Source organism: Dreissena polymorpha, unplaced genomic scaffold (assembly GCF_020536995.1).
Source record: "Dreissena polymorpha isolate Duluth1 unplaced genomic scaffold, UMN_Dpol_1.0 chrUn002, whole genome shotgun sequence".
NCBI classification, from domain to species: Eukaryota; Metazoa; Mollusca; class Bivalvia; order Myida; family Dreissenidae; genus Dreissena; species Dreissena polymorpha.
Genome location: NW_026273316.1, coordinates 1,718,989 through 1,834,748, shown reverse-complemented (window position 1 = coordinate 1,834,748; position 115,760 = coordinate 1,718,989). Strand labels below are relative to the sequence as shown.

General features: G+C 35.3%; 1 long non-coding RNA gene across 1 annotated transcript; it reads right to left on the bottom strand.

Moving 5' to 3' along the window:
• Positions 1 to 26,208: 26,208 nt before the first annotated feature.
• LOC127863203 (uncharacterized) lies at positions 26,209 to 83,175 on the bottom strand. The gene is made up of 2 exons (XR_008040991.1): positions 83,030 to 83,175; positions 26,209 to 26,387 (listed from the first exon to the last, which is right to left on the bottom strand). It is a non-coding gene; the product is annotated as an uncharacterized LOC127863203 (long non-coding RNA).
• Between the last annotated feature and the right edge of the window lie 32,585 nt (positions 83,176 to 115,760).

The following is a 115,760-nucleotide window of genomic DNA, read 5'->3' as shown; positions in this document are numbered from 1 at the left end:
GTGTGTGGCATGTAGAACCCATCAATTTGCAACTACATATAAAGTTTCAAAGTTGTAGGTGAAAGCACTTTGATGTTAGAGCCAATGTTCAAAACTTTGACATAATGTTAAGGATTTAGCTAGACCCGGACGACACGACAAGACACGACGACGGACACGACACGACGAGCTGGCTATGAAAATACCTCGAGTTTACTCCGAAAACAGCCGAGCTAAAAATAAGAAAAGGGTGAGATGCTATGATGAAATAATTGATGATGATGATGATGATGATGATGATGATGATGATGATGATGATGATGATGATGATGATGATGATGATGGTGATATTGACGACGACGACGATGATGATGGTGAGGATGATGATGATGATGATGATGGTGATGATGATGATAATGATGATGCTAATAATGATGCTGATGATAATGATGATGACGATGATGATGATGATGATAATGACACACGTACCAGGCCGGTTCGTGGGTTTTGATTCCCCAGCATACTCAGTTGTTGCACCAGACTCTGTAGCAGAGGCACTACGAAAGAACTCTCCACTGTTGTACCGAGAAACCTGCAGCCCAGAGAAATATGTGTCATGTGATGTGTGTTAACGTTTCAGGTACATAATAATAATGAAGCCTTGCTCTGTGAAACTATGCTTAATGCATGTGCGTAAAGTGTAAACGTTATTTTTTATGATAAAGAGGACATCACAATACACTGCTAACGGACTACACAAAATTTATAACTCGCGTTTATTTAGTTTCTGCGACCACAATTTATTCGTTGACTTATCATAGCATAAAATATTATTCAAGCCTAAGGCAAGAACGGGCCTCCTAAACTTCGAAATACACAAACACGTAAACTAATGAACACTTGATCGGTTTTTATTTATAAAGGTCTTACAAAACTACGAAAAAAATGTCTATTCGATAAATTTGTCTCTTTCGCAACTTATTAATGACATTGGTAAATTTACTAGTTCCAATACTGCTATATCGGTAGTTCATATAGGAAACCTTATTTTAATTAGTTTAAAACAAATACTGCATTTTCCATCATCCATCGTCTCATTCGAGTGCGTGCGTGCGTAAGTTTTTTTTTCAAAGAATCTTTACACCCTCCAGTCCGAGGGCACTCAAGATATGCTCAAATCGACATGGCATCAGTTACCTTAACACGAGCTTGGGCGTCTTGGCCAGCCAGATCTTGCTCAATTTTTCCGACAACGCCAGGATGGAATTGCCCGAACCTCTATTTCCGTGCACCACGAGCGGGGCCGTTGTCGATTCGTCCATCAAGAAGGATTTGATCCGCTGTAAGAGAAGAATGCACAGTGGCAACAAATGGGGCTCGTGCTGAGAAAACAGGGCTTTATGCATGTGTTGTCCCATATTAGCCTGTGCAGTCCCAACAAACTAATTACACTTTGATTCTCGTTTTAAAGAGAACCATTTTTAATGAAAAATTCAACAGCGGGAAATGCCGTCCGTGATTAGCCTGTACGGACTCCACAGGCTAAATTGAGAATTACATTTCCGCACATGCATTAAGCCCTGTTTTCCCAGAGCGAGGCTCAAATCTTAAGTCATTGATAACTTGCACACGTTTTGTCTTAGCTTCATGTTTAACAATAATAATCGAACATCCACATACTATTAACACAAATAGTACAGTATATTAAAGTCCTAAGACAGAAAAGACCTTACACAAGAAGCCACCAATTGATTACACTCTACAACTGCTTATTAAGATAAACATTCAGTTCGCCGTGGCGTTATGGATAAGGTGTTCGCCTAGAGATCGGGAGGTCACTGGATCGACCCCCACTCGGGAAGCGTTCTCTAGATCTTTCCCAAAGACACCAAGTACTAGTTATATACTCAGGAAACGGACTCGAGAGCGTTTCTGTAAGCCTGAGACTTTCGATGCAATCGAGCTAAAATAAATATGTTAAATCTAAGATAAACATTTGTGCCAATTTATTTCCGACTACCGCTCTGTCTTGGACAGTTGGAGGATCCTTGATTGAAAACCCGAACATACTCAAAGTGTAGTATACAGATTTTAATACGATAGGGCATTACACAATTAGGTGTAGCAACTAGCTCATGATTCTCAAAATTGATAGCGTTGGAATGTTGAGCGCGCGTACATCCAGAATCTCGGTACGTCTATGGAACTCCGCGCACAACCGAATGTGCTGCAAAATTCCTCGGTGAGTCGGACGTGCAGAAGCTTTCGATTCCGAATAGCTTGCGTCACCCGAGAGATCATGTTGTCCGCGAAGTCCTTGCAGAGGCGCGCCAGGTACTTCCGGTGCTCTTAGCATGTATCCGGCTAGATACCTGCGGCGCAAACCGGATGTGCTTAAAACCTAACACGTTTATTGGATTACATTTGAATATTAATATAAAACACAATAAATCGTGGCATTAAAATTGGTAAAGAAGTAATTGTCTTGACACTAATTTCATTGAATTGAAGGTGTACATGTTTAGTAGCGATATTTGTTTACTCGTCCGCATATACAATTCAATTGTGGAAAACACTGTTACTGTTACTTTTATTAAAGGTACGCATAAGCGTTTGATTGTCTGCAAATGGAAAAGAGCGTCAGTAGCTGCTCCCGTACGCTTGTGAAAGCCAAACGCGGGGAATAAGGGGCTATTGTCGTCTAAAATCGTGCGTAATTGTAATTGAGTTTAACCCTTTCCTGCTCAGAAGCGGAGTGTTAAAGGGTTCAGCGAATGTATGGCCGACCAGCCTTTGGGCTCCCGACATACTTTCCCGGCCGACCCAGTGCACGTTGTAGTGGAAGATCTTGTCGGAATGCATGCGCCGTTCCATCCGGTGCTCCTTGAGTTCCCGCAACCTCCGCCTTCTCCTGCGCACCCCGGCACTCTGCAATACATCTGAACGTTTAATCACGTGACAACACACACTGTTCGTGAGAACATTACTATATGTGAAAGAATGAACCATGTTACAAAACGAACCACGTGAAAACACACACTTCGTGATAACGTGAATGTATGTGACAAAATGAATCACGTGATAGAATGAACCACGTGACTGCAAAAACTAGGTTAGCACGTGACTATGCGTGACGGAATGAACCACATGACAAAACACACTTCGTGAGCAAGTGACTTTAAGTGAACAAATTATAATATTGCCAACTTTTAAAGCATGTTTTTTGGCCTTTCATTTTCCTGTTCCAACCATGGTATAATTTTAAAGATCTATATGTCTTGAAATAATTGCAATAAAAAGGCATGTCCTACGAATGCAGACACGATGAAAACATCGTTTTTTACAAAACATTGCTCCACAAAAGCCCCATACAACAGAAAACACACACTAAAAAAATATTTTAAGTTAGAATGCAATTGATGTCATCAAAATTCCCCAGACACATATAAGATATAAGAGACCTCATAGCCACATATTACAGGTCTAAAAATTTTTAATGGTGTAGCCGGGTTGTTAATAGAGAGAACACAAGTGGGTTGTCGTATATATTCTTTATTTTATAGATGTCTATAATATTAAAAATGATGGCCAGGGACCTGAGGACTTAAGTTTTAAAATAAATATATGCTGACAAATGGAAAATGCCAACATCTATCTCTTACGAGACTTTATGATGGAATGATCATAAACTAGGGTATAAAACCATTGAAACTCTATAGTTAAAACATCTCACATAAAAACATACAGTGTTAGTAACTCATTCACTCACCACTTAGCACCCACACTGATACTCGCTCACATTCTTGCATGGGTTAGTAATATTAAAGGATTAGTGTCAGAGTGAATACCCTGTTACATACTCCCTCTGTTGGAAAAAATGGCTCCTGACATTTTAAACATATAACACAAAAATTTAAATGACCAATCCCTACTATAGTACCCCCTTGACTATACCAGCAGTTCACATTACTGAAGTACACTCTCCACTAGAGTATACAGTGTTTACAAGGAGCGTGGGAAAATTCCTGACCTATATACAGTATGTATGAAAACAGCTGTTCAATCAGCTGACAGTTGACCCACTTGTCAATCAAATGTAAACAGAGTTGGTGCTATATATATACAGGGAAAATATGCACAATAATTCAACTTAGAAGGTTGAATCTAAGTACACACACTAATTGCAATATAAATTATTAGATTGCAAATAAATCAATCTGTTAAAACATTCTATTTACTGACCAAAATATAGATAAATATATCCTGATAATAATATACTGAAATCTGTTCTTTAGCAAACATCACATTGACTTTAGAAGACAATGTACACAAGATGAAAATTAAACAATACCATTCATCAGGTCTAAATATTATTAAACCATTGAAATATGATAAATTAAAACATGCAAAAACAAAATCAATTTAAAACAAAATATGTTTAAATATTTTCATGAAAAGCAGATAGACAATGCATTTTCATAGGGACTGTTATGTATACTTAATAAGTTATACATAATAAATATGGACTTCCTTTTTACAATCATTATAGTTCTGAGCAAAGATTGGCATGACCCATTCTCCATATCTATCTGGAGGTTGTCTTAGCCTTTGGGATCTGCCAACTCGTTCTGGTTGTATTATTGTAGGTGGTGTAACCTGAGGTGTATGTTGCTGTGTTGTATGTGATGCAGTCTGAGTCTCACCTTGAGATTGGTTACTCACTGGCTGACTAACTAACTCACCAACATGAGAGTTAACTCCTGAGTTTGTGGAATTTTGATCACTCAACAAATTGAGTGAGTTGATTGACTGCTCAGACATGCTACCATCTTCCGCTGACGGAGGATAAAGGACTGAGAATCTCAGAATAGGCATTGACAACCGGACTGTGTGTCCATTGTCTTGTGACATACCCAGGTACATATCCGACTCTCCGCTGTGGAATGACATAAGAGTCTGACTCGGACGAGCAGTCACTATCGGATGTCTCCATGTGTTTTGACTGGGATCTGATAATCCTTTTTTCATGACATGTGTTCCCTTTTTGTGAATTGATGTGGGTGAAGCACTAGGGAATATTGCTATTGGCAGCAGTAAATTCCTATGCAGTGTTCTGATAGGACCAGCACCATCTTCTCGTCTAACCTATTTTACTGGAATGTCAGGATTTGGGATTTCCATGACAGTATACGGTTCAGATTCCCAATGGTCAGCCAACTTGTGCTTACCATCAAAATGAGTTTTTCTCACTGAAACTCTATCATAGACCTCAATACTGGTGGCATTCACCTTGCGGTTGTAAAATGCCTGATTCTTTACACCTTGCTTCGCAGAGGCCTCTGCAGCCAGCTTATGGGCTTGCTGCATGCGATTTTGCAATTTGTGTATGTAACCAGTAGGGTCTGGAGATCCTTCATTTCCGGGCTCGGTACCCATGAATGTATCTATCGCAAGTCTGGGATGCCACCCAAACATGAGATAGTGGGGCGAATATCCTGTAGCGTCACTTTTAGTGGCGTTATAGGCTTGCACCATGGGACCTACAAAGGATTTCCAATCTTGTTTTTGGACTGGATCTAGTGTTCCCAACATCTTTATGAGTGTTTGGTTGAATCGTTCCGCTGGGTTACCCATTGGATGGTATGGGGTTGTGTGGGATTTTTCAATTCCATCTATTTTGCAAAGCTCCTGTATTACCTTACTCTCAAAATTTCTGCCCTGATCGCTGTGAAGGCGTTCAGGAAATGAGTAGTATCTAATAAAGTTGTCATACAGGGCTTTTGCTGTAGTAGTGGCAGTTCGGTTTTTGCAAGGGACAGCTTGTGCATACCTGGTAAAATGGTCTGTTATTACCAGGATATTTTCATGGCCTCCCTTTGATGGTTCTAGGGACAGAAAATCCATGCAAACCAGTTCCATGGGTTTTGTGGTCTTGATGTTCACCAGACCAGCTGTCTGTTGAGGACGTTTCCTCAAAATACATCTGGTACAACCCTTAATTTTCAGTTCTAGATCTCGTTCTAGATGGGGCCAATAAAATCTCTGCCTGGCCAACCACAAGGACGTGTCCTTGCCTGGGTGTCCAACATCATCATGAACACCTTTAAGGGCTTGTTCCCTGAATGCACTAGGTAAAACTAATTGCTTAACGACTTGACCATCTAAAGAGGTGGTTCAGTACAGCTGTTTATCCTCAATAGTGAGTCGTTTCCATTCTCTGAGTAACAGCTGTACCTCGTTTGGTTCCTTACGGAGTGCCTCCTCTCTGGGTCGGGAACCGCTTCTTAATAGGTCAATAGGTCAAGCCAGGTAATGATCTTGAGCCTGAGCTGTACTCCAGTCAGTCCTTTGTGCAGGTTGTAATTGAGTGCTGGTCTTTTCTGCAGCAAGAGGACAGATATCAATGGCAATACATTCTGCTAGGGGCATTTGTACTTCAGATGCCTGTGTTATGGCTTGGACCATATCTGAAGAAACTTCAGGTATCCTGCTCAAAGAATCAGCATCAATATTAGGTGAAATTGTATGCAGCCAATGCCGCAATCACCGAAAAGCACCGAAAAGCGCCGAATAACACCGAAAAGCACCGAAAAGCACTCAATTTCTCTCTCTATATATATATGCAATATATCGTTTCTAGTGTGTGTGAACGAGTTTAATTAGGAACAAATGGTTATATGATTGTATGTTTATACTACATTGTGCCCAAAATGGTAAATATCGGCAATATACCGACCGAAAAGCACTTCATGTGAAGACCGAAAAGCACTCAATTTCTCGCTATATATATGAACATTTGCGTTTCTATTGTGTGTAAACGGTTTAAATTAGTTATAAATGGTTATATTTCATGCATATTTATACTACCTTGTGTTTATAATGAGGTATTAATGCCCAAAATTGGATAAATATCTGCAATATACCGACCGAAAAGCACTTCATGTGAAGACCGAAAAGCACTCAATTTCTCGCTATATATATATGAATATTTGCGTTCCTATTGTTAGTAAACGGTTTAAATTAGTTATAAATGGTTATATTTCATGCATATTTATACTACCTTGTATTTATTATGAGGTATTATCATCCAAAATTGGATAAATATCGGCAATAAACCGACCGAATGCACTTCATGTGAAGACCGAAAAGCACTCAATTTCTCGCTATATATATGAATATTTGCGTTTCTATTGTGTGTAAACGGTTTAAATTAGTTATAAATGGTTATATTTCATGCATATTTATACTACCTTGTGTTTATTATGAGGTATTAATGCCCAAAATTGGATAAATATCGGCAATATACCGACCGAAAAGCACTTCATGTGAAGACCGAAAAGCACTCCCGCGACAGCAGAGAATCACCGAAAAGCACACTAGTTCTCTATATATACATGAAAGTTAACTATAAGGGTCGATTTTAATGGATTGAAAAGATGTGCATATTTATTTAGTCAATAATGACTTCATTAAATAATGATTTAAGTTTAAATATAAAGCTCATTACTATTTTGTGGCCACCGAAAAGCACTCCTACGACAGCACAGAATCACCGAAAAGCACTCAATTTCTCTATATATACACGAAACTAAGCTATAAGTGCCGTTTATAATGAATTGAAAAGATGTACATATTTATTTAGTCAATAATGACTTCGTTAAATATTGATTTAAGTTTAAAGATAAAGCACAAGCACTCAATTTCCCTCTATATTTAATATAGTCAATGATGACTTCGTAAAATATTGATTTAAGTTTAAAAATAAAGCACTAAATATATATGAGGCGCGTTCTGAGAAAAATGGGCTTAATGCATGTGCGTAAAGTGTCGTCCCAGATTAGCCTGTGCAGTCCGCGCTGCTAATCAGGGACGACACTTTTCGCCCAAACTTGATTTTCGGTGAGGAGTGACTTCCTTGAAACTAAAAATACCATAAAAGCGTTTCAATAAGTTCAAGAGCAGATAACAATCTCAACAAAATATGTTGCTCTTCACTACCATTCAAACATTTTGAAATACATTTAGATCTAAACAGACAGTTGCCGTCACCGATTGTTTTTATAGGTGTGTAATGCCCTATCATTACAGGATGAAATTTGTGCAGAATATTGATCGCCATCTTGTCCGCGTCTGAAGACGGGAACGTAACATCCGTCTGCTTGAATCCCACATTATACGCATCTAATAGTTTCCTTTCGGACTTAGCAGCATTTATCAATGCATTTTCTTTTTTGACTGTAATGCGGCCCGAAGTCTGTAAAGAGAGGGTGTCCCGAAGAGTTGACTAAATTTCAACAGCTAACATTAAATCTAGCGCGTAAACTTCACAAAAAACGATATTTCCTTATTTCCGTTCACATTTAAAAAATGTTTGTATTAATGGGTTACTAACGCTCGATTGGTCATTGTCGGCTCGGGTACTACCTACATGTACCCGGTCGATATTAGACTGTACCCCAGTTGTATTCCCGCCCAAAATCCGATGTCGTAAAACGCGCTAACGATTATCTTAAACAAACTTCTGTTAAGAAAAACTGCATCAACATGATTTTTGAGTATGATTTCTTAAGAGTACCCGGGGTACATGTAAGTTTTACCCGAGCCGACAATGACCAATCGAGCGTTACTAACAGTAAAATACCCAACAGCGGTATAATGTTATAGATTTATTTTTGCATTAACATTAATTCAAAACATTTTTGGTTCATAATGTTATTCACGTTAAATAAATACATCAGTTCTTCTTTTCATTTGCATCAAATTTAAGGTTAAAGTCCGATTGTTTTAAAACAAAACTGATATTTTATGAATTTATCAAGCATGTACACTTAACAAAAACACGTGATGTTTTAAAATTTTGTTAAGTGCGCGTGCCATTGAACGTTGAGTTAAGAGAGAGTTGCGAATTAAATTACACATAATTAAAAACTGATACTATTCCGTCAGGTTGATTTATAAATCATGTTTCATCGCGACAATATGTTCATTGTTTCATCATTCTTTTTTTAATTTAAATGATTGAAAAATTATGTCAGAAAAAAAACTTGCAACATAAACACTTCCTGGAGTTGCACTTATTTATTGTAGGATACCGATTACACGGAGCTTGATTACGCTGCGAACTAGAACTCTGCCGCAATGTATCTTCAATGAAAGATGTAACATTAATTCAAGCACGTATACTTAACAAAAAAAAGATATTTCTTTATTTCCGTTATCAGTTTAAAAATGATGGTATTAAGGTGTTACTAAACAGTAAAATACCCAACAGCGGTCGAGATTAATGCACTTGGCCGCTAGATGAATAATTTTATACAACTATTCTGTGCAAATTTATAATTTCAAAACTTTTTTAGTTGGTGTTGTTATTCACTTTCAATAAATACATCAGTTCTTTTTATCAACCTAATTCCTGTTATGTGCTACTACTTCTTATCAGAATTATATATATTACAATACACCATCAGCGGCCGAGCGCAGAATACTGCGCTTGGTCGCTTAAAAAAAATGTGGAATGCATCAAATTGAATGTCAAATTCCGATTGTATTAGAAAAAACTGTTATTTTATATAAATAAATCAAGCACGTACACTTAACAAAAAAAAGATATTTCTTTATTTAATGTAGAATTTTGCAATATTAATGAGCTTTATATATAACAATGTTATATTACTTCTTTCTGGGTGAGTAAAAAAACACACAAAAAAACATGTATAACATATAATATTTGTACATAATTGATAAAAAAGAAAAATAATGATGCACATGATATTTTATAATTGTGCTAAGTGCGCGTGCCATTGAACGTTGAGTTAAGGGAGAGATGCGTATTAAATTGCACATAATTGAAAGCTGATACTATTCTGTCAGCTTGATTTATAAATCATGTTCCATCACGCCAATATATCCATTGTTTCATGAAATTGTAATGCCATCAGACCCGAATGAATACACCATTTATTCCAAGCAGGTAAATAACAATTACTATAATAAAACAGGGGAAGTCTACACTGTGTATTAGCAACGTGCTGTGGTGATCTTATCAGTTTAATACACAGGCACATTTACAGCCAAAATAACTGTTTTCATTTCAGTCTACACTGTGTATTAGCTACCTGCTGTGGTGATCTTATCTTATCAGCTCAATACACAGGAACATGGCTACTGTACTGGAAATATCGGATTTACAGCCAAAATAACTGATTTCATTTATTGCTGAAGTGGTGTGTACTTTAACAATTAACAACGCGAATTGATCCACCTCACCGTTGCACATTTTTTATTAAATTAATTAATTTACTGAGTTAATTAAAGACAGCGCTAATAAAGTGTGAAGGTGGAAATTAAGAAATAAGATCTATTTTCGCATGTCACTTAATACACATGATACATGGATACAATATAAATAAGACACATTTGAATCTTTCATTTCTCCAAAAAATTAGCACGTAGTCACATATATAAGATAGATTAAAGACCAGAAAACAATATAAGTAAGACACATTTGCATTTTTCATATCTAAAAACAACAACATGTGAATCTTAAGCAATACATTTATTACTGACACTAACTATTCTAAAAGTCGGCGGACAACATAAGTTCAAAGAAGTTTTTTGGGTCCCATATTGACACGTTGTTTTTATTGCATTAATTGGGTGAGGATGGTCATACGAGAAGCAATGACGACACGTTGTTTTTTGCAATATTAATTCAGGTAGGTTAGGGAGGGGAAATATACGGGTTTCACGTTGACACGTTGTTGTTTTTTCTGCACTTATTGGGGGAGCTATTGAATTTCAAGTGTACATGTTGATTTTTTGTATCTTCAATAATCCATTGTAATTGATTTAACGCACACGCGCCTTTTTAAATTTGTGTTTGAGCTGTAAATTAATAGTCATAATAAAATGTATGTTAAGTTACCAGCGTACACTCGATACTCGCGCAATGAATGGTTTTAATGGAACGATTAAAAATCGCTATTATTAATACAAAGCACATTACCGGTAACTAAAAGTCATGCTGCAATTTCTATTTAAGAGTTTCACGTCAATTAGAAATACTTAAAACATATACATCAATTTACGTATAAGATGATATACACCATGAAGTGCTTTTCGGTTGGTACATTGCCGATATATTTATAACTCGCTACCAGTTGTTTATATAAAATATATATTATATTCGATATTTAACATGACTGTCTCAGTCCTCTAAACCGAAATGATCCGTAAAATAAAATAGTGTCTTTGTGTCGTATGAACGAATCTGAACTAAAACTAAGATTAGATTCACATCGTACATCGAATAATTAATTGAGCACATGTAATTCAACAAAACTGTACATTAATTCACACGAGCCGCACCGTTCGGACATGAATGAAAGGCGCCGATCATAACACAACTTCTCATCATTATCTGGAATATAATTTATTGAAGGTGCGAAAATCTATTTCAAAACTGCTTTGTGCTGATTAAAGAAGCGTACCGGCCGTTCGTTCACAAGTTGTTTTTGATGACTTCAGACCTTAAAATTAAGTTTTAATCTGAACAGACATTGACTAAATAAATATGTACATCTTTTCAATCCATTAAAATCGGCCCTTATAGTTAACTTTCATGTATATATAGATAACTTGAGTGCTTTTCGGTGATTCTCTGCTGTCGCGGGAGTGCTTTTCGGTCTTCACATGAAGTGCTTTTCGGTCGGTATTTTGCCGATATTTATCCAATTTTGGGCATTAATACCTCATAATAAACACAAGGTAGTATAAATATGCATGAAATATAACCATTTATAGCTAATTTAAACCGTTTACAAACAATAGAAACGCAAATATTCATATATATAGCGAGAAATTGAGTGCTTTTCGGTCTTCACATGAAGTGCTTTTCGGTCGGTAATTGCCGATATTTACCATTTTGGGCACAATGTAGTATAAACATACAATCATATAACCATTTATAACTAATTTAACTCGTTAACACACACTAGAAACGATATATTGCATATATATAGAGAGAAATTGAGTGCTTTTCGGTGCTTTTCGGTGCTATTCGGCGCTTTTCGGTGCTTTTCGGTGATTGTATGGACCGGCCAGCCATCTATGGCCAGTGGCATCAAGCTTAGCAGTAGTGGTCAGTTGATTGTTATCGGTTAAGACAACAAATTCGTTACCGAAAAGATAATCATTTCTTTTGCCATTTCCGTTCAATTAAAACCCTTTCCGCGGATATGGGTCCTCTGCGGTCTTCAATCATATCCCTCGCGACGAAGGGAGCAAAAGTGCCTCTTGTTGTGAAATTCATGTGATTTTGAAGCAACTGATTATTTGGCAAAATTATTTTCAAGGGAATTGTATACTTTTGCTGTATCATAATTCGGCATAACAACGACGCTATCACCGAGTTGGGATAAGGAATTTATTTAAATTTTGTTACGAAATTCGGAGGAACGAATTGATCTAAAAGAAGCTATTTTCACGACCACATAAAATATTGACGCAGTAAACAACGCGGGAATATCTCGTGTATTTCCGATAAACGATCAAAAAGCTCTATTCTGAAACAACAACGATGAAGATGTGGTAGGCCTTTCTCATAATACATTCATAGTGTTTGTTTGCCATATATTTAAGTATAAATAATGAAATTGAACCACAAGAAGACACTGATATAATTCGCCCCACGACAAGTTCGATCCCGTTTGCATGGACTTTAATACTAATAGGTTTAAAGTTAGTTGATACCGTGCTCTGAATTGCCAATACAACGTGTAATGCAGGTCTATTTTGATTACTCTTTCTAAAGCAGTGATTGTTTTTGCTCAAAATAGCAGCCTCATACAACCTGTCAATGGCAAAAAGTAAAAATTTTCTGTTAGTCTCATTTATAGGACGCGCAAATTATTAAGAGATACTTTTTGTATGGGCTAAATTCTTTGGAACGTCTCATCGGGGAAAAGTCTCAAATGTGTTTAAATTTTCATCAATTTGCGTAAAATTGCAAAATAACTTGACCAACTCATTCAGTTTTAGTTCTGAAGTCCATTTTTACCTCAAATATTGTCGAATTGAAGTTAGAAAGGCATAAATTCTTCAGTTAAACTTCTGCTTAAATCTCAAAACAATCACTGACCTGTAGCCATGACATGAAACTGATATAAATATGAACCAATCAGAAGGAGGCATTACAGTGTAACGATTACGCGCAATTTTTATTTAACATGAGCTTTTAACACCGACTTTTACCAACCAGATCTGGTATGCTAATCTTTGTCCATTTAATAAGCATATGTTCAAAACAGATATGGTGCAGTTTCTATTCACTATTCTAAGTTTCAGCAAGTTATTTTGCATGTCTTTTTCGTACCTGTCCTCTGTCTGTGTTGTTTTATGTACTTACATTCTACGTTACATAGGACGGTATACTGTACGATCTGTATCAATATTATTAATGTACAATATAAAAATGAAAGATGTAATTTATTTCAGAACTTTTTAATTGTCATTTAAGGAAAAAAAACAATGCTAAATTAATCCAGAAAAGTATAATAACATCGGTTTACTATGTAACACTCTGCACCACAACAGACGAACACAAACTGTATTTTACGTTGTTGATTCTTCCACATTTAAACCAGATTCTTTACATCGAGGTCGTGTTATCAATGTATATCTACACAGCGAGCGAATCGAGAGATATTGAAAAAATTGAATAGTGGTTGGATTTAAATTGCTCAGGCGTACAAAATTCAAAGTGCCATTCCATAATTTTTATGGAACATTATCGAGAAATGAATTATCTACACAGGTTTGTAAATATTATTGCAATCCGTTGATATTAACCCAAACCAAAATCGCAAGCTTTTCTAACATGCTTGCAGCAAGCTTGCGGCAAGCTTGCTGATGATGTTTATTTGCAAGCTCGCGCAAGCTTGCTGCAAGCTTGCAGATTCCATAGAATAGTACTTTCAAGTTTGTGTACAACCTAATCCAATCTGAAAAAAGCAAAGAGTACAAATTAACAATTTATATTTTACAGTTTATATAACATAGTATATACATATCTACATAATTGACACATTTGAACATTTCAACAAGTTAGTGCCCTTCTAGCATTTGCACATTTACTGTTAATTATGTCATTGAAAGCTGAATCAAACAGGCACAGTGTACCATTGTCTTTTTTAAATGCATTCAACACAAAATGTTTCACAGCCTGTGTGGCAACACAAGGCAAACATGTTGTTGATATTAAAGTATTATTGGCCTTCCCAGACCCATTGGTGCTGGACTTTGCAAGTTGTTCCCTGCTGAAAAGGACATCCAGCAGAGCAATTGTTAATTTTTGTGGATATAGGCTCCAGCATTCTTGTGAAAGTTGCCACTGAGTAATGTACACTTTGTGCTCTGGATGAAGGTGAACCTTTTTAACACCAGAGCTCTGCAAAAAAGGAAAATCAATACCACTGAAATGTATATAATGTTATTCTTTTTTATATCCTTTTATTTCAATAAATGTGACTGCAACCATAATTAGCAGGAAGCAATTTCACGAGTTAAAATATTACAAGAATAAATGATGTGTTCCATAATGATGCTCTGAGGAATCTGCTATTCTGCTCTGCTGTTTTTATGAAACTCATTGCAAGTTGAAAATTAGCTTTACAGTTCAGGGCTTACGGTTTATTTGTAAAAACAGGGTATAAGCATGTTATAGCATAGTGGTATTATTATTTACTTGTGATTAAAGAAAACCTGATAATTTCTACATGACTCATGACATGAAATTGATACAGAAATCAACAAATATCCGCTTAAAAAAGTAGGTCAGATTTGAATTGGTATTTTAACAGATAAGGTCATTATCATTTGGCAATTTTCAGTTGCAATTTTTTAATATATTCTGTGCTGCTTGTTGTTTTACCGTTTAACATTCCTCCCAATGATAAGTCCCTTGCAGACTTTGCTCACAGTGGTCCAACTGCAAGCCATATTGGGTGGAGACTTCATGTTAAACTTATTGGCTTCCACTACACCATATGTAAGACAACGTTTACTGTTAACATTGCGAAAAATAAGTATTTCTTGCTACTTATGAACCTATTTTCTATGTGCATGCCAAATTTCCGACCGATCTTTCACGTAGAAATGCTTTAAAATGCATTTTTTTATAGCGACTGGTAAGCCATCTGGCTTTCGTCGTAGGAGCTTTGATTTATGAAGGGCATATAGGAGTAAAAAAAAGATAACCCTTAACAATAAAAATCGGTCATAATACTGGAATATTGTTACAAGCTATGTAGAAAAAGAAGTAAACAACTATCAAAACATGTTTATGAGTTATCGTTTGTATTGCCTATTTTCCTCTAAAAACACATTTTTTCTTAAAATCTCGCTGGGCCTCTTAAATTCATGAAACAAACGCAGTTATTCCGTAAAACTTGCCCAAACGCGTAAAATCCCGCCTCAAAAACGGTGAATTTCTGTAAATACAGCTCCTTTGTGACTGGGCCTGGTTTGCCTTTAGGTCAGAATACACTAAATAGTTTCCCTATATAATTCAATGTGAAAGCGACAACTTTAGGCCAAAATAAATGCAACATTTTGCACATAGAGACCTCGATAACCATACCTTTTCTTAAAGGCCATTCTAAGCGGAATCGATTTATGCAATAAAAAAGATATGTCATGTACAATGCAAGGAAGAACTTGACACAAATCAAAATCGACTGTTTTTGCAACTTTTTTTTCGGCGGTTTCTTAGTGGAGTGTAACCTTTTTCAGTGCGATGGTTTACTATAGTCTTCAAGTTTATCATATTTCAGGGATTCAGTAGTGAATACCTATTCATGCCCTACCATTATCTCCGAAAGATAACACCCGAATACTAGATAAAAGTGTTAAACATGCCTTCCTGTCAACTATGGTATTTTTTTAGAGAGTACAGCCCTTCATGAAACGGTTATTTAGTGTACTGTAACCTGTAAGCTGTACTGGTGTTGGTTTGTACACTGTCAGCTTTTGTGCTGCTCAGCTGTTGCAGTCTCCCTTTTTCCCCATCCTATGATATAATCTGAAATGTTGTTTATATATAAAAGCAATAAAAATATTTTTTTAAATTGTGTTGTTTTTTTCATCAAATTGGCACACAACATTGACTTTCCATCATCCTTCTACATTTCCCACTGGATCACAGTACATAAATATAATTCAAATTATATTATTTAATAATCTAAACTAAAAAGGAATGAAGAAATAAAAATACAAACCTTTATGCTGTTCTGTAGTATTCCAAAAACACAGGAATTTGGTGAAGAATCATCAAAGACCTAAACACAGTAACCAGCCACTTTGAACCTCTTTTGAAACAAACTTATTGTTCATTTCCACACTGTATTACTTACACATTGTTTTATAATACTTCCTTGCTATCAGAATTGCATGGCATTTTCTTCACTACAATTTTTAAGTCCTCATGTTGCTTGGAATTATAACTACAATTTAGGTCAGTCAGTTGTTTAAACCTCTTGATTAAAAAAAACAATTAACTTCTTGTGAATTACTAGCAACCAATCCAAAGCCAGATAGTTTTTAGATGGGCGCTTTAGCGCCCGTCTAAAGTGCTTAGTGTGAAATTCAGGTCGATACGACTAGGTATGATTAACCCAATACCCGCTTGCGTATCCGCGCAAGAAAGAGTTGTATAATTTATGCAAGAGGTTTGAGTTCTCCAATTATGTGTATTCACAAATGGCAACATTATATTAATATCGTGATACATTCAATATTTTCGAACGGTGTTTTATAGAAAAGAATCAATAAACAATGATCGTATTGTACGTGTCGCGGAGGAGATTGTTTATGAATGATTAAAATAGTCCACTTTCTGCTGCGTGTGCGTGACGTAGTATTTTCGCTCAGCTCATTCATAAATCTGAGGCTGGCGATAAACAAAGGGGAGTCCGTGTGAGAATAACGCAGTAGTATAAGGTTACGCTTGTTTATATTCACAGGTCTCAATTAATAATACGTTGACCACGAGTTCAACAATTATTACAGGGATACGATAGACAACATAAAAAATGTTTCATTATCGCTGAAACTGTTAAAAAACATTTAAATATAACAATAATATTCTCTAAAAAATGTAGTCTTGCTGTTTTGAAATAAGGTTTGGAATTTTGTTTTCTAAATAACTTAATTCAAAACAAAAGTTTAATTATAGTGTTTTTTACTTGTTAGTCGCATATTTACCGCATTATAATGTGTGTTATAATAGGCAAACCATACATTAGTAAAATTCAATCTGCCTTCGCTGCGTTTCCTTTGCTTACTTCAGTTAGAGGTCAATTATTTAAGTAATAGCAATCACAAGGCTCCGACTTCAAAGGAATTGCGGAGCTTTCTTACATAATAAAAGTCGTAGTCGCATGGTATTTGCGTTTTGCGTCCTATTTGGTCACGTGGTTCTTTTTCCCGGTTGTTTTGGCATTCATGATATATGAGGCTATTAATAGATGCGTCTGTCGATAAACAAAGGAAAGTTTACGGGTTATAACAACGCAATAGGTTACGCTCTCGCATACAACTCAATGACGTAGTACAGGTCGTAAAATGAGAGTTTCGGGAAAAAGTTGACGCTTATTTATATCAAAGACCCATATTATCTATAGGTCTTTGTTTATATTCTCAATTTATAAAACGTTGAACATAAGTTCAACAATAACTTCAGCGATACGATAGACAAAAAAAAGTTTCATAATTGCTAAACCCGAATATAACAAACAATTTATAATAATAATACGAATGCAATAGCAGAAGGTTAGTAGAAGGTTAAGCTTGTTTATATTCACAGTTCTCAATACATAGACAGTTGGATATGAGTTCATGAATTACTACAGGCATACTATAGGCAACCTCGAAAATGCTTTTTAATCGCTAAAACCGAAAACAACCTAATATATTATATTAAATATATTTATAACAATAAATGTCTTTTAAAAATGTAGTCGGCGTATACGCTGACTTTGAAATAAAATTAGCAACTTTTTTTTCTAAATAATTAAATACAAGTAAACAAAAGTTTAACTATTGTGTTGTGTTTTTCACTTGTAAGCTGCATATTCACCGCATGAAATGTGTGTTAGCATTGTCAAACCACACATTAGTGTGAGTAAAATAAAAAATATACTACGGGAGAGCACTTCATATGTGTCCTCATATGCCTTGTTATGAGTATCTTTCTTCACTATCGAAATATATCGTATGTTTATATTTGATTTAAACGCAGTTTTCTTTCGACACATTTAAATCACACGTCAATTGCGCCGTCATGCGAAAATGGGTCTTATGCGTTTCGGCAAGCGTTTGTTAAACCCAACATGTGCTTTTGCGCAGTCGGGCCATAGGCGATGCTGTTCGCTTTAAAATCACTCAATATGTTATGTTTCTCCTTACCAGAAGGAGTGATAGCTGAATTGGCTATTTAATATGATGGGCGCATATGGAATAAGACCCATTTTCACATGACGAGGGTCATTACAAATCTCATTGCGAATTGAAAATGCCACATTTAAGAACAATGCTTTTTGATACAAAATTGAATTGAAAATAGCAAACTTGTTAATAATGGCAGCCTATCCACACATAAAGGAATGATTTCCAGACGTGCTGACCAAGTACGGCAAACATTGTGGTATGATAATTAAACGATTTTCTCTTATCGTGACACTATACTATTTCGCTAATGATTGTTTTCTCATCTTGGAGGCGAAAGTGAAATTCTGCGAGATGGATTGTAACGCGTAATTGTAACAGGGCCACAATTTGTGTCGTTTGAGCATACAGAGAGTAGTCCGGAATTCCTTACACTGAACAGTGCTACATCCTTTGAATTGAGCACATACGCAGTGATGTAGCAAAAATTCAGAGGTTGTATCTCGAATCAGCTTATTAAATATTCAAAAATATTCATGCATGTCTGTTGGCGTTATGTAAAAGTCACTAAGATGAAAACTGAAACAGCTACGCCTAAAAGCGCATGAGTGCTCTATACCTATGTTTATGTTAGCGTTGTTGACACCGTGTGAACTGCTCGGGTAATAAGTAAAGCATAAACAGCAATGTTTATATACTTTTATTCCTCCATATACAAGATACGAAGATTGTTGTATATTTTGAATTTGTATATGGTGTCAAAAATCAAAAGTTTTGTACACAGAACTTTCATTATGAATTTATATTCTTGGTGAGATAGTCATTTGATATAAGAAAAAAATATTCCTTTAATATGGTGACTGCAAATTTTCTTTATATAAAGTTATCATTACCATTTTCATCATACTTTCTATTCTTTCAGAACTTCCAAAAAGCATGTTGTTTTTATTTTGTCTTAGTTATTTCTATGAAATAATAAGGATGATAAAAAGTGCACACAAAACTCGACCCGTGCGCTATGACACACACTTTATAAAGTTGAATGGCGTGTGTTCATTTCAAACTTGCGATTGATTTTCAAAAATGAATTGCGTGTTGAATCATGCAATAGCGAACATCTTCAGTGCCTTCAGCGCTTTGATATTATCAGGTTCTTGTATGAGGGCTCAGCATCATCAGGGAATATTCGGGCTGCAGAAAACCAGGTTCAGGTCAGCTGGGGGTCAGTGTTTATCTGATTAAACATTGTCATTGATGTATCATTTCATGGAGTTTGAGACTGGGAAAATGTATTTTAGAAATTTAAACTACTATACATTTTTATTATAGTTTAACATGCATAGAAACTTGATTCATTTTGATGACATAAAAATATAATAAAAATAGTATTGTGTGAAACATTTAAAATGATGAAAACCACCGAATCTTGTTATTTATAAAACTTTAATGAAATAATAATTAAAGAAGTACAAAATTAGCCAAAAATATGATAAATTAAAGGTGAATTGAAATATCAGCAATAACAATTTTTAGGTGCCCCAGTCTACTGGGGGACATATTGTTTTTTGCTCTTTCTGTTGGTTTGCACAAACTTTAACATTTGACCATAACTTTTGCAATATTGAAGATAGCAACTTGATATTTGGCATGCATGTGTATCTCATGGAGCTGCACATTTTGAGTGGTGAAAGGTCAAGGTCATCCTTCAAGGTAAATATATGGGTCAAAAGCGCTCAAAAGGGGACATAGTGTTTCACAAACACATCACTGGTTTTACGTATATTTTTATTTGTGTCACATACAATATGGTAGTTATTATTAAATATGGAAACATAGCCTTGAAAGCAAGTTCTAATTTCAACTTCACCAGACAATGTTGACCTATTTATTGATTTACACAGCAGAGAAACACTGGCCAAGCCTTTGCGAGAAGATCATTTGGAAATTGTATCATAGAATGCCTATTCATTTCAAAGGTCAATGTTTCAGGGGGGCTTTTTCTCGAATTAGCCAAGAGATTGTTTAATTTTATTCATTCAGACAAACTGGCGGAAAATTTATTTTAAATTTGATTGGCTTCTGAGAAGGTCATGAAAGGTCAAAGTTTATGTTATGTTTAACAGCTACCTACGCAAAAAAAATGTTAACCTGATTATTTAGATTCTGTGTTTCATGCCATTAAATTTGAATCCCAATATGCTGTGAAAGAAATCAGCTTCCTTGAAATAATGATTTTTGTTAACTTTTTTTTATATTTTTGTACTTAGAATGAATCTTAACTCATTTTCAGCTGACATGCACTACTTTGAAATTTTCAACAGTTACAAAAAAGCTTGCCCAAGTTTAAAATACTTGCAAGCTTGCGCAAGTTTGCCGCAAGCTTGTACAAATTATAATTAAGCTTTGCAAGCTTGCCACGAGCTTGCAGCAAGCATTCATTTTGGTTTGGGAAGTGTCTTATATCGGGGCTTGAATGTTGCGCACAAAATCTTTGCGCAACAATATAGACAAAGAAGGAAAAAATTCCACCATAAAATGAATGGTTTAGCCGTTCGACGCTCCAAATATTACCAATATAAAAAGTAGCTTAATATTTGAGAGCCTCAACAAGTTGGACTAATTTTCTGGAGGCTTGAAGTCTGACCAAATTTCTCTTCCCCCCCCCCCCCCCAAATGCCAAACTTTTGGACCAATAAACTCATTAAGAAGGTTATACAAGGATAATTTCTTAGCATGTCAAACAGAGCATGTCAAGTTGCTTCTGAACAACAACAGGCTAATTATTGGTTCGCTAATGTTGCAGGGCATATAAGATTGTATGTTGCTATGCTCATCTGTTGCGTTAGTTCAGACTGGCTACCATAACTTTAAATGTCGCTTTTTATGATTTTTGACTGGCGCGACTTTAAAGTTATGGACCAACCCCATTAGGTAAGTCAACCAAAAATTCCCAAAAAGTTGACAGATAACAAAGACCGGTCCAAAACAGCTTTTAAATGAAGTTATTGGCCGAAATCCACCACTTGATCGGAAAGATTGACATTTTTAACTGATATATTTTTTCACAAAATGCCATCTTAAACATTTGACATTTATCTTTTCTGCTCTAACATATCGAGAAAAACAGCGATGCGAGATTTTACGGTCATATGACGTTATTTCTATTTTTAGTAACATACCATGTGCTCAAGTGTTTTCAAATTTAGAATTACATTTCCCGGTATTTTAAATTATTTTTGCTTGTTTTGTAAACAAATTGTAGTGTAAATACAAACTCAAAGTAAACAATATTTTATATTACCTGATTCATTTGAAATCAGTCTTTTAATCCACCAGACGTAAGTTGTTAATAATAAATAATAGATTTCAGAAAATGAAAGTAATGTTTACAATTTCAGCAAAAAATTGCAAGGGCGATCCGAAAGTATCCAAATGAAAACTCGTTACGTGACAAAGGGACAATGGCGACAAAATTGTGAATTTCAGGCTGATGAGAGTTATTTTCATCTATTGTAAAATGCATTTGAAACAATTTGAACCTTAAAATATGCCCGATGCAGTATTTTATATTCATTAACCAGTATATGTAGAAATGTATCCAAGAAAATGAACTGTCTTTGATTTATAGCGTGACATAAATATTTTACGACTCTGTTTGACTCTCGATATGGGGTTTGCTTCAGCGTACAGGTCTGTCAATACTATATATAAACTGTATGCTGAAGTTTCTTTAGCTACTGTTTCTTATGTCATTATATCTCACCTCCTACAAAAATGACCTAATCCGATTGGCTTATAGGGGTCACGTGCCAGTTTTTTAAAATCTTATTTTGGAGAAAAAGCCTGGCATTATTTTAGAGGAAAAATAATTGCGCGAAATGCTGGATTTTGGGGGAAAAAATCACGCGAAACACTGGATTTTGGGGAAAATAAGGAAAGTCTTAAATAATCAATTTAACATATTTTGCTGTTTTTAAAACAAATTGAAGGCAACAGATAATTTAATTATGCAATATGTTATATTTTCTACACTGGATCAGGTTAACTTGTGTATTTGAAGTTTAAAAAAAAAAAAAAAAAAAATTGGGGGGGGGGGGGAAATGAAATCTGGGGGAAAATTTACCTGCTGAGGTGAAAAAAATCTGAGGGGAAAGGGCAGTTTTTTGGGGGGTCCCAAAGAAGGAAAAAAAGCCCAGCGTGCCCATGGTGTATTTTCCATATACCCCTAGTAATTTCCATAGACCCCGAGTAATCGAGTAGTCAGTTGAGATATAATCGTTACACAGTTAGTGACTGATGGTGTATGTGATATACCAAACACAAATAAAAAATTGAACAAAACAACAAGCAAATCAACCAACTTTAACTAAACTAAAATGTAGGTCCACGGGTAAAACAAAGCATAGACATTACTATTTAAGTCAGAAAAGTGATAGTGGTGTTCAAATGATTTAATCCGGATAATATTGATTGAAATCATGTCCAGTACTCGGTCAAAGCAAGACTGCCACTGATTGTTTTGCAAAATGTTTTTATGTCCCCCACTATAGTAGTGGGGGACATATTGTTTTTGCCCTGTCTGTTGGTCTGTTGGTTGGTCTGTTGGTTTGTGCCAACTTTAACATTTGCAATAACTTTTGCAATATTGAAGATAGCAACTTGATATTTGGCATGCATATGTATCTCATGGAGCTGCACATTTTGAGTGGTGAAAGGTCAAGGTCAAGGTCATCCTTCAAGGTCAAAGGTCAAATATATGGGTCAAAATCGCTTATTTAATGTACACTTTTGCAATATTTCAATATGCAAGATAGCAACTTGATATCTGGCATGCATGTGTATCTCATGGAGATGCACATTTTGAGTGGTGTAAGGTCAAGGTCAATGTCATCCTTCAAGGTCAGAGGTCAAATATATGTGGCCAAAATCACTCATTTTATGAGTACTTTTGCAATATTGAAGATAGCAACTTGATATTTGGCATGCATGTGTATCTCATGGAGCTGCACATTTTGAGTGGTGAAAGGTGAAGGTCATCCTTCAAGGTCAAATATATGGTTCAAAATTGCTCATGTAATGTCACTTCTGCAATATTGAAGCTAGCAATTTTATATTTGACATGCATGTGTATCTCATGGAGCTGCACATTTTGAGTGGTGAAGGGTCAAGGTCAAGGTCATCCTTCATGGTCAAACGTCATATACGGGGACATAGTGTTTCACAAACACATCTTGTTAAAGGGATAAATGATCAGGCTTACGAAAAAGAAAGTATGGCATGAATGGGATACATGCATGCCATTGCGTATTTTTATGCCCCCCTTCGAAGAAGAGGGGGTAAATTGCTTTGCTCATGTCAGTCGGTCGGTCGGTAGGTCGGTCGGTCGGTCCGTCCACCAGGTGTTTTCCGGATGATAACTCAAGAACGCTTAGGGCTAGGATCATGAAACTTCATAGGTACATTGATCATGACTCGCAGATGACCCCTATTGATTTTGAGGTCACTAGGTCAAAGGTCAAGGTCACAGGTGAAGGTCACAGTTACTGGAAATAGGCATTATAAGGATTTAGCATGGTTCAAACAAGGGAAACAACTACAGTTTATGCATGTTCTTTTTATTACAGCATTTGCCTCCCTGTAATTCATTTAAAATCTCATTTTGCAGCAGAGATTCCAAATCTGACCTGTAAATGAGCCCCATATTTACTGCCAGTGCTAGGTTACTACTACTACTACTACGACTATGACTACTACTACTACTACTACTCCTACTTCTACTACTACTACTACTACTACTACTACTCCTACTCCTCCTCCTCTTCCTCTTCCTCCTCCTCCTCTTCCTCCTCCTCCGCCGCCGCCGCCGCCGCCGCCACCACCACCACCACCACAGTGACAAAAAACGTATTCACACCATGGCTGCTACTACAACTTATAGCCCATATAGGGGGGCATGCATGTTTTACAAACAGCCCTTGTTAAATCTTGTCCTCCATCTGTAATTTTAATATATGAAGATCACCGTAAGGTAATACGGAAATGTAACACTTATTTTTCCAATCGGATCCCCTTCCTATCCTTTACATTCCCACCCATTTTTACCAAAATATTCACATCTCTCATCTTGTCTAGCACTCCAACTCTCGAAAACTCATTAAACATTGTTTTCCTTTCATGCTTGCAGATGAATTTCTGCGACTTTGACACTCCAGTCTATGTGCTTTTATAATTTAAATTACATGTATTCCAATCTGATAGGTTCCCATTATAATACTGCCAATTTACTTTCAAAACATTATTTCTATTTTCCTTTTCCCTTTCCAAGCCTGGTATAATTTTAATGTCGTCTTCCAATAATTTCAATAATATTTCAGACACTAGTCCAAACATCATTTTGGCAGCTATATTTCGATAAAGCATTTTTCGTCAAAAGCCCCATACAACAGAAAACACACACTTAAAATTAATATTTTAAGTTAGAATGCAATTGATGTCATCAAAATACTCAACAAGCATATACCGGTTGGCTATTAGAAATAGCCACATAATACAAGTCTCAGGTTGTTAAATGGCTTTTATGAATAAAGAGAAAAAGAACTCTTTAGAAATTACGCACCCAGAGGGATACTTGACCTATACATAACACCAGCAGACACGATTGAATAGATTCAAATATTTTAGTGGCTGATTTGAGAGAAATCCCTTGAACTTTGGCCACATCACTGTGTCTGTGCACAGCGTAAAGCATGTAACACTGTTCAGTGTAAGGAATTCCGGACTACTCTCTCAATGTTCAAATGACACATGTAGACACGAGTTGTGGCTCAGTTACAATTACGCGTTAAAATCCATCTCGCAGAATTTCAGGGTCTGAACGCGGTCACTAAATTGTCAGGGAAAGAGTTAATTGACTATCGATAAACACAGTTTTGCTTTCAATATGAGAAAACAAACACTACTGAAATAGTAGTGTCTCAATGAGATGGAAATCGTTTAATTATCTAACCACAGTTTGATGTACTTGGCCAGCTTCTCTGGAAATCGTTCCTGAACGCCTGTATAGGCTACCCTTATTTGCCAGATTGCTATATTTGCTAGTTTGAATTCAATTTTATATCGGAAAACATTGTGCTAAAATGTGCCATTTATAATACGCAATGAGATTTTTAAAGACAGTCATGCAAAATGTGTCTTATGCCATACGGGCACATCATAGCTATAGCCCACCCAGCCTACGCATCTTGCAGTCTGGTCAGGAGATACATAATGAGACCATAACAACTTTGAGTGATTTTATAGGGGGATAGCTTCGCCTCTGACCAAACTTGGCAAATGCGCAGGCTGGGCTTGAGCTAGGCTGGGCTAAAGCTAGGTTGGCAAAAACGCCATAAAATCCATTTTGCATAAAGCGCCTATGAAAGTGTGATTTGAATGTATCGAAACAAAACTGTGTGTTAATCAAATATTAACATACAATATATTTTGATGGTGAAGAAATCAACTCATAGTAAGCCATGTGAGGACAATATGATGTGAACTTCCATAGTATAATTTGTATCTACTAACACTAATATATGGTTTGACTATAAAAATACACACTTCATGCGTAGAATATGCGAATTTGTGAATAAAACCCACAATAGTTAAATTTGTGTTTCAAATTTAATTATTTAGACACATACATTTTCAAACTTTATTTAAAAGTCAGCATTTATGCCGAATATCTATTGTAAAGATATTTCTTGTTATATTTAGTAGTTTTTAGCTCATCTATTTTTTGAAAAAAAATTATGAGCTATTGTCATCACCTTGGCGTCGGCGTCGGCGTCGGCGTTGGCGTTGGCGTCGGCGTCCGGTTAAGTTTTGCGTTTAGGTCCACTTTTCTCAGAAAGTATCAATGCTATTGCATTCAAACTTGGTACACTTACTTACTATCATGAGGGGACTGGGCAGGCAAAGTTAGATAACTCTGGCGTGCATTTTGACAGAATTATGTGCCCTTTTTATACTTAAAAAATTTAAAATTTTGGTTAAGTTTTGCGTTTAGTTCCACTTTTCTCAGTAAGTATCAATGCTATTGCATTCAAACTTGGTACACTTTCTTACTATCATGAGGGGACTGGGCAGGCAAAGTTAGATAACTCTGGCATGCATTTTGACAGAATTATGTGCCCTTTTTATACTTAGAAAATTGACAATTTTGGTTAAGTTTTGTGTTTAGGTCCATTTTATTCCTTAAGCATCAAAGCTATTGCTTTCATACTTGCAACACTTACTAACTATCATAAGGGGACTGTGAAGGCAAAGTAATGTAACTCTGACTGGCATTTTGACAGAATTATGTGCCCTTTTTATACTTAGAAAATTGAAAATTTGATTAAGTTTTGTGTTTAGGTCCACTTTATTCCTACAGTATCAAAGCTATTGCTTTCATACTTGCAAGATTTATGAACTATCACAAGGGGACGGTGCAGGCAAAGTTATGTAACTCTGACTGGCATTTGGACGGAATTATGGGCCCTTTATACTTAGAAAATTGAAAATTTGGTTAAGATTTATGTTTTGGTCCACTTTACCCCTAAAGTATCATAGATATTGCTTTCATACTTGGAACACTCACAAACTATCATAAGGGTACAGTAAAAGGACAAGTTGCATAACTCTGGTTGTCATTGTTACGGAATTATGGCCCTTTTTTGACTTAGTAACTTTTAATATATGGTTAAATTTTGTGTTTCGATCCACTCGAAGTATCAAGGCTATTGCTTTCAAACTTCAAATACTTACATGCTATCATGAGGTTACTGTACCTGGCAACTTGAATTTTACTTTGACCTTTGAATGACCTTGACTCTCAAGGTCAAATTATTAAATTTTGCTAAAATTGCCATAACTTCTTTATTTATGATTAGATTTGATTGATACTTTGATGAAACTACTCTTACCTGACATACCACAATAGACTTCACCCAAACCATCCCCCGTGCCCTCCCCCTCCCCTCCCCCCCTCTCCCCCCTCCCCCCTCCCCCCTCCCCCCCCCCCTAATTTTTTTTTTTTTTTTTTTTTTTTTTTTTAAGATCATCTCACAAATGACCACCACTCCCTCACACTATACCCCCCCCCCCCACCCCCCCCCCAATTTTTTTTTTGAATTTTTTTTTTTTGATTTTTTTTAAGATCATCTCACAAATTATCACCACACCCTCACACTATACCCCCCCCCCCCCCATTTTTTTTTAAAACGGTTATGTTTGAAATACCGTCCAACCATCGCACCCAACCCCCCCCCCCCCCCCCCCCCCGATTTTTTTTTTTTTTTTTTTTTTCGCTTTTTTGGAAGATTATGTAATAAATGTCCACAACCCCACACTATACACCCCTCTTCACTCCACTCCTCCCTTCTTTGTGATTGAAAATGCGAGTCCCTTCACCTTTAAAAAGAAAATAGATGAGCGGTCTGCACCCGCAAGGCGGTGCTCTTGTTTATATTTTGTTTTAGCGATTATAAAGCATTTTTGTCCTTGTCTATAGTATACCTATAGTTATTTGTGAAATCATGTTCAACGTTTTATAAATTGAGAACTGTGAATCGAAACAAATCATAGCTTATACTATTGCATTGTTGACACCAGTGATACAACGAGGAAAGTCAATAATGAGAAGAAGGTATACTGTTAAGTTTATATACAAGTGAAATTTTTAAGTTTAGTTGTCCTAATGCTTATTTCAATAGAGAACTCTCCTTTTTGGTGTGGCATAACAGTATTTTACATCACCCAAGCAAGTAGTAACATAACGATATACTACGTCACCCAAGCACATACATGCCAGACGTCCCAATCTTGGCGGGACAGTCCTGCTTTTGTGGTGTTTGTCCTGGTGTCCCGATGTGACACTATTTGTCCCACCATTCGTACAAAACGATATACGCTCTATAAGTTGACAATAAAATTCCCTATTCAAGCTCCGTCTGGCTTTAATTGTCATCGCTAATCCCTTTATTAACAAACCATATCTACTAGTCGAGTGATCCAGTGTTGTTTTTGACACCTTATAAGCGATATATCGGCAAATTATTGATTTTATCGGGCATTCACACCAGGGTATTTTTATGATAAGGGTCGTTAATTGCTAGTGATAGATGCATCGTAGTACACTAAGCAGATTGCTTTTGTATTTCAAGGCCCAAATCAAGTCCAAAGATACTATTATTGCGCGGTATTCAGTGTATTATATGTCAGACAAATCGAGCGCTGACCGATACCAAAGACATAAATTTACTTTCGTTTTTGACTGATTTTCAGAAAATAATGTGTACACTTTGCATCAATCTAAATTTAGAGTTAATAGATGATTGGTTGAATAAAAACAGTGCTCGATGTGTACACACCGGTCTTACTGACAATAACGTAGTGACGTCACCATCTATGTATAGAATGCATATCCTGTTGAACGTTGCCTTCGTCCCAAATGGATTCATCCGCATAGTGCACATGTTTGTTTACTTCCGGAAAAATGGAGAATGTCTGTGTTCATGCAATTCTAAACACATTTATCGTCAATATTTGCCAGAAATTATGAGGTTTCGTAAGTAATTAGCTGATTACTGACTTCAGTAAAGGTGGCATGATTGATCGTTTTAGGTGTCCTGCTTTTTGGTCAAATGTTCCGACATTTTTAATGGACTGTCCCGATTTGGACCCGAAAATTTCTGGCATGTATCCCAAGCAAGTAGTAACATAACAATATACTATGCCATCCAAGCAAATAGTGACATAACTATATTCTACGTCACCCAAGCAAGAAGTAACATAACGATATACTACGTCACCCAAGCAAGTAGTAAGGCCAAACTTTTTTAATAAAATGATTTTCAGATTTTTTTTCTAAAAGTGTCGGGTAGGAGGACGGGAAAAAAAAAAGAACAAAAAGATGGGTGACCCAATATGCACTCATTTTAAAAATGTTATGGTATGAAGTTCTTTTTACTAAGCAACCACAGTGATTTTTTTTCAAACATGTTGATGTGCAAAATGATCATAATCAGATTGTAGGTCTTGTTGTGCAATTTTTAAATTAGTTTGAATTTCAAAAATATCTTAACTAGTTCAAAAGTTATGCATTTTGTTTACTTGTCTATAATAAACTTTTTGGTGATTTTTTGCTGAGCATTTTGGTCATAGTACCTGTGCGTTTTGTGGACTTCGTGCTTGTAATAAAATAAGTTTTTTTTGCAATCATTTGAATTTATTTTTTTGTTTTAATTGCCTCATTTGGTTGAAACTTGCCATCTCTATGGGTTTTTTTTCACAAGGAATCCATATTTTGCATTAAAAATACTTTATCTCAACAAACAACCAATAAGCTATTGTGGTTTAAAAGAAACATTTATAGTTTATTGTCCAGTAAAAATCAATACCGCAGACAAATACAAATAGCGTAATAAAACGCTTTTCAGGGGTTTCACTGGCCCAAAAAAAGTTGTCGCCACTTGATCGCGGTGTGAAAACCACCCGTAATTCAAACTTAATCAATAAGGACAATCATTTAAGGAACCTTACTACATTAATGAATAATGGCATTTACTATATTTTTATTACTCTTAGAAGTATGTCAATACTTAAATAACAATAATTACTTTCAGAAGTCTTAGTATTAAAAGTTTTATTTTTGTATAAATAACATTTTTTCCACTTGATAAACCAGATAACCAACATAATATACAGGGATCATATTTTCCCGCAACATCAATCGGTCCGGATATAAAAGTATCCGAAAATGTGTGTCCGAAATCATGACAAATTACGTTAAAATATATTAAATAAGGTGGTAAAATACATGTACAAGTACAATTCCCATAGGCATTTTTTTAAACGGAACGAGTTTTCTCAAATGGTTTTATCATTTGGTATTTCATTGTTGTTTCGTGTGCTGTTTTATCAGACTTTTTTCATCGTTGTCAATATTATTAATCTGTGAAAGTCTATACCCATGTTTTAAATTGTTGTCGACACAATAATATCTTACAAACATGCACTGAACCAAACAAATGTATGTGCGTAGGTTGGCAACTGACAACAACAAACCAAATAATTAAGAAATAATTTGTTGTCAAATAACCCACGTCCGATAGTTTAGATGCGCAGGGATTTAATCACCAGAGCAAAGCATTTGAAACCACGAATCTAATTTTCCGGCCGTGAGTTATTCAACAACGAAGTACAAGAATTATTTCGATTCTAACACGGTTTTACTAAAGATTTATTCAATGTATTTTATTTTTCTTGTGCACTATTTTATGTGAAGTTCCGCCCATAAAAATAACTTTCGGCTGTTCTGTCGATCAGATCCGCGACTTTCATTCATAATTTTATTACCGGATTATTACGCTGGTGGAAAATGTATCGGCATGTTTGGTTTAGTTACAGCGCGTGCATTCAGACGCGTCTTTTCGGGTGCGTCTTTAATCCGCTGTTCACAAGTTTTTGATTCTTGGTCTAACGTGCAATAAACCGGTCCTGACCGGTTTAGAGACTGCAGTGAATGGTTTATCACACATAATCGAGATAAGAATGTCATTAGGGTGTGTTAGCATGTCCACTGTGTAATCGATTTCATGACATGGGAATTTTAATAGCAAACAGAATCGGACCGACTGTTAGGGATTTTCAATCAGTCTTTCATGACCCCAATCGGTCTAGGACCGACAAAACCGAAAAAAATATGATCCCTGATAATATAATAACATTAACAATAATGTAACAGTATGCTGCATAAATGTTTCAGAATTATTTATTAAAACCTAGAATCACACAAATATACATCATCTGAAAGGAAAAATAAATCAAACATCAGAAAATAAAGCATCTCAATTCAAATTGTTAAACAGTTTATACATTTGGTCATTTGGACATGATATACATCAACTTCTGTTTATTATCAAATTTCACAAATTATAAAACAACACATTAGCTAAAAGGTTTTCTGTTAGTTATGGTGGTTGATTTTGTTTAAAGGTTTTCTGTTAGTTGTGGTGGTTGATTTCCAGGTTCAATTAAATGAATATTTTTCACATCTATTTCTTGACAGAAAGGCCCAGGATAATTGCCACCATCCATTCTTGTTGTCTGAAATAAAACAAAACATATTTGTACAAACTATATACAACAAATCAAAACATAAATGTCACTATCTTTATAAATGTCCGAATTTTAACATATCCGAAATATAGTACATCGAGTGAAGGACCTACTTTTGATTTCAGAAATAGTTGGTATTTTAATTAAAATATATCGTTCCCAGAACATTAAAATAATGGAACTGTTAAACACAAATGCTCACAAATGCCTGTTGAAAAAAGTTAACAAGTGTTTTTGTCATGGTATTGATTACAGAAATAGCGTCCCTAATAATCGTTATAATTATTGATCTTCTTGACAGTTTATCCCAGGATAACATAACTGATAGTTCAATGTCATAAAGGAGCCGTTAATCCGATAATAACCCCCATAAATTTGACTATTTTATTTGGATATTCATGGTTTGAAATTGTTTTAAAAACTGTTGATTTTGCGATTTTCGAACTTTTGGTACGAACCGGTTCGGAACAAAACAGAAGTTTCGTACCCATTTCGTACCCATTGAAAATAACGAAAACACACATATTATATGCACAAATTCTTCACTACAACTGCATTGAACAACACATATAATTTTATTCTCTAAAATATGACCGTATTTGTGCGTAAAATATGGAAGGTTTTAAGTTGCTAGGCGTAAATGGGTTTCGCGTTTCAAGCACCTGTTAAATTAAAATCATTCTTTTATTATTGCTTTCATAATAGTTTTTAGTCATTTTAATACTATCAATTTTATAAAATTGTAAAGAAATAATAAAATATTTACTTACAAATCGATTCCATTCCAGATTTCATTTGACGGTTGCATAATTATTGGGAAATTTGCAGACTTTGCTGATGAAAGCGTTGTAGCCTTCTTGCACAAACATAATGGTAAATTCCAGCACATGTACATGATGAAGGAGGTTAACGTATTAATGTGGATAATTAACACTGGGTTTATTATGATGATTTATAACTCATTTGAACTTTTTCTAAAACCCGGCAAGCGTTTTGTGTTTAAAAGCCACCTTTTGGCATCCAAAAAAAATCTTTTTTTTTGGTTTCGTCAAAAGTTGGAGTCGGCGGGTCCGAAAATCATTTTATTAAAAAATTATGGCCTAACATAACGATATACTATGTCACTCAAGCAAGTAGTGAATGATGTTGTTTATATTAAGAACGAGAATGCCCTAATGACATCACATTGATTTAATTGACGTATTTTGTTTTACTATCAAGAGAGTCATGAAAACACCTCAGTAGCTGATAAATGCAATATTCATATTGCTCATGAATAGCAAAGGAACACACAACACACAAGTATTTTTCTTAAGGTTCATTTTATTGCATTCTAAAAAAAATCGCTATTTTACACTTGTCTTTACTTCTACATCCTGTATCCCTGATTTGTCTTGTAAAGCACACATAGCAACATATTTGAGCAAGATAATTGTTATATTATTTCAGTTTTATAATAAGATACCATTAATCTTTAATAAAACATTGAAATATATCGGGGTTATGATGAAAACAGTTCTTGCACCCCCCCAAAAAAACAATTTAAGGTAGCTTTGTTGGTAAGTTGATTTCAATTAGTTGAGAATCTGATAGGGTGTTTGATGGCTGAACAGGTATTAAGGTATTAATAATATGTATTCACAGAGCTTTGTTGACCTTTTTGGGAAACAATTAATGAGCTAATTATTTTTCTGTTTTGAGTACACAGTTGATGTACAGAGGACACTTTGGCAAGCAAGGGCTCATGCATTTTAGGCAAGAGAAATAGAACTTGAGCCAGACGCTGGACATTCACGGACCTGCCTCCTGTCTAGGTGGAAGTGACTGTCGTTGGAAAAGTGGTATTGTAAGCAGCAGAAATGTAACTCAAGCCAAACACTTGACACTATACTGACCTCCCTCCTGTTTGGGTTGAAGTGACTGTTGTTGGAACAGCGGTATTGTGAGCAGCAGAAATGTTACTCAAGCCAAACACTTGAACTATAATACTGGCCCCGTCCTGTTTAGTAGGAAGTGAGAGTAGTTGGGATAGTTATCTAGGGAGCAGCAGAACCAGAATTGAAGCCAAATATTGGACATGTACTGACCTCTATCCTGCCTAGGTGGAAGTGACTGTGGTTGGAACAGTGGTCAAGTGAGCAGCAGGAATGGAACAGCCAGACACTGGACCTATACTGACCTCCCTCCTTTATGGTGGAAGTGACTTTGGTTGGGATTGTTGTCAAGTCAAGAATAACAAGCCAAGTCTTGTCAGGTAAGATTACATTGATATCATTAACAGTCACAGCCTCAGTGGCATTCAGCCCAATCACAGATTGCATGCTCAACTGAGGTTAAGTTCTTAGATGTGTGCTATTGTGATCAGTCTTTGTCTGCTGTCAAATGTGTGTTGCCTGTCATGTTTTGGTAACACAGGAACAAAGTTTAAAAAAACTGGACATGTGTTCTCAGTTCTAACCCAATTGAGAATGAGTCCATATTACATGTAGATACTGTGTGTTGTAAATTTGGATTGGACATAGTAATTTTAGACAATTAACCATTACAGTGTTGTAAGTTGCAAGTTAGTCTTATCAATTATCAAGTCATTATCAAGCATCTTATTTATCACTTGTATCAACTCCGTCAAATTATATTAAATGAGTGTTTCATAAATTCCATAAATATACCTCTAACATTTAAGCATGCTAATGACATCTTCAGGTCTTTTGTATTAAGTGTTTATGCAGTGTGCATTCCTGTTTCAAAAAGATATTGAATACTTCTTAAATTCCATTAAGTTAATGGAAAACCTATAATAAACTTATAATTCCTGCATAAACAGAGAAGTTTGGTACAATTTTTAATTATGAGTTGTTTTCCTTGGACTGACCTAATGGTATATCTCCTTTTTTCCATTTTAAAGTGTAAAATATTGTAACCATCTCTGAATAATATTACAATGCCATGAAGTTGGAGCAATCTATAGCCAGATCAGACTAGAATATGTAATCTACCCTGTGTCTCGTCTAAAAATAGTAGCATATGTTTCTACTCAAATTTCTTTGATGTTTATATATTATCACAGCCAGACCAGTGTGTGCTTTTCACCATTTAGGGAATGGGGCCAGGTCCCTTGGGAAAAATCATGTTGTTTTGACTTACATTGGGAAGTAAATACTGTTTTTTTATGCTAACAAATAATTAAAAATTGAGAATAAAAGTGATTTAAAAAAAAATTGATAAAAAAACGTTATGAAACCGAAAGCAGAAGTTTTGAACAAAAAATTCAGTCTATCTTACAGAGGTTGCGAAGATAGTCACTGTATGGCCATTGGTTGATTCAGCATACAATCTATCTTGTGGAGGATTCTGTAGATAGTGGATGTATAACTTTTCCATATTTTCAAATTCTGAATACTTAACAAATACTTACACATTTCCATGAAGCGTTTACGTGTTTGAAACTTCGGTTAATATTATTATTCTTCAAGCACAGTATATCGCAAAAGTTGTTTTAATTTGCGCATATATTTATGATCTTTTTGTTTTTATTTATGTCAGAAAATAGTTTATGTGGCTGATATTACGGATTCCAGGTGGCGAGTTCACATGAAAATAGCCTTTATCAGTTGCAACTCCCATGAACCAGAGGGTCAATAGCTGGGAGTTGGAGTATTGGGACAATGTATAACCCTTGAAAGTCTCAGATCTAGAAACATTAAAGTGGGGTTGTTAAAAAAAAAGAATGATTCTTATCAAAGATAAATGATAAATATAACTAATATTTTAATCTTGGACAGCAAAATCTGATAATTTTGTTTGCTGCATAATACAACTAAATCATGAACAACCATGCCATGACAAAGACATTATGTTTTTTTATGGGTATATTTTCACTTGATTTTGCGCTCATTTGCAGTTCTAACTAATTTCCAAGTTTTTAAGATGGCAGCTTTATATCATCTGTTTATTACATTGTTTAAGTGCCTGTAACAAAATTGCATGACCTGGATCTTATTTCTGTTATTATAAGTTAACATGTGTAAATTAGCCACAATTTCATTACATGTCTATTTCATTATACCCCCACAAACGAAGTTAAGGGAGGTTTATAGGAGTGAGCTTGTCTGTCTGTCGGTGGGTCTGTCCTTGGGTCGGTATTCAGTATTCAGTGTCCGCTCGCTAATTCAAGTAGTTTTCATCCGATCTTCACCAAACTTTGTCAGATGTTGTATCTAGATGATGTCTAGGTCAAGTTCGAATATGGGTCATGTCGGGTTAAAAACTAGGTCACAGGGTCACTTAGTGCGTTTTAAACATAGAGCATGTCGTCTGCTCTCTAATTCAAGTAGTTTTCATCCGATCTTCACCAAACTTGGTCAGAAGTTGTATCTAGATGATGTCTAGTTCAAGTTTAAACATTGCTCATGGCAGCTAGGTCAAAAACTAGGTCAGGGGGTCACTTAGTGCGTTTTCAACATTGAGCATGGTGTCCGTTCTCTAATTCAAGTAGTTAACATTCGATCTTCTCAACACTTGGTCAGAAGTTGCATCTAGATGATGTGTAGGTCATGTTCGAACATGGGCCATTCCGGGTAAAAAACTAGGTCACGGGGTCACTTAGCGCATTTTAAAAATTTAGCATCGTGTCGGCTGTTTTTGTGAAGACAACATGCAAAATATTCTGTGTCAATGCGGCATGTGGGGGTATTTGTCACGTCTGTGACAAGGCTCTAGTTTATTATTATTTAACAACAAACACATACATCTGGAGCAGGAACATAAAACTGCTCTTTCATACAAATATAAACAACTGATGAGGAACATCCCTAAGGTTATTTAAATAAAAGTTCACTAATGTTTATGTTGTAAATAATATTATTATAACACATGTGTTGCCTTTCACAGGTTTTTTGTGAGCAAGAATTAGGCAGTCCAACTTGTGTTTTTGGGTCAAAAATAAAACAGGAGGGCTGAATACACTTGTTAGGGATTGTCTGATATAATCTGGTATTACTGTAAAGTGGTTTACACTCATTATGTGTAAAATATATAATTGTTTCACGAAAACAGTAAAACAAGTCATATACTAGTTGGTTTTCTATTCTTAAGAGGTTATGCAATTCTGACCTTTTTGTTTTTTTAAATTTTATTATTTTATAAAATGTATCAGGATAGAAGACGCAGACAACTTTCGTCCAGAAAAATGTTCCATCTCATATTCTGGGAAATACTGTTTATTAGTGATTATAGTCTGAGTATTTTTCTGGATATTTATCACTGGAATGTATACTTTGTCATTGCTCTGTGTTTAATATGGGACAGTAAGCATCACATTTTAAAAGCCCCCACTGTGAAGTGATTAAACTTTGTGTAAACATTAAATGACATATGGTGGTTGGTGAATTTTCCAAACATGTGCTTAATTGTGAAGCAGTTTACTCTTGATTTAAATATAGGATATTTTGTAAGCAGTTATTTTTGCAGTAAATTGAAGGCTGCAATCAACAGCCATACATGCCATACGTCCCGGATTGTCCGGGACAGTCCCGGAAATGAAGAACTTGTCCCGCTGTCCCGGAAATCTGACAAATGTCCCGGAATTTACAAAATCCATATATACATTTACCTTATCTTAGGCTTAACTGCACCTCGAATCTGTGTTTATCTGCAGCGTCTCCATGACAATGCCTACCTGAATAGGCAGACTACGCTACCTGTCAAAATCGATCAATTAACAGGGGTCCTGTTATCATATCGATTGTCTCACATTCGCGGTCAAACCGAAAAGGCGGCATTGTTTAATGTGGTTGTTAATTGACTTTAATCTACTACGTCATTATTTCCCGCTGCGTACGGGCAAACGATAGTTGTTCACACATCTGAAGTCCAACATCGCTGAGTAAAAAATTAATTGTGATTGGTTGTATGTATTGTGAATTGATTTGAGTTGACGATCTAACGGTACTGTATTGTTGTATTTTTTATTATATAAATGTTATAAATGAATAAAGGCGTATCAACAACTACGCGTTACACACCGGTCTTAACAATAACGCAGTGACGTCACCATCTATGTTTAGAACGCTTACACTGAAAACACGTGGCTTGTATCTAGTAACGGAAGTAGTAATGTTTAATTTGACGTTAATAGATCAAGTGTATTTCGGATAGGCTTTCGAACTTTTGCAATTAACGATGCGAAACAAAAAAAACGTACCAAAAATGCATATGTCTATAAATATCGCTACATTTTATACATGTCCCGGAAAATCGGCAAAAGTCCCGGACAATTTAACTCAATGTCCCGGAATTGGTCTGAAAAATTATGGCATGTATGCAACAGCCAATAGTGACAGTGTAAATCACATGCCATTCATCAGATGTAAATGACTTGTAATAACCAACATTTTGAGATGCTTTAGTACCTGCTAAGAAAATGTAATTTCATAGAAAATGAAAATGTATGAACGATAAAAATATTAATTTATCAAAGCACTACTTACTTATTCCTCCTATATTATCAATGATTTTTTGGCCCTAAATTACAGCCTCTTACAGGCAGTTCCCCAATTGCAAAAAAGTAAAAAAGGCTGTTTCCCATCGGCAAAAGTAATATTTTTTCTAAAAAATCTGACCAAAATTTCCCCAGAAATATGACAAACTTAATAATTGGTTTATTGAGTTTATTATACAGCAATTTAATTCACCAGCACTAGAATATAAATTTCAGAAAGCAGTTAAACATGTTCTTATAAACAATTGGTATTTATAATCATAATAATAATGCTTATTTTTTCCAATTTCATGATCTACCATGCTTTTTTTGCCGATCAAAAGGGCACAGGCTGTAAAATATGAATGATTTTTTTTTCACTGATTATAGTTTTTAAAGCAATATAATTGAAAGCATTATGCAATTTATGTTATAACATCAGTTGTTGTTTATGTAACAACCATATAAGTTCAACAAGATACCAGTTGCCTTAACAAGTCATCATGAGGTTAGAGACCACCCGTGTTAAGAAACAGCTTTTAAGATCAACCATTTCCTGTCACTTTAGGTTTGGATCTTTATATAACCACTTTAAATTGTCAGTGTTAAGGCAAGGTTATTAACAATATTAAGCTTGGGTTGGTGTAAAAAGATTTTGTAAAACAGAACTGCCTATACCCTTTGACAAAAGACATGCAGGGTTGATATTTAGGCAGACAGTGACATGCCTATATGAGTTTAATACTACATTAGTTTAACATTACTAACAGGCAGGTAAATGTATTTAAAATAAAGTTAAATTTCACTCAATGTTGATTAAATTAGCAGTTTCTAACACTTTCATATACTTTGGTTGGGAGATAAAATGTATTTTGTTGCACTACTTAATTGAAAGGATTTTTTTTTAAGTAATCTGTTGATAATTGCTCTTAGTGTTGTTTGAAATGTTCTGGGGGCACTTGCATGCTATTTGTTTCATGTGTAAATAATTTTAACCAACAAATCAAGGGCAATCAATCTAATTTGCAGTTTGTTAGACCCCCTCCATCAACAGAACAGTTGGATATATAGACCAATGGTGATAGAAATTTATATGATATATAAATTATATCTATAGTTGCTTTTGAACTCATTACATAAATGGAACATTAACTATTAGTGACTGTTTTTTTTTTAAATTTATGATTATAAATTTATGCCCATTTTTAGCTCGGCTGTTTTTGGAGAAAACCCTAGGTATTGTCAAAGCCAGCTCTTCGTCCGGCGTCTGCCGTCCGCCTTCCGCATCGTGCTAAAACCTTAACCTTCAACTTCATATGTAGATGCACCTTGATCAGTTCTACACGCCACACCCATTTTTGGGTCACAAGGTCAAAGGTCAAGGCATCGCCACTTACCTTTTTTCCTTTTCTTCTGACAAGCTTTCGTTTATTCAAACCTGCACCCACAGCCGAGCGTTGGCACCTGCTATGCGGTGCTCTTGTTTAAATTAAATTCTCATAAAATAAATGAATTTCTTTGATTATGAATTGAAAGTTCATGAAACAAATGTTTATAATTATGGTACAGTTCATTAACTACACAGTTACTGAATGTGTGAGGTTATGGAGTACACATTCATGAAAAGTTTATTAATTACAACAAGTTTTTATGCCCCCGATAGGGTGGCATATAGCAGTTGAACTGTCAGTCTGTCTGTCTGTCTGTCTGTCTGTCTGTCTGTCTCTCCGTCTGTCTCTCCGTCTGTCCGTCCGTCCGTCCGAAAACTTTAACAATGGCCATAACTTTTGCAATATTGAAGATAGCAACTTGATATTTGGCATGCATGTGTATAGCATGGAGCTGCACATTTTGAGTGGTGAAAGGTCAAGTCATTCTTCAGGTCATAGTTCAAAAAAACAAATCCAAGGGAAGTAATAAGCTTTAAAGGGAGATAATTATCTGTACCTGCCAAATGATAAAAAAAAAATAAGTCAAAGCGGGGCAGTGGAGGAAAATGTGTTTATGACAAACACATCTATTGTTTATTAACCTTTTTTGGTTAGATTTGGAGTTCATGAGCTGTTAATTAACTACAACAATGGTTCATCAAAACATCATGTACTCTTGTTTTGCCGTGACATTGACCAGCGTAGGCTGTCAGTGTTACAAATGACAGTATATCATCTTGACAGGATTGTAAGGATTTGCTTTATGTCACGAAAATAGTTGGGTATTTTGTTTCACCTCTACACATGCAGATTTGTATGAATAATCTGACATTTGATTAATTCCATCCTGATCTGAATATGTTTTTCAGTAATGGATAACTTTGTGAATACAAGTAAATTTAATTTTATATAAATAATGTTAATTTATGCAGTTTAGCTCACAATGACACACAGTATGCAGTATAAACTGAATTAAGTAAGTGGAAAGTCTTTGTGATGTTTATTTTAATTTCCATAATTGGAAAGTATAAAATGACTAGGTATGACAAGGCAATTTATTTTTTACTGTGTATTCAGTGCTCTTGTACGTATATATGACAAACTAAATTGTCTCACGGCATATCTTTTTCAGGTCTGCAGAAATAATATACTCTGAAGTCAAATGGGTCACATTTTAATACCATAATTTGAGATCAGTATGTTCACTGTGTCATCAAAGCCTGCTATCTATTTCATGTGTTTTGCATTTAAGTCACATGTCTGCTTGTTGTTAAACCATCAGTTTCATAATATCATATCTATTACTTTAAAATGTGTTAACATTTTTTAATTGAGCATATCGACTTTATATCATTGACATTAAAAACACATATAAAAACAAACCCTAAAGTCTTTGTTCACATACTTATTAATAAGGCTACAAGATCAAGCACATTAGACTTGACGTTTGGTTGGAATTCCATACAATTATCATGACAACTGGAGGGATCAATGAGATTTGCATGAGCAGATCAATAAATTGTCAGTCTTCAACAGGATTCCAAGAAGGTTATGTCCATACCAAATGGTAACAGATGATAAAAATTAAGTACTCACCAAGTTAAACTAAGGGGGTTGAGGGCAGGCATTTGATTCCTCCAGTTGTCTTGACTACATAAAATTCGGACAAAACATCAACTTAAGGTAAGTCTAGTTTGCTTGGGGGAATTCTATTACATCATGAAACTTCCTAGCTCACATGAGACCTAAACACAAAAGGACATGACTTTTGAGGTACGACATTATGGGCCAATATTGAAGAATACCTTTAAATGCTACCTTGAAATAATGTGTATCTATTGCAACAAATCCGATTGAAACTCTTCAGAGTTTTCTATTGGCTTCTCATAATACTGGGCAAATGTTCACTGTCTTGATCACCCAGCAAGTTTTAGAACCTCTGTCAATGGTTAACCACTCTGCTAAGCTTTCGAAGTTGTAGCACAACGCGCACTATGTGTTTTAAACTTGTTTACACCAATCCCAGCTCTACTGATCATGAATGACATTGGAGCTTATTTTTAATGGCCTGAGAGACATTCATCTAAGAATCATATTCACCCGTCAGGTTTTGTAAAGCTTTTTTGTCTCTCAATAAATCTGTTATGAAGAGGAATTCAACAGCAGAAAAAGTCAAGACCATTATCCCCAAAACCCTAGCAACTTGTCAAATTGTTGTCATGTTTTGCAAGTCGGAACTTGCTTGGACAATGCTTGCAACTTTTTCTTCGGTTAAAGTTACTGTCATGCTTACAAAATCAATTAGATTACCAAGACATAATATTCGCTCTGTAGGGACCAAAACAGATTTCTGTTTATGTGTTATGAAATCAGTTATCAACCTGACAGTATCTTTCAAATTTCTTTCACAATCTTGTACTGTGTGTGCTAAAATTATTGAGTCATCTATGAACCCAGAAATTGTGATACCAAGCATGCCTGAAGATTCAAAGCAGGCTTAAGCAGGCGAGTAAAGCTTATTTGTGCCGATGAAATACCATTTGGAAAGCATTCAAACTGTTAGATTTTACTCTTAAAGATAAACTGCAATGTAACATTGTGTTGCGGTGCAATAGGCACTGAATAATGTGCATGCCTTAAATCTACTGATTCAAAATAACAGCCAGGAGTGACTAGTTTCAAAACAGATTCAACAGTATCCATTTTAAAATGGTGGTACTCAATAAATTGATTTAAATCTTTTTAATTTCATATCGTTCTACATGTACCATCCTTTTTTGGGACAGTAACAATTGGAGAAATGAACTCGTTAGGATTATGTTCAACTTTGGTAATTACTTTCATTGATAATAGTTCTTGTATTTTAATGGCCTTACTACTACTGCAAATTAAATGAATGAATAACCGTCAAAATGATTCTTTGTTAAGGGTTACATCAGCAAATATATTAAACATTGTTTTACACATTTATAATATATCCGTCGCCACCAACAAATAAGTCCTTAAACAAAATACATCTGGGTTTTATGTAATAAAATAAATATTTGTTTAGACATGTGCCCCCTTATTCAGGCAAGAAAACGCTTTAAGTACATCCCAGAATCCATGGCTATGGCATTGGAAATGGCTCTCAGCGGTAAGATGGGTTGGAAGGCATATGTTGTTCCGAAAACAACGCTTTAAGAAAAGCTTTCGGGCAGGTTCCAGAAGAACCGACGTGTTTCTGTCGTAAAACGGTGCTCACGGGTGAGAAAGAAAAGGATCTTGTGAAATATGCAAATCGGTTGTGAGAAATTGGTTATCAGTTAATGAGGAAAGAGTTTCTCTCGCAAGTACAGCACATGCTAATTGTTGATGGTTTAGAAACTCCATTTAAAAACAATCTACCCGGTAAAGATCGGTTTTCCAGTTTTCTTCGACGACACCCCAAAATGTCTTTTCACAAGCCCATATTTGGAGCATGAACGAGCCAGTGTAACCATAGATATGATAAAAGGTTGGTTAACGGGTCTAAAAAACTCCCTAAAAAAAGAAATCCCAGACTAGAAAGAACTTCTAAAAAATCCACGAGGAATTTACTATGCAGATGAAACTGGGTTTTTGCTGGTAGTCAATGCTGGTTGAGTTCTAGCGCCCACCGGAGCCCGTCATGTGAATCGAGTGGTGACGTCTAACATGATGCAGATCACCGTTATGGCAGGTTTCAATGCCTTTTAGGAATATCTGCCACCAGTCATTTTATTTCCAGGGGAGCGAATTCAAGACATTCGTCTTTCAGGTTTCCCAGAGGCCACTTACGCTGCGACCCCGAATGGCTGGATAAATTTCGCGGCTTTTTATGTCCCCCACTATAGTAGTGGGGCACATATTGTTTTTGCCCTGTCTGTTGGTTGGTTGGTCTGTTGGTTGGTTTGCGCCAACTTTAACATTTGCAATAACTTTTGCAATATTGAAGATAGCAACTTGATATTTGGCATGCGTATGTATCTCATGGAGCTGCACATTTTGAGTGGTAAAAGGTCAAAGTCATCCTTCAAGGTCAAAGGTCAAATATATGGGTCAAAATCGCTCATTTAATGTACACTTGTGCAGTATTTCAATATTCAAGATAGCAACTTGATATTTGGCATGCATGTGTATCTCATGGAACTGCACATTTTGAGTGGTGAAAGGTCAAGGTCAAGGTCATCCTTCAAGGTCAGAGGTCAAATATATGTGGCTAAAATCGCTCATTTTATTAGTACTTTTGCAATATTGAAGATAGCAATTTGATATTTGGCATGCATGTGTATCTTATGGAGCTGCACATTTTGAGTGGTGAAAGGTCAAGGTCAGAGGTCAAATATATGTGGCTAAAATGACTCATTTTATTAGTACTTTTGCAATATTGAAGATAGCAATTTGATATTTGGCATGCATGTGTATCTCATGGAGCTGCACATTTTGAGTAGTGAAAGGTCAAGGTCAAGGTCATTATTCAAGGTCAGAGGTCAAATATATGTGGCCCAAATCTCTTATTTTATGAATAATTTTGCAATATTGAAGATAGCAACTTGATATTTGGCATGCATGTGTATCCATCAAGGTCAAATATATGGGTAAAAATTGCTCATGTAATGTCACTTCTGCAATATTGAAGCTAGCAATTTTATATTTGAAATGCATGTGTATCTCATGTAGCTCCACATTTTGAGTGGTGAAGGGTCAAGGTCAAGGTCATCCTTCAAGGTCAAACGTCATATAGGGGGACATTGTGTTTCACAAACACATCTTGTTGATCATGGTAATGTTCATGATCTTCTACACAGTTAATGAGCTTTTTATCCCCCGCCATAGGCGGGAGATATTGTTTTGGCATTGTCCCTCAGTCCGTCCGGAGCCATATCTTGGAAGTGCTTTGGCTGATTTCATTGAAACTTGGTACGCGTATATATATGTATAACAAGATGATGCACGCCTAATGGCATTGTACACCATCTGTTAATAACGTGTTATGGCCCTTTGTATCTTGTAAAAAATGCTTTTTAATATAAGCTTAGAGCTTTAGCTCCATTAATACATGAGCCAGAGCCATGAAACATGCCATAGTTGTTCTCAATCATCTGGGGATGCTTCACATTCAACACCCATAATCCTAGGGGCTAAGGTCAAGGTCACACATTGAGGTCAAAGGTAACAGTTTTGATGAATTATTCATAATTTAGTCATTCCTTTTCTATGCATCAAGGGATTTTGTAATAACTGTCCACAATTGTTTTCCATTATCTAGCTGAGTGTCAAATGTAAGATCCAGATTGCTAGGGTCATGGTCAAAGTCACACACAAAGGTCAAAATCACACATTTTGATTACATATGCCTTATTTGGTAAGGATTCTACCATACTGAAATGGATTCTCAAAATGTCCTGATGTAATTGTTCTCAATTATAAGGCAGTGCAAGGCCTATGTGTTTTTGAACAAAGTCAAGATCACACATAAAAGGTCACACATTTGTAGAAATATTTATTCAGTGTTCGACAAATCCATTGCCCGGAGCCCGGGGGCTACCGAAATTTTTCATTGGGCTACTGAAATGTTCCAGCTGACGCCCGCTGGGCTACTATTAATCTATAAGAGCGGTAGCCCGGTTTATTGACAGACATACGTAGAATAAACACGCTGACCATGTGTTTGTACACTGTGTTTTGCTTATAATCCGATAACAAAGTGCAATCAATTATCTAATCAGTCACAGATCACTTGCGGTAATGTTGATTGTAAACAGTAACAGTGTATTTTAATCATCCAATCAGAATCAACATTTGTCGTCTGCTAATAATATAATGAGAGCGGGTTGGATAGTTGGCGCACATGATGCAATGTCATTTCGCAATTTGGAATTCTTTGTTTACCGCAACAGTGAGTAATAGCGAAAACGTTTTTGATGTCGTTAAATATCCAAGGACGCCGAACATTAAATAAATCAAAACAATAGCGGATTCTTTAAAACGGTAATGAAACAGAAATAGAATATTAATTACAACGGTGTGAACGCAGTTAACACCTGCTAATTAGTTTGCATTGTCAATTAATAATTGGATTAATCGACTGTTTATTGGTAATCCCATATATGCCCGAATTTTTTTTTTTTAACAAATTATGGGTGGGTAATATAGCCGATAAGAGTCATAAAAACAAACGTTTGGAATGTTCAAAAGTGTCAAATGAATTTCGGCATATGGTTCTATTTAAAGATATGATAAAATAGGCTCCCAATCATGACCGTTGTATTGCAACATGCGTTAATCACCTGACAAGGTTTGCAAGCGATGTGTACAGCTATTTTAGGTTACAAATTCTACATTAAATAAATGAATTTCTTTGTCCAGATAAAAAGCGCGCGAAAATTGGCGTCAGTGTATTTATTTGTAAATAAAAAATTCTTAGTGGGTACAACATTGAGATCATTTTATTTCCATTAAAAGTTTCGTTGTGAATTTCAACTAAAGTACCGGGGTATCTTGCAAATTATTTGGCATTGACCATTCCCAGCGATTTTATTTTGTCCAATTGGGAAAAGTACCTGTAAAGGTCCAATTGGGAAAAATTGAGTCGTGAAAACCTGAAACTTGGGAAAACTCGAGTTGTGAAAACTTGTGAAATTGGAAAATTGGTGTATTTGATCTTATGCTCCCAAATACATTAAAATTGATAACTAAGTGTTTTCAAGCTGTCAATATTATATTTACCTCGGTTTAAGCCATAGAGCTGCATAGGGAAACTAACTAAATTTTTTCGTAATTGGGAAAGTGCCGTTTAACGGTACTTTATAAAGAAGGAAAAAATCGCTGTTTCCTTTTTATAAAATATAATGTAAACACGCTGTATCGTTACTGTTACGCTTTATCAGTTCCTTCTTTATTGAAACAATTATTGTATTGTGTACTGACTGCACACAAGTGTCGTAACATACAGATGCAATACGTAAATTCGGACAGTACTTAAAGTTGGACACAAGTAAATAAATGATTTAATACTCTCTTGATTTCTTTGAAACTCAGTACTTGTTGTTAAAAAAGGGCAATTGCATTGATTAACACCATAAGAGTCAATAGTATTAATCATCTAAACCCTTTATTTACGTGTCCGACTTTATGTACTGTCCGAATTTAAGTACGCATACATGTGCACTTACATGTAATATCTACATGTAGTATATGATTTTCTTTTGTACATTTACATTAAAGTACACAGTGCTTGTACTGTAACATTAATTTATGATATTAACTGTTTACATCAGACTACTTGCTGTATTATGTATATGTATTGTTGCAAAATTAGAACTTTGATGGTAGTAACTCGAAGTCTAGTCTTGCACAAATATCCTGACTAGAATTTTATAATTCAGTCAAGTTAATACGCTGCCACCAGTCCATAAAGTGGACAAACTCTCTTTTAACTCATTTAACTAGCAGAGCTAGTAGAAATTAAGTAAAGTCATTCGTTTCTACTACTACATTTTATTTACATTATATACACAACTTATTTTCACATTTCCAACTAAAGTCAAGCATTTGATATTTATGATATATACATCTCTCCTAGCAATTTATTCCAACCCCCCTGTTTGAATATAACATCAGGTTTATATAGTAAACCCCCTACCTGAAATCTTAGGTTAACCTAATAAACAGTTTAGGTCATGTACCTTAAATTTAAGGTGTACCTGAAATTCAGTTATGTAGGTCATGTACCTTAAATTTAAGGTGTACCTGAAATTCAGTTATGTAGGTCATGTACCTTAAATTTAAGGTGTACCTGAAATTCAGTTATGTAGGTCATGTACCTTAAATTTAAGGTTAAGCTAAAAATCCACTAAATCATGAACCTGACCATTCAATACACACTAGTGCCAGATTCCCATTGATAAGCAATTATCCCTTATTGATAAGCAATTATCCAGAACTGACCTGATAATGAGAGTTGTAGGTGTACCTGAGTTTACATAATATATTGTAATCTACCTGAAGAACTATCACCTTAGATACATGCACATGTTTTATGTAGTAAAATATTGATACTAGTATTAATGAATAATACCCCAAAAAGTGAAAATAATCATTATTGCTATAAAAACGATTTAGATGCAAAAAGTAAAAGAATCACTAATAAAGTAGCCAATGTATGATCTTTTAAAAACTGCAACAGTATGTATACATATTATGTATATGGAGAAATAAGATAAAGATGAAAACTTGCCTCTTATCATTTTGTAGGTAAATTTTATGGGCTACCAAATATTTTTATTGGTAGCCCAGTGGGCAACCTGAAAAATAAGAAATTTTTCGGACACTGATTTATTATTTGGCGGGGGATATCAATTCAACGAATTTGCTTGTTATCTCATGAACTACAAATTTATAAACCGTTCAGTAGTAAGTACAATACAACTCTCAAACCTTTTTTTAGCTCACCTGTCACGAAGTGACATGGTGAGCTTATGTGACCGTGTGATGTCAGGCGTCCGTTGTGTGTGCGTGCGTGTGTGCGTGCGTCCGTCCGTCAACAATTTGTTTGTGTAGACAGTAGAGGTCACAGTTTTCATCCAATCTTTATGAAATTTGGTCAGAATGTTTATCTTGATAAAATCTGGGTTGGGATTGTATTTGGGTCATCAGGGGTCAAAAAATAGGTCACTAGGTCAAAAACTAGGTCAAATAATAGAAAAACCTTGTGTAGACAATAGAGGTCGCAGTTTTCATCGAATCTTTATGAAATTTGGTCAGAATGTTTATTTTTATGAAATTTGGGTTGGGATTGTATTTGGGTCATCTGGGGTCAAAAACTAGGTCACTAGGTCAAAAACTAGGTCACTAGATAAAATAATAGAAAAACCTTGTATAGACAGTAGAGGTCACAGTTTTCATCCAATCTTTATGAAATTTGGTCAAAATATTTATCTTGATGAAACCTGGGTCGGGATTGTATTTGGGTCATCTGGGGTCAAAAACTAGGTCACTAGGTCAAATAATAGAAAAACCTTGTGTAGACAATAGAGGTCACAGTTTTCATCCAATCTTTATAAAATTTGATCAGAATGTTTATCTTAATGAAATCTGGGTTGGGATTGTATTCGGGTCACTTGGGTCAAAAACTAGGTAACTAGGTTAAATAATAGAAAAACCTTGTGTAGACAATAGAGGTCACAGTTTTCATCCAATCTTCATGAAATTTGGTCAGAATGTTAACTTGATGAAATCTGGGTTGGAATTGTATTTGGTTAGTCAGGTGAGCGATTCAGGGCCATCATGGCCCTCTTGTTAAAGTTTATTGGAGTACAATTATTGTTCATAAACCTGTTTTGAAATTCAGACTACTTCATTAACTTCCACAATGGTTCAGTTAACAGAGTTTTTGATGTTGGTTAATTATCTGTACAGAATTGCAAATATTTGTGGTATGGCATTTAGGAAGTCAGGTATTTTGTAACCCCTCTACAGGTGTAGGTTATAATGAACAATCTGACATTTGATTCAGCACATCCTGCTATGTTTCAGTACTAAAATACTTTGTGAATACAGAAAAGTGTAATTTTATATGAATAATGTTAATTTATGCAGTTTTGCAGACATGATTAAATATGGTATGCAGTATTAAATTGAAGTACCGTATTTCCTCGATTATAAGACGGGTTTTTTTCCCGATTTTTTAAGGCCTAAAGTGGGGGGGTCGTCTTATAAGCGCAGTCTACGAAAAAAAATAAGTTTCTTTACCAATTTTTGTGAAGTGATAACCGTATTTCTGATGAAGAAAAGAAACTACTTTCGTTTAGATACGTGATTTGCCGCTTACATCCTTATGTTATGATATATTATAAATGATATGTCTGTTTGGAATACTCGCGAGTTTAAAATCGAATAAAAATTAAACATAAAAATTTATTAAAGCAAATGTGTACAAATACTGTTGTTATTATTCTATTATTTTCTATTTGCAGCAAAATATTTACTGCGGATCGTTGCTACTGTGGCGGTGAAGAATCAGCGTTAGATCGCTTATGTCATTTTGAATAAATCGGTTGGAAACAATTAACGTTTCTTAAATTTATATAAATATATCGCCTATCTATTTCATTATAATAAATAATGTTTTGCATATTTTGTTCTATTTTCAGGGAATGCAGGGTAAATGTACGTCATGCTTTATTATCTGTATCTTTATTTTTCTAAATAAAACACCTATTTGTTTCCAATTAAACTGCAATTGTTGTGCAAACACTATTGTCATAGATGACAGTTTGTTTATTGCCGACTGACTATCAACATGTGCAACCGTTATCTAGCCGTTAATTGGCAGTTTTATTGATACAATTCGAGATAGTATTGACCCCTAACAGACCCCCTACAGATAGCTTGGTGCTACAAACAGCTAGCAACTAATTGTCAGACAATACTCTTGTTTATTAAGCCGTTAATTGGGTGTTTAATGGACACAGATGGCATTATACATGTACCTCCAACACTAATCAAGTTTAAATGACATACCTGGTATTTGATTGTCCAATCTGATGCATACATTAATTATTGAGAAATATGATTGGTTTCAAACATACAGACAGCAATCAAACAATCAGAGATATAACGCGCCGATAATCATAATCGTCATTAATTTCCCAAGTATTTCATTGTATTCTATTGATAATAACGTTAAAAGAAGATGTCCACGAAGAGGAAGAGAGCGTCGTATGACATCAGCTTTAAGCTTAAGGTTGTCCAGTTTGCGAAGTCGAACGTCAACATGACGTGAATCAGGGAACGAATCCGATAACGAGCTTAATTGGTGTATTGTACTTACTTACAAAATGGCCGACCAACAAATTTTGACTATTGAAATTTTACCGATTTTCGTCTTTAAAAAATTGCCCCGTCTTATAAGCGAGTCTACGCAAAATACAGCCAATCTGGACCTAAAGTTGGGGTCTCGTCTTATAGTCAATCCGTCTTATAATCGAGGAAATACGGTAAGTGGAATGTCAGTGAAGTTGTTTTTTTTAATTTTCATAATTGCAATTTATCACATGACAAGGTTCCTAAAATGTATTCTTCGCTTAATTTTATTCTGTATTCATCATTTCAGCAATCTTCTACATATATATGACAAACAACATTGTCCCACAGCATATCTTTTACAGATCTATAGAAATAATATAAATAATTGTGAAATAAAATGGGTGACATTTTAAAATTAAAATTTTAGATTAGTCTATTTAATGCAACATAAAAAACTAATATCAATAGCATGTGTTTTGCAATTAAAACTCATTTTTATGTTCAACTTTCTATAACAATCAGTTGTATACTATTATATCAGTAACTTCAAAAATTGGTAAACACGGATGAAAGAGGGATGTCAACTGTTTTTCGTTGAGATTTAAAGCATATATGAAAACAAACCTTATTCTCTTTGTTCAAATACTTAATAATCAAGCAAAACAATCATTATGAAATCACAATAAATATCCCAAAAACCATATATTCACTATCAATAAAGTACATTAGAGTCTGTTTTACAAAACTCATTCAAACACTGTATTATGTGAATTGGGAATAAGACATCAAACTGGGAATGGACATCATTTTCGTGATTTTCTCAAATAAAACTATTCATTTCATGATCTACATATATTTTTGTAATATATTATCTATAATTTAAGCTTAATAAGAAATTTTCCATGACTTTTTCATTAACAGTGATTGAATTTTTATTATTTAAAGTGTATTTTTAAACTGTGTCCATGCGCGGCATGGACACAGTTTCATTTCTTGAGGATTTTTTTTTTAATTAATAAAAAATCCAGTTTTGAAGTAAAATCAATTTAAATGATGCTATTAATTATGCAAGTATATGTTTTAATTATATTTTGTAAAACTAGATAAATACAACAGATAAAACTGCATATTATGCACTTTTGATAAAACACAATTTATTCCCAAATTGATGTCTTATTCCCAATTCACATAATACAGTGTTTTCAGTAATGCAACAGATAGCTAATAACACCAACAGGTAAAGTAGGGCGACAGATAAGGATCGATTTAGCATTCTTACGGTTTGTATTTGACTTAAAATGAATAGAATTTAAAAAATAAATTGTACTTTAAAGAGGAAAATGGGAAAACAACTTGATATTGATTCTTGGTCATATAAGTTGTACCGCTTCACTCCATATCGCATTTGATTTGAATTAGTTTATTGTGAGCTTTAGTGGGGCTGTAATATTTGTAGAAAATTTATATAGACCCAGGTTCGGGCCGGTGTCAATTAAAAAATTTGCTTCCATCCTAAAATGCTGAAAAATGTCTGCTGCTGAAGGCGGACGGCTAACAAACTTCTATTATGGGCAAATTGGGCGCCCATTTTAAATTTGTTATGAGACCCGAATTGTCCGGTAAAATACATTGTGTAGAGTATACGCTCAGTTTTAATTGTGCAGTTGGTGATACACTCTTTAATATTCAGTGCAAAACACTGCAACGCTGGAACAATGGAAAGAAGGATTAAATGTTATAAATAGCTTGTAGTGAAAACTAATTGACATGAAATCTGATATGTTTCCCTGTATAGGTCATGTTGTCATCTCGGATCAACTTGTATTGACAACATATCTTGGTATGACAGTTTTAAACTCTCTTCCCCTACCTGAGGCTAATGCGTCTGTTATATTATACATCACTATGATTGACTTTTAAGTTGTAAATTAAGGAATATTTCATCCTCATTAAGTATTAGAGGATAGAACCATACATAGTTCCGAAAATTCATGGCGATATATATATATATATTATATATAATGTATAAAAATAAAATTTAAGGTGAGTATTATAACAGTGACATGATGAGGCTTAGCAATGGAGGCAAGGCTTTTCTAGCGCTTAAAATACAATTCTCACTTTATATTTAACTTAAAATATCATTTTAGTCTTAAAATATCATTTTACACGCAGATATATCGAACGATGCCAACAGGATCTTGGAATCCCAGCTAAGCACTGGTGTTTTTATGCCCCAGAAGGAGGGCATATAGTGATCGGACCGTCCGTCTGTCTGTCTGTCCGTCTGTCCTTCCGTCACACTTTGCGTTTAGGTTTCTCATAAATTATTAAATTCTCATAACTTCTATGTCGTTTCAGATGTAACCTTCATATTTGGCATGCATATGTGTATGGAGAAGGCCTCTCCATACGCACAAAATTTTTGACCCCTGTGACCTTGACCTTAGGGTCCGCGTTTAGGTTTTGAGATCTGCGTTTAGGTTGTGGTAAATGCTCATAACTTCTATGTCCATTGAGATATAACCTTCATATTTGGTATGCATGTGCATATGGACAAGGCCTTTCCATACGCACACAAATTTTCACCCCTGTGACCTTGACCTTGAACTTAAGGTCCGCGTTTAGGTTTCGAAATCTGTGTTTAGGTTTCGAAAAATGCTCATATCTTCTATGTCCCTTGAGATATAACCTTCATATTTGGTATGCATGTGTATATGGACAAGGCTTTTCCATATGCACAAACATTTTCACCCCTTTGACGTTGACCTTTAACTTAGGGACCGCTTTTAGGTTTCAAAATCTGCGTTTAGGTTTCGAAAAATGCTCATATCTTCTATCAAAGCGTTAATAGGGGGCATATGTCATCCTATGGTGACAGCTCTTGTTTACAGATTATATGCAAAGCATAATACCATTGTTTTGCGCAAATACCTTACTAAGTCAGTAATAATAAGTCCAGAGCTCCAGATAAAATTTTGGTCAAATTCTTATTTACTCCCTATTTTAAAACTTAATTCTTATTTTACCCCCTATTTATAAAATTAATTCTTAACAATATATTACAAAATATTTGTTTATTCATTGTTTTTGACACTTCAACAAATTGAGTCATTTACGCAAGAGCTTATAAATTCATCAATTATTGACGAAACCATGCTTTGGTTTTTTGAATCTAATTGAAAGAATGCTTGCATCGTGGACTTTTGACACTGTAATGGCTTTTTAGCCTTCAACGCTTCGGTCGGCCATTTTGATTTTTTCTTTAAAACGGTCACTGACACTTCTGCTTAGGTCATAATGGCCTTTTGGTCACTGTTAAAGTCATATAAAAAACTATATTTAACATTTAATTTTAATGACATTTTGAATAGGTATACAGTATATTACTTGTGTATAAAAATTACGATGAGGGTAATTAAAAAGGTACAATTAACAGTAATGACTCGCCTGCAATACTAGGAGAACAGAATCGAGACCGTTTGGCCTTTCGACTGTTCTTAGGTGTGGCTCTTCCTCACAGCACACGCTTGAGTGACGTTGACTTAAAAGTTGTAGTTTTAATTGAGCGCCTAGACGAGTCAGAACCGGGATGAAAATAATGTTTACCGTATATATTTTGCTACTGGAAGTTTTACGCACGTTCGAAAATTTTGAATTTGTGTTTTATTTTTTCAATGCGTAACTTAACGCAAAGATTTTAAATCTAAATCATTATTTAAGAAATTTAAATCGTTTTTACGCCTTTACGCATGTTATCTGGAGCACTGAATAAGTCTACAAAATAATTATAACTTCAGACTTGAGTATGATCAGTTATAATAACCAGTTAGCCAGACACATACAAATGTGGGGTATAATACATAGGTTTATTCTTATTTGATATTTATAAAACGATACAATTGTATTTTGAATGTTTATAAAAGATTTCTGTATGAAAAGTGTAACTAAGAAGCCAATTGAAATATTAAAGGGATTTGTTCACTGTTTGGGGCATTTTTTGAAGTGTGTCAATGGATGCCTTAAATTGCTTGGTTTTAACCATGGAACTGTAGAGATCGTTTATAATGAAATTTTGGAGAGAAAAGCATTTCTTCCCAGCTGTGCTCAAACCTTTGTCCATTGGAAATTATATAGCCTAAACCACTCAACCATACTCGGTACTGACTGTTACATACCGGTATTTGTAAACATGTTACTGCATACCTAGGACAATAATCAGGAGATTCCACGAAACCTTGCATGCTTTTTTATAGCGGAAAGCGTTGCCTCTGACCAGACTAAGCAAGTGCGCAGGCTGGGCTTTAGCTACACAGGCCGCATATGCCATAAGACCAATTTTCATATGACGCGAATGTAACAGTGTTATTTGCATGTGTGTAAAAAAACAAAATCAACAAATATCAAATGTTTGGATGCAATACTTGAACCCTTAAACCTTTAAGTATGGGCATAAAACAACTGATCCAGCATTATAATTTATATGAGGAAGATTTAAATAACTTGAAATCATAAATATAAATGTTGCTGTAAGGCAGATCATTAGCTGTTGTAAGTTTAGGTCAGTACTTATCATATATGTTTAAATTAAGATGCTGCAAAAAATCACTATTGTGCTTCATGCAACCCCTGTGTTCTTAGCAGAGCTACAGATAAGCTTTTTGGGGTAATTGGGTAATACCCTTCAAAATAAGAATGAATTGGGTAATGGAAAACGTGATTGGGTATCCAAAAGTATGATGCCCGCTCATATAGAAAAATAATTGGGTATTTGTACCAAAACAAACAAGTGAATTGGGTATTTGCAATAAAACGTGAATTTAGCTTCTCAAAACCGTACCTACATAAAGTCATTGTTATGTATTCAATCGCAGTATAGGTTGTTCCATCTTTCTGCTATCAGATTCAACAATCTGAAGACAAGGGAATTTCTCAACCCACTCATCGAATGTGTTTCTACTTGTTTTTGTTCCAATAATATGGGCCAGTACTTTTGTTTTAGAAACCCAACACACCCCATCATAGGGGTTTGGAACGGTATTGTGGTAGTATAATATAGTGTATTTTGACCGAAAATGACCCAAACAAAATTCATTATAGTCATCAACTATGCCCTTTTCAATTGTTTTATATTTAGATTGATTTACCACGACAAAGGAATCTAAATGTTTTTGTATTTTTTTTGCGAAACTTTTCGTCTGTCTAGAGACGCCATTTTGTTTGACTCGCAATTGTGATCATCTAAAGGATCGGTAAATACGTTACCCATTGTGCCACACCGGTCTGTGATAATAACGTAGTGACATCACCATCTATGTATAGAATGATACGTTACCAGATAAAAACAAGCGCTTGTCGATTAAGACTCGATTCAAGACGGCCAAAACAAAACGGGATTTTTCATTACGCATAGAAGGCAGCTCGAATTGGGTATCGGCGATTTGTTTTGCGTACCGGTACGCACAGATTAAAAAAAATTTGCGTATCCACCTATTTTTTATTGCGTATTTACGCAAATACGCAGCTTATCTGTAGCTCTGGTCCTTAGAGTTAATGTACAAGTCAAACTAACATAGGTAAAATATTTGCATGAGTTTGTTCAAGGCATTTTAATATTAAGACAATTAACAAAACATGTATGATGACCCTAACATTTGGTTGATATACTCTTTGTAGTGTCCAAACATATGTCATCAGTGCATAGGTGATATATTTTACATGATAGTTAACATCATGCAAATATTTGCTGTTGTTTTTAGCTCACCTCAGCACAATGGGAGCTATTGTGATTGCCTGTTGTCTGTCGTCGATTGTGCGTTGTGTGTCGTGCAGCGTTAACATTTTCCTTGTTTACACTCTAGAAGCCAAATGTATTGTCCGATCTTTATGAAATTTTATAAAAAGATTTGTGCCAAGTATATCTTGGACCAGTTTGAAAATGGTTTGGGTTGGTTGACAAAGATGGCCGCAAGGGGGCGCTGTATTTTTTCCTTATATGGCTTTAGTAAAACCTTGTTAACACTCAAGAGGCCACATTTATTCTCCAATCATCATGAAACTCGGTTTGAATATTTATGTCAATGATATCTTGGACAAGTTTGTAAATGGTTACGGTTGGTTGAAAAACATGACCGCAAGGGGGCGCTATAATTTTTCCTTATATGGCTATTGTAAAACCTTGTTAACACTCTAGAGGCCACATTTATTGTCCGATCATCATGAAACTCGGTTAGAATATTTGAGTCAATGATATCGTGGACGAGTTTGTAAATGGTTTTGGATGGTTGAAAAACATGGCCGCAAGGGGGCGCCATATTTTTTCCTCTTATGGCTTTTGTAAAACCTTGTTAACACTTTTGAGGCCACATTTATTGTCCGATCATCATGAAACTTTGTTAGAAGATTTGTCCCAATGATATCTTGGACGAGTTTGAAAAAGGTTCCTGTTGCTCGAAAAACATAGCCGCAAGGGGCAGGGCATTTTTCCTTATATGGCTATTTATGGATACAGTAAAACCTTGTTTACACTCTTGAGGCCACATTTACTGTCCGATCTTCATGCAACTTGGTCAAAAGATATGTCCCAATGATACCTTGGACAAGATCGATAACGATTCTGATTGATTGAAAAACATTTGTGAGGCATTTTTCATCATATGCCTATAGTAAAATCTTTAAACTTTTAAAGTCACATAGCCTATATTGTCCAAACTTCATGAAACTTGGTCAGAAAATTTGTTTTAATGATGAATATAAAAATGTTTCTTGTCTGTTGAAAAACATGGCTGCCAGGGGAGAGCAATTTATACTTATATAGCTATAGTTAAGCCTTGTTAACGCTCTAAATGTTTCATGTATAGTTCACTCTTCATGACACTTGTCAGAACATGTGGTCTTATGTTGTCTTGGGCCGCACTGAACAGGTCAGTTTCTTTGTATTTTAGGTGAGCGACTTTTAGGATTTTCAGGCTCTCTTGTTGTAATTATTTTAATTTTGATACACAATGGTATGTAAAGCATAGCAAAACATTGCGAGACATGAAGTAAGAGAGCCTATTGTTCGCAACTGTCATACAGGTGCTGGCGTCTCCAGTTCCTGTTTAAACCATTTATTTTGGTACATCCTTCTTAGATTACATGATTCAAAAGCAGCCATGTCTAGATTCCTTTGCTGATATGTAAATGTGTGTAATATAAGCACCAAACTTGTTATTTTGTAAGCTGTCTGGGTGACACACAATGCAACATGGATAATATATTGAAATAATTGCATGCCAAAAGCCAGTAAAAAAGTGCTTAACTTGCTTTTATAAAAAGGTATATATGGTAAACATGTAAACAGATATGATGAACCTTATTTTATGAGGGATAATATATTCAATGTTTGATTTTAGTCAAACGCAGGTGTTCATTGTCCATGAAGGGGCCTTGCGTGTCATTAAAAGCATGATAACATACAAACATGCCAAGTTCACAATTTTATAGCTCATTTCCTTTTTTATAGAGCTTATAAGAATGACATTGTTTATTTTTTAAATTGGTATTTCATTTAATGTATCCATGTTTGCAGTTTAATCATTTAACTCTAATCTCTTAACGAGAAACACTGTCTGCAAGAAGAGAAAATACAATGTTGTACTGCTGTTGATACCTGACAAATACAATATTCAAAATGTTAATTATAATACTCTTATATTTTTAGCCGGATTTTTTTCGAAAAAATCTCGGCTTATAGATTGATGTTGTCGGGCGGGCGGGGGGGGCGGGCGGGCGGGCGGGGTGGCGGCGTGCTTGAAAATGTTAAAGTTCTTATTTCATGGTATAACTTTGGTATGCTTGGACCTAGAGTCTTCAAACTTGACATGAAGGTTGGCCAGGATTAACAGATGACCACTGGTCATTTCAAGGTCATTCATTTGAAGGTCAAGGTCACTGTGACCTTCAATATAAAAAATGTTAAAGTTGTTATAACTTTGGTATGCTTGGACCTAGAGTCTTGAAACTTGACAGGAAGGTTGGCCATAACTAGTTAGTAACCACTGGTCATTTCAAGGTCATTCATTTGAAGGTCAAGGTCACTGTGACCTTGAATGTAAAAATGTTAAAGTTCTTATTTCATGGTATAACTTTGGTATGCTTGGACCTAGAGTCTTCAAACTTGACATGAAGGTTGGCCAGGATTAACAGATGACCACTGGTCATTTCAAGGTCATTCATTTGAAGGTGAAGGTCACTGTGACCTTCAATATAAAAATGTTAAAGTTGTTATAACTTTGGTATGCTTGGACCTAGAGTCTTGAAACTTGACATGAAGGTTGGCCAGAACTAGTAAGTAACCACTGGACATTTCAAGGTCATTCATTTGAAGGTCAAGGTCACTGTGACCTTGAATGTAAAAATGTTAAAGTTGTTATAACTTTGGTATGCTTGGACCTAGAGTCTTGAAACTTGACATGAAGGTTGGCCAGAACTAGTAAGTAACCACTGGACATTTCAAGGTCATTCATTTGAAGGTCAAGGTCACTGTGACCTTGAATGTAAAAATGTTAAAGTTCTTATTTCATGTTATAACTTTGGTATGCTTGTACCTAGAGTCTTCAAACTTGAAATAAAGATTGGCCAGTACTAGAAGATGACCACTGGTCATTTCAATGTCATTCATTTGAAGGTCAAGGTCACTGTGACCTTAAATGTTAAAATGTTAAAATTGTTATAACTTTGGTATGCTTGGACATAGAGTCTTCAAACTTGACATGAAGGTTTGCAAGCACACTTAGATGACCACTGGTCATTTCAAGGTCATTCATTCTAAGGTCAAGGTCACTGTGACCTTGAATGTAAAAATGTTAAAGTTCTTATAACTTTGGTAGGTAAAAATGTTAAAGTTCTTATTCCATGTTATAACTTTGGTATGCTTGTACCTAGAGTCTTCAAACTTGTTGTTCATGTATATGCATGCATTCAAAACATAACACAAGGTTTGCTCATGACTTGAAAAGTACTTACATTTCATTTTGACCTTTGAACAATATTTCAGTAATTTAAGTATTGCATTGACAAAAACACGAAAGGTACTATTCTGTCATTTAAATCAAAAATCCGGCTTCAATGCGGTCATCTCCGACCGCGGAACTCTTGTTTCTAAATTGTGTAATATATATTTGGTGGGTAAGGGTTAGGGTGCAAAGTACTTGGCGCAAATAATGACTTGGCTTGAAAGGGCTTTAATGGAGCTGATGGAGTCTTTTAATTTGGGTTATCAGTGCAAAGTTCTGTTTATCCTGCACAAAACATCTAGGTTGTGGAATGTCAATCCTCCAAACCATTACAAACAACAGCTAATAGGTTTATGCATGAACTAATAACAGGAACCTGTTTTACTATGCTTTTTTCTGCATTTCTTAGATAAATGCAGTTATAATACCCTATTCCAGTAATGTAATGAATAATTAAATAAGACTTATCAGTGATTTTTATGTCCCCCACTATAGTAGTGGGGGACATATTGTTTTTGCCCTGTCTGTTGGTTGGTTGGTCTGTTGGTTGGTTGGTCTGTTGGTTGGTTTCCGCCAACTTTAACATTTTGCAATAACTTTTGCTATATTGAAGATAGCAACTTCATATTTGGCATGCATGTGTATCTCATGGAGCTGCACATTTTGAGTGGTGAAAGGTCAAGGTCATCCTTCAAGGTCAGAGGTCAAATATATGTGGCCCAAATCGCTTATTTTATAAATACTTTTGCAATATTGAAGATAGCAACTTGATATTTTGCATGCACGTGTATCTCATGGAGCTGCACATTTTGAGTGGTAAAAGGTCATGGTCAAAGTCATCCTTCAAGGTCAGAGGTCAAATATATGTGGCCCAAATCGCTTATTTTATGAATACTTTTGCAATATTGAAGATAGCAACTTGATTTTTGGCATGCATGTGTATCTCATGGAGCTGCACATTTTGAGTGGTGAAAGGTCAAGGTCATCCTTCAAGGTCAAATATATGGGTCAATATTGCTCATGTAATGTCACTTCTGCAATATTGAAGTTAGCAATTTTATATTTGAAATGCGTGTGTATCTCAAGGAGCTGCACATTTTGAGTGGTGAAGGGTCAGGTCAAGGTCATCCTTCAAGGTCAAAGTCATATAGGGGGACATTGTGTTTCACAAACACATCTTGTTTTCGTTCCAATTCGGGTCTGGCTCTGTAAGTTGAACTTGAGTTAACATTATATTCAAATCACTTGTAGGCCCAATTTAAGAGTGTTTGTTAGCAAAAAATCAACACTTATTTCCCAAAATTAGTGGAAAAAAAAGATTTTTTCCCAATCCAAAGGGGCCAGGCCCCATTCCCAAAGTGGTGAAAACAAAACACTGCTTATTTTTGCCACAAAAAGTGGGGACATTGTAATAATAAAAAGAAAATATTTGTTTTACCAAATTTATGAGCATGTTATTATGTTATTTAAAAGGAATGTTTATTTTGTGATTTGTTGTAAAGTTGTTATTTAATGCTTATTTAACCTTTTTTGTGAATTTTCTTCAGTTGCCGTTATTGACACCAAAAATTAGCGGTTAAAGTTGTGATTGTTAGGCAAAAGTTTAATTGCCCATTTGGAAATATTTATTTCATTATCATAAATAATCATAATAGCCGCCATTTTTTAATTTGATAAAAACTGCCCGCTATAATCCTACAGACTGAAGGTAATCACTTTTTCACAAAAATTAATATGTTTGAACAAGATGTGCACAAATGTGTTTGTCTTTGTGTTTGTGCACTTCTACATTGACAGCTTATGTTCGGCTGTTGTAAACATAAAGGTTTCCCCCAAAAAATGTTTGTTTATAAATCCTTTTCAATATTGGGTGTATCTCGCTTAGGCTTTCAAAGTTGAATTATTTTAAGGTGTAGATGATTGATGAAAAAGGAATTTGTTGCGATGATAAGTTTTGGCAGAATTATTTCCGTTTGTTCTGTGTTCTCACTAAGGAATTGATAGTCCCAAACTGTATGGGTTCAACTCTCCTAATTACTGGGTGGGTCTTGTGCAAACTTCCACAGTCTAATAGTGTTTTTCTCAGGCCGTTTTGCCCCTTTCTAAGCCATTTAGCGCCACGCTGCCCTTTCCAAAGGTCACCACCCTGCCTTTTCATGACATGAGCACCTGCTGTTTTCCGCACCCTTATTGATATTATCTTAATTGCCCTTTGTCCAAACTACTTCGCTGACTAGTATCAGAGTATGGTCCTAAGGCCGCGAAGATTCCCTCGGTTGTAAATTAGTCATGCGTGAATAACCCCGTTTCAATATTTATCGATAATTTCAGTGGCTTATACCAAGCACACTAATTGGTCGGTAATCTGTACTCGTTCACAATAAAATCATGGACAGTTACTTAGGAGAATTCTATTGAAAACCTAGATTTTCCTCGTGGAAAATGTGCATTTCATGCATTATACAGTATATCAAAACATTTATTTCAGATTTAGATAATTAATTATTGAAAGAATTTTTTTTTAACTTTAAATATATAAGTTAACCTTATCCAGTGTAGAAAATATAACATATTGCATAATAAAATTATCTGTTGCCTTGAATTTGTTTAAAAAAACAGCAAAATATGTTAAATTGATTATTTAAGACTTTCCTTATTTTCCCCAAAATCCGGCATTTCGCGTGATTTTTTCCCCCCCAAATCAGGCATTTGCGCGCTTTTTTCCCCTCAAAAAAGGCCATGCCCATTCCCCAAAATCAGATAAAAAACCCTGGCCTTGAAAAACTGTGGTGCCTGGTATACCATGATATACCAAGAATCTTCTCAAGTATGATATATTATTGTTAAATGCCCATTAAACATTGCATGGGTATTCCTGGTATTTAAAAAAGCCCGTACCTGATCACAAAACAAACGGACCTGAAACTTGCTCAGAATATATTTTCTTATATCATCTGAGCTGAGTTTGAAAATGGTCCTGGTTCATTGAAAAACATGGCAGCCAGGGGCAGGTTAGTTTCCCTTATATGGCTATAATAAAACCTTGTTAACACTTTGGAAGCCAACTTTATTTTCAAATCTTCATGAAAAACTTATTATTTGTTTAAATGATATCTCAGGCAAGTATTTTGTCTGTTTAAAAGCATGGTCGCCATGGGCCGGGGCAGTTTACCTTTTATGGCTATAGTGAAACATGTATTTATTGTCTAATCTTCTTGAAACTTGGTCAGAACATTTGCCCAATGAAATTTTGGCTTCAGAGTTTAAAACCAATTACATGGCATCATTAAGGTCAATTAAAAAAAAATCTTGTTAGCAATCTACAAGTAACTTTTTATGCTCCCCATATATATATATCGGGAGCATATAGTTGCCAGTTTGTCCTTCCGCACTTTCGTACTTCCGTTCGGTCACACTTTTGTTACAGTTTCTTATAGCACCTTCAATACTTTACTGATCTCTTTCATATTTGGCATGTAGATACCTTGCATGGACCGCTACCTTTTAATGACGTTTGAGGTCATTGGGGTCAAGGTCAAGGTCACCAAGGCTAATAATAGACTTTTGTTACAGTTTCTCATAGCACCTTCAATACTTTACTGATCTCTTTCATATTTGGCATGTAGATACCTTGCATGGACCTCTCTCTTTTGATGATGTTTGAGGTCATTGGGGTCAAGGTCAAGGTCACCAAGGCTAATAATAGACTTTTGTTACAGTTTCTCATATCACTTCAATACTATACCGATCTCTTTCATATTTGGCATGTAGATACCTTGCATGGACCTCTACCTTTTGATGACGTTTGAGGTCACTGGGGTCAAGGTCAAGGTCACCAAGGCTAATAATAGATTTTTCCGTCACACTTTTGTAACAGTTTCTCATAGCACCTTCAATACTTAACTGATCTCTTTCATATTTGGCATGTAGATACCTTGCATAGACCTCTACATTTTGATGAGGTTTGAGGTCACTGGGGTCAAGGTCACCAAGGCTAATAATAGACTTTTGTTACAGTTTCTCATAGCACCTTCAATACTTTACCAATCTCTTTCATATTTGGCATGTATATACCTTGCATGGACCTCTACCTTTTGATGACGTTTGAGATCACTGGGGTCAAGGTCAAGGTCACCAAGGCTAATAATAGATTTTTCCGTCACACTTTTGTTACAGTTTCTCATAGCACCTTCAATACTTTACCGATCTCTTTCATATTTGGCATGTAGGTACCTTGCATGGACCTCTACCTAATTTGATGAGGTTTGAGGTCACTGGGGTCAAGGTCACTGAGGCTAATATTAGATTTTCTCAAGGTCTCACTTTTTTCCACACAATTAACCCATATATATCGACAAAGCATAATTGGGGAGTTTTACTGATATCCTTGTTTGAAAAATATTCCTGAAACTTGGTCACAACATTTGTTCTAATGATATCTCAGCTCAAAAATAAAAATGTGCCAAGAAATTAATGTTTTATTAAGTACTTTGATTATTCTTAACAACACCTCATAATATATGGTTCCTGGATTTCAGGTGAGCACTTTTTGGCCCATGGCCCTCTTGTTTTCTAGTACATGTATTAGTATTCATTATGAAATGTCTCATTTCTTATATTAACCATGACATATTATAAGCATCTTGAATTCACTTGTCCTTGTATTTCCCCTATTGTCAGTTTATGTCCAGAGACTGGCCAGTTTTTAATATCCATATTGCCAGACATGACTTCACTGCAGATTCTGTATATGGTGATATTTTACGCAATGGACAATATATCTTTAGTCGGCCATGGACCCCATTTTTTTCATGCGCTTTAATTGTCTCTATAATCTGATTTTCATAGCTTTATAGAGTTTGGTGCAGATTTGTGCGTGACTTCAGTGAGCATAATTATTCTCGCTTGTGTAGTTTGACAAGCAATAACTCCACTTGCCCGCTTAAAGATTTTCAGGTTCATTGCGCCTGTCACCCTTGACAACTGACATGCCAGCTGTCAATCAAATTGTTCTGGGTTATCATATCAGCCAATCATTGCTGAGGCAGCTGGATACACGCCCTCCACACAGAGGTGTATCCAATAACTGTGCATGTCACAGATCAAAACCGACTGTAGATACTGCTTAAACAACAAAAGCAAAATTATAGAAAAGGTTTCCACATTTCAAAATGAACTCACCACAAATTATCAAAAAGGTTTTCCAAAAAACAACATTTAGAGTATTTTCCTATGCAGGATAAGTTTATTTTTTTTTATGAAACTGATAATCCATTTATTTGGCATGGGCCATGGTTTTAGACTTGATTCAGATAGAAAGTTGGTAAAAAGCATTATTCCTACTTCATACGTTGTGGGGGTAAATTTATACTGTATAGTTTTAGTTATATTCATTGAAATTCCACAGGATGAGGCTAGAGTATCATAATATTAACCCTGTATTAATAATATGCAGTCTTTTAATAAGGCATAATTGTCTAACCATATTTCTGTTTCTGTATTTCACATATATGAACATCCAAACACTTGTCATAAATGTACTTCCACCTTTTTACATTCTCTACATATTTTCTAAATATGTGTGCACATGTTGCATGTTAACTGCTTATTCATGACCTCTGGGGTAGTGTGGTTTTGTACATTACTTGATGAAGTTAAAAATAGCCATGCTGAGGATCATAATGTTTTCTATAAATAAAGAAACGTCTTGAAGGCTGACATAGTAATAATTGTTCAACGGTCATTTGAAAATAAGGGTCAATTGCAGTCAACGGTCAGTCTGGATCCCCCCCCCACGAAAATCATTCTATAATACACTTGAGAATAACGGTCAATTGTCCATAGCGGCCAACGGCCAGTATAAAATTATTTCACTTCGAAAGTCATGTTTAAACTGAAAACAACGGTCACATGACAGTCGTTTCGAGTCGCAAAAATGAAGAACACAAATGAAACAGGTGCAATAACAATACAAATTTGCATTCATATCGCAAAAGCATTAGCGCATGACAAAGTCAATAGATGCTGGTATAAGAAGATAATAAAAGCATTAGTGATCGTTCAGGAAAAAATAAATTGAATTGCAACTTTTATAACAAACTAAATATTTTTAAGTAAGTTTGTGAACACTCTAGCAGTCACATGGTTTGCCTTATTTTCATGAAACTTGCTCAGGCCATCATTCTGTTCTAATGCTGAATTCAAAAATGGTTCTGGTCCATTGAAAAACATGGCTGCCAGAGGGGCGGTCAGTTTTTCTTTATACAGCTTTTGCTAACACTAAGAACACTCTAGAAGTCATATTGTTTGCCCAATCATCATGAAATATACTCAGAGGTTCTTCTAAGGATATCATGGCACATATTTTAAATGTATGCGCTCCATTTTAAAGCATGCCCTCAAGAGGGCTTTGCAGGTTTCCTTATCTGGCTATGGTTAAACGTTGTAAAAACTAACGAAGTCTCCTGAAGTAGATTTATATTTGATTTATGTATTAATTTCAAAATCACATTCATGAACATGAATCTACCTAAAGAAGGAGTTTACATGCTGGGTTTCAGTACACTGCTGCTCATTGGCTGTTTAACTTCGGTATTTTAATACACTATTTCTAATTGGTCGGAGTTAAAAACCATCCTGGAAAGGAAAATTAAAAGATACCAGTTTTTAAAATGTACACATTTATATCAGATTAAAAATAGTTTTGATATAAAAAATTTGCAAGAAAATTTTTAATTAAAAAATCGAAGGTCAAAGGTCAAATGCATATTAAAAAGTTGTGCAATTTTCACTCGAAAAACCTTAGATATTGATAAACTGGAACTCTTTTATAACAGAGTCAATTTGGTCCAAGCTGCAAACCCTAGTTATAAACGGAACTGCAAAATGAGTATGGCAGTTACTGGGATGGATATTTAGGACGTTTATAAACATAAAGGTCAAAGGTTTTTGATAATTATGTACTCAGCTTGGCGATCGTATTAAAACTGTAGTTTGGTTGTTAATGTGAAGAGATATGCAATCCAGGTTTGAACTTTTTTAATAACGTTAAAATGTATAATTGACATTAATAAACAACAATAATAATGATGACGTCAACTTAATTTCACTATTCAAGGCGACGTGGCAGGATGTTCCGCCAAAATCACAACATGCGGAGATGCTTTGACCTATGATTTAGTGGCCGGCAGGACACATTATTAGTCAAGGAGCGGTTTTATAACTATATAGATAAGTAAACTTGTTGGGTCACACGGACATCAAATGTTAAAATAACCTCATAACAGAAATTGAAGACTTGACTGTCAGTTTAGATGTCAAACATGTTGTATTGGTCATGTGGAGTTATGAAATTCGTATCCACAAAAGTTCCAAAAAAGTCTATACAGACTGCGACCAGATTATATATAGAATAAAATATACAATTTTTTTTTTAATCTGTTCAGAATATTTTCAGCATCCATATAAAATTAGTTGGACCAGATTTTTTATTTATATATTTTTTTATATATAATAAAATTTGCACAGAACTAATTCTGTACCAAAAAATGTAGCTCAAAGTAAAGTAAAATACAAATGTAAACATACTGTCAATATTAAACATTTTTATTAGCTCATCTGTTTTTTGAAAAAAAAAGAGCTATAAGGTTTTTTTTATCACCTGAGCGTCTGCGTTGGCGTCCGGTTAAGTTTTGTGTTTAGGTCCACTTTTCTCAAAAAGTATCAAAGCTATTGCATTCAAACTTGGTACACTTACTTACTATCATGAGGGGACTGGGTAGGCAAAGTTAGATAACTCTGGCTGGCATTTTGACAGAATTATGAGCCCTTTTTATACTTGAAAATTGAAAATTTGTTTAAGTTTTGTGTTTTGACAGAGTTATGTCCCTTTTTTGACTTGGTAACTTTGAATATTTGGTAAAATTATGTGTTTAGATCGACTTTACTTTTGAAGTATCAAGGCTATTGCTTTCAAACTTCAAATACTTTCATACTACCATAGGGTACTGTACCTGGCAAGTAGAACTTGACCTTGACCTTTGAATGACCTAGACTCTCAAGGTCAAATTATTAAAATTTGCTTAATCCCCATGACTTCTTTATTTATGATCAGATATGATTCATACTATGACAAAACAACACTTACCTACCCCGCGCCCCACCCCAGAATATCCCCCCTCCAATTTTGTTTTCCCTTTTTTTTCTTATTTTTGAAAGATCATCTAATAAATTACCACACCATCTAACTATACCCCCCTTTCAACCTTCCCCCCGATCTCACCCGACCTTCCCACCACCCAAAAAATTCTTTTTTATTCCCCCGAAGGAGGGATTATAGTGATCGGACCGTCAGTCCGTCTGTCTTTCCGTCACACTTTGCATTTAGGTTTCACGTTTATGTTTAGAAAAATGCTCATAACTTCGTTGTCGCTTAAGATAGCAACTTGATATTTGGCATGCATGTGTATCTCATGGAGCTGCACATTTTTGTGGCACTTCTGTCCTTATGTTATCTATTGGTTCTCAAAGTTCGTTTTAAGTCGCGTTGTGTAATTTTTTGTTTTGACTTAAATGTCCCAGGTTCGTAAATTACTCATCAGTTTGCAAAATAAGGCAACAAGTCTTTTTCTAGCATATAACAACTTTGATTCTTGATTAAATGTTCGTATATGTATTGTATTGTAAACGTATCTTATTCTTATTAGTATGTAATTCTTCTTTAAGAAATTGAGACAAGAAATAATCAGTAAAGAAATAAACGAGATACTCCAACACAAAATATAATCCAGAAAAACAAATGTCCAAATGTCCGTCTCTCTTGCACTATCCCGTGAAGCCAGAAATTAGGATGTTCATTGTGCGCTACCACAAAAGGCTCGGCTCGAGGCTCTAACACGGTCCGTTTTATACAAAAATAGTTACCTTGGCGTTGACCCACTTGTTTTAAGGAGTAAACAGCCTTATCCATCACTTTGACATAAGCTCATAACCATAAAAAATATAACTATAAACAGGTTATAACAATGTCCATCACTTTCTGGTTTTTAAATTATTTCTTACTATTTAGGCTTATTTAACCTGTTTATATAAGCTGTTTATATAAGCAGTTCGTGTATAATTAACCCTATGTTGACCCCAGATATGGTCGAATGTACGTCATTGTTGTCTACTATGTATTTCGCCAGTGACCATGCATCTCTAGTTACTAGGACAATGATGACTAAACAGAAAAAGTGTCACATTTTGAGTGGTGAAAGGTCAAGGTCAAGGTCATCCTGAAAGGTCAAAGGTCAAAGATATGTTATTTTTGGAAGATACTGTAAAAAATGACCACAACCCCACACTATTCACCTATACACCCCTCTCCACCCCTACCCCTCTTACTTTTTGATTTAAGTATTGAGATAGGCCCTTCTACTTTAAAAAGAAAAATATATATATATATATATATAGTTACAGCAGGGCTTGCACTAAGTGGCATACGGCCGTATATTACACCCGATAATTGTTTCCATACGCTGATAACAAAACCCCATAACGTCGACTGTACTTCAAAAAAATTGGTCATATGCTGAAAATAGCAAACCGTGACGTAAGCTGTCGATTTAAATAATGCTTCAATCAACACTGCTTTCTGCAGACTTGTTGTGTTTTGCACCGATTATTTTTTCCCGCAGGCGATAAGCAAGTTTATTGTTTGTTGTTTAAATAACGGTTACACAATTTACCCCCGCACGGATTGCAAATTGACCGTGACAAAGCAATCCCTTAATATTGGTTGCTATAACGATACACTCGTGCCTCTTAGCGCATGCCGTTAGTTGTCTAATGATTATGTGATAATTGATTGACCATCTGATAATTGCAGGTTTTTGGCATACATCACAATTAAAGAAAGCGGCAAAAATAATTAAAGAAAAACTAAATTGATCAAAGGTCTTTTAATTATGTAGATCCACTACCCACTACTGTATTAAGTCCAGTGAGTTTTGTCAGTTTGTTAATCCATCGATAATTACAAGTAACACCCATCGTATATAGACTGGAATCACAGTTATTTTTTTATATTAACAAGTCACAATACTACACATTAACATTGAGAAATTATCCGAGTAGAATTAAATTGCAACGTCATGACCTTCAACATAAATGCAAATGGCAGACATATTTCAACATTCAACCCGCGTTCAATTCAAAGCTGGCGATTCAAATTACAAGCAATTGTCATTAAATAATGGAGAAAGCATTAACTGGATTTAACAAACATTTGATTAGGTTTCTTAAACCAGATAACAACAATGACAATTTGGATTATTAAAGTTAAACAGGTAAGGCATTATTAAGTGTACATATTTCAGATATGTATAGTATTCGGATAAACAGTAGTAGATATACTAGATCTGATAGATCTTCAGAAAATCTTTCAGAAAAAAGGAGAAGTCACTTCTTCCTATTGTTAAGGCCTAGGGTAATCTTTTCAAAACGTATATTAGAAATTGATGAAAATGAATTTAATCAGAAAACAAAAAACCCCAAAGCAATTAAACCACCGCATTGTGCGATTCATTGTGACTTTGTTGTTGACTATTTTAATTGTTTGTGAATAAAGCAAAATAAAATTCATCCCTTGTATGATATATCTAGTGACTTTCACAGATGTACAGCTACCCAAAATGGATTTGAAGAGTCTGTGATCATTAACACAGTTGACATTCCTTTAACATCACCATTTAAGTTGTTTGGACTTTCAACATTTCTGATCAAATAGTTTTCATCTGATCTTCATCAAACTTGGTCAGAAGTTGTTTCTAGACAATATCTAGGTCAAGTTCGAATATGGGTCATGCTGGGTCAAAAACTAGGTCACGGGGTCACTTACTGCATTTCAAGGATTTAGCATGGTGTCTGCTCTCTAATTGAAGTAGTTTCCATCTGATCTTCACCAAATTTGGTCAGAAGTTGTGTCTAGATGTTATGTAGGTCTGACAAGTACAAATATGGGTCAAGGTAAAGTTATCAAGTTGCACAAAACCTTCAAACGGGTGTATCGTGTGACAGTTTGGCACTCTTGTTTAAAACTTTTTTATGTTATCCTGTTGTAAGCATCCACTTAAAGTGATAAAATTGAAATCAATTTATAGTAATATTGCATTTCACACATTTCCACGTGCAAATGGATGAAACCATTCACACCCCATGTGCTAAAGCGTTTGATCTTCAAGGATGAATGATTTCACAGTGAGCTTGCTCAGAAAGTATTATAATGATCACATGTAAAACTTAAAATCAAATTCTTAACAAATTACTGAGATATTCAAGTTTGGAAAGTGTTGCGTTAGAAAAGTCTCCAAGTGTATATTACTTACAAAAACTCATAATATCAGGCCTATATAGACGAAAAATGTGCAGTGATTCATTTTGAAACCTACATCAGTGTGTCCCTGGGACTCCAATATTTTGAAACAATGGGTGCAAACTGCAAACAATGGCTTCCAGATTGTGTCTTTGTAAATTTGTTACAAATAATCTACTTAACATGATACGCCTAAGCCAGGGGCTCTTTGTGCAATTTTAGAGCTAAAAATATAGGTTTATAACAAGTACAGGGCTCTAGCTTGGCTCAGATTTTAGGGAGAAGTCACTTCTCCCTCGGCTCACAGTAGGGAGAAGTTTTTAAAAATAGGGAGAAGTTTTCAGAATCCGGGGGAAATGTAGCGATCGGTCCTAAATGGGACTTATTCTAGCAGATGACTAAAACATAAGGTTTTTATAAGGCTGTTAATAACTTTTAAAGACAATCAGTCAGTTGTTATATTATAAACTAAAAAAGAAAAACAATTAAAATAACACATCTTTATCCCTAATAAAAATGTTTGTTAGAGAAACAAATTTTCATTATTCCTTTTATCTTCAGTGGATAATATTGATATGCGCTGCATATCAGGACAATGACCATGAACTTTAAAACCAAACACTAACTTTTAACATGATCTGTTAACTGTTACCTTTTAATCTGTTGTGCATCTGTATAATTCCTTTTTATTCACCTGAGCATTTACACAGGGCATATGACAGCCAAAACATATATATGCATTACGGCCCATATTATTCACAGCCATTTTACACATAAACAATATTCTGGTTGTACGCCAGTGGATTATTTGATTTCGTATCCGAATTACTTGTCCGAATTCAAGTGCTGTCACCTGCCTTGTGATTTTCACTGTTGTTAACGATGCATATTTATGCCCCCCTTCGAAGAAGAGGGGGTATATTGCTTTGCTCATGTCGGTCTGTCGGTCGGTCGGTCTGTCGGTCCATCCACCAGGTGGTTGTCAGACGATAACTCAAGAACGCTTGGGCCTAGGATCATGAAACTTCATAGGTTCATTGATCATGAGTCGCAGATGACCCCTATTGATTTTGAGGTCACTAGGTCAAAGGTCAAGGTCACGGTGACCAGAAATAGTAAAATGGTTTTTGAATGATAACTCAAGAACGCATACGCCTAGGATCATGAAACTTCATGGGTAGATTGATGATGACTTGCAGATGACCCCTATTGATTTTGAGGTCACTAGGTCAAAGGTCAAGGTCACGGTGACCCGAAATAGTAAAATGGTTTCCGGATGATAACTCAAGAACGCATATGCCTAGGATCATGAAACTTCATGGGTAGATTGTTCATGACTTGCAGATGACCCCTATTGATTTTGAGGTCACAAATTCAAAGGTCAAGGTCATGGTGACCCGAAATAGTAAATGATTTTCGGATGATAACTCAAGAACGCTTTTGCCTAGGATCATGACACTTCTTGCAGATGACCCCTATTGATTTTCAGTTCACTAGGTCAAAGGTCAAGGTCACAGTGACAAAAATCGTATTCACACAATGGCTGCCACTACAACGGACAGCCCATATGGGGGACATGCATGTTTTACAAACAGCCCTTGTTATATTTTAAGCTCATCTTCAGTGTTATGTAAGACATTTATATGTATATTAGATTACTGCATAGTAATAATGACCAGTTACATATTAACAGTTATTTTACGATAAAACATCACTTGTCCATGAGACGCCAGTTCATTGTAAGCCATTTGACGCAGTGGTTCAGGGCTCGCGCCAGGGGGAAACGTGAGCGACTAAGTCGCTTTCTTACGCCAAACGTCGCCTACAATTTCAGAAATTGTAGATAAAAAGCCACTTCCAGTCTCTCTCTTATAGAAATTTGTTTACATCCGGTTTTCTCGATGTCAAGGTCTGACTCAATTTTCCAATATACTGTCGCAGCCTGGATTGAGCGACAGGTAATTTGAGGTAAACCCCGCCCCGATTCGCCCAACCTCCAAACTTATCGAATCGGCGATCGATATCGTTCAAGTCAGCATTCAAGTCACATGGTAGCTGGCCAATCAACATTGAGTTCGCTCACACATAATAATTCATGCGCAGCCACTGTATACTTGGAAATACACAGTTGATATTGTCTTCTGCCAACGCTATATAGCGGCCGATGGCAAACGTCGTATTTAAAGATAAACAAATAAAAAGGAGCCTAACAATAAAAAAAGATATTTCTCAGTTGATCAAATTACATTTCTACCGACTATCGATCTGAATTAACAAAAGGATGATAATTAAATAATAAGATCTATGTCGATGATGTTACACCTTTCTACCGATTATCGTTTGAAATTAAAAGGTGATAATTAAGTTTTTTTTACCCACAAACTATGCTATCGTAAAGCAATGTGTCAATAAAATTGTATATTAATTACGTATTTGCTAGGTTTCCGGTTTTCATTATTTTCCTGTCAAACGATATGCTCAATTCGTTTCATGTGCATAACGCGTACAATTTTTCGGACTGTCGTTTTCGGATACATTATTTTTCGTCGATTATAATTTAATTTTGAAGTTCTTTAAAGAAAAAATAGAATGAAGAATACAGATGGGGTGTTTCGAATTTTATTCAGATGAAATTGCAATTGGAAAGACTATAAAAAATAACAAATAATTATTAAGAAAGCATGATATGCTAAATGTCATATTTCAAACATAAATATTTATCTGGTCTGACAGTTTTATTAAGCTTATGTTATCTATTAAACATTTCCCATCATTTGAATAGGAGAAATTCATTACCTCTTGGGCATTTTGAGTTATGTGGTTTCTTCTCATATAATGAATAATGGAATGTATAACACAAGTTGGCTGTTTTTTACGCCCATGGTGATGTCAAAATGGTGTGGGTTATCATATTTCGAATTGTATTCACATGAAATTGCAATTGGAAAGACTATAAAAAATAACAAATAATTATTAAGAAAGCATGATATGCTAAATGTCATATTTCAAACATAAATATTTATCTGGTCTGACAGTTTTATTAAGCTTATGTTATCTACTGCTTCATAAACATATTATCTTTGAAATACTTTAGTCTGTATAATATGATATTTACATCAAAATGGATTGAATATAGAGCTAGTAAAATGTTATTTATCTGTCGTGCCTATTATTACTTGGTTAATTAGAACTGCTGGAAAAATTAAGATACACAAAAGAAATATAATTATGTGTACTACAGTGGTATACTTCAATAATGTGATACACATATATGTGTGTTGTAATGCCCTACATGCAAACCCTTGTGTCCGAGTCTTTCGACTTCTCCCTAGAGTCTCCTCACTTCTCCCTAAATCAGTGTCCAGAGAGAAGTCACTAAAATTTGAGCCCAGCGTGAGCCCTGCTTGATACTGTATTTTGGTATGCATTATGCGGTTATGTGTTCTAGATTGTAAAATTCTTGTCTTTATTTCATTGTTGACCTATGATCCTTAAATGGCGGGCATAATTTGATATCAGCGCAGAGTGTCATAAGATTTGGTATGTGGCATCCATCAACAATGTTTATTTATTATAAATGACACTGAACTGCCAAATATCCGTCAACGGTATGCGACAGGCTCAACAGTGCTCGACAAGCTCCATGAATGGGCCTTAGCACCCATAGCTGCAATGAAACACTGCTAACATGGGCATTGGTGCAACCAACCAAAACATTTTTTAAAAGTTGTCTGTCTTATCATCGTAATGTTTACCAGTTTCACCTATTTATATCACCTGCTGGTACTTAAAAGGTTGTATAACATTAAATGATTAAAAGAAATAATATAAAAAAGTTACGTGGGGACTGTTTTTAGCAAAAAGTTTTTAGTGGTTCGAAAAAGTTTTTTCGAAGGATTCGAGAATTTATTGAAATTTAATTTTTTTCTGCAGGGTGGGGAGTTTATGTCGGGATTAAAATGGGATTGTAAATAGATACCTTGGATGTTATGTTTGGGCGTGAAGTGAGGCGTGTAATCAGACCATCTAATATTTAGATTAAAGATGTTAAATAAGACTAGATAGTGAATTGTTGAAGAATGTCTTCTTTTTTGCGCCTCAATTTCTTTAAGGTGTGACATTTATCATTGCTTAGTCTCATGTTTATGTGAAATTTGGTAATAAATAAAATATTTTCATGTCTCAGTACAATTAAAGTGGAAACTATTTGATAGAAAATGTATTTTTCTAATATTTATTTGATAGACGTGCTATAGTAATTTCCCCAAGTTATGCTTGCTATTTGGTTTTATTGTGTTTATGAAACTTACAACATGTTTATTTTTTTGCATAAAGTAAAGCAATGTCTCTGTCTTTTATTTTTTTGAAATTTTCAACAATCTTTGATGTTTGATCATCTATCAGTTGCTGGCATCCCTCTCTGCACAGCATCATTAGTGCTGTCAATGTGTCATGTGATAGACAGTTCCGATTGTTTGTGCAAAGATTGTTCATTAGACTGAACACCCTTTCCACAGAGGCAAAGTTACAAACCGACGTAAAACAGTACGCTGGCTGCCTGACAAAAGAACCAGAAACAGTAACGACTCTATTGATTGCACGCGCTGAATAATAAAACCCGAAATTAATCGAGCGCGTGGTTACACACAACTATTCGATTTTCTTTGTTCGCTCGCCGAAAGTTGGGTTTTGTTACGAAACTTTCAGTCGTTTTGAGAAAAAATTCGGACATCTATTGGGATTTTTTCAGATGCCGATTGGGAATTTGGAAATTTTCGCTCGGTTGGTAAAAGTACCGTTTACCGGTACTTTATAAAGAAGGAGGAAAATCGCTGCTCTGTGATGGCATGCTCAATGATGCTGAATCTTTATTAAAAGTGTTTGCTTGAGTTACAATTTAGTATTGGATTGTAGGTTACAATTTAGTATTGGATTGTAGGTTATAATTTAGTATTGGATTGTAGGCTTATTTGAGCATTGCTCTCGGATAACAGGGTTGAATGCATATGCTTAAGGTGTCGTCCCAGATCACCTTGTGCAGTCCACACAAGCTAATCAGGGACAACACTTTCTGCTTTTATGGTATTTTTCATTTAAAGGAAGTTCCTCCTAAGCAAAAATCCAGATTTGGCAGAAAGTGTCGTCCCTGATTAGCCTATACAGACTGCACAGACTAATCTGGGACTGCATTTAACTTACATGCATTTTCCCAGAGCACGGTTAATTTATTTGTTGAATTTGATTTGTCTCCCTTTAAACCTAACATTGAACATGATAAAGAGTTGAAGTAAGAACACGACTTTTTATGCCCCCAACGGGCGGCATATAGTTTTCACATTGTCGGTCTGTCTGTTTGTCTGTCTGTATGTCTGTCCGGCACACTTTTCGTGTCCGCTCTCTGTTTCAAGTTCTCAAGTAGTTCTCATCCAATCTTCACTAAACTTGGTCAGAAGTTGTACTAGATAATGTCTAGACCAAGTTCAAACATGAGTCATGCTGGGCCAAAAACTAGGTCACGGGGTCACTTAGTGCGTTTCAAACATTCATCATGGTATCCGCTCTCTGTTTCAAGTAGTTCTCATCCAATCTTCCCCAAACTTGGTCAGAAGTTGTATCTAGGTAATAAACTAGATCACGGGGTCACTTAGTGTGTTTTAAACATTCAGCATGGTGTCCGCTCTCTAATTCAAGTAGTTTTCATCGGATCTTCACCAAACTTGGTCATAAGTTTTATCTAGATGATCTCTAGGCCAAGTTCGACATGGGCCATGCCAGGCCAAAAACTAGTAAGTATAAGAAAAAAAAAATTCTACAGTTGACAAGAAGATACGTGCATTCCTGTTATTTGCATGCAAAGAATTGGCAGAAAAAAACATCTACAAACTGCAACAGATAACATATGTAACAAACAACAAAATTTAATTATTGAACATCTGTTATGCAGCAATTAATAGTTTGATAAAATAAAGGCGATGTATATCTCAAAAACATATACCGGTACACAGTTATGATTTATGTAGTGACAAAGTTACAGTTGGGGCATCCGTGTCATGGGGACACATTTCTTGTTGTTTTAATATCTTGTTAAATGGTTTTTGGTTGTATAAAAAAAAGATTGTCTCTTATGATGCATTACTTGTTTGATTCATCAATATAAATCATATTATGTTAATAGCTTGGCTTTGTTAATGATTGCGTAGTAAGTAGATAGGCCATAAAAGCTTTCTTTTAATCATCAATCTCAATAAGTGATCATTTCTTCAAAACATTATGATTGGTGTTGTCTATTGTACAAATTATGTATTAATCACTCACATTTATACACATGTATGTGGACATTTTATTCATATATAGATACTACTTTCTTGCATCACTTTCATTCAGCTATTAATTATGCCCCCCTTCGAAGAAGAGGGGGTATATTGCTTTGCTCATGTCTGTCGGTCGGTAGGTCGGTCCGTCCGTCCACCAGATGGTTGTCAGACGATAACTCAAGAACGCTTGGGCCTAGGATCATGAAACTTCATAGGTACATTTATCATGACTCGCAGATGACCCCTATTGATTTTGAGGTCACTAGGTCAAAGGTCAAGGTCACGGTGACCCGAAATATTAAAATGGGTTCCGGATGATAACTCAAGAACGCATACGCCTAGGATCATAAAACTTCATGGGTAGATTGATCATGACTTGCACATGACCCCTATTGAATTTGAGGTCACTAGGTCAAAGGTCAAGGTCACGGTGATTCGAAATAGTAAAATGGTTTCCGCATGATAACTCAAGAACGCATACACCTAGGATCATGAAACTTCATGTGTAGATTGATCATGACTCGCAGATGATCCCTATTGATTTTCAGGTCACTTGGTCAAAGGTCAAGGTCACGGTGACCCGAAATAGTAAAATGGTTTCCGGATGATAACTCAAGAACGCATACGCCTAGGATCTTGAAACTTTATGGGTAGATTGATCATGACTCGCAGATGACCCCTATTGATTTTCAGGTCACTAGGTCAAAGGTCAAGGTCACGGTGACCCGAATATAGTAAAATGGTTTCCAGATTATAACTCAAGAACGCATACGCCTCGGATCATGAAACTTCATGGGTAGATTGATCATGACTCGCAGATGACCCCTATTGATTTTCAGGTCACTAGGTTAAAGGTCAAGGTCACAGTGACCTGAAATAGTAAAATGGTTTCCGGATGATAACTCAAGAACGCAAACGCCTAGGATCATGAAACTTCATGGGTAGATTGATCATGACTGGCAGATGACCCCTCCCAATTATTTTTTTTAATCTAATAAATTACCGCACCCCACATTATTACCCCCTCTCACCCCCCACTCCACCTACCCCCCCCCCCATTTTGTTAAACATTTTATAAATAACCCCACCCCACATTATTATCCCCTGTCATCCTCCACCCCCTACCCCCCCCCCCCACCCCCCACCCCCCAAGATTTGGTCAGGGAAAAGTCAGTGAAAAGTCAGGGAATTTTATTTCATCAGGTTGGTGGCAACCCTGATAAACTTCGTAGCAACTTCATATTTGGCTTACTGGGGGGCATTGTGTTTCTCAAAGAAATCTTGTTATAATTTATTCGAATGGAATTCATTTTATAAGGGTAACTGTAGAAGGTGCGGAATATACATGCATTCATGGAGTCTTTGTTTTTATGTCCCCCACCACTATAGTGGTGGAAATATTGTTTTTGCCCTGTCTGTTGGTCTGTCTGTCTGTTTGCGCCAACTTTAACATTTTGCAATAACTTTTGCTATATTGAAGATAGCAACTTCATATTTGGCATGCATGTGTATCTCATGAAGCTGCACATTTTGAGTGGTGAAAGGTCAAGGTCATCCTTCAAGGTCAGAGGTCAAATATATGTGGCCAAAATTGCTCATTTTATGAATACTTTTGCAATATTGAAGACAGCAACTTGATATTTGGCATGCATGTGTATCTCATGGAGCTGAACATTTTGAGTGGTGAAAGGTCAAGGTCAAGGTCATCCTTCACAAGGTCAAGGTCATCCTTCAAGGTCAAACATCATATAGGGGGACATTGTGTTTCACAAACACATCTTGTTTTTTGATATTTCTTATGCAAAGCATATCTATTGGTATTTATTAGATTATAATAAAATTGCATATACCAATAATGAAAATTGAGAATTATGTTTTTCAATAAATAATTATAACGGTGAAGGGGGGAGGGGGGTTGAAGGAGGATGACAACTTTTTTTTGTCTTTTATTAATAGAAAAATAAATGATAGTTACCATAATTGTGTGATTTTGTAACTTCCAAGAATACTTAAATACAAATTTAATGACCAAGAAGCAATGTCATCATGATCATCAACAACAACGACAATTATAATAATAATAATTGCAAAATCTCATGGTAATAGCTTGCATGTAGAAAACTAAAGAAAAAAATGTTTTGTAAGTGATATTTATGTGAGGTCTAACTCTTTCAGTGCTTGAACCGAATTTTGAAGGCCTTTGCAAACAGTTTGGATCCAGATGAGACGCCACAAAACGTGGCGTCTCATCATGATCCAAACTGTTTGCTATTCTGATAGTATTCTTTGAAAAAAATATAAGAAAATGCTAGTTTTAGAAATTCAGCAGACGGCATTTTAGCAGACGACAAATTTCCCAGCATGCAAAGGGCTAAAGTGATAGAGGACAGAAATAATTTCATGTTGAATTGCAGCTTTGCAAAAATTGGTCCCTGCAAATGTCACAGCTAGATTACTATTATCTGGGGACTCACATTTCAATCTGCCCTTGAACAGTCCCGTGTATGAGGTTTCTGATGTCACGCCAGGCGGGTTTCCCCCAATGGCCCACGGCTTGAATATTAATTATTTGCAAACTGTTGCAACAAGGGTCAATATTTTGGGAAAAATAAACTTACTGGAAATCGTTCAATGTAATCCTGATCTGGCGACATATGTTTCAATTATTGTTGTTAATGCTTTTGACACCAAATGGACTTGATATTGGAAAGGGTTTTACATGAAATAAGTATCATACCTTGCTTGCTAAACAGTTGGTTATGATAATTTTCAAGTGTAAGATTTTTTAATCAATTAGAGAACTCTAAAAAAAAATTGCGTTGATATTTGGGACAATTAAGTGTAATAATACTTAGATATTTAAACAATTGGTTAAGTTTTTTGTATTGGTCCAACTAACTCCTATAGTATCATAGCTATTGCTTTCAGACTTGGAAAACTCACTAACTATCATAAGGGGACTGTACAGGGCAAGTTGCATAACTCTGGTTGGCTTTTTGACGGAATTATGGCCCTTATTTGTCCTAGTAACTTTGAATATTTTGTTAAATTTTGTGTTTAGATCCACTTTACTTCTAAAGTATTGATACTATTGTTTGCAATCTTCAAATACTTTCTTACTATCATGAGGGTACTGTTCCTGGCAGGTTGATTTTGACCTTGACCTTTGAATGACCTTGACTCTCAAGGTCAAATTAATAATATTTGCTTAAATTGCCATTACTTCTTTATTTATGATCAGATTTGATTCATACTTTGACAAAACAACACTTACCTGACATATCACAATGGACTCCATCCAAACATCCCCAATGCCCCACCCCAGAAGCCCCCCTCGAAAAAAAAATTTCTTCTTTTATTTTTTATTTTTGAAATCTTAAAAAAATGACCACCCTCCCACATTATACCATCCTCTCCATCCCCCCAACCTCCACACCCCCCCCCCCCCCCCACACCAAAAAAGTTTTGTTTTTTTTGAAACATGGTCAAAAAGAGATTGCCAAGCAATATTGTCCCCTACGGGTGAAACTCCACCATTGTCAGTAATTTTTTAGCTCATCTATTTTTTGAAAAAAAATTATGAGCTATTGTCATCACCTTGGCGTCGGCGTCGGCGTTGGCGTCCGGTCAAGTTTTGCGTTTAGGTCCACTTTTCTCAGAAAGTATTAATGCTATTGCATTCAAACTTGGTACACTTACTTACTGTCATGAGGGGACTGGGCAGGCAAAGTTAGATAACTCTGGCGTGCATTTTGACAGAATTATGTGCCCTTTTTATACTTAGAAAATTGAAAATTTTGGTTAAGTTTTGTGTTTAGGTCCATTTTATTCCTTAAGCATCAAAGCTATTGCTTTCATACTTGCAACACTTACTAACTTTCATAAGGGGACTGTGCAGGCAAAGTAATGTAACTCTGACTGGCATTTTGACAGAATTATGTGCCCTTTTTATACTTAGAAAATTGAAAATTTGATTAAGTTTTGTGTTTAGGTCCACTTTATTCCTACAGTATCAAAGCTATTGCTTTCATACTTGCAACACTTATTAATTATCATAAGGGGACCGTGCAGGCAAAGTTATGTAACTCTGACTGGCATTTGGACGGAATTATGGGCCCTTTATACTTAGAAAATTGAAAATTTGGTTAAGATTTATGTTTTGGTCCACTTTACCCCTAAAGTATCATAGATATTGCTTTCATACTTGGAACACCTAAAAAACTATCATAAGGGTACAGTAAAAGGACAAGTTGCATAACTCTGGTTGTCATTGTTACGGAATTATGGCCCTTTTTTGACTTAGTAACTTTTAATATATGGTTAAATTTTGTGTTTCGATCCACTTTACTTCTTAAGTATCAAGGCTATTGCTTTCAAACTTCAAATACTTTCATGCTATCATGAGGTTACTGTACCTGGCAAGTTGAATTTTACCTTGACCTTTGAATGACCTTGACTCTCAAGGTCAAATGATTAAATTTTGCTAAAATTGCCATAACTTCTTTATTTATGATTAGATTTGATTGATACTTTGACGAAACTACTCTTACCTGACATACCACAATAGACTCCACCCAAACCGTCCCCGGTGCCCTTCCCCCCCTCCCCCCACCTTCCCCCTCCCCCCCCCCTATTTTTTTTTTTTAAGATCATCTCACAAATGACCACCACACCCTCACACTATACCCCCCCCCCCCCCCCAATTTTTTTTTTTTTTTTCTTTTTTTTTTTTTTTTTAAGATCATCTCACAAATTACCACCACACCCTCACACTATACCCCACCCCACCCCCCCCCCCAATTTGTTTTTCTTAAACGGTTATGTTTGAAATACCGTCCAACCATCGCACCCAAACAATCCCCCCCCCATCGCCCTTCCCCCCAACCCCACCCCCCCCCCACCCACCCCCCAACCCGCCCCCGATTTTTTTTTTCGCTTTTTTGCAAGATAATGTAATAACTGTCCACAACCCCACACTAACACCCCTCTTCACTCCATCCCTCCCTCCTTTGTGATTGAAAATGAGAGTCCCTTCACCTTTAAAAAGAAAATAGATGAGCGGTCTGCACCCGCAAGGTGGTGCTCTTGTTTATATTTGTTGCCATAGCAACCAGAATTCTTGACGTAGGAACAAAATAAAATGACGTGCATAATCTCCATATTGCCATCTATCCATGTTTCAAGTTTCATGAAAAAATATGAAGAACTTTTAAAGTTATCGCAGGATCCAGAAAATGTGACGTACAGAGAGACTGACAGACTGACAGACAGACTGACAGACAGACAGAGCGCAAACCATAGGTCCCCTCTGGTTTCACCGGTAGAGGACAAAAAAAACACACAAATATTTATTTTGTTTTTAAAGGACCGTCCAACCATCCCACCCAATCTATTGGTATCAGACTTGAAATAAAATCATATTAATTTGTTTTATGTCTTTACAAATGTTCAATAGATTTTGGAAAATATACCTGAACTCAGAATCGTCTATAAAGTACAACTTCTTTAAAACATAAACGATCAATATGTTTCAATTATGGTCCTCTTCCACTTAGAATATGACTATATTACCTTGACCTTTATGTTGAATATGAACAATTTCCCCCATGATGATTTACATTGTACTGTCAGGCACTCGAATAGTTGAGCACACTGTCTACTGACAGCTCTTGTTATATTTTGGTATTGACTGTGTATTTTAGCAACTCTAATAATGCAAATAGATATTGTGTTTAGCTCATCTATTTTTTGAAAAAAAATTATGAGCTATTGTCATCACCTTGGTGTTGGCGTCGGCGTCCGGTTAAGTTTTGCGTTTAGGTCCACTTTTCTCAGAAAGTATCAATGCTATTGCATTCAAACTTGGTACACTTACTTACTATCATGAGGGGACTGGGCAGGCAAAGTAAGATAACTCTGGCGTGCATTTTGACAGAATTATGTGCCCTTTTTATACTTAGAAAATTGAAAATTTTGGTTAAGTTTTGCGTTTAGGTCCACTTTTCTCAGAAAGTATCAATGCTATTGCATTCAAACTTGGTACACTTACTTACTATCATGAGGGGACTGGGCAGGCAAAGTTAGATAACTCTGGCGTGCATTTTGACAGAATTATGTGCCCTTTTTACTCTTAGAAAATTGAAAATTTTGGTTAAGTTTTATGTTTAGGTCCATTTTATACCTTAAGTATCAAAGCTATTGCTTTCATACTTGCAACACTTACTAACTATCATAAGAGGACTGTGCACTCAAAGTAATGTAACTCTGACTGGCATTTTGACAGAATTATGTGCCCTTTTTATACTTAGAAAATTGAAAATATTGTTAAGTTTTGTGTATAGGTCCACTTTATTCCTACAGTATCAAAGCTATTGCTTTCATACTTGCAACACTTATTAACCATCATAAGGGGACCGTGCTGGCAAAGTTATGTAACTCTGACTGGCATTTGGACGGAATTATGGGCCCTTTATACTTAGAAAATTGAAAATTTGGTTAAGATTTGTGTTTTGGTCCACTTTACCCCTAAAGTATCATAGATATTGCTTTCATACTTGGAACACTCACAAACTATCATAAGGGTACAGTAAAAGGACAAGTTGCATAACTCTGGTTGTCATTGTTACGGAATTATGGCCCTTTTTAAATTTTGTGTTTCGATCCACTTTACTTCTTAAGTATCAAGGCTATTGCTTTCAAACTTCAAATACTTTCATGCTATCATGAGGTTACTGTACCTGGCAAGTTGAATTTTACCTTGACCTTTGAATGACCTTGACTCTCTAGGTCAAATTATTAAATTTTGCTAAAATTGCCATAACTTCTTTATTTATGATTAGATTTGATTGATACTTGACAAAACTACTCTTACCTGACATACCACAATAGACTCAACCCAAACTATCCCCCGTGCCCTCCCCCCCCTCCCCCCCCACCCCCCCCCCCTATTTTTTTTTTTTTTTAAGATCATCTCACAAATGACCACCACACCCTCACTCTATACGCCCACCCCTCCCCCCCCCCCCACCCCACCCCCACCCAAATTTTTTTTTTTTTTTTTCTTTTTTAAGATCATCTCACAAATTACCACCACACCCTCACACTATACCCACCCCCCCCCCAATTTTTTTTTTTAACGGTTATGTTTGAAATACCGTCCAACCATCACACCCAAAAAATCCCCCCCCCCATCCCCCCCCCCTTTTTTTTTTTTTTTTTCGCTTTTTTGGAAGATAATGTAATAAATGTCCACAACCCCACACTATACACCCCTCTTCACTCCACCCCTCCCTCCTTTGTGATTGAAAATGAGAGTCCCTTCACCTTTAAAAAGAAAATAGATGAGCGGTCTGCACCCGCAAGGCGGTGCTCTTGTTTTATATTTAAAGCAAGTCTTGTTTCAGAAATTAAACTGTATAAGTTTCTTCGATATGGTTTAACTGACCTACAAAATCATTGTTTTGACAGATGGCATCCATTGTAAATTGTATGAAGTATGCAGAGAAGCTGACGAAATGTATACACAATCGCGTAGAAGTAAACATATCAGCGTATTGTCTGTATCTGTTTCTAATATTCGTTAATCAGGAAATTATTTAATATTTGTTATAGTATACAATAAATATTTGTAAATATTTTTTCTCTGTGATTGGCCGTGTGTTAAGAAGCGGTGTGATTCGATGGATCGATGCTGAGGCAGAAACAGACGCGGCGTCACTCTGTGAATTATGGCCAAGTGCCTCGGCAATATGCCGAGTAAATACTCCTGTCAGAAACATCAAACACAAAAGAATTTTTGTTGGTATTGCGTGAGCAGTTAACTGTAACTGGGTATATAATATTAATCTTGATTTGCCAGAGTGTCACGAAAATTTAGGTACATGTCACTGCTCAGTCTTTGGAAATGCTTTCTTTATATACTATCCCTTTCAGTATACAAACTATACATACAAAATGTTTTAGATGGTTATGTTGAGAGTAAATTATTATCCTGTAAATCATGTTTTTCAAGAAATTTATTGATGTGTTGTTACACTGACAGTTAAACAATGAACATCTGTTGGTATTGAATAATGAATATTCTTTCCTGTAATATATTTATATGATGTTAAGCGTTTAAAGCCACACACCTTGAAATGAAATACATGGCATAGTAAATTTAAGTATAAATAATAAACATATTGCATCTATGCCAATTAGAATATGTCTGGTGGTTACAAGGTAGAAATCCGTTTTTGTTTGCGCTTTAAAACTTAAACATAATAGCGTTTGTTGAAAAGGACTTATACGTCTAGAAATCCTACTTTCGGTTTTAAAAGCGATAAAGTTTAAAAAATAATAAATTACTTGCTAACTAGGCTATAGATTTAATTTTATCGATGCCAATTAGAATATATCTGATGGTTTCAAGGTAGAAATCCATATTTATTGCGCTTAAAAACTTTAAAATAATCGCGTTTGTCGAAATCGACGTATACATATAGAAATCCTTCTTTCGGTTTTAAAATAATAAAAAAAAACTTGCTAACTAGGCTATAGATTTAATTGCAATTTTGCACACTTTCAAATAGCATCTATATGTATTGATTAACATGAATTTTATTTCAAGGTGTGTGGCTTTAATAGATGAAAACAACATATTTCTAAACAGGTTATTAATCATACAAAGTAAACGGATATTCCCATGGTAAGTTGATTCACATTAATTATGATGATAAAAGCAAGCTTTTCAATATCATATCAGTAATCATAAAACAGCGGTTTTGTAAATGTATGTACCAGTTCATGCAGATATCAAATAGAAAACATTGTCAATCGGAACATGATACTATAACCAGAAGTGGTGATACAGTTTATATGGCTCAAACCAATGAAACATCGTAATGCTGGGGATTTTTATTATTGGATTTTTTAGGTGTAATATATTATTGATGATTGCTTTTTATGATTGAGTTCAGGTGTTTAGTAGCCAAGTAGACGCCATGCATATAATTTAAGTTGCGAAACTACCTTAAAACGTCTCTTTTAAAATATTCATTATACTTAACCACAACTTACATGTTATATAAATGCCCCAGGTTGGTTTTACTTTATCAATGGGATACCGGTATATCAGGGTATTTACAATCGACAGGGTAAGCTGTTTGCTGCTGGTGAGAAAAGATCACAACATTTTATAATTCCCATCACCTTTTATCTTGTATTATGTATTTGTATGTATATATATATATAACTTTTCCAAAGACATATAAAGCATTAAATTATTGGTATCCATAGAAAATGACTTGAAAACTGCAGTTGACTGACTTCAGCTGTAAATAAATGATTCGCACTGAAAACAATGTTTGTTTAACAAGAAACTTGGTATAAATTATAGTCAGTTGTTATACAGGCCTTTTCCGTCCTATGCCACAGGTCTGAATATCCGTTCACAAGCCTAATCTGGTGTTTTTTTCCCAATAGAAAAACAAATTCCCAATTTCAACTTCCAACGATTGCAAAGTATTATACATAATTAAATTGAAATGCCTCTATGTGAAAGCCTCATGAATTGTACTGAAATTTCTGTAATTACAATGTATCAAATGACTGCTTTAATAGCAATTTCCTTTTCTCCAAATGTTTATGCCCCCTTTCGAAAAAAAAGGGGGCATATAGTGATCTGACTGTCTGTCTGTCTGTCCTTCTGTCTGTCTGTCTGTCCGTCACATTTTGCGTTTAGGTTTCGAAAAATGCTCATAAATTATATGTACCTTGAGATATAACCTTCATATTTGGTATGCATGTGTATGTGGACAAGGCCTTTCCATACGCACACAAATTTTTGCCCCTGTGACCTTGACCTTGAACTTAGGGTCCGCGCTTAGGTTTCAAAATCTGTGTTTAGGTTTCACAAAATGCTCATAACTTTTATGTCCCTTGAGATATAACCTTCATATTTGGTATGCATGTGTATATGGACAAGGCCTTTCCATACGAACAACAATTTTTACCTCTATGACCTTGACCTTGAAGATGTAAATGACACAATTTTCAATCGCAGTAATGTAATTGCTCCTGAATTATGTGCAAAGCCTCTGTCAAAGCATAGGATGGTATACATGGGTAATGTTTGTTACAAATCTTTCCTTTTTTTATACGAGACAGCTTCCGAAACAATGATATAGCTGTTGAAATGGTTGAGTGTATGAGTGTGCATTTGTGTGTCTGTTATTGTATGTGTGTGTGATTAGGTTTGTACAGACAGTAACTTCATCATGCAGCATGCACTTTTAAAATAAATAATTACATTATAATAAAGACCATCATTAGGAGACGGTGTTTTACATGTACCACATGTCTACCTTACTTAAAGGTCAAGGGCACACTTACAGGTTGAAGGTCAATCCAGACTGATACTTCAATAGTAATTATGCACTTCTTCAAAATAACTTGCCAAATATGTTAAATAGTTCCATGTAGAAACCTCTTTCATGTTCCGTTTTAAGGTAAGGTAACACTTAGATGTCAGTTGTCATATTTGAGCATTATACAGCTTGGCAAAACTTAACGAGAGCGCCGATGGCGTTAAAAGCATAGGTGCAAGATACAGGGAAGAATGGCGTCACGTGGTATAATGTAGTTCGATATCGCCATCCGCGAATTTCTCAAATCAATAATTTCAAACAAATACCGACTATTTAAATAGATAATCTTTCCATTTACATCAGTGTTTGAAACGCTTATGAAAAAAAATTACCCAAGCCTTTCAAAATTTAAGCACGGACAGATCTGTATCTTTTCATAAATGAAAATAGACGCTACCCTATTCGTCTGCATCAAGAATTTGTCGTAAAACTTGTGGTAAGCGTTAGATACAGACGTGCACAACAGATTGAGTTCTGAATACAGATTTCTGAATGCAGATTTTTATAGAAACTCCTCAAAGCAGTTACTTCCCTTGCTTCGCCCGGTCAGTAACTTCTAGTATAAGGGAGGCCACTGCGTAGGAGATTGAGATTTATAGTGCAGATAGAATTGTTTTACGAACGAAATTTTTTTAGGTTATAAGAAGATTTTTTGACATAAAACGGTCTTAGAAAAATTCACTAAAAACGGTGTCAGCAATATTCTTGGAAGAAAACGTTAGAAAAACGTTTCCAAATTTTTTTTGTAAGAATAACCATATACTAAATTAAATAGATATTTCGTCTGATTTTTGATCAGGTAAGGCTTCATATTGGGTAACCGAGCGATGTGGATTTTTGAAATGTGGTATATACCATAAGCATAGGTGCGTAAACGCACCTATGCTAAAAATGGTCACGCATAAGGCATGTCTTCCTAATAATAATTACAGCCTTTTATTTTCAGGTTTGCAGAAATTATATATTTTGATGTCAGATAGATCATGTGTTATTGCCAATTTAAAAAAGTCCTTTTAACATGCAATTTCCGCTCAGTAACCAGTTTATGTGATTTTCATAATAATAGCATGTACATGTCAACTTGTTGTTATTGCCAATTTATTGTACATGCATATCGTATTCCTTTTTATTCACTTGTTTGAGAAATTTCTGAGATAAGGAAACATCATACTTAATCCAAAGCAAAGTTGTCCACCAAAAATGGACTAAATAAATGTTTTACATTTACATTTACTGTATGCTAACTTGGCAGTAATACAAAGCTTGATGGCCAGTTTATCTTCAAACAAAGATGGTGGTACTGTCAAGGTCACACAGATGGCTTGGTACAGCTCTGGTTTGTTGACTTTCCTTTTAAGTATTCAAGTCCTGTATGCAAAGTAAGAATTACTATACCGAATTATTGAAAATAGCTTTTTTAAAGGAGTTCATGGAAAGGAGTTTATCCTCTGTATAACACTTGCTTTTTTCTTGATATTTTGTTATGCATTTCATTTTCATTCTATGCGATTCAATTGATAGATGGAATTTACAAATTCCAAAGCAGGGTATTTATCATACAAAGAAACATTATATTCCCGTGGTAACTAAATTTACATTTAAATTAAACATTTCGTAACCATATCAGCTATAATCTCTTTTCAGCCGAATAGAAACTTAACTGCCATGGCATGTGGTGATTTAAAAGAAATAACATTTAAAATGATACAATTAACAACGTCTGTAATATAATTTTGATACCACATACCATATCAATTATGTTAATACGTTTTGGATAGGTGGGTTTATTTCAGAGGGATAGCATATTTTATGTTTGCGTTTTATTGCTCTCAGGTGTTCAGTAGCCATGTAGGCGCCTTGCATATAATTAAAGGAAGGATAGCATCTTAAAATGTCAAATACAAATGAAATATCACTTTTCACATGTACATGTAGTTTATAGTCACAATGAAACATTTAAATCTATATTTGTGTATTTGGTATTGCAGGGTATGTTTGTATCAAAACTGAAACTGATTTATTTGATTAAATGCCTATTTTTATGCGTGTATATTCAATGGCGTTGTACATGTAAAAATAACATAAAATTCATAAAGTTACGAGGTAAAAAGCTGACAACATATAAATATAGGCAGTAACTAAAATCTGATAAAAACTTTAAAATAACCAAACTAAATAAATTAAACAAAACACTACTTAAATTAAGTTAAAATAAATAAGTAGATAAATAATTAATGAATTCATGAGTGATTGCATTGATTGTGGGGTTTAAAACACACATTAAATGAGCACATTAAAAAGTTTATACAATTTAAAACAGTGTGTCAAACTTCCTAAAATAAAATGTCTTCAGGTTTCTTTTTAACAAATGCAATGTTTCTGACTGCCTGATCGCTAATGGATTATAGTGTTCCTGACTCTTGGGCTAGCAGTCCGGAAAGCCCTATCGCTGAATGTTCATATTTTGTTTACAGAGACTGTGTAGCTCATCACGTTATTGTCGGCAGATCTCAGGTTCCGCTTCCGAAATTGGAGCATTAATAGTTCCGTCAGATAAGCCGGCGCGTTTCCGGGGGAACAATTGTACATAAAGGTCAATAGTTTGAACTCTATTAGGGATTTTACCGGTAACCAATGGAGGTAAAAAAATGCTTGCCTGGAACTATCGTATTTTTTCCCATTAGAACTAGCTTTGCACACATGTATTTTGAATTCTCTGCATTTTATTAAGATCACACTGGGCGGCTCCATACAACAAGACGTTACAGTAATCTAGATCTTAAACAACTAATGATAAAACAAGAATCTCTGTGGCTTCACTTGTTAAATATTTTCGAATACTTTTGATTTTAAAATAATTAAGCATGGCTGTTCTGCATTAACGTGTTATATGCTCCTTAAAATTAAGTTTTTCATCTAGAAAGGCACCAAGATAGTGTATAAACTTTTGTTTTGGAATTGAATAATTTATAATGACAAGCGACTCAGTCACACCCTTGTCAAGTTGTTTCCGACTACCAAACATTAGAAATTCCGTTTTTGAATTGTTCATTTTGAGCTTATTTCCATTCATCCAGTTGTTAATGGATTGCACAATCTTGAAGGTCTTGTTTTGCTTTGCGTTCAATTGATGGTGTTGGAGTAAAGCGTATATTTGCAGTGTGATCATCAGCGAATCCATACACAGAAATATGTGGCGGAATGACGTCGAAGAGAGTTCCTGCGTATGTTAAATATAGCCAAGGCCACAGACAGCTTCCTTGTGGTTTCACCTGTAGTGAGAGCTCTATTCTGTTAACTCTGTATACAAAAAACGATCATAGTGAGAAAAACAGAAAGAAACATGTACATGTATTATCTCTGTAATACTGTTCTATAATGGACAAAACAATTTTGATAATACATTAATTTTCTTAATGTTTTTATTATTATCCCCACGTTTTTCTGAGAAAAAGTGGGGATATTGTGGTGATGTGCGTCTGTCCGTTCGTCCTGGTCACCTGCTCCTCCTACACTATAAGCACTAGAACCTTGAAACTAACATACATGGTAAATATGAGCATATGTGCGACGATGCCAGTGACGGAATTTTGATCTTACCCCTGGGTCAAAAGTTATGGGGGTTGGGGCGGGATTTTTCAGAGATTTTCACTCATTTTTTTATGTAATATTTTACATTAACTTCTTCATTTCTGCACTGATTTACTTCAAATTGATACTGAGCCTCTCTTATGACAATACGGTCAATCTCAACTATGCATGGCCCCATTACCAACCCTGGGGCGCCCCGGCCACATAGGCCACGCCAACCAAAAATTGTCTTTTACTATAATTTCTTCATTCCTACACCGATTCACTTCAAATTGATACTGAACCTCTCTTATGACAATATGGTCAATCTCAGCTATGCATGGCCCCATTACAAACCCTTGGGCGCCCCGCCCATAATAGGCCACACCCACCCAAAATTGTCTTTTACTATAATTTCTTCATTTCTGCACAGATTCACTTCTAATTGATACTGAACTTCTCTTATGACAATACGGTCAATCTCAACTATGCATGGCCCCATTACCAACCCTGGGGCGCCCTTGGGTCAAACATGCGGCGTGGGGATACGCGTCCGCCTCTGCCGCGCCATCTCTAGTTTTGTTTGTATTCAGTGTACTTATTGCAAATGCTAAACCTGGAAATATGAATACAAGTATGTTTTCATTTAACCTTGAAACTGTTGAAAATGCGAACATTGTTTTTTTTTAAATGTAGGACTCATTTTTTAAGTCTGTGTAGCCCTTCTTTCACTAAAATGTGCATGTTTTCTTTGAATAATCAGATTTTTCTTGTGATCAGATTGCATCAAAGAGTCGAAAAATTGTCATAAGTCAAAATACAGTACAGCCAAAGCGGAACAAACGTATTTCGCGATCCGCCGCGGCAAGGCGAAACGAGTCGATGCCGCGTCAGTCGTTGAAGCCGCGTCAGTATGCGACGGCAAGTCGCATTTCGCCGCGAAACTTCGCATCTGTCCGCCGAGGCATGCCGCTATCCGCGACATGATGCCGAGTCGATGCACATCATGAAATAAAAAATTATTAGTTACATGTAGTTAACAAATTTTGAAAGAACAATTATAATAATAATTAAAAATGATAATAAATTTATTGTGCGCGGATTGTATTAGCATATACATGTAAGCATAGTTAATGTGTCTTGCCAATTAAGTTTGTTTCCCGCCCGTAGTGTATGTATTTCACACATAAACAAGGTCACGCAATTATGTTTTCGCACATACAAGTGGTCAAGGCTCCAGCATATGGTGGATTTATAAATTAATTGCATGTTGATTTTGCTATAAAATTTAAGCTGAGAAAATTAGCAGTTTGAAGCCACATCAATAATCAAGACGGTGACGACGTATTTGTTGTTTTGTTAATTATCAGCTTATTATAACTATAGTTTGAATATGCGTATATAAACACGTTTTATTTTGTTCATATTATACAGGAAATATCGCTACTAATTACCCGATAATCCCGTATATTCCAGTTTTAAAGCAAATGCTGGTAAATATTTACGATACACAAACATTCTCAATATTTCCTTAAGTATCAAATACATTTTTGCATTTGTTACTATTTATAGAGATGATGAAATAACGTCTAATCGGGGCGTTTTTTTTCCACTGAACACGCAATTTACGCTTGACGTGATGTTTATGTATTTATACAACACAAAATACACCCAAACTTTCCAAACGACGTTCTACATGTCTGCATAATTTTTCGCGCTCATTTTATGAAACAAAGGATATTTTAGCACTGTTTATTTGACGTTAGAATTTGTCAAAGGTTGCGTTAGCATTAAAATTCGGAAGTGTGTTTCGGATTACAAATTTAAAAATGATAATCGAACGAAACATTAACAGTTGCGCGTAATTAATTCTACGCTACACATACATGTATGTACATGTAGGTGGATATCTTTTCACTCGATCCGCCGCGTACGTATGCGGCGGATTTACTCCGCGAAAGTACGCGAGGTTACGCCGCGTGAACACACGATTCGGTCGCCGCTAACTAATAATCTGGCCGTGGCGTAGCCGCGGATTATGTTTGTGCCGCGTTAGCTGTACTGTAAGGATACCTGAGCTGAGATTCAATTTGTTATCTTATTATACAATTAAAAAAAAATATCAACAAGATGCAATGCAAAATATGTGTAATTTACTGATATTTTAGTCATAAAGCACGGTGCATTGGAATTTATCATACCACCGCATTGATATCTGCCTAATATAATGTTGCCTGATATATTTTTTTATATCATGGTCAACAGGAAGTTCTTAAATCAGTCATGTGTTGAGGATTGTCATATTACTCGGAATCAACTACAAAGTAATCATTGTAGTACAATTGAATCAGATTCAACAAAACAAACAATTTGATACCAAGATGTAATATATTTTAAACCCAAAATGCAACACTAACAGCAAAAACCATTATTTACAAATATTAAGCGCACATGCTCATGACGTCCTTATTTACACGTCAAACGATAAAAAGTATTTTTTCCGCTAAAACTGCTGCTTGTTAGCGTTTTTTCATTATTTCTTTAAAATCAGGGACATAGAGGTATGATCAACAGAAAAAGAGGTCTTTAACTCTTAGTTTTATGTTTAAAAGAAAAACAGCTCTTAAACTCTCAGTTGTATGTTTAACAAAAAAAAACAGCTTTTTTCAGTCTTAGTTTTAGACCAATCTCCATGAAACTTGGTTGGAACATTAATTTTGTACTAATGGTATTGCAGCTGAGTTTGAAAAAGATTCCGGTTATATAAAAATCATGGCTCCCAGGGGAAGGGACTTTTTTCCTTATATGACGAAAGTAAAACCTTGTTAACACTTTAGAAGTCATGTTTATAGTCAAATCTTCATGAAACTTGGTCAGAACAATTGTGCTAATGATATTGTGGATGATTTCGAAAATGGTTCTGGTCTGTTGAAAAATATGGCCACCAGGGGGTGGGGCATTTTTCACTTTATGGCTTAAGTTGTTCTAATGATAGCTCGGCTTAGTTAAAAAAAATGGTTCATGGAAAACTATGGCCGCCAGGGGGCAGGGCATTTTTCTTATATGGTTATAGTAAAACTTGTTAGCACCCTAGAAGTCAAATGTTTAGTCCAATCTTCATGAAACTTGGTTAGAACATGTTTATGTCCCCCAGTTTATTCTAGGGGACATATTGTTGTTGCCCTGTCAGTTGGTTGCTTTGTTGGTTTGTTTGCGTCAAACTTTTACATTGGCCATAACTTTTGCAATATTGAAGATAGCAACTTGATATTTGTCATGCATGTTTATCTCATGGAGATGCACATTTTGAGTGGTGAAGATCAAGGTCATCCTTCAAGTTCAAAGGTCAAATATATGGGTTACATAGTGTTTCACAAACACATCTTGTTTCTAATGATATCTGAGCTGAGTTCCAACTTGGGTCCTGTCTGTTGAAATACATGGCCGCCAGGGGGGCGGGGCATTTTTCCTGATTTGGGCTATAGTAAAACCTTGTTAACTTCCTATAAGTCACATTTATGGTCTAGTCTTTTTGAAACATGGTCAGAACATTTGTTCTAAAATAGCTTGGCTGATTTTTAAAAAGGTTGTGGTATGTCAAAAAATATGATAACTAGTGGGCGGGGCATTTTTCCTTATATGGCTATAGCAAAACCTGGTTAGCACTCAAGAAATCACATTTTAGTTCAATTAATCTTCATGAAACTTGGTCAAAACATGATGTCTGGGCTGAGTTCCCAAATGTTTCCCGTCTGTTGAAAAACATGGCCACCAGGGGGGGCAGGGCATTTTTCCTTATATGGCTATAGTAAAACCTTGCTAACTCTATAGAAGTCACATTTATGGTCCAATCGTTATGAAACCAAGTCAGAACATTTATTCTAATAATAGCTTGGCTGAGTGTGAAAATGGTTGTGTTTGATAAAAAATATTGCCACCAGGGGAAGGGCGTTTTTCCTCCTTATATGGCTATAGTAAAACCTTGTTTAAACACTCAAGAAGACATACATTTTGCCGAATATTCATGACACTTGGTCAAAACATTTGTTTTAATGTTATCTGGGCTGAGTTTGAAAATGGTTCCCATCTGTTGAAATCATGGTTGCTAGGGGGCTGGGCAGTTTTCTTTATTTTTAGCTCATCTATTTTTTGAAAAAAAATTATGAGCTATTGTCATCACCTTGGCGTCGGCGTCGGCGTTGGCGTCCGGTTAAGTTTTGCGTTTAGGTCCACTTTTCTCAGTGAGTAACAATGCTATTGCATTCAAACTTGTTACACTTACTTACTATCATGAGGGGACTGGGCAGGCAAAGTTAGATAACTATGGCATGCATTTTGACAGAATTATGTGCCCTTTTTATACTTAGATAATTGAAAATTTTTGTTAAGTTTTGTGTTTAGGTCCATTTTATTCCTTAAGCATCAAAGCTATTGTTTTCATACTTGCAACACTTACTAACTATCATAAGGGGACTGTGCAGGCAAAGTAATGTAACTCTGACTGGCATTTTGACAGAATTATGTGCCCTTTTTATACTTAGAAAATTGAAAATTTGATTAAGTTTTGTGTTTAGGTCCACTTTATTCCTACAGTATCAAAGCTATTGCTTTCATACTTGCAACACTTATTAACCATCATAAGGGGACCGTGCAGGCAAATTTATGTAGCTCTGACTGGCATTTGGACGGAATAATGGGCCTTTTTTATACTTAGAAAATTGAAAATTTTGGTTAAGTTTTGCGTTTAGGTCCACTTTTCTCAGTGAGTAACAATGCTATTGCATTCAAACTTGTTACACTTACTTACTATCATGATGGGACTGGGCAGGCAAAGTTAGATAACTCTGGCATGCATTTTGACAGAATTATGTGCCCTTTTTATACTTAGATAATTGAAAATTTTTGTTAAGTTTTGTGTTTAGGTCCATTTTATTCCTTAAGCATCAAAGCTATTGCTTTCATACTTGCAACACTTATTAACTATCATAAGGGGACCGTGCAGGCAAATTTATGTAACTCTGACTGGCATTTGGACGGAATTATGGGCCCTTTATACTTAGAAAATTGAAAATTTGGTTAAGATTTATGTTTTGGTCCACTTTACCCCTAAAGTATCATAGATATTGCTTTCATACTTGGAACACTCAAAAACTATCATAAGGGTACAGTAAAAGGACATGTTGCATAACTCTGGTTGTCATTGTTACGGAATTATGGCCCTTTTTTGACTTAGTAACTTTGAATATATGGTTAAATTTTGTGTTTCGATCCACTTTACTTCTTAAGTATCAAAGCTATTGCTTTCAAACTTCAAATACTTTCATGCTATCATGAGGTTACTGTACCTGGCAAGTTGAATTTTACCTTGACCTTTGAATGAACTTGACTCTCAAGGTCAAATTATTAAATTTTGCTAAAATTGCCATAACTTCTTTATTTATGATTAGATTTGATTGATACTTTGACGAAACTACTCTTACCTGACATACCACAATAGACTCCACCCAAACCGTCCCCCGTGCCCTCCCCCCCCTCCCCCCACCTCCCCCCTCCCCCCCCCCTATTTTTTTTTTTTTTTATTAAGATCATCTCACAAATGACCACCACACCCTCACACTATATCCCACCCCCCTCCAATTTTTTTTTTTAAACGGTTATGTTTGAAATACCGTCCAACCATCGACTAAAAAATCCCCCCCCCCCCCCCCCCCCCCATCGCCCTCCCCCCCACCCTTTAAAAAGAAAATAGATGAGCGGTCTGCACCCGCAAGGCTGTGCTCTTGTTTTTTATAGTGAAATGCTATAGTTAAGCCTTGTGAACTCTCTAGTTGATATTTTGAACAAGTTTGAAAATGGTTGTGGTTCATAAAAAATATTGCCTTGTTAACACTCTAGTAGACATACATTTTGCCCAATCTTTATGACACTTGGTCAAAACATTTGTTTTAATGTTATCTGGGCTGATTTTGATAATGGTTCCCATCTGTTGAAATCATGGCTGCAAGGCAGTTTTCTTTATTATGTTATAGTGAACAGGCCTTTTTCTGCCTATCTCACGGGTTTGATAGTCGGACCCATTCACAATGACAAATATGGATGTTTTTTTCCGAATTGAAAAAAAAAATTCCCAATTTCCGACAGAAATAATAGAAGCCGAAAATGCGTTTCCCGGTAGGTACCATGTTTTAAATAATCGGGCGCCGTGTTTTAGCATGCAAATGAGAATTCTGCGTAGAACGTCATCGTATCGAGTGTTCCATAATGCAATTTTGCGATCTTGCCACTTCAGAAAAAATGGCGGCCGCTTGTGTCTATGCATTTCTTAAGACACATTTGTGGTCATTTTCGGTCAGAATTACTTTTTAATATTGAAGTGTTGGATTACTGTGAAACCATTATTAATCGTCAGGCATTAATTTTCATAAATTTCGTCAGTCGACCGATCGGCGAATTTAAGATCCTAACGAACAATCATGCTCTATGTTTGAACAAAAACAAACACTAAGTTGAAAAATATTTTAAAACTTTACCGTAGACATGAGGCATTAAATTCCAACATAATCCAAACACACATTCACTGCTGTTTCGTTATCAAGATTAATCCGGTTTTGACACAAAGGGACGTAGATTACACAAGGTACTTAACTGACACGTTACACTTCTTTAAAACGCGTGTGCTGTACAGCTGTATCGAATGCGTTGACTTCGTTTATGTAGAATGGTAATGAATTAGCGCTTATTGTTTATAACTTTATTACCCATTAGGTGCATTGTGTTTTTCAGGGGTGTTGCATATTACCCATCACGCAGCGAATGCCGATGAAAGACAATAAACCAAATGAAAAGATGACGATGTGTGATCAACATGCGTATTTATCACAAATTAATAAAGAATATTTTAATTGCTGTTTGTTGTTTGATTGTTTGCGTTTAACCACACTTATTACTATTTTAAATGTATCAATTTATTTATTTTTAAATTATTGACATTATTGATTTATATACCGGTAGTTTACTTTTTAAGAACAAACACACACCTAGATTTTTTAATTTTATATGTTGATATCAGAATAAAAAAAGCATTTTATTTGAAAAAAAAAACACTTAACAAACTGGAACCTCTTTCGTATAACACAACAGTTTTATAACGGTATTGACAGCATTTCTATAAAAATCATACCAACTAGAATTACGATTGTTATCAGTATGGCAATTATAATAATAGAATAAGACTAATGGGCAATTGGCTTCGTTGTTACAAACACTCGTTAACGGTTATTCGATCCCACTTGTCCGCTAATCATAACAATGGACGTGTGAATGGCATACATTAAGAGGGTCCATTAATGTCCCTTGATAACAAAAGACTAGTTAATTGGCATGTGACAAACAGGCCGCACCTCCTGCAGTGATTCTCAAGTGTGTTCCCGCATTCGTACCTCGATTTTTCGCAACTGCGATTGATCGCGAATATTTATTACTCACAAATCGGATATTGACTGACGCATTTTTTTTAAATTCAAAATCAGAAATCGGTGAATTAAAGTGCTGACGAAATCGTCTTTTTTATAAAAATGACGAAATTTTGTGCTGTCGAAAATAAATGGTTTCAAGTATTCTGAATTAACAGGTATGTATACAACAAGTGATAACCATGTCTACGCAGTAATTATTGTAAATTAGTTGAGAATCGATATTGATGGTCTGACGTATATAAATGTGGTCTAGTTTCATTTTCAACGTAACTTGGGTTCGAAAGAATAAATTTGGGTTAAAAAAAAAACCGGAAATCGGACCAAGTCTTAAAAATGTGGCATAATTTGAAGTACTCTGGAAGTAAAATACGAAAAATTTACTCAAAAGGCACACACAAACTGAATGTTAAACATTCCCAATAGTCCAAGTCAGAATGCCAGTTTGTGTTTCCTAGAAGGGGTTGCTGAGCAAGCAAGTGATGAACATTTGCCACTGCCAGATTCAGAGTCACTACCCTTTGTAGCTTCTTAGCATTTCAATACTGTACATTTATGATGTTCAGCTTGACTGTTGTGTTTCAAAATATGGTTGCCTTCAGACATTTGGCAACTTGAATTTTGAATAAAAATATGTTGAATGCAGGTCCTTCGACTGTGAATATTTAAAAAAAAATCCTTAATGACATAATTTATCAAGCTATGCATTTTATTTGAACTTCAAGCAGAACAAAGTCTGTGTTTTTTATCATACACATACTTAGGTTAGCAGTAAACAATGACTGTTGCATGGTAGAACAGTTTAATACTTTCTAAGCATTTCTGGGCAATACCTATGTATGAAAACATTTGATTTAATAATAAAAAAATCAGCAAAAATAATTTTCCAAATAATGCTTTTGTCGATGAAATTTCTTCCCAATTTGAAAGATTTCGCGACTCGAAAATCTCATTTGGCTAGGTACTATTTCCCAAAATAGACAGAAAAAGGCCTGGTGAAATGCTATAGTAAAACATTGTGAACTCTCTAGTTGATATATTTTGAACAAGTTTGAAAATGGTTTCGTAAATATCTCAAACAATGCTGTGAGCAGTTCGGTTCCTGGAAGTCTCAGTTGAGCCTCTGGCCCTATTGTCATAAAACAATTTGTGATTTTTAGCTCCACTGGCCAGAGGCCAGCGGGGCTAATGTCATGGTCCTGACTCCATCGTCGTCTGCGCATTTACTTTTTCTTTAAACATCTTCTCCTAATCTACTGGTCCAATTCTGATGAAATTCCTTAGGAATGTTCCTGGGATAAACCTCTTCCAATTTGTTCAAATTATGTTCCTGGGGTCAAATTTGACCCTGCCGCGGGGCGTCAAAAATTGAAAATTTGCTTCTATAAGGCCTATTTTGTGAAAACTTTTAAAATCTCATCCATAACCATTGGGCCTAGGGCTACCAAATTTGGTAGGTAGTGACATCTTATAGTCCTCTACCAAGTGTCTACAAATTATGCCCCTGGGATCAAATTTGACCCTGCCCCAGGGGCTCAAAAAGTTGAAAATGTGCTTATATAAGGCCTATTTTGTGAAAACTTAAAAAATTTACTTGTCCATAACCATTGGGTCTAGGGCTACAAAATTTGGTATGTAGTGACATCTTAAAGTCCTCTACCAAGTTACTTCAAATTATGCCCCTGGGGTCAAATTTGACCCTGCCCTGGGGGGTCAAAAATTTAAAATTTGCTTATATAAGGCCTATTTTGTGCAAACTTTAAAAATCTACTCGTCCATAAGCTTTGGGCCTAAGGCTACCAAATTTAGTATGTAGTGACATCTTATTGTCCTTAACCAATTTTCATCAAATTATGCCCCTGGGGGCAAATTTGACCCTGGCCGGGGCGGTCAAAAAATTGAATATTTGCTTATATAAGGCCTGTTTTGTGCAAACTTTAAAAATCTACTTGTCCATAACCTTATGGCATAGGGCTACCAAATTTGGTATGTAATGACATCTAAAAGTCCTCTACCAAGTTTGTTCAAATTAAGCCCCTGGGATCAAATTTGACCGTTCCCCAGGGGTAACAAGATTGAACATAGGCTTATATTGGGCCCATTTTGTGCAAACTTTAAAAATATACGTGTCCATAACTGTTGGGCCTATTTCAACCAAATTCTGTATGTAGTGACATCTAATAGGTCTCTACTTAGTTTGTTCAAATTATGCCCCAGGGGACAAATTTTACCCTGCCCCGGGGGTCACAAAAATTAACATATGCTTAAATAAGGCCTATTTTGTGCGAACTTTAAAAATCTTCTTGTTTACAATTATAGACCCTAGGGCTAGTAAATTTGGTATGTAGTGATATCTTATTGTCCTCTACCAAATTTGTTCATGACTCGCAAATGACCCCCTATTGATTTTCAGGTCACTAGGTCAAAGGTCAAGGTCACAGTGACCCGAAATAGTAAAATGGTTTCCGGATGATAACTCAAGAACGCTTATGCCTAGGATCATGAAACATCGTAGGTGCATTGATCATGACTGGCAGATGACCACTATAAATTTTCAGGTCACTAGGCCAAAAGTCAATGTCACAGTGACTCATAATAGTAAAATGGTTTCCTGATGATAACTCAAGAATAGTTAGGCCTAGGATCGTGAAACTTCATAGGTACATTGATCATGACTGGCAGATGATTTTCAGGTCACAAGGTCAACGGTCAAGGTCACAGTGACAAAAAAAACGTATTCACACATTGGTTGCCACTACAACTAACAGCCCATATGGGGGGCATGCCATTGTTTTGCAAACAGCCCTTGTCTTGATCCTGTGATAACTTTAAAAGTTCTTAATATTTGGTCATGAAACTTAAAATATGGATAGATGGCAATATGGAGATTATTCACATCATTTTATTTTTTCCTACGTCAATATTTCTGGTTGCTATGGCAACAAACAAAAAAATCAAAAATATCTGACAATGGTAGAGTTTCACTGAAAGGGGACCATATTGCTTGGCAATCTCTTGTGTTTTTGTGTTGTTGAATATAATTGATAGTAACTGACCCACAGTAGCAGGGAGATAATTACATGTAGTGGCCCTGTACAACATATCTTGAATTTATAATACTGCAACATTATTAGCTATGCTGCAAGGGATTTAGTACAACATACAGTACAGCCAAAGCGGAACAAACGTATTTCACGATCCACGGCGGCAAGGTGAAACGAGTCGATGCCGCGTCAGTTTGCGGTGGCAAGTCGCATTTCGCCGCGAAACTTCGCATTTGTCCGCCGAGGCATGCCGCTATCCGCGACATGATGCCGAGTCGATGCGCATCATGAAATAAAAAAATCTTTTAAAAATTATTAGTTACATGTAGTTAACACATTTTGAAAGAACAATTATAATAATAATTAAAATCATAATAAATTTATTGTGCGCAGATTGTATAAGCATATACATGTAAGCAGAGATCATATTTTTTTCGGTTTTGTCGGTCCTTGACCGATTGGGGTCATGAAAGACCGATTGAAAATCCCAAAGAGTCGGTCTGATTCTGTTCGCTAAAATTCCCATGTCATGAAATCGATTACGCAGTGCACATGCTAGCATACCCTAATTACATTCTTATCTCGATTAGGTGTGATTAAACTATTCACTGCAGTCTCTAAACCGGTCAGGACCAGTCTATTGCACGTCAGCCAACTAGTATCAGCGTATGACCCCAAACAACGAAGATTCGCGCGGTTGTGTATTAGTCAAGCGTGAATAACCAAATGTCAATATCAATCGATAATTTCACTGGCTTATTCCTAGCACACTAATGTGTGCTCGTCCACGATAAAATAGTTGACAGTTACTTCGGAGATTAAATGTTATCCTCGTGGAAATTGTGCTTTTCATGCAGTAAACTTTCATATAAACAAAGAAGAAATCCGATATTCTGCAATAATTGTGGGCGGACCTTATACACTGAAAGCACGCGCTGTAACTAAACAAAACATGCCGATACATTTTCCACCAGCGTAATAATCCGGCAATAAATGAATGAAAGATGCGGTTTTGATTGACAGAACAGCCGAAAGTTATTTTTATGGGCGGAACTTCACATTAAATAGTACACAAGAAAAATAATATACATTGTATAAATCTTTAGTAAAAATCGTGTTAGAATCGAAATAATTTGTGTACATTATTGTTGAATAACCCATGACCAGAAGTTAAGATGCGTGGTTTTGCTTCGCACTCGTGATTTAATCCCTACGCATCTTAACTATCGGCCGTGGTTTACTCGACAAAACAAACTATAACGTACACAAATTGTTTTTCAACTATTTGGTCTTATTATTGCCAGTAGCCAACGTACGCACAGATATTTGTTAGATTCAATGCATGTGTGTAAGTTATTATCGAGTCGACAATGATTTAAAACATCGGTATAGACTTACACAGATTAATGATATTGACAACGATGAAAAGTCAGGTAAAACAGTTACCAAAACAACAATGAAATAGCTAATGATAAAACCAATTGTGAAAACTTGTATGTTCCATTTAAAAAAATGATTAAGGCAATTTAACTTGTACATTATTATACCCTCTTCATGAATGGCAAAATCAATGGTATATATTTTAACGTAATTTGTCATAATTTCGGATAAAAATTTTCAGACACTTTTTCTCCATTTAAATCCAGACCGATTGATGTTGCTGGAAAATATGATCCCTGCATGTAAGCATAGTTAATGTGTCTGGCCAATTAAGTTTGTTTCCCGCCTGTAGTGTATGTATTTCACACATAAACAAGGTCACGTAATTATGTTTTCGCACATACAAGTGGTCAAGGCTCCAGCATATGGTGGATTTATAAATTAATTGCATGTTGATTTTGTTATTATATTTAAGCTGAGAAAATTAGCAGTTTGAAGCCACATCAATAATCAAGACGGTGACGAGGTATTTGTTGTTTTGTTAATTATCAGCTTATTATAACTATTGTTTGAATATGCGTATATAAACACGTTGTCTTTTGTTCATATAATATAGTTAATATCGCTACTAATTACCCGATAATCCCGTATATTCCAGTTTTGAAGCAAATGCTGGTAAATATTTACAATACAAAAACATTCTCGATATTTCCTTTAGTATCAAATACAGTTTGGCATTTGTTACTATTTATAGAGATGATGAAATAACGTTTAATCGGGGCTTTTTTTTCCCACACTGAACACGCGATTTACGCCTGACGTGATGTTCATGTATTTATACAACACAAAATACACCCAAACTTTCCAAACGACGTTCTACATGTCTGCATAATTTTTGCGCGCTTTTTATGAAACAAAGGATATTTTAGCACTGTTTATTTGTCGCTAGAATTTGCTAAATGTCGCGTTAGCATTAAAATTCAGAAGTGTGTTTAGGATAACAAATTTAATAATGATAATTGAATGAAACATTAACAGTTGCGCATAATTAATTCTACGCTAAACATACATGTATGTACATGTAGGTGGATATCTTTTCACTCGATCCGCCGCGTACGTATGCGGTGGATTTACTCCGCGAAAGTACGCGAGGTTAATACAGACTCGGCGTCGTTGCGCGGATCGATGCCGAGTGCCACGGTGATACGCGCCGTCAACACACGATTCGGCCGCCGCGTACTAATAATCTGGCCATGGCAAAGCCGCGGATTATGTTTGTGCTGCTTTGGCTGTACTGTATCTTGAATTTATAATACTGCAACATTATTAGCTATGCTGCAAGGGATGTTATGGTAAACGAAAAGTTTATAAGAAACATACATTTTTTGTTTAAATTGTGGTAATAGATATTTGTGAGGAAATAGAAATTCTGAACATTTACAATGCTCTTAAATATCCATCTTTTGATGATTTGAACACCTGAAAATTATAAACCGTTGCAACGCGAAATAATTGAATAATTTAGAGAATTCTGTTGTTGTCATTATATTTTGTTATACTACAACATTTGGTTATGTAAAGTATTAAATATATCACTCATTGTATGAGCACAGATGGCTGAGTGGTCTAAGCAATAGACTTTTACTCCAGCACCCAATTGTATAAACGCTGGTTAAAGTTACAGCTCGGTAACATTCAAACCTTGGTAAGTTTGCGGTTATTCAGGTATAGTAACCTTCAAGGTAACTCGATTGTATAAACACCATATACCGCAAAGTAACCTAACTGCGCAATTAGTGGAATTTAACCACCGGTAACTTTAACCAAAGCATTCCCACAATGCATTTTCTAATGACGTAATTTTTGTTCGAAGTGTCACACTTATAAATAAACAGTGACATGTATTTGTATTATCAAATTCATTTACAAATGAATTCACAATAAAATAAAGTGTAAATTTTAACTATGAGTTCATCAAAATGACCAGGGACAAATTGATAATGATGTCGGGATTTGCATCATTTAGCGGAATCCCAGGTGAGTGGTGCTTCCAAACTGCAAGAGAGTGCTTACAAAGACGTCTATTCTTCTAGTTGTTCTAGATGTAACATAAAAATTAAACATGATCGTCGTAACATGCTAGACTATTCTTCTAATTTGGCTTATGTTAACAATAAACTTACTTACTTTCTTGTACAATAAGGGAATTTACCGTAGACAAATAAAAAATTGTTCAAGTTTAAATATATCTTTGTATGCAGAAATCTGCAAATGCAACCGAGTTCACCAACGGCTATTATTTGTGTTGTGTTCTGAGAAAACTGGGCATAATGCATGTGCGTAAAGTGTCGTCCCAGATTAGCTTGTTAAGTTCGCACAGGCTAATCAGGGACGACACTTTCCGCCAAAAATTTATTTTTGCTTAGAAGGGACTTCATTTTAACCAAATATTTCATAAAAGCGGTAAGTGTCGTCCCTGAATATGGGACGACACTTTAAGCACATGCATTATGCCCATTTTTCTCAGAACACGACACATTTGATAAACTGCTCCGGTTCATTTTAACAGCAGTAATGTACATAGAGTACATGGCGTAGCGTGTGACGAAGAAGAAAGTTTATTGAGTTCTCATTTGAATATAATGATTTGATGGCACAAGGGTCTTCATTTAACTATACTAAAATAATTATCAAAGACCCTAGATGCAAACTTGTCAATTATTGAATTAAATGGATTATTTATGGATTTTAAAGGATTATTAAAGGTAAGATACTAGTTTGAGCGTGTTTTGTTTTTTGTTTGTACTTTTGTTGTTCCCAGTTTTCGGAGAAATGATTTTAACATCGGCGCCATTGATGCATCCGATCACACACTGCATACCCATAACAGAATATAAGAAACAAATTCTGTGCGTCCTTAAATTCGTCGTCCGAAGTCGGAAATCGTATTGCCCTGTAGATTAAGTCAAATAAAGTGTCAGTCGCTGCAATTTGTTGGTTACTCGTCGAAATTGTGAAGGTCGTCGATGGTCAGCTTTTATAATGCACGCGCCGCGGCCATTTTGTTTAAGTTACCTCTCGGTTACTTGTACTTACCCACCTAGGGAAGCAGGGTATGTTTTAACTGGGTTTTAACCGATCGGTATAACTAACCAAATTTTATACAAACGCTTACAGACCAGTAACCAACATGTTACCGACTTTTAACCGCCGGTATGTGGTTAACCGCCAGTTTATCTGTTTAGTAAAATCGGGTGCAGGGGTCAGTGGTGTGAGCCCATTTGAGAGTTCTTTTTTTTATGTCCCCCACCACTATAATGGGGGACATATTGTTTTTGTCATGTCTGTTGGTTTGTGTGTTTGTTTGTTTGTTTGCCCCAACTGTAACATTTGCAATAACTTGTGCAATATTGAAGATAGCAACTTGATATTTGGCATGCATGTGTATCTCATGGAGCTGCACTTTTTTAGTGGTGAAATGTCAAGGTTAAGGCCATCCTTCATGGTCAAAGGTCAATATATAGCTTCAGAGCGGCGAAAAGGGGACATAGTGTTTCTGACAAACTCATATCTTGTTTTCTTTAAAATATTCTATTTTTTTGCTGGAGCTTTTTAGATCCAAAGTTTACACTTATCATTATCAATATAAATCATTTAATGACTAACTTAAATACATGCCAAAATCTGCATAAAGATCCTTTTAAACCTGCTATTCTGAAACCACAAGGCCAAGAGTTTTGTATTTGGGTTGTAACATTATATAGTGGTATTTGACCAATTTATTTAGAGAAATAGGTGGTCGACATTGGCCCTTTCCTGCTGATACATCTGTTTTGTTGTTTTTTTTCTTTTCGTAAATTATGAAAAAATCTTCTACCAACTAAGATTAAAGATGTATGATAAACAACAATTCCTCCCTGTATATATTTTACAGGTTTGCAAACATAATATATCTTAAAGCCAAATGGGTTATGTTTTATTGCAAAATTTGAGCCTAGTCATTTCAATATGACATAAAAGCTAAGTATCCAGTTTATCTTATTTGCATTTTAATGACATGTTCATGTCAGCTTGTCATTGGAGCCATCCATTTAATTTTATATCATATTCCTTTTTATACGCCTACTTGGGTTTATTTGGTGACACCCTAAGTTTCAAGTAAGAAGGTGTATAATCAGGCCTGTAGACAGATTGCTACAGGTGGCTGGCCCAAAATGGTAGCAAATACTTACCAGAGACTTGAAATAATAATTAAAATAGGCGCTTTAAACTCGTATTAAATACTTTTGTATTGCCTTAAGTCTTTGTGATACATTGATTTCAATTACTGACTGTGGCTGTTATAAAGCTGTACATACTATGAATCTATGGAAAGCACAATTTAATAAACAAAGATTTTGCAGTATGTTATCGTAGCTCTATTTGAAAATTAAATAAAAATAGAGTTACAAAGCAAAATAACTTTAAAATACAGTCAAAACTAAACTTCAGCTCATTTGAGAATAACGGTCAATTGCAGACAACGGTCAGTCTGGATTTCCCACAACGAAAATCACGCTATATATTATACTTGAGAATAATTGTCATTTGTCCATAGCAGCCAAAGACCAGTATATTTCACTCCAAAAATCATGTTTGAATTGAAAACAACGATGATGCATTATTCGTTTAGAGTCACAAAAATCAAGTACACAAACGAAACAGGTGCATGTAACAATAATAACGTGTTTTAGTAGCAATTTTCAGCTGCATTCATAACGACAAAGAATTAGCGCGTGACAAAGTCAATAGATCTTTATTGCCAATAAGGTTTTAAAAACAACATTCAGCTGGCAAATGTTGGTATAAGAAGGCAATAAACATGGTGTCTATACCACGTGACATTTTCGAATCTGTGTTGGGAGAATAAAGCGCGACCCAGTTAACATTTTAAGGATCTCTTTTTAGATATTTCACCATTTGTAATGGAATGAAGTGGAGAGCCCGCTCATTCGTAAGAGTTTTCTATAGGTAACATGATCTTTTTAAACAAATAAGTATTTTTTCAGTGAAGTGCAACCGCACGTTTGAACGGTTAGAAAAATGTCTGATCAGTGCAGGGACTTCATATTACAAAAGCGCGGTCGCACTTAACTGAAAAAATACTTATTTGATTTAAAAGATCGTGATACATATAGAAAACTCTCACGAATGAGCGGGTTCTCCACTTTATCCCATTAAAAATGGTGAAATATTTAACAATACATCATTAAAAATGTTAACTGGGTCATGCTTTATTCTCCCAACACATATCTTAAAAAGTCACGTGGAATAGGTACCGTGATAAAGGGATAAGTGATCATTCAGGAAAAATATACATTGAATAGCAACTTTTATAACAAACTCAATATTTTTTACAATATTTTTTCTTTGAATTAAAACAATACAGTTCAACCGTAATTTTGGTTCATGACAGAAAATGCTCTTTTATAATCGTTCGGAAGTGACATCATGGCACGTTTCAATATTTCTTTAAACATACATTTAGTTAGAATGCTGGATGCGTGAGAGGAAAGAGTAAGGCTATCAAGTTTAGCTCAGCCAATCAGATCAAGGGCACAGATGCTTGTAGCATGACAATCTTAATCACATACTTCCTTGAAAACACCTTAGTCTATGATCATAGAAATTAGTATGTTTATCAGGCATTAGGAAAAAATGACCCTTTTCAGAGATTGAGATCAAAGTCAAGGTCACAGAAACATGCACTAATGAAGTCACTTATTATTATCTTATATTAAAGATTAGGCTGCTTTGGTGGAGGAGAATACATGTTTTATAACAAATATTGTTGATTTTATACTAGAGTCGGTATACATGTTTTAAAAGTAGGATTATTTACTGATATGTACATGCATTTACATATGATGTTCAGATTTTCAACCAGTCTAAGCAACTACAATAGTACTTTAGCTAGACACTGGACATGAACAGACCTCCTTCCTGCTCGGATGAAGTTTCTTAGATTGGGACTGTTTCTTAATTTCCATAACTTGCCGATGTAAGTTGACATGTAACACATCAACAAAATCTATTATATATTTTAAAGATTTTAGTAAACCCAAGCTCAACGAATGAACTTTTGTAGTCTGTCATCGTCTGTTGCCAGTTGTTCATTTTATATTATTAAATGTGTGCATTACACGGATTGTTTGATTTGGATAATGTACAAAAGGCTTAAGTAAGTCACACTTTCTCAAATTAAAGGTCAATTCTTCAAGGTCAAAACAATCCTGTTGGAGGATATTGCTGTCTCTTGGACTGCCTTTGTATTGTTATATTGTTTTCATCAGAATTCAACTTTCTGGTAAATGCTTAAACAAATAAGAAACTCAAATCTGAATACAGTTTAGTTGATAGGTGTTTTAACTTGTAGTATGTCCCAAATTACGTACAATATTATTGTTTCAATGCATTATACAGTGAAACCTCGCTATTTGAAAACGAGTCAATACACATGACAAGATTTAACTAGCTTAGCAAATTATATTGTCCTCTCCCGCATATTCCTTTAATGAAAAAAGCAATGTTCAAATAACTGTAAACTTTGGTATACAAGGTTTTGCATTTAGTTCACAGTAGAAACTATAGTTGAAGTATTTTTAATAAGAAATTTGCCTATTGTCTACGTAATCCACTCCAATTAGAATTTTATCCTTGTCAACATATTAATATTCCTTTATGAACGATTTTCAAGGCATTTTTTGTGACATTGTTTTTTTTACAAAATAAATTCTTGAATTGCTTCTTATTGAAATCCATTATCATAAAATGTTTAAAATCAATCCTGTTAATTGCCTAAAATATTGTCGCTTTGAGCAATGGCTTTGCACATGACCGTCAGTTGGTCTGTTTTATTGTTGGTAGATCTTAAGTGTCCCCAGGATATCTAGTGAATTATTTGACCTAAAACCACGCAAATTGGTATGACATTATTTTGTGAGAACAAGAATGCTCCTATTAATTTTGAGGGTTACAGGTCAAAGATCAATGTCACAAGAGTTTGTCACAGTATATTTGTTTCTACATATCTTGAGAATTATTCGACCCATTGTCGTTATCATGCAAATTTATAAATGTATATTGGTTACTTGAGAGGAAGGACAGTGGATACTTATTGACCGAGGGGTAATGAGGTCAGTTATCAACGGTACAGCTCCGGGCTTGTAACAGGAAATCATCCTGGCACTGTAATCTGAAACCTGTTTGACCTACAAAAATGTGAGCTTGTGATGTTTATGAGCGCTGTCGTGCGAAATGTGTCTTTGAACAGAAGCGACCAGCAAAGCTGCAGTCCAGCCTGCGCATCTGCCTTACTGTATACAGATCCGTTAAGTATTGCCATCCCATATTGTTCTATAGTCATTCTAACCCAAGCTCTGATGCAACCATAACAGTTGTTAGATACTGGCATTGGTATGTGAACTTGGCACTGGTAAACTGTTCCATGGTAAACCAGCTCATCCCAGAATAGTGTGAGTGTAGGTCTTAACACTGAACATGACTGAACTATTATTAAATAAAATCAACAAACAAAAAGAGTGTGCTCCCAATTTTAGAAGAGTTCTTTTGCTTTTCGTTGATAGGTCCTTCGGGCTCCCAATTTTATAAGAGTTTTTTTGCTTTTCGTTGGTAGGTCCTACGGTTGATCCGTAGACTGTCTAGAAGTGAGCATTACATGTACGTTAACACATGTATTTGACTGTAGATCTACAGGTTGTTCTTTTGAAAAGTTTGGTTCCTGCGCATGCAATATCCGAACTGGAAACCGGAACTCGAAATTTTCAAAGTAAATAACCAGCGTCTCCTGATTGATCATTATAATGATACAATATATAAAAATGATCAAATTTACGGCTTTTAAATATTCTAAAATTCTTCTCTGTATTTATTGTGACTATATTTCGAACAACGCATCAGCATCAGCATTCTTCGTGTAAAACAGTTGTCTTCATCGCGGGAGTTTCCCGTTCGATGACGTCAATTTAGCACTGTAGTTCCAATGTTTATAGTTTTCGGGCATTTGATTGGTTGAAATGTTAGAAAATTGACCTAAGGAAAATAGGAGCTAAAGAAACGGCTACAAACGACTATAGTGTATTCTAAATGACAACTTCGTGAAAAGTTAAAATTTAATTAAAACATTATCTTGTTTTGTTAGTTTCTTGTCAGACTGTTACAATAAACTAAAACAAATTTATTCTGTTTAAATACCATCAATACAAATGCCTGCATTTTATGCAGTGTGTGGTTTTTCAAAGAGATATGACAGAATACTATGTAAGTATCATTTAGTACTGGAATATGTCAGATGCGTTAAAGGAAGGATTACACGGCGAGGCTTGCCATGAGCAACACATCATTAGCATCATGAAGTGCCTAAGAAATAAACAAAATGATCAAACACAATTATAATTTAACGAAGCACACAATTGGGATATTAAAATATTTATTGTAACTGAAACTGTTTTGTAGGATAAGTTGATGACACAATTGCAGCTTTAACAAAAGTTTATAAATTAATTAATTTAGTATAAACGTCACGCGTACATTAATGACATTGTTAATCCACTCCTAGATTTGGACTGTAACTTATTTGAAGATTGCTACTCAACATTTTGCCAATGTAAGTTGACATTCACAGCAACAAAATGTATATAGATTTAAGAGAATTGGGTTCACCCAAGCTACAATGATGAATGTTTGTAGTAAGTAATTGTCTGCTTCAAGATTTTTAATAAATGGTAGTTATTGTCTGTACCATATTTTAAATGACTTAATCAGTGGAACCATATAATAAAATTAAAAAAATCAAAGCGCTGAAGGCACTGAAGATGTTCGCTATTGCATAATTTAACACGCAATTCATTTTTCAAAATCAATCGAAAGTTTGAAATGAACACACGCCATTCAACTTTAAAAAGTGTGTGTCATAGCGCACGGGTCGAGTTTTGTGTGCACTTTTTATCATCCTTATTATTTCATAGAAATAACTAAGACAAAATAAAAACAGCATGCTTTTTTGGAAGTTCTGAAAGCAAAGAAAGTATGATGAAAATGGTAATGAGAACTTAATATAAAGAAAATTTGCAGTCACCATCATATTAAAGGAATATTTTTTCTAATATCAAATGACTATCTCACCAAGGATATAAATTCATAATGAAAGTTCCGTGTACAAAACTTTTGATTTTTGACACCATATACAAATTCAAAATATACAATAATCTTCGTATCTTGTATATGGAGGAATAAAAGTATATAAACATTGCTGTTTATGCTTTACTTGTTACCCGAGCAGTTCACACGGTGTCAACAACGCTAACATAAACATAGGTATAGAGCACTAATGCGCTTTTAGGCGAAGCTGTTTCAGTTTTCATCTTAGTGACTTTAACATAACGCCAACAGACACGCATGAATATTTTCGAATATTTAATAAGCTGATTCGAGATACAACCTCTGAATTTTTGCTACATCACTGCGTATGTGCTCAATTCAAAGGATGTAGCACTGTTCAGTGTAAGGAATTCCGGACTACTCTCTGTATGCTCAAACGACACAAATTGTGGCCCTGTTACAATTACGCGTTACAATCCATCTCGCAGAATTTCAATTTCGCCTCCAAGATGAGAAAACAATCATTAGCGAAATAGTATAGTGTCACGATAAGAGAAAATCGTTTAATTATCATACCACAATGTTTGCCGTACTTGGTCAGCACGTCTGGAAAGCATTCCTTAATGCGTCGATAGGCTGCCATTATTAACAAGTTTGCTATTTTGAATTCAATTTTGTATCAAAAAGCATTGTTTTTAAATGTGGGATTTTCAATTCGCAATGAGATTTGTAATGACCCTCGTCATGCGAAAATGGGTCTTATTCCATATGCGCCCATCATATAAATAGCCCACTCAGCTATCCCTCCTTCTGGTAAGGAGAAACATAACATATTGAGTGACTTTAAAGCGAACAGCGTCGCCTATGGCCTGACTGCGCAAGAGCACATGTTGGGTTTAACAAACGCTTGCCGAAACGCATAAGACCCATTTTCGCATGACGGCGCTATTGACGTGTGATTTAAATGTGACGAAAGAAAACTGCGTTTAAATCAAATATAAACATACGATATATTTCGATAATGAAGAAAGATACTCATAACAAGGCATATGAGGACACGTATGAAGTGCTCTCCCGTAGTATATTTTTTATTTACTCACACTAATGTGTGGTTTGACAATGCTAACACACATTTCATGCGGTGAATATGCAGCTTACAAGTGAAAAACACAACACAATAGTTTAACTTTTGTTTAATTGTATTCAATTATTTAGAAAAGTAAATTGCTAACTTTATTTCAAAGTCGGCGTATACGCCGACTACATTTTTAAAATTGTTATAAATATATTTAATATAATATATTTAGTTGTTTTCGGTTTTAGCGATTATAAAGCATTTTCGAGGTTGCCTATAGTATGCCTGAGTAATTGATGAACTCATATCCAACTGTCAATGTATTGAGAACTGTGAATATAAACAAGCTAAACCTTCTACTAAGCTTCTACTATTGCGTTGCTAGCACCCGTAAATACAAAAGATCGCCGCTATGTGTTGAGAACCAAGAACGCTTTCCAGAAATACCCGATGTAGTAGCTTCAACGAGGTTATGAAACAGGTCATTCGTATTATTATTATAAATTATTTGTTATATTCGGGTTAAGCGATTATGATTTTTTTTAGTCTATCGTATCGCTGAAGTTATTGTTGAACTTATGTTCAACGTTTTATAAATTGAGAATATAAATAAGCGTCAACTTTTTCCCAAATCTCTCAATTTACGACCTGTACTACGTCATTGAGTTGTATGTGAGAGCGTAACCTATTGCGTTGTTATCGCCCGTAAACTTTCCTTTGTTTATCGACAGGCGCATCTATTAATAGCCTCATATCATGAATGCCAAAACACCCGCGAAAAAGAACCACGTGACCAAATAGGACGCTAAACGCAAATACCATGCGACTACGACTTTAATTATGTAAGAACGCTCCGCAATTCCTCTGAAGCCGGGGCCTTGTGATTGCTTTTACGTAAAGAATTGACCTCTAACTGAAGTAAGCAAAGGAAACGCAGCACCTAATTGACCCATTCCTTCTATGTGCGAAGGCAGATTGAATTTTACTAATGTATGGTTTGCCTATTATAACACACATTATAATACGGTAAATATGCGACTAGAAGTAAAAAACACTATAATTAAACTTTTGTTTTTAATTAAGTTATTTAGAAACCAAAATTCCAAACCTTATTTCAAAACAGCAAGACTACATTTTTTAGAGAATATTCTTGTTATATTTAAATGTTTTTTAACAGTTTCAGCGATAATGAATCATTATTATGTTGTCTATCGTATCCCTGTAATAATTGTTGAACTCGTGGTCAACGTGTTATTAATTGAGACCTGTGAATATAAACAAGCGTAACCTTATACTAGTGCGTAATTCTCACCCGGACTCCCCTTTGTTTATCGCCAGCCTCAGATTTATGAATGAGATGAGCGAAAATACTACGTCACGCAGACGCAGCAGAAAGTGGACTATTTTAATCATTCATAAACAATCTCCTCCGCGACACGTGCAATACGATCATTATTTTTTTTTATTCTTTTCTATAAAACACCATTCGAAACTATTGCATTTAACACGATATTAATATAATGTTTCCATTTGTGAATAAACATAATTGGAGAACTCAAACCTCTTGCATAAATTATACAACTCTTTCTTCGCGCGTAGTGTAAGCGGGAATTGGGCTAATCATACCCAGGCCGTATCGACCTGAATTTTACATCAAGCACATTAGACGGTCGCTAAAGCGCCCATCTAAAAAAAACAACAACAGCTGGACATATTAATGAAAAGCTTTCAAGTATGTTGATTGTTTAACAAAATATTAAGGTCACAACTTTCTCAGTAAGCTGGTTCAACGACCCAGCCGAAACTTATAATGAATGAATCCAACACATTTGTTGTCAACGTTATTCATTCATGTGTTTAAAACAGAAGGTGTATCACTCAGGCTTTTGCTATGTCAGTATGCAATATTCACACTAGTCAATTAGTGCAATTGCATTTAAATGGACAAGTATTACTTGTCAGTTTTAAATGCTGTTTGAGGAAAAGTATCTGATATATTGTAATAAAATTTGTTTATGTAACAAGATTCTGTATTATTTTATTTATTTTTTTTATTCGATATAATACATACAATGTATACATGTATATGATCATACAACATAGTGATTGTACAAAGCAATAAAGTTCAGACATGTTTTACAATATATGCTAATATATATTTTTTCTAAAAGAAAAGAAAAGAACAACAGAAGAATAGTTATGAAAAATGATGAGTTGTATAAAGTCGGAAGAAAGCATACTGGACTTGTGTGTTTTTTTGTATATTCACAATGATCTTATAAGATTGAAAAAAAATATACAATGTACACAAATATTTTAGAAAGATAAACTAACATTAGAGTGAAATGTATATAAGTGGACAAACATTATGAGAATTTAATCCGATTCCATTTTTGTTCAAAGATTTGTAATGTGTCATTACCGAGGGCTATTTCTTTCTCAATCTGGATTTTTAGTTTAAGACTATGGACAAAACAATTAAAATTTGGTACTTGTTTTTTGTACTTCATGTTAAAATAATAAGAACGCAGTTCTTTTAATAAAAAAAATCTGCTTCTGAAAATAATAAACTATGAGAAAACACAGTAATAAGTGATATGCATTTGTAAATTAATACGAACGCAGTTCTTTTAATAAAAAAATCTGCTTCTGAAAAAAACAAACTATGAGAAACACAGTGATAAGTGATGAAATTAAATATATTGTACAGTTGC